At 32.7% G+C, this 144,179-nt stretch overlaps 5 protein-coding genes and 1 long non-coding RNA gene across 11 annotated transcripts in view; 2 read left to right on the top strand and 4 right to left on the bottom strand.

Annotated features, from left to right (window-relative positions):
* Nucleotides 1-1,433, bottom strand: part of LOC148622884 (zwei Ig domain protein zig-8-like) — a 3,995-nt gene extending 2,562 nt beyond the window's left edge. Inside the window, exons 1-3 of the mRNA XM_088574147.1 lie at nucleotides 1,349-1,433; nucleotides 462-583; nucleotides 1-153 (exon numbers count right to left, since the gene is read on the bottom strand). The exon at nucleotides 1-153 is cut by the window's left edge and continues 61 nt beyond it. Coding sequence (XP_088430273.1) covers nucleotides 1-153; nucleotides 462-583; nucleotides 1,349-1,433 — 360 coding nt within the window. The remainder of the gene's footprint in view (nucleotides 154-461; nucleotides 584-1,348) is intronic.
* Nucleotides 1,434-31,949: 30,516 nt separating this feature from the next.
* Nucleotides 31,950-38,325, bottom strand: LOC148622883 (ileal sodium/bile acid cotransporter-like). 3 transcript variants are annotated; one of them, XM_088573166.1, is made up of 5 exons: nucleotides 38,185-38,325; nucleotides 37,499-37,890; nucleotides 35,969-36,173; nucleotides 34,359-34,763; nucleotides 31,967-32,094 (listed from the first exon to the last, which is right to left on the bottom strand). In XM_088573166.1, exons 2-5 carry the CDS (start codon nucleotides 37,873-37,875, stop codon nucleotides 32,089-32,091), a joined length of 993 nt encoding a protein of 330 aa, XP_088429292.1. In that variant the 5' UTR covers nucleotides 37,876-37,890; nucleotides 38,185-38,325; the 3' UTR covers nucleotides 31,967-32,088. The 3 variants fall into 3 exon arrangements, with proteins under 3 accessions (XP_088429293.1, XP_088429292.1, XP_088429291.1); XM_088573167.1 differs by lacking the exon at nucleotides 34,359-34,763 and having other exon boundaries at nucleotides 31,950-32,094; XM_088573165.1 differs by lacking the exon at nucleotides 31,967-32,094 and having other exon boundaries at nucleotides 34,275-34,763.
* A 5,086-nt stretch (nucleotides 38,326-43,411) lies between these two features.
* On the top strand, nucleotides 43,412-64,943 carry LOC148622882 (chitin synthase chs-2-like). Its single transcript, XM_088574146.1, has 28 exons — nucleotides 43,412-43,534; nucleotides 44,240-44,305; nucleotides 44,519-44,855; nucleotides 45,276-45,423; nucleotides 45,656-45,758; nucleotides 46,078-46,195; nucleotides 46,774-46,845; nucleotides 47,012-47,150; nucleotides 47,430-47,649; nucleotides 47,791-47,949; nucleotides 49,010-49,128; nucleotides 49,939-50,007; nucleotides 50,289-50,351; nucleotides 50,572-50,721; nucleotides 54,298-54,409; nucleotides 54,815-55,195; nucleotides 55,721-55,779; nucleotides 56,129-56,306; nucleotides 56,464-56,613; nucleotides 57,836-59,133; nucleotides 59,408-59,644; nucleotides 59,896-59,975; nucleotides 60,338-60,440; nucleotides 60,767-60,920; nucleotides 61,067-61,270; nucleotides 62,059-62,194; nucleotides 62,385-62,585; nucleotides 62,872-64,943. The coding sequence occupies exons 1-28, from the start codon at nucleotides 43,412-43,414 to the stop codon at nucleotides 64,830-64,832; spliced, it is 7,140 nt and encodes a 2,379-aa protein (XP_088430272.1). The 3' UTR covers nucleotides 64,833-64,943.
* Nucleotides 64,944-68,060: 3,117 nt separating this feature from the next.
* LOC148622881 (ubiquitin-associated protein 1-like) lies at nucleotides 68,061-85,433 on the bottom strand. 2 transcript variants are annotated; one of them, XM_088573163.1, is made up of 9 exons: nucleotides 85,315-85,433; nucleotides 81,803-81,848; nucleotides 79,927-80,000; nucleotides 78,630-78,680; nucleotides 74,804-76,078; nucleotides 74,066-74,101; nucleotides 72,953-73,159; nucleotides 72,213-72,314; nucleotides 68,061-70,934 (listed from the first exon to the last, which is right to left on the bottom strand). In XM_088573163.1, exons 2-9 carry the CDS (start codon nucleotides 81,837-81,839, stop codon nucleotides 70,809-70,811), a joined length of 1,908 nt encoding a protein of 635 aa, XP_088429289.1. In that variant the 5' UTR covers nucleotides 81,840-81,848; nucleotides 85,315-85,433; the 3' UTR covers nucleotides 68,061-70,808. The 2 variants fall into 2 exon arrangements, with proteins under 2 accessions (XP_088429289.1, XP_088429290.1); XM_088573164.1 differs by lacking the exon at nucleotides 74,066-74,101.
* A 734-nt stretch (nucleotides 85,434-86,167) lies between these two features.
* Nucleotides 86,168-131,461, top strand: LOC148622880 (ubiquitin-like modifier-activating enzyme 6). 2 transcript variants are annotated; one of them, XM_088573160.1, is made up of 35 exons: nucleotides 86,168-86,288; nucleotides 92,638-92,693; nucleotides 93,062-93,156; nucleotides 95,202-95,230; nucleotides 96,905-96,999; nucleotides 99,000-99,111; nucleotides 100,338-100,418; nucleotides 101,127-101,249; nucleotides 101,955-102,084; nucleotides 103,389-103,501; nucleotides 104,311-104,373; nucleotides 105,011-105,087; nucleotides 105,274-105,487; nucleotides 106,341-106,408; nucleotides 107,862-107,940; nucleotides 108,256-108,327; nucleotides 108,595-108,672; nucleotides 109,739-109,787; nucleotides 110,034-110,063; nucleotides 113,178-113,283; nucleotides 113,830-113,935; nucleotides 114,716-114,805; nucleotides 115,072-115,152; nucleotides 117,473-117,601; nucleotides 117,977-118,028; nucleotides 119,106-119,169; nucleotides 119,497-119,566; nucleotides 119,758-119,829; nucleotides 120,041-120,164; nucleotides 121,343-121,422; nucleotides 122,550-122,663; nucleotides 126,974-127,104; nucleotides 127,423-127,510; nucleotides 128,517-128,611; nucleotides 130,297-131,461. In XM_088573160.1, the coding sequence occupies exons 2-35, from the start codon at nucleotides 92,653-92,655 to the stop codon at nucleotides 130,415-130,417; spliced, it is 3,072 nt and encodes a 1,023-aa protein (XP_088429286.1). In that variant the 5' UTR covers nucleotides 86,168-86,288; nucleotides 92,638-92,652; the 3' UTR covers nucleotides 130,418-131,461. The 2 variants fall into 2 exon arrangements, with proteins under 2 accessions (XP_088429286.1, XP_088429287.1); XM_088573161.1 differs by lacking the exon at nucleotides 86,168-86,288 and adding an exon at nucleotides 86,643-86,722.
* Nucleotides 131,462-131,760: 299 nt separating this feature from the next.
* On the bottom strand, nucleotides 131,761-137,548 carry LOC148622879 (uncharacterized). Of its 2 annotated transcripts, XR_015920718.1 has the most exons (4): nucleotides 137,411-137,546; nucleotides 136,275-136,386; nucleotides 132,483-132,577; nucleotides 131,852-131,976 (listed from the first exon to the last, which is right to left on the bottom strand). It is a non-coding gene; the product is annotated as an uncharacterized LOC148622879 (long non-coding RNA). The 2 variants fall into 2 exon arrangements; XR_015920717.1 differs by lacking the exon at nucleotides 136,275-136,386 and having other exon boundaries at nucleotides 131,761-131,976; nucleotides 137,411-137,548.
* Between the last annotated feature and the right edge of the window lie 6,631 nt (nucleotides 137,549-144,179).

Raw genomic sequence — 144,179 nt, 5'->3', positions numbered from 1 at the left:
GTAGACGCCGGCATCGTGAAGCTGAACATTTTTTATACTCAAACTCCATTCATTCTTCCATGGTTTATATACAGCTTGAAATCTAGTATCCTGGGCGAAAAGACTTGAACCAGTTGTAATAGGCGTAATGAATGGGAGTTTCCGCCATGTTACCTGCAATAATAATTCTGAGTTGTATGATCGTTTTGGTGTTTTGTAGTTATTTTTTTTTGAATTTTTGAATTGGTTTTTTTATCAGAATGATGGTATTGAATCTTTAAGTTCAATGACTGAAATAATAACATTTTAAATTGTTATTAAACTTCACCTATATATGTTTACACATATACTGATATTTTAAAATGAATGAATACACTTGATTTAGTTTTAGAACATCTGTACAAAAAAAGTTAATCAGCAAGACACAAGCTACATTTAATGAACAGTATTTTGAAGGTTGACTTATGATAACATATATATACTTTATTTGCTCCAAGGTTTATAACGGCACATGGTAATAACACAGTCTCTCCTCGATGTACCGTAAGACTTCTTTGCATCGGTAGAAATTGTACTCGTCTAACATCATACGGCCGACGTCCATCTAAAAATAGATAGATTTCAAATATATAGAGAAAAGCGATTTTTAGCTTCCCTTATTAATTACGAGTATTATTTTAAATGATAAGTATTGTTATTACTTATTTTAGTTATTTTATTATATATATATCACATGTTTAAGACAATAATGAAATGTTTCATTTCTCCTGGTTTATGTTCACAGTTTTGGCTAAAATAACAAGACAATCTCGTCACCTGGAGATTTGTTTAATACCAAACTGAATGCTATTACTGAACTCTGAATAACCCGGACACTAATCAAATATATAATTCGGCATGTTTTACTTCATTATTTTGTCTGTCAGTAAATTTCTATACAACGTTTGGTTGTCTACAATTGTGTATCAAGTTTCATCACTATGGAGTGTTATACTCTATCGTTAAATTTGACAAATCAAAAATTTGCTTTTTCTCATATAATTTAGTTCCTCTATAAATTTTTGTTTTCATTTTTTTTTTAAATTAACTAATATATTTTGATCGGAAAACACGGACATTCATCTTTGGGTTTGCTAAATTGTATTTATCTTCAATAACGTTTTTACCTAAAAAGTCATTGTCTATAACAGCAAGATGACGCCACTCGCCCTAGTATATCAAGATGCTTCCTAGCATGGAAATTCAGCATCAATATTTTACAATCACTTGCCTAGCAGGGGCACAGGCAATGAATTTCTAATGTCTGTGCGTGTTGAAGAAACAAAAAACCTATTAGCAACTAATCAATACACTTAACAGACAAACTTACGTAAGAAACTTATAACAATTACTAGACTGACAAAGATACAAACGATTGTGATGACAAATGAAGCCTTGTACAGGAACATATTCATAGTTTTAGCTTGATGTATTACATTAAAAAATTATAACACGACAAGAAATAACGCTCTTCAGATATACCTAACTTCTTTGTGCAACTTAGTTTTAAGCGTTATTATGAATGCTAATTTACTGATTTGGACTCTTTCATCTGTTGAGGGCAACCAACGTGAGCAAAACCAATAAATCGATTGTATATCATCTATTATTATGTTCCATCAAGGTTGTTTTCCCACTTAGAGAATTCATTTAGGGAATGCCTAATATGAATATTTCATGGTTTATCCAGAGAATGAACCATTAATTCTACTAATGCCCTACAGTCGTGTTATAAACTTTGTATTATTTATTCAATTAAGGTCTATTTAACTGTACCTAAGTTTTGCTCAAGTTTAGTTGCTTATGTTGCACGAAATGGTATGCATTTATACCTATGTGAAGCTAGTTTTTTGTTAACATTGTTTGATCGATATTAATGTATCATTTAGGCTCGCTCAAAATTTTTTTTTTTCATTTAGAAAAGGTTTTTGTCCAGGTTGTCTTGAACTCTACAAACAAGAATTTAGTGCGCTGATTTCTACCTACGTAACAAACAGGAAACCAACCACATAAAAAGTTTGTTACACCTTGTTGTGATTTTTGTAAATATTAATGAATCACACGAAATGAAACAATCCTTCCTTCAACCTGTGTGACATCTGAAGAAACAAAGACAAATTTGGAATTCAATGTTACTTCAATTAATTTTTGTTTGTTTGTTTGTCTGTAATCTGTGTTGTTGTTGTTGTTGTTGTTGATGTTTAGTCGTTAATAATTGGAAAATTTTATCGAAAAAATGTGGTCACGTACAGTGGTGACAGAAATATATCATTTTGTTCAAATTGGTTTGAATTTCGTCTACTTGATGTAATTGGAATCTAAAAAATAATTTTTGACTCATAAGTGTTGCTGTATATCCAGCTATATTTTCTGATCTTCAGCAATTAACTCGATTTATAACTATGTGACCTTGTAACCTTAATCTTATACTAGAAACGTCAAATTTTATTACCAGTTTAACAACATAAATACAATGCTAAGTGTTAGTCTCTTAAATTAATTCTCTCTATTCTACTCTTTAAGATAGACATTTCATAAAAATTATGTAAATCGAAGTAAGTTACGAAATAAGAGAGGGGAAAATATTTCATAATGATCATAAATCAAGTAGCCAATTACACTTTTAATATCTTTTCTAAAGAGAACAGGAGTTATTTCTATAAAATAATCAATTACTTTCTTTACTTTATCGTGTTTGATCGTGATTACAAAATATAAAATATGACAAACTTACGACCCAAAGCTTTACTACTGTCATATATAACACCAAACTATATTTGTGCCTGTTTCAGTCACATTTAAGCTATTTTATTTGGTTATTGTGATATAAACTATGGGTCCTATAATACTGGAAACAACACTAAGCAGATGCGTCTGTCAAAGAATTGTTCACTTACTGTTAAATTATAAATGAGCTATTCAGTAAATCAAATAGGTGACTGTTAATTATTCAGCTATAACCGTTATATTCAGAACTACAAGGAAGTTCTTTTCATCATTATTTGATACAAGATTTGTTGTTTTACACAATAAATGACTTGACGATATAATAATACAGTAAAGTAGTCGGCATCTTAAGCTAAAAATTAAAAATCAAACTATAGGACGTTACTGATAAATATTGGAATCAGATGTTGCTAAACGATGTTCTGGGACATTTTAAAAATACAGACACTTTCGCTTTTTTCATGAGTTGTGTACTTAGAGACCTGTCATTATCAAAGTGCCGATTTGACCTTTATGTTACTCAAGAAAAACAGTCACGCAAATCTGTCTGGGCTTATTGTCCATTTTTATGTCAATATAAATCCTACAAAATTGGTCACATTCATATGCATAAAATGCGTTCTTTCTAATTCAGTGGTAATAACAGATTTAATGTCCTTCTCAGACAATAAAAATAAACGATAATTCTAAGTACCAAGCTATATTAAATTCAGACAAGGTCGATGGCAGCGGTGTTTTATGATGCATTAAAACCAACTGAACCACCGATGTTTTTTCGGTCTTTATATGTTTGTTTTACATTACTATAACCCTTACTGTATAAAGATCTACTTTTTTGGGAAACCATAAATTCATCTCTCACAAGCATCAATGATACTGAGAATGATAAAACTTGCAAATTTTCAATTTCTTACACAAAAATGATATGACTTGTATCTCAAAGTACAACTCACGAATAGAAATCCTAGTCTGGTCATGTGTTCTGTAACAACTATTTCTGAACTATCTATAAAAGTGATTTTGGTTTTGATATGCTTGAATCACCTTCTGTCTGATTTTTATGAAGACTGCTACGGAAGTACTTTACTTTTACAACAGAAAATGCTTCTTTTTATTTCAAAATAACCAGCATGCATACTAGTGTACAAGTTTTCTTGATATATAGGAACAATCGCTTCTTTGATATCATATAGTGATATTGATTTCAATGACGTTAAAAAAAAACAACATACCCCATCTGTATATGACTTACAAAAGTGGAGTCATCAGAATTTTGAAAAAAATGTTGACTGATGTGACAATTTCGTTTAATGTAGTATAAATAATTGACCGTACTGGTAGCGGGTTGTTTATCGCGTTGTAAAAACTTGTTAAACCCCCCATATCCTTCGAAAAAAGTTAATCTCCGGCCTGGATCAAGTATGGACCATGGCGATGGCTTCCAATTTTCCGACGTTCACCTTGATATTGTCATTTCTTTTTTTATATTACCTAGTTATTATCAGTTCGGTAATTTTGTTATTACTGTTCTTTGCTTAGAGGTAGACAAGTCTATATTTTTAGACGAAAGAGGAAAGGAAAACTATGAAACGTTGAACAAATCAGTTTTCGTGGTGCAGATGAATACACCGTAACGATCAATTGATGAATCTAAATAAATACAGCAATTTGCCATTGATGTGCTTGATTTGATTCTGCGAATGCATTCATAATGGCTCCTGCTTGCATTTGTACTGTTGCAGCATCGTTTGATTTTTTCATATACCATCCATGAATACTGTATCTATCTGTGTGAAATATGATTCTTTGTTAATGTTCACTAAGTTTAAAGGAAGTTGTGATAAATAAAAACACTATTACAATTAAATTAAGGCTCAAAGATAAATATAGTAATGACTACCTTTCAAAGGTCCTTAATTTTGTTGAAAATAAATACAGTGGTCATTGCCCAAGGGAAATATTTGAATGTACGCTTGGAATTTAACGGAGCTTCAACGAACATTTAAGCGCTGCATTTCGACTCAAACAAAGACCGCTATTTAAATATACCTACCTACTTGGTTCGTATAAGAATTCAAGATTTTATGAAGTAATGGGTTATAAAAGGAGTTCTGTTATCAGTTTGTATATCGTACAACACCCCCAGTTTCAAGCGTGATGTACATGTTTTCTGTTACTGCATTTGGCTCTAGGGATATATTCCTAAATACATAAAGTTATTTAGCATGACATGCTCTACAGAAAGCAATCTAATAAAGCATTTAATTTAGGTTAAAATATTTTTAATTTGTTCATCTACAATAGAAGATGGAAACTCATCTTTAAACAACATTTGGTTATCGCCTTTCTTGTATATCAATGTAATTAGGGCCTCTGAGAGAAACATTCCTGTTAACATAATTTTAAATCATATGTAGGGGCTGTAATAGTATATTTATATATCTTCAAATTTATGTGTGATCTTTCCCTATTTTCGTTGGACTGTGTAATACTCTTTAATTTCTATAACTTACCTTACAACCCATATGTTTTATTGTACTAAAGGTATTACAAAAAACAAATCTGTTTGTACCGGATATTCCATTCAAAAAAGAATTATACTTTTTGAATGAAAACTATTGCATACAAATACTAAAATATTGCAATTAAATGAAACAATTCTGCATTCAAATAAAACAATATGCTAAACGTTTGGTTGCAATATGTTCTGTTTATTTTATTTTGATTTTGCTCTCATACGCTTTATGCTTCATGCCTTTTCTGTTCCATCTTTGTTTTCTCGACTATTCCTCTTTGTTGCTCGATTTAGCATGATACAGTATAGCTTTGACCGTGATAAGCCAGTATTTCATGTGTGTAACTTTAAAGATGTACACACATTGCCTACTCGTGATGTTAGTTTTAAAACATGAATACATTGTTGATACTGCTCATCACACTACATTCTCATGCAAGATTTCCAAATTTAAGCAAATATTAATGTGGAAAATGAGCGCACGGACAGCGATAAATCACGTAAATGTCCTGACATCTAAAGTTAGGGTATTCAAAGGATGATTTAAAGGAAACAATTTTCAATTTTTCATGCGTTGCTTGCGAACAAATAAGTAGTAAATATTATAATTTTTCACAATCACACGAATTATACAGATCTTCAGAAACCTTGTTAATTTTTTAAAATTTGAATGACGTGCAGGTTGATCTACTTTGCCTTTTAACTTGCTTACCAATGATGTGTGCAAAATAAGTAAGTATCCATAAACTTATTCCAATCAGGCTGAAGTTCATATCAACGAAATTCACCATATTAAATGTTTAGTTCTATAGTTTCAAACTACTTTTCAATCCAAACGATATTTCAATGAAGTAGTAGGAATCATTTAACAAAAGACAAATTCCAATTTTTATCATTTCCAGCAAAGTGAACACAACTTCACAAAACTACGATGCGTTCATTTTAGGAAAAGATAATTATATCCTTTCTTAAATATAATTCAAAGTTTCCAGTATGATATTATTGTAATGGAGAAAATCTTAAATGAATTAGTAGTATCGACATTTGATGCCTACGCTCCGTAAAGAAATTGACTGCTTATGTATATACCAACATACATAATTACTACTTTCACTGAAGCCTTGAGTGATCTGGTCAATAATTAAGAATGATATCGTTATCAAAGTGCTAATGTAGTTTGTTCATCTGAGTTCAAAGGACAAAAAAAAAAGAAAAAAAGTATTAAAAAAGACAAGACGGTGTTTTTGTCAGAAGATAGAGTTGTTTGTTCATGGCACTAAATTTTATATAAATCATTGATTGGATAAAATCAGATCACCAAAGTATTCACAGCTTATAATGTGGTTAAAACGGAAAGGAATTACTCCAAGCTAAATTATAATTTTCAACAGGGTTTTAAAAGTGAAAAGCAATAGTAAAAACTAAACTATATAAATATCTCAAAAATTGCTTTATGAATAATATCTACTAACGAATTAAACGCAAATTATTAACTTATTGCACTTTTTTACTCCCGTAGTGGTATTAATTAATTCAACGAAGATCCTAAAATTTCGAAAGATCTTCAGGAGATCCTCAATTCAAGATTATTGTCAATTTACAATAGTATTAAAACGTATGATTTTTCAAATTTTTATACTTCTATTATCCATATTCAGTTAAAATCTCGACTTAAAAACATTATACATCGTTGTTATTCCAAAAAAGACGGCGCATCTAGATACATGTATGTAGTTCTTTGTAGGGATACCTCATACTTTGTAAGAAATAATTCCAAATCATCTTCCACATATGCAGAAGATGTTTTCAAAATGCTAGAATTTTTTATCGACAACATATTTGTCTAGTGTGGTGGACGCGTTTTTCAAACAAATGGTCAGCATTCCATTGGGAGCAAATTGTTCTCCTCTACTAGCTGACTTAATCCTTCACTCTTTTGATGCTGACTTTATAGTTGATTTGATCCAATAGAAGGAACATCGTTTAGCAAAATCCCTTAATCTCAGTTTCCACTGTATAGGTGACGTATTATCGTTAAACAATCTTAGTTTCGGGGACTTGATACATCACATCTACTCCGCCCCGTGGTGTTAAAAGAATAGGCCTGCAGCAGCGCTAAGCTTGTCGAATAAGGCGACTAAATAGTGCTCAGAAACCTAGCCGGAGGCTAGGCGCTCTGCCTACAGAGCAACTGGGATGTGTGACCCAGGTGGTGGAATGGGGTACCCCTGGCGTGTTGCATGCTGGGTTGTCAGGCTATAATACGAAAAACCTGACCGCAAACCATAGTGGTGCACCGTGTTGGGAAAGATGTCACGTTCCTCGCACGTTAAAGAACCCTGCCATGGTATTCGATAGGAGTAGGAACCTTTGCGCTCCGCCACACTAAGGCTAAATTACCCAACCTTACCCACCCCCCTTTTTCCAGTGGCAATCAAAATTTGTCGACCCTATTATCCTTGTGACCCATCCTTTTTTCATTTCATGTCCATTTTATCATCCATTTCATGTTCATCGTCTGAATATAGCTGAAATATTGCTGCTCGGACGTTAAACCCCAACAAACAAACAAACAAAGGCAAAAAGCAGAGGACGCTTACCCTAACGGTGCACCTGGTCCATGCTCCAGAGTCCGAGTTGCTCATTTACTTTTGTTACTTTGTATGTATGATTTTAGTTACTTTATGTTCTTTGTTGTGTATGTCTGTTTTCCATGTCTGGTCTTTGTCCCTGGATTACATTCTTTTGATTACCGCTATAACCTTGGTTCCCTTGATTACTCTTTCATACGTTGTGCCAGAGCGTGCTGTAACTACACAGACGTTTGGTATCGCGCAAGATTTCTTACAATTTAGCTTCTGGAACAGGATTATATTTCCACAAGATTGAAGTCATCACTACAAAAGTTTTATGGTCGTTTCCATGAAAACTCATTTCTTCAACGTGTCATATTTTCTTCGTGTCGTTCCCCTTGTTTCTATCCCGCACTTGACTTTTTATGAGCAACTCAGCGGGTGTTTCTAGAAATGTAGAGTCCCAGATGCTCATTTAATTTTGTTAATATAATGTATTATTTTAGTTATTTTTGTGTGTGTGTCTTTAGTCTTAGTCCCTGGATTGCATTCTTTTGATTTCCGTCAGAATCTTGGTTCCATTGAATTCTCTTTCTAGACAAAAAGGAAGCACAGTCAACAATTATTTTCTTGGAACTTCTAGGCACAGTTTGATTAATTGATTGATTATTGTTTAACGTCCTATAGCAGCTATTTCTTGCATTTCGTGACGAAAACGATTAACTTATCGAACATACATATGGACACACAATGCCGGCGAACAAGTTGTGATAACGGTTGTAGGAAAAAGCTACCATAGGAGATAAGTTAAAGAAACAAGAATGAAAATAAATAATCATACTGATCGTTTAAATACAATTTATATCTTTTTTTTAGACTTTCGTTTTGAGTTCCTCACTTTAAAGTATTAACTTCTATTGAGAACTGTTGATTATATCAGTTTTGCATTGAAATATCAGTTGGTACATAGGAAGCAATATTCGACATTTGTAAGATCAGTAACTTGTTAAAAATAACAAATTACTGTGACAAATATTGAGTCAATACATTATAAAGCAACTTATTTGAATTTGACAATGAATATCAAGTGAGTATATATGAAAGGGGAATAAATATGGTAAAACGCAATAAAAAACATGCACCATCATTTAATCTTTATAAAAAAAAAAAAATAGTATATACATACAGAAATCATCGCCCCGTGCAGGTCCGGGTGCAGCAGCGCTAAGCTTGTCGTATAAGGCGACTAAATAGTGCTCAGAAACCTAGCCGGGGGCTAGGCGCTCTGCCCACAGAGCAACTGGGATGTGTGCCCCAGGTGGTGGAATGGGGTACCCCTGGCGTGTTACATGCTGGGGTTGTCAGGCTATAATACGGAAAACCTGACCGCAAACCATAGTGGTGCACCGTGTTGGGAAAGATGCCACGTTCCTCGCACGTTAAAGAACCCTGCTGTAGTATTCGATAGGAGTAGGAACCTTTGCGCTCCGCCACAGGAGGCTAAATTGCCCGACGTTACCCATCCCCCATTTTCCAGTGGCAATCAAAATTTGTCGACCCTATTATTTCATTTCATGTTCATTTTATCATCCATTTCATGTTCATTGTCTGAATATAGCTGAAATATTGCTGCTCGGACGTTAAACCCCAACAAACAAACAAAGAGAAATCATCAAAAAGTCTTCAATAAGTGTAAACACACCCTTAAGTAAGCTCATAAAGGCCCCGACAAAAATATAAAATCCACGGCAACAGAAGGATGATACTTCTTCAAAATAAACTAATGTCAAATAACGACACGAATACACATTGTTGACCAACATCTCCTGACAGTGGACAGGTGCATGTCTGCGGTGGGTTTAAACTAGTTTTATAAGATCTTAACCATCCCCTTTAATGTAAGGTAAAAAAAAGAACTGAAAAAAAAACCAAACTAACACACCAGTTTTCCTTATTGAAATATCTCAACATACAACATTCAGACAAAATGAGATACCCACTGAACTCAAGATATTCGTAAAAATTTTACTGGAATGAACTTCAAATTTTACAAATGACTAATTGAATAACATCAAATAAAATAATAAAACAAATACAAAATCACAGTTTGTTAAACAAGGATATTTGGTTTCAATTTAATGAACAGAGAATTGTATTAAGTTTGCAATTCCCTTTCAAACTAATTACACAATAACCGTGCACGCATTTTCGATCTTTTTTTGGAAAATAAGAAAAGTTATTCTGAAGTATATTTTATTAAGGTGGTAATGATAATGTAAATGTCTAGTTTTAACCATAAATGTACAATAAGTCTATGCAAATAAAAATTACTGGGACACATTTATTGTGATTTTTACACGTAGTGTTATGTAACATTTGTGTTGCAATGAATGATTAAACTTCTAACGTCTGCAGTGTTTATAATAAAATTACATCGGTTTTAGAGTTTTTTCCTATCTTTACTTTTGTTACTGTGTATGTATGATTTTAGTTACTTATTATTTTTTTGTTGTGTATGTCTGTTTTCCATGCCTGGTCTTTGTCCCTGGATAACATTCTTTTGAATACTGTTATAACCTTGGTTCCCTTTATTATTCTCTGCTTCATTATCAAACTTTTTATTGTATTGTTTTATTTCTATAACAAAAACATATATCTTTCCCTAATCAACATGATTTATTTCTCCTTTTAGTCTAACAGTAAGGAAAAATGAGGACTATTATAATAGGTGTGTAGTATTTTCTGTTTCTGTGTGTTTGTATACAGGAAGCAATCAATAACATAATAGAAGCTGTATGTTGAGCACGCTATAATACCAGGTTTAACCAATAATTTCCATTAGAAATGGCTAGTCAGGTCAGGACTATTGTAGTTGTTTTCAACTTTCCGGTATTTGCGTTGATATTGTCATTTCAGACTATTCTTTTTTAATATTGCCTATAGTTTTTCAGTTCAGTACCTTTTGTTATTACCCTTTATTTGTAATGTTACAAATCCTGTCAGTTTAAATTTGAATGCTTTCATTATTTTTTAAAATGATATTTTTATTTTAAATGAAATATGCCAATCCTTAAACTACTTTGCGTACTTGTCTACTTTCTCATTTCGTCTGTAGCAACTAATGATGCAATGTCATTTTACTTTCTCATTAACTTTACATATGGGCTTTTATACGCGACATTACTGTATTTTGTAAATTGTTGTTTACGGGTTATCATATTATATTTTCATTTGTATTAACTGGGATCATGTTGCCATTTGGTTTTATTGAGTATACATGGAAAATAATTGTGCATAAAGTCTACGTAAAAAAATAAATGAAGATATTATGTGTTTGAAACATTAAGCGTAATATGAGTTGTTGCAATGTCCATATATATATATTAATAGTTAGTTTGTATGCAGTATAAATGTTCGATAGAATTGTCTAGAGGACGGTAAAGGTAGCGTTTAGATGTAAGATCTATATGATACTGTAACTAGTTTAATTTTTGGATTGTTAATATCAATATCGAACTGAGGATATACGCAAATACACCGAACCAAGAGGACAATTTAAAGAGATCAGAATTCAAAGACATGGTTTACACGTGAAAACAGGAAATAGGGACGACCAACATACACAATGTAGACACCAGAATAAATAGAAACATAAAGTAACTGAAGATAATAAAAAAACGACACTCACAAAAATAATCATTTGCAATATTAACTAGTAAGAAGACTTGGAGTGACATCAGGTGCTCTGGAAAAGAAAGCATGTCCTACTCCGCGAGAGACACTTGTTACATTAAAAGCAAACGCTGAGCTCTGAGTTATCGGTGAAATCAAACTTAAGACATCTTGTCTCCTCTGTTAGATAGAGAACAACTGAATTAAGTTTGATGACTGCAATAAATCTGCACATACCCCTGTCTTAAAAACTTATGTTACAGTATTGTGAATTTATCAAAAAAGTCATTGTACAAATTACATACACTGTAGTAACAGAGTGTAACGTCGTTATTTTCTATACTTACTCATTGACAAACTTTCTACTTGACACTGACCTCGCACAATGAAAAATGGGTACTAAACCTTCAAACTTTAGAAAGGTATCAAGTGAAAGTCCTGTTTTGTTTTTTTTTTTCAAAATAACATCTAAATTATAATTTTCTATAATATTGTGTCTACACCTATTTGTATTATATATTGATTGATATGAAGCCTTTCCATGGAATGATGAAAAAAAAACAATCACAGTTATAATTAAGTTTAAAAATTTTGCTTTGCAAATTAATTTTAGATTACTTTTTTTGTTTTTTATGCTGTTATTTACCAGCTTCCTCTGCATTTGGTGTTTATATTTCTAAGTCGATAAGGTATGTCAGTGTTAGTAGCCACTTTTCAAACATTTTAATGCACCGTCATTGCCTGAGCGACAGGCTTTTAGACCAAGATTATATTATATACATATCATATACTGTCTATAAAAATTGCACTATGAAAACTCATTTATTCAGCGTGTCATAGTTTTCCTCTCCTCGTTTGTCTACCCCGGATTTGACTTTTTATGAGCACCTCGGCTGATGTTTCTAGAAAAGTAGAGGACGCTTACCCTACCGGTGCACCTGGTCCATGTTCCCAGTTTTTGTCCCTGAATTACATTCTTTTGATTACCGTTATAACCTTGGTTCCCTTGATCATTCATCCAGATCTTATTGAAAAAATATTCTAATTCTAACAAAACGATTTTAAATGATGGATTTTCATAATATCAACAAACTTAGTTTCTGTACTTTTACTTCTTTCTTATTAATTCCAATTTCAATTTGACGCGTTAACCACACAAAGGTCAAGAACTATTTTCAATGCATCTTCGCTCTTTTGCTGCACCGGCAGTTGGTGTCTTATTTGTTTAATTTGGTTTTAATTGTAATTTGTTCTTTTTTTTACCTTTTTAATGTGACTATTTTCACTTCTTTATTGTCCATATTTCTGTACAGATAAGATTACTAATTTACAAACTTTGACCGATGGAAAGTGAATGCTGCCCGTTTAAATTGTAAGATGCATGTTATATTTACTGAAATGTAAGCAAAATGTTTAGAACGCTATAAAACCTAGTCAAATTAACCATTTCGATCGAAATTGCCTGTACAAAGTCAAGACAATTGCGATGTTTTTTTTTAACTTTACGGTTTTTACCTTGATTTTATTATTCGTTGTCCTTTTTGATAATCCTTTTGAATTTTGCCAAGAAGGCAAATGGTTCGGTAATTTTGTTATTATTGGAGCATCGTAAATATCGATGGGGAAAGCAGGGTTTTTTCTTGGACAACTATTGAAGTTGCAGATATCTACTGATTTTTTTTCTCAAAAAACAAGATTATATCGTCTTTCTTTTCAGCAGCTTTTATTTGTTTTTATTAACAAATTTAAATCGCCATGATTAACCGTCTTATCTGTTCAATTGATAACCTTTACTGTAAAAACAGATTTTGATGTGATGTTGAATTAGCTTTATACAGTTTGAACATTCATCTATTTATAAAAGCTTTCATACCCTTTATGTTCTCAACTTTAAAGAACTTGCTTCAATATTACATTTTTTCTTGACAAAGCTATAGCGATGAACCAGAACGACCTCATCAAAACTTCTTTTCAGTCATTAATGTTGTATTGAAATTATTAATGAAACCAAACTTCATCAAGGTAGTGACAACTAAAGAGTACTTTTTAGAGATGCGTTATTGTTGCTGTTGTTTGTGGATGTTGCACTTTGACCTTGACACGACATTGCAGTTTCTAAAATGTTTCTTTAAAGAGTAATCAGAAGAACCTAGGTTATAGCGGTAATCAAAATAAATTGTCTTGGCATTGCAAAAAAACCCAAACAAAATACAGATAAGATAGTTATATGTTCTTTGAGTGAAATTGTGCTTCGCACCACTTGACTTCTACTAAACAAAATTTGGTAACAAGCGATTAACATTACACATCAGGGCTTCAGGAGAAATCTCATTACCAAATAAAGTAGGTAAATTATATGGTTAATAATTAGCTTAAAGATAACTTGAGATAAAGGTTACTACAGACACTGTGAAGTCAGCCTCATATCTTGACCTAAACTTAGAAATCGAGGGTAAAGGTTAACTATTGACCAAACTATACTACAAAGGCGTTGACTTTTCATTCATAATGGTCAACTTTCCTTTCATCTATGGCAATACCCCTTTAGCACCTGCGTATTGAGTTTTCATATTACAACTCATACGTTATGCCAGAGCTTACCGAAACTACGTAGACTTTTTTTACCGCGCTTTTGGAACAGGGTTATGTTGCTACAGCTTCAAGACTGAATTCATCACTTCATAAATATTATTGTCGTCATCATATACTCGTGGATCATTACGGTCTATCCATCTGCACCATGAAAACTGATTTGTTCAATGTGTCATAATTTTCCTTTCTTTGCTCGTCTATGCTGGACTTTTTGTGAACAACTCGGCGGGTGTTCTAGAAAAGCAGAGGACGCTTACTCCACTGGTGCACCTGGTTCATGCTCCCAGTTTTCAGTGAAGTCCGAGTTGCTCATTTAGTTTTTTTGTGTTATATGTTTTATTTAGGTTATTTGATGTTATTTGTTGTGTGTGTCTGTTTTCCATATTAGGTCTTTGTCTCTTGATTACATCGATAAGACCAATCGGTCCAAAACATAAACGGGCCATAATAAAAACACTCATTCAAAGATATGACAAACATCAAAATCGACCGACATACCAAAAATGTATTTATATGCGTAAAATGTCCTATTCGGAACCATTTTGGATCCACAAAAATCCATTTATGCGGTACCTATAAATTCATGACACTTATGCATATTACTTAACTATGACTGTGGAATGAATTAAATCGTTTTGTAACTGTTGAGTTCATCAACATTGTTTCTAAATGAAATTCTCACGTAAGATTCAAAATTGTCACTTTAAAAATTAAAAACCTTTTAATGAGACAAAATGGGTTTGTTTCAAATATAGTATGATAAATTTAATGATTCAACGAAATTTATATTTAATACGTTTGGACACAGGGGAATATCTTTCAATTTTATCCACAAAATCCACCTATTCTTTATCACAGGATCTTGTTTATCCATCTGCAAAAACGTTTTGCGGTTTCCTGATGCAAAACGTGGACTGAGATATTGGTCGACCAAGGGGACCATCTTCTTAATCTTTGGTTTCTTCTAGTCCTATTACATAAATATGCATATATTTGTAATTCCTATGGTAGGCATATAACAAATTTAAGAAGGTGAGTTTATTTCTCTGTTTATTTAATGGTGCCACATTACGCAAGGGAAATGATGTCAGAAAACAACGACTTCCTACTAATTTATTCTATTCTTTACTTTGAACAAAAGGTTTAAGTGTCAGAATCATCGATTATGTAATGAGTTTTGTTTTATATTGGTTAATCGTCTTGGGAATGATGGGACATATGTAAGTTATTAATTCAATTTAACAATACTAAGTAGATAGTTAATCCGATGTAAGTACACCCGAATTGCTCTTTGAACATAATATTTCTTCTCAATGGAAATATTCAAAAGAACATTTATACCAAATGAAATATACAGAGCAATGGTTATCATTCCTTAAGTTGTTATAAAACGTATCAATGGAAATGGGAATATTGCCTACCTTGACCTCGCATAAATATCAGCGTAAGGAGAAAGTACTTGTTTCTCGTAAAGTATTTCAAATATCCCATGCAACCACTTAACAATGTCTAAGGCATTCTTGTAATATCACAGATATTGTCTCGTGGTTACCTCGGAATTATAAACAATAATGATACTTCATCAATATAAAAGAACAACGAAAAGACCTAATATGTATAATATCTGACAGCTGACTGACAACACTGATAATTTAATCAAACCTACTTTCCTGGAATTGTGAGACTTAGAGCTTACTGACAATGTATGTACTATGAAATGTCTTCGTTTTACAATTCTGCAATGCTCATTTTTATATAACTGTGTGAAAAAATATTTCTTTAAAAGAAAGAAGTAGTAGCAAATTCTTTTAAAACATTTTCTAGCCTTTCTAGCCGAGGCGAAAGATCAAGTTAATGTTTTTTGTTTATCCCTTATCAATTACACACATACCATTTACTTCTAAAGATTGTGGATTCCACATTGTATGTAATGACCAATATTAAATAAAACAAAAAAGTAGATAACGCCCTCTCTGTGTGCAAATCACCGTGTTAATTTCCAAATGCTTTTCGAATTTTTGAAGGCAAGGAGATTATAACCCTTTTGAATAATACAAGAATAAATGTGTCATAACGTTGTAATTGGAAAGTCAATCGTTGATTTGTACCAGTCAAGTAAATTAACGTAGGAATGTAAACTATCCCTTGTGGCAGGTAATGGAATAATTTAAGACTGTTGCATTCTAACTAATCCATTTAAGTTAAGTCGATAGTTCTACACGAAGGAGAAAGTTCTGTTACAAATTGTTTAATGAACACGTTTTAAATTGGATTTTCCTTTGTCAACTGCTTTTTACACAAGAACAGCAATAGTTCTGGACATTTTGACACTCAAATTTAAGCTTCAAAGAGTAATCAAGGGAACCAAGGTTATAGTTGCAATCAAAAGAATGTAATCCAGGGACAAAGACCAGACATGGAAAACAGGCATACAGAACAAAGAACATAAAGTAACTAAAATCATACATAGAAAGAAACAGAAACAAATGAGCAACTCGGACTCCACTAAAAACTGAGAGCATGGACCAGGTAAACCGGTCGGGTAAGCGCCCTCTGCTTTTCTAGAAATACCCACCGAGTTGCTCATAAAAAATCATGTCCGGGGTAGACAAACGAGGAAAGGAAAACTATGACCCGTTGAATAAATCAGTTTTCATGGTGCAGATGGATACACCGTAACGATCCACGAGTTCATGATGACAACCATAAAACTTCTGTAGTGATGACTTTAATCTTGTAGCACCATAACCCTGTTCCAGAAGCCTAGAAGTTTGAGCTTGAGCGCGATACAAACAGTCTGCATAGTTTCGGCAAGCTCTGGCATAACGTATGAGTTGTGATATGAACACTCCATACGCAGGTGCTGAAGTGATGTTGCCACAGATGAAAGGAAAGTTGACAATTCTAAATGAAAACACATCACGTTTGGTCAATATTTTACCTTTACCATCGATTTCTAAGTGTAGGTCAAGATATGAGGCTGACTTCACAGTGTCTGTAGTATCCTTCGTTTCAAGTTCTTTGGGGTAGATGCGATGTATCAAATCCCCAAAATTAGGATTGTTTAAAGATAATAGCCAAACAATATTCATTTTTTCAACCAGATCAGCTATAAAGTCAGCCTCGTAAATGTGAAGGAATAGGTCAGAAAGTCAAGAAGCACAATTTGTTACCATTGGAATGCCGACCGTTTGTTGAAAAACACGTCCACCACACTGGACAAATATGTTGTCGATTAAAAATTCCAGCATTTTGGGATAGATGCGATGTATCAAATCCCCGAAATTAGGATTGTTTAAAGATAATATGTCATCTATATAGCGGAAACTGAGATGAAAGGATCTAGCCAAACGATATTCTGTTTTTTTCCGGATCAGATCAGCTATAAAATCAGCCTCGTAAGAGTGAAGGAATAGGTCAGTAAGTAAAGGAGCACAATTTGTTACTACTGGAATGCCGATCGTTTGTTGAAAACACGTCCACCACACTGGACAAATATGTTGTCAATTAAAAATTCCAGCATTTTGTAAACATCTTCCTCTGTATATTTGGAAGATGATTTGGAATTATCTCCTACAAAAATAACAAATAGCAATCATTTTAAATAAATTTTATTTTAGACTTAACACCTCTTCTGATTGGATAAAAAATTCGTCTACCAATGTGTTGTTATGTGCGCAACTTGTTAAATCTTGATTCTAAAGTTGAATTATATGTTATTACTATTTCACCTTTTCTGTCTACTGACAACAACAGTCACCGTGGTGAGCACTTGAAAATAACCTGATTGAGGTTATTTTTCGTGGACAGAAACATAACAATCATTCCTTAAAGGTCGTATAAGCCAAAAACATGTAAGAATTGACACCTTTCACATTTTAGAAACATCGTAAAACTGTAAACATCAAATAATATTAAGACGGACTAAATCCGTCCGTTTCATTGTAATGGACTCGCAACACTGGCCGGTAGATATATAAGGGTGGTCGTTAAACTTTAGCTATAAAAAACAGTTATTGAAATACGGAAAACCTTACTGCAAACCATAGTGGTGCACTGTGTTGGGAAAGATGCCACGTTCCTCGCACGTTAAAGAACCCTGCTGTTGTATTCGATAGGTGTAGGAACCTCCACCATAGGAGGCTAAATTGCACGACCTTACCCATCCTTCCCTTTTTCTTGTGGCAATTAAAGTTGCCTTAAATTGTAGGCATCATAACCTCTTGTTGATTTTACGTAATCTGCTGAACTCTATTTACAGTCTATGTAGTGCAACATGTGCTCCTGGAGTATCACTACATATGAAAGGTAATTGAAAGTAATCACGTGGGTAAAAAGAGCCACCTTTTGCCTATTTCTAGATAGTGTTAAGATACTGCGTTATCAGCATTATCATTTCTTTTTTGTGTTAAATAATTGTATTCTACTAAACACGTATCTATATGTCGTCTTGAAAAAATATAAATTGAAATAATTAATAATAGGGGTATTTATCGTACGTTCTTGTTGTTGTCGTTTATTTTTAAAATTTTTTTCCGTTCCTTATACGCCGTGGGCATGTCGTTGTTAACATTTATATTTTCATTCATGGTAAAGGTTGATAGAACATCGAATCCTTCATAAAAAGAATTTGTAAAGCAGTTTTTTTAATCAAAGATTCCATCTGCAACCAACAAGACGAAACCCATGCAGCTGACTTAACTTGTCCTCAATCCATTCGTGTATACACGTACTTCTAGGTAAATCAAAAATTCGTGAATATTATATTATAATTCACTTCTCTTGGCGTATAGTTATATAAAATATCATGATAAAAACTTACTCTGTATAATTTTAATGCTATGGTCAAAGTTCATGTTCTTGTGCAGGATGAAGTAAGGTAAAGGAAACGGACCGCTGTGCAAATTGCGGCTTGCGCATGTTTTATTACTATTATTATTATTATTATTATTAATATTATTATTATTATTATTATTATTTCAGTGCTTCAAAAAGTTAACTCATTTATTCGACATATTTAGATATGATCAATGCTTTGAATTTTTAATTGACAATATTTATATTCGAAATACTGAAGCCTTTTACTGACAGCTCGTTGGTATTCCAATGGACACTAACTGTACTCCACTCATGGGCGATGTTACGAGAGAATCACATTTAATTGTTAAATTGTTTAAAAATCATCGTAAATATGATCTGCTGCATGAATTTAGTAATACTTTATATATCTTGATGATTATGTGGCCGTACATAATCTTAACTTCGACAACTATATTCAAGATACTCAAGTTGACCAAATCTAACAATGATGGTACTCGTGTGCCTTGTTCTTGATTTAGACACTGCACTATAATTTTTCAGCTTTCATATTATAATTTATGGCAATTTGTGACAAAAGATAAGATAAAGCTTTTCGATATCGATATCACAAACTTCTAATTACTTAGTTTTTTTCGCCAATACAAAACGTTGAAATAATATATAAAAGCACTTGAAGGTTCTTGTTTGTTAAAGGTATTGCGAATGATCTCACAGTTTTTTTTCTAGAAAATAGTCTAGAAAGTACTTTTATAAAACCAAACGTCAGAATTTATCAACTGCCTTTAAAAGCTTATATTATCAGTGAAGTATAATATTTCAAATCATTGTCTATTTTTTAAAACTTGATTTCAAAGATAAAGATATTTTTATTTTGACATAAATTGCATCCCTATATGCGTCATTTGTAGGTAATACACCTAATCATGTCTTGTACATATAGCTCTTGGCATTGCTACTCAAAATCATGTCCACTAGAATTGTAGTGACTAATTATTTCTAATGAGGGAAACTTTAATGGTTTTGTAACTTTTAAAGATGTTCAGTAATGTGAGTATTTTTACGTGAATATTTCCTTATGTCTATGCAATGTATGTCGAGGTATTCCACAGAGGGAATTGAATGTACTATTGAGTGAAATTTAGTGCGTGATTGTTTGGTTTTTTTTGTTTTGTTTTTGGGGTTTTTTTTTTGTTATTTATTGAACAATAGTTCTGTTACAGTGGATTATTTTTACTTTTGTTGGGGCCTACATAATTCGTATATGGTGTTTTTTTAAACTTGGTGAAGACCTTTTGGTGATTTCCGAATGAATCTACTATTTTTCATATAGGTTATGCGCCAGTAAATTTGATGAGTTTCACCATATCCGTTCTTTTTCCCCCATTATAACAATATGATTTTTCAGAGCACCATGTCGATGACAATCTATTATATAGTTTATTTTCGTATTTATATAACAGACATATTTTCTCCAGGGGTTTACATTGTGTGTGTAAAGACGTTTAGCTTTATCTTCATTATCGTCTTGTTAGTCATGCATACAGCAAAGAAATGTTTAGTCATGTAGTAATTACAAGTGTTCAAAGATAGAGACTTTCTTAGAATGCAGTGTATCGTATTATTTTTAGTATATGAGAAAACATATTATTAAAATTCCGCTGAGTCAAAAATAAGTGTTGCTTGATCATTATTATTATTCAAATTGTAATGTTAAAATACGTCAGCGAAGCTAGCAATTATGGTAGAAATTTTAAAAAAAGATGAATTAATACCATTCTTTCTCTTAATTTCTTTTTCATTTGTCACAGTATATACCGCACAAGTATACATTAACACACCATAAATACTTTATGTTAAAATAATAATGTCAAAGACAGTTGCTACAGTACTGTTTAGGACATAAGACAGACGTACTTCACATTTTTATACAAAGAATGACGTGATCAACCCCTATCAAAATTGCGCAATGAACAATTCTTCGATCCTTACATAAAACAGTAAATGTTACATAATCTTAATTATACGTATTTTGGTGGAATATACGAATGCCATACGATTCTATTTATGGTCGGCTTATAACTATGTTTATAGTGTTACAAAATACAGAAAGTATAGGGTTGTGTCATGAATGTCATTATTTATTTTGAAATGCATCTTTTATGAGTATTGTTTCAAGATCAAAACGACATGTATTGATAAAAAACAGATCAATTAGCTAGACCTGTACTCTTGCCAAAGCTCTCCTTAAAGTGAAATAAAGAAAACCATTCATCAAACCATGTTACCTTAGATAAAAAAAAACACTTATTCTACAGATTACAATGACAATGGCTTGAAGCGAAATGCGATTTGGTAACATTTCACATTGTCTTTCCTTAAGGATTGAATGCTTCATTTTTGATGTTTCATCGACGTTCGAAAGCGTTGACCGTAACACAAATTCAAGAAATGCACGCTAGCTCTTCATGTCCAAAATGTACGACCAGTCAACGCTTTTATTTTGAAAATTAGAATATAGAACCTTCGATTCTTATTATTACAATTTATATGTAAAGGTAAAGGAAAATTATTGACAAAACTTTACGACAAACTTGATGACTTTTCATTCAGAATTGTCATTGTTCCTTTCATCTGTGGCAACATCCCTTCAGCACCTGCATATGGAGTTTTCATATCACAACGTCATCATGAACTCGTGGATCGTTATGATGTATCCATCAGCACCATGAAAACTGATTTATTCAACGGGTCATAGTTTGCCTTTCCTCGTTTGTCTACCCCGGACTTGACTTTTTATGAGCAACTCGGCGGCTGTTTCTAGAAAAGCAGAGGGCGCTTACCCTACCGATTCACCTGGTCCATGCTCCCAGTTTTTAGTGGAGTCCGAGTTGCTCATTTACTTTTGTTGCTTTGTATGTATGATTTTAGTTACTTTATGTTCTTTGTTGTGTGTGTCTGTTTTCCATGACTGGTCTTTGTCCCTGGATTGCGTTCTTTTGGTTGCCGCTGTAGCCTTGGTTCTCTTGGTTACTCTTATACGTTATGCCAGAGCTTGCCGAAACTGCACAGACTTTTTGTATTGCACTATGACTCTTACAGTTTGGTTTCTGGAACAGGGTTATGTTGCTACAAGATTGAAGTCATCACTACAGAAGTTTATGGTCGCCATCATGAACTCGTGGATCATTATGGTGGATCCATCAGCACCATGAAAACTGATTTGTTTATCGAGTCATAGATTTCTTTTCCACTTTCGTCTACCCCGGACTTGACTTTTTTATGAGCAACTCGGTGGGTGTTTCTAGAAAAGCAGAGGACGCTTACGCTACCGGTGCACCTATTCCATGCTCCCATTTTTTTCTAGTAGAGTCCGAGTTGCTCATTTGCTTTTGTTACTTTGTATGTATAATTTTAGTTATATTATGTTCTTTGTTGTGTATATCTGTTTTCCATCTGCAATATGATTCTGTCACAAGAGAATGGTCTCACGATTTACAAATGTATCACGCTTGTTCGAAGTAATGACGGAATAGACTGTTCAATCAATAAAATGCGCTCTTTAATCAAAATTTGAAGATTTACTGCATTGATATGCACAGGCGAATCCACGGGGTGGATAAAAGTGGTCAGGACACCAATATATGAATTTAAACTTTAATTTGAAAGTGTCATAAATTTTGCATGTTCTAACATTGAACACATAGTTAATTAAAAACATAGCATTGTCGCATTTACACAATTCATTATAATGCACCTCTTTCACATTTTTCGTGAGTCTTGATGGATTTTGAACCTCCATTTTGTAAACCTTTGGATCCGCCTCTGATATAACAAAATATGTATAAGAAATGCCAATATAACAAATGAAGTAAGTAGTAGTCTAGACAATGATCATGCCAGAGATCGATGAGAAAAAAATTATCTTTTTTATAATACTTTGTATAGAATATTTCATAGTATTTTTCAATATGATTTCCTTGAAGTCTTAAAAATGAAAATGCATCAAGCTACCAAGTATAAAAAATATGTGATGTCTAATTGAATGAATTCAATTTCTCTAAGTTCTCTCAGTTTATGTGCTCCCTAGGAGGACAGCTATATTACTAAAAGAGTATAGTAATCATATAACGGTTGCATAGTTTTGCTTAGCTTCTTTTTCTTTACTATTTTTTTTTTGGGGGGGGGGTGGGTGGGGGTGGGGTGTAGTATACAAAAATAATGCATAATATGTGTCTTAACTCCTCATTTTATTTATTTTATACGCAGATATCCTCATATATCATTTTTTAGTGATACAACCAAATTAGGATAGCATTTTTGGTATTAACATTGCTTTGCTCATAGAAATTAAAACACTATACTTAAAAGCAGTTTTTGGCATGACATGGATTGTGTCATTATTGTGTCTTATGATGTACCGTAATTTATATCCAGTTTCTTTATTTCCGTTGCAAAAAGGGATTCAGACCATTCTTCAACTGATTTTTAGTGTGTTGAATTGTGCAATATTTATAAAGAAGGGGGTATACTTTAACCCCACCACATTTATGCGCCTGTACCAAGTCAGAAATTTCTGGCCTCTATATGTCTAGTTCCGTTTTCACCCTAGTTTATTTTTATGTTACTTGAGCGTTTGTGAGCAACTTTTCCAGCTGCAGTCTGCCTTGTGTTGTGAGGGTTTCTCGTCGTTCATTGAAGACCAATAGGCGGCTATTGGCTGACAAATTCATGTCGGTGGGTTTGTTGCCTTTTTGAAATATTCACCATACCCATTTTCGATATTTTGCTTTCTAGAATGACATAGATTTACAATACATTCCTTCACTCTTATGAGGCTGACTTTATAGCTGATCTGATCAGAAAGAAAGAATATTGTTTGGCTAGATCCTTCAATCTCAGTTTCCACTATATAGATGACGTATTTTCTTTAAACAATCCTAATTTCGGGGATTTGATACATCGCATCTACCCAAAAGAACTTGAGATAAAGGATACTACAGACACTGTGAAGTCAACCTCATATCTTGACCTACACTTAAAAATCGATGGTAAAGGAAAACTATTGACCAAACTTTACGACAAACGTGATGAATTTTTATTCAGAATTGTCAACTTTCCTTTCATCTATGGCAACATCCCTTCAGCTCCTGCGTATGGAGTGTTCATATCACAACTCATACGTTATGCCAGAGCTTGCCGAAACTACGCAGACTTTTTCTATCGCGCTAGAACTCTAACAAAAAGGCTTCTGGAACAGGGTTATGTTGCTACAAGATTGAAGTCATCACTACAGAAGTTTTATGGCCGTTATCATGAACTCGTGGATCGTTATGGTGTATCCATCAGCACCATGAAAACTGATTTATTCAACGGGTCATAGTTTGCCTTCCCTCGTTTGTCTACCCCGGACTTGACTTTTTATGAGCAACTCGGCGGGTGTTTCTAGAAAAGCAGAGGATGCTTACCCTACCGGAGCACCTGGTCCATGCTCCCAGTTTTTAGTGGAGTCCGAGTTGCTCATTTGCTTCTGTTTCTTTGTATGTATGATTTTAGTTACTTTATGTTCTTTGTTGTGTATGTCTGTTTTCCATGTCTGGTCTTTGTCCCTGGATTACATTCTTTCGATTACCGCTATAACCTTGGTTCCCTTGATTACTCTTTCGATAGATAAATGTTGCATGGTGACCTTCTTTCATTAGAGTTTTCCGAATATACAAACAAAAATAGTTAAGAACTGAATACCCATAATTGGTAAAAAAAAAAGCAATGAAATAAATAATTATGAGTTAACAACATAATTTCGCTCGAATAATATTGATTTCCTTGATTAGTCTTATTATGAAATATTTTACACTACTTTTCTTGTCATATATTTCAGTAAAGCAATGGATGGATACCGTAGAATTCGAAGTCTTCCTGTCACAAAACATATCTGCAAAGCGTCTTTTATGACGGAAACACGTACAGTGCTTTGATGTTTCTTTCAAAGACGGAACTTGATATAAAAATGCATGTTATAAGAACTGTTGAGTAATTGTAAGAAAATTTAAACTGTACATGTTCTACTCAATGTTATTCTAGAAAGTATGAACTGCAACTCAAGTTAATTTCAAAATATAAATGTACCTAAAGAGCCAAGAAATGTTTAGAGCTGAATAAAAATGATTTTTAAAATGTTCCACGTTTGTATTCTACCTATCCATCAGCATGCCTTAAATGATAAGTTTTATAAAAAAAAATAGATTATAATTCCAGACTGACACGTTTATTAAAAAGAGCAAAGTTAATGTGTTGAACTCTTTTTTTTTTTCGTGCTCTCATGGCACAATAACTTCTAAGGTCTATATAAAAGATTACGCATATAGTTTTCCGTCTCTCTTATTATTACTAAAATTCAGTACAAATCGATATTAATCTAAATAATACAAGGTTCACAAAAGAAACGATGACAAAACTTACCAACAGTTTCCAATTTGATTACAACATATTGGACAACTCTAATGCATCAGGTAACGTATTTTTATCAATGTTGGAATTGTTGAGAAGTATAAGTTTTGCCTTTTGTACAGTAAACTGTATGCGTTTGGAAATTCAGAAAAAACGAACCTACACAACAGGAAAGAAAACAAAACAAAATCTTCTCAAAAATAGTTCAGATAAAAACGCCCGTATGTTTAATTTATAAATGTCTATATAGCATTGAAGTAAGTGAACTTTTACGTAAAAAATAAAAAAAAATATGTATAGGCTTTCCATACATGAATCAAAGTTTTTCTTCATTTTTGTTTATGGATTTAAACATAATGTTAGATATATAGTATATTTTAAACATAATGTTAACTATATATTATATTTATAATTTTCATATTGTAAAAGTTAAGGAGGAAAGACAATGTCAATAAACGCATTTTACTTTACATGTTTCAGAGTGAGTCCAATAAACAGATGTAAGAAAAACAATACTGATGATGGTGGCAATAATTGAGGATAAAACATAGCACCTACTGCTTTGTGCGTAGGTTGTCGGTTTGATTTACTGCAGTAATCTGATAATGTTATTCTTACCATGCAGTCTCGTCTGATTTATTCTCCGAATACTTGTACATGTACATAAATGAATGTGTTACTTATCTAAATACAGTGTACAATTTCCTTTCGTAACACATTTGAGATGCTACAACGTGCTTACATTTTTACACAAAACTTTTATCAATTAATTTGTGAGTACCAGACTACATCAATCAATACGACTTTATTCATGTTAGCACGAAGTTATATCATCATTATTAATCACCAACAGATAAGCAGATCTCAATCTAAATCTTCAATTGACATGGATCAAATTGGAAGGAAACTACAATGGATGTACATGTTTTGTAGACGTGCTTTCTTCCGATTTACAGACAGTCTATAATGATTGATTAATGTATGTTTAAGTAAATGTACAAAACGACAAGAAAAGATAATCAAAATGCATTAAAGAAATGGTTCTAAATACAATTTACATGTCAGTGAAATGTCACGAATAAATTCAACAAGTCAAAAACGTTAAGTAAATTAAGCATACAGAAATTAAGCTTTTCTATTCATCGAGGGCCACCTAATGTTGAGTGCCATAGAAACAGATCCTCCTTATCTCCATTTACAATGAGCTTCGCTTCAAAAGAAAGCTTCTAATACACGCGGACGCAAGACAGCTTTTTGGGGACAGAATTTTGTGTTTACCAGTAAGTTTCGGATTGAATATCTGTCGCAATCGGTCTACTGTTTAAAATACTAGTTGTCTCAAGGATTGTGTTATTATATTTCGAGATAGAAACTTGGTTTAATCGTGTTTTGTCCACAGAAAGTACAGCTTTTTTAAAAATCGGAAAAGAAGAAAGATGTTGACATTGTTTGACACCAGATATGATGAAGTTATGTTACAAGTATTGAGATATAAAACGTAATTGACATGCTATGACCTAATTCATACCTTAAAACAAATTGAAAAGTTAAAAAAAAATCCAATCTAGCTGTTGAAGTTATTTTTGATTTCTACAAATGTAAGATAAGAGATATACCACATTATTCTACAGAGGTCATCAATACTGTTATATAGCATGTATACAACAACGTTCAATCAGAGGTCAATAAAAATGTCAAGTAAATGTTCTCCTTTAAACGTATTCAGATTGTAGACATTAAACATACAACGTTCAATCATAGGTCAATAAAAATGTCAAGTAAATGTTCTCCTTTAAACGTATTCAGATGGTAGACATTAAACATACAACGTTCAATCATAGGTCAATAAAAATGTCAAGTTAATGTTCTCCTTTAAACATATTCAGATGGTAGACATTAAACATACAACGTTCAATCATAGGTCAATAAAAATGTCAAGTTAATGTTCTCCTTTAAACGTATTCAGATGGTAGACATTAAACATACAACGTTCAATCATAGGTCAATAAAAATGTCAAGTTAATGTTCTCCTTTAAACATATTCAGATGGTAGAAACTAAACATACAACGTTCAATCATAGGTCAATAAAAATGTCAAGTTAATGTTCTCCTTTAAACGTATTCAGATGGTAGACATTAAACATACAACGTTCAATCATAGGTCAATAAACTTGTCAAGTTAATGTTCTTTAAACGTATTCAGATGGTAGAAACTAAACATACAACGTTCAATCATAGGTCAATAAACTTGTCAAGTTAATGTTCTTTAAACGTATTCAGATGGTAGAAACTAAACATACAACGTTCAATCATAGGTCAATAAACTTGTCAAGTTAATGTTCTTTAAACATATTCAGATGGTAGAAACTAAACATACAACGTTCAATCATAGGTCAATAAACTTGTCAAGTTAATGTTCTTCGTTAAACGTATTCAAAGTAAACACATGTAGATTATGATATACATGCTACAAACCTGTTGTTTGATTATTCTAAAATCTGTAAATAATATAGAGCTCTTAATATGATTGTAGACTTTTGCCTGTTAGGGGCGGAGCTATATGTTCTTTTCTTTTTGTACTCAAATAACCAATTTGTTGATTATGCACCGCCATGCTGTTTCGGGTGATGACTTAAGACTTCTTTGAATAACCGATCTGCGCCTGCGTAAAAAGTTCAAATGAGTTTTTCATGTTTCTGACCCCTACTTACTTTTAAAGGACGTAACTAGGACTCCGTCCCTAATCTGGTCTTAGCTTTTCCGTTGAGGGACAGTCCTATTTGTACTCAATTTACTTTTAGTTTTATTGATGATGCACCGTTATGTTGTTATATCGCTGATGTATCGACCAACGGGAGTTAGCGATGCTTCTGAGATAAAAGTTCAAGCAATCACATCTTAACTGCATTCGCCACTTGCGAGACAGACAAATTTTGAGCAATTCATGTTTTGACAGAGAATGTACATATGGGCTCCGTCCTCGGTATCAATTGAACAAGGATACATTGTAGAATCATTCAATTTGAAAAATTGCTGTGAATATTTTATTTGTAATTGTAAGTAACAGCAGAGGTATCTTATATAATTCATTTTTCCTACATATTTAGCACGGTTCTGATATCAAAGAAACATGGCATTTAACAAAATGAACTTGAAGCGCGAATTCTGTATATTTTTTTCAGAATAACTTTCTGTGCTTTAGTTACTTGGAATTACACTATCCAAGTTTCCATTGTGTATTTTTGTAATGCTTGTCTTGTAAGATAATTCCAAATCACCTTCCAAATATACCGAGGAAGATGTTTTAAAAATGCTCGAATTTTTTATCGACAACACAATTGTCCAGTGTGGCGGACGCGTTTTTCAACAAACAGTCGGCATTTCAATGGTAACAAATTGTGCTCATCTACTTGCTGATCTATTCCTTCACTTTTATGAGGCTGAGTCTATAGCTGATCTGATCCGAAAGAAAGAATATCGTTTAGCTAGATCCTTTGTATCAGTTTCCGCTATATAGAAGACGTATTTTCTTTAAACAATCCTAATTTCGGGGATTTCATACATCGCATCTACCCCCAAAGAACTTGAGATAAAGAATACTACAGACACTGTAAGGTCAGCCTCATATCTTGACCTACACTTAGAAATCGATGGTAAAGGAAAACTATTGACCAAACTTTACGACAAACGTTATGACTTTTCATTCAGAATTGTCAACTTTCCTTTCATCTGTGGCAACATCCCTTCAACACCTGCGTATGGAGTGTTCATATCATAACTCATACGTTATGCCAGAGCTTGCCTACAATACACAGAATTTTTGTATCGCGCTACAATTCTAACAAATAGGCTGCGGAACAGGGTTATGTTGCTACACGATTGAAGTCATCACTACGGAAGTTTTATGGTCGTCATCATGAACTCGTGGATCGCTACGGTGTATCCAACTGCGCCATGAAAACTGATTTGTTCAACGTTGTCATAGTTATCCTTTCCTCTTTCGTCTTCCCCGGATATGACTATTAACAACTCGGCGGGTGTTTCTAGAAAAGCAGAGGACGCTTACCCTACCAGTGCACCTGGTCCATGTTCCCAGTTTTAGTGGAGTCCGAATTGCTCATTTGCTTTTTTTTTGCTTTTTATGTATTATTTTGGTTATTTGTGTTCTTTGTTGTGTTTGTCTGTTTTCCATGTCTGGTCTTTGTCCCTGGATTACATTCATTTGATTTCCGTTAGAATCTTGGTTTCCTTGATTACTCTTTCACGTTGTTTAAATACTTTTTCTGCATAATTCGATTCATAGGTTTGTTTTAAATGTTGTTTCTATTAGTGTTATTTTACAGAAGACTTATATAAGCAACAAACAGTACGTATAGGTAAAGTACTTATATTCGTTCCACAAAGTCTGTTACATTAATCTCACTAATGGGATCAAGTTTATTAGTTTGATATGTGTCATAGCCTGCGAGGTGTTACCTTAATTAATTAATAATTAATTTCTTTATGAACTTCATAGTTTTGGTGTTACAATTTACAGTTCGCTTTACAAAGTATTTGTATTACAGAACAAAGAAAGGAAAAAATAGTCATCATCAATAATGATTTGGAATACCGTTATAATCGATTGTGGTGTGTTCGGATTTGATCATGTAAACACCTGTCATGCTGTAAAAAGAGGTTATCTAAAACCATACAAAATAAATTTTAAAAAATACATAAAAGCATGGTAGTGTCAAAGAAATGCAGAAAAAAAAACCAGCAACTTAGGTTAGTGTTAGAAGAACAAACTATAGCAGTACACTAGCAAACATCTAGCCTGAGAAATTCTTTGTCATTATATATATGGTAAATGTATGTATAACAGAGTTATTTCAGTAATTTTCTTTGTTTATATATGAAAGATATGACAATTTCTAAAGTTGTAGTTGATACTCTAGAGAATTAGAAAAAGAGGGAGACTCAAAAGCTCGCGGTTATGTTTCATTAATTAAAAAAACCTTTATAGTCACTTGAGAAACGGCATAGTCTATTCTTTAGCCTTTGCATCACCCCCTTGTAAACAATGATTCAAAGCAGAACAGTTGATATCATAGAAATGTTTCCTAGAATCAAGTTTTCATTCAACATTTAAAATTTAAACAGAAAATGGCACAGTCTTCAACACTTATTGCAATATATTTCTCTAGGTAACGAGATTATGTTAAATTATGCTTCAGATTGTTGATAAAAATGAAGGAAAAATAAAATAATTTGAAATAGCACATGAACATGAAACATCTTTATGCAATACATAAAATATTCTTCAGGCATACCTCAAGTAACCAAAATCATATATACAAAGTAACAAAAGCAAATGAGCAACTCGGACTCCACTAAAAATTGGAAGCATTGACCAGGTCCACCCGTAGAGTAAGCCTCCTCTGCTTTTCCACAAACACCCGCCGAGTTGCTCATAAAAAGTCAAGTCCGGGGTATACGAAAGAGGAAAGGAAAACTATGACACGTTTGACAAATCAGTTTCCATGGCGCAGATGGATACACCGTAACGATCCACGAGTTCATGATGACGACCATAAAACTTCTGTAGTGATGACTTCAATCTTGTAGCAACATAACCCTGTTCCAAAAGTTTATTTGTTAGAATTCAAGCGCAATACAAAAAGTCTGCGAAGTTTCGGTAAGCTCTGGCATAACGTATGAGTTGTGATATGAACACTCCATACGCAGGAACTGAGGGATGTTGCCACATATTAAAGGAAAGTTGACAATTCTGAATGAAAAGTCATAACGTTTGTCGTAAAGTTTGGTCAATAAAAATATTAATCAATCAGTCAAATTGTTGCCAGTAGCCATGTTCATGGTAATGTTACTGAAACGCAAATGTAGACAGTGTAAATATAAGATGGCCATAAAGATTGTTGGTCTATGCCATTTTCTAACTTTTACTTAGTTATATGCTGTACTAGGAAGTTAGAAGATGATATAATTTTGTTATCAATCATTGAAAAATTTTGCACTCCTCTTAAGGGAACAATTTGTCTGGTACAAAAACATCATTGTTTATTACTTGGTGAAATTTATCGGGAAAATAACATTGCAATGGAACACTCTATAGCGTATACGTATTTAAATCACAAAATAATGAGAGATTTGATTTTTATGAAGTAATTGTAGGTTGTTGACTTCCCACCACACTTTAGTGTTGGTATTATGAAGATGGTTTCTCTATCTTCTAGATTAAGCAGACTATCTGTCAACGTGTGTTATCTCGTACTTAGGTGATAAAAGTGTTTATTAAATGTTTGCAGTATAAATTTCTTGTGTAATGATAAAACGAAGAGAACAGTCAGAAATTTAAATAAGTCAAAGTAATATTGAAACTGGTACATCAAGCAAGTATTTGCAACTGTAAAAGAGACAAAACCAAAAGAATTTGTTGAGATTTGAAGTTATTTTCATTGTTGGAATCAGCAGAAAACAACATTCATGATTTAGCAGCAGCAAGCAGCAATTTAGATGTTGGCGATCCCTCATGCCGAATTAAATTAATAAAGTTAACCACATTGTAAATTTTTAATCATCTATTGTAACATTCTGTCTGAAGTCACAATTTGCCACTGTTTGTTATCACGCTACATTTGTTCAAAGAACTAGATCTTGTCTGTAAAATAATGTATTGTTTTTCTGTTGTTAGTTTCCCTCGACAGCAGTTTTGTTGTACTTTTATATCTAAAAAGTAAGTTCATCTAGTGTGAATACATACTTAAAGGTATCATTATATAATAAAAGAAAAAAACGAGCAACTCGTGCAAATTCAAGAAGTTTCAGGGAAATAAAAAAATAGTACTCATTAAGTGTTCCTTCATAAACCCCTTTTCTCTGACTGGGGAAACGGTTTGTGTTATGTTGCTCCGTAGTATGATGCAAATTACTTTTGCAAGGTGGAAGTCGCACCGAGATAATACTAGTAACATGTCCAGATTTGAAGATCAGAATGGCAAAAAGAATGCCATTTCGCCATGTCATCATTACATCTTTCCTAAATAACTAGCGATAAAGGACACTACACTCTCTACTACGCATCTCTCATTTCTCCAATTTGGACTTACACTTGAAATAGACGAATGAGTAAACCTCATGACAAAACTCTATCAAATAATATCATTTCATTCTGCACCAATTAATTAATTGTAACAGGAATTAAGATTTTTCCTTTGTCCTTTTTCCAAAATAAATACGAGAGGAAGACCAAGTGTGCTCTGACTAAAACTCTTGTATATTGCATGAAAGGTCACGTGTTCCCATAGAACTCAATTGGAAAACAACTTATATCCAACTTCACCAGCATAAATATTGCACATGGACAACCCCGCCTCTAACAAAAATGACTCCGCGTGGAACGAGAGTACGAGCTACCCGTGCCTGTATATCTCTCGTTGGTCAATTATCAATTTATATTTGTTGGTCGTTTTTCTGTCTCTTTTTTTTTGCTCGCCCTATGAATCACGAAATATGGATTCCATTTTAACTGTGGTAACCTTTTTTTCCCTGGAGATTGTATATGTTGATCTCTTGATTTCAAAGACTTGTTTTTTCTGATTGCCATACAAAGACTAAGGGCTTTTTTTAAAAGTTTGTCCATTTACATATGACCTTGGCTTTAAGACTTGAAATAAATACAATAACAAAGGATAAGTCCCCGTGTGAAAATAGAATGTGCTTATGAGTTCCTCGAGAACACTAGTGGGATGGCACAAGTGTTTTGTCTCGTTGGGTGATCCGTTTGATTTCTTATCCGATTAGCCGCCGAAAATGGTTCAGGATTAAACCTTTCCGATTAGCATCTACGGGTTGTGAATGGTGTTGAAATCCAAAATGTTGCCGCGGTAACGGAAAATCAGTTTTAACGTCCTTATCCGTTGGTTTGATTTAAACTATTGACGAAACTTTACGACAAATGTGACGACTTTTCATTCAGAATTGTTAACCTTCCTTTCATCTGTGGCAACATTCCTTCGGCTCCTGCGTATGGAGTGTTCATATCACAACTCATACGTTATGCCAGAGCTTGCCGAAACTACGCAGACTTTTTGTATCGCGCTAGAACTCTAACAAATAGGCTTCTGGAACAGGGTTATATTGCTACAAGATTGAAGTCATCACTACAGAAGTTTCATGGTCGTCATCATGAACTCGTGGATCGTTATGGTGTATCCATCAGCACTATGAAAACTGATGTATTCAACGGGTCATATTTTTCCTTTCCTCGTTTGTCTACCCCGGACTTGACTTTTTATGAGCAACTCGGCGGGTGTTTCTAGAAAAGCATAGGACGCTTACCCTACCAGTGCATCTGGTCCATGATCTCAGTTTTTAGTGGAGTACGAGTTGCTTATTTACTTTTGTTACTTTGTATGTATGATTTTAGTTACTTTATGTTCTTTGTTGGGAATGTCTGTTTTCCATGTCTGGTCTTTGTCCCTGGATTACATTCTTTCGATTACCGCTATAACCTTGGTTCCCTTGATTACTCTTATTCATCAAGACAACCTAAGAACTTTTCTGTTAGCAATTCTGAAAACTTCGAGATGGAAGCTATTTCTAAAATGCATGAAAAATGTTATGCAATGGTTAATTCATCGGTCTGTTTTAGTCTTTTATGTTTGTTCTGTATCGTTTTGTTTATTGTTTTAGTATATAAACTTGAGAGTATAAGGTAAAGATAGATAACTCCATGTAACAATAACATAGATTACCGTAAGTTAATTTTCAATTCCTTTGAGTTTAAATTTAATCGCGTGACTCTGTTGGTTTGTACTCAGCTTAGCAATGATCCGGGCTAGTGCATACATACATCTTATATGTTTTAATTTGAATTTTTTTTTTTAACATTTAATAAGTTTTCAACCTGTTGTACAATGTTATTTAATCGTTTGATAGTACAAGGAAACAAGTGATCCGCACGAAAGACAAAAAAAATCTTAACTATCTACCATCGTTATGCTGGTAAACTGCTCCCTTTCTTTCTGTCGATTGATTTTAACATTTTGTATTAGTTTGTAAAGTATGAGAAACATCAAGCTGCATATGATACACGTAACGCCATATAACAATGGAAACAGTGAAATCTGAGCAAAAACTTCTTTTGTAAATGTCAAGATGAGAATTGTCATGCACAGTGGAAAATTCTGTATACCAGTTTCCAGGGCGATCGTTCTACACCTAACAGCGTCTTGCCGACATATTGCAGCTACAATATATCCGAACAGAAAACCAACAAACGGAAGCACGAACGCCCCAACATATATCTCCCATGATGCATAGTACATGTACGGAAATCTAAGGCTAATGAACGTTAATACAAGCACTACACTGATGGCACCAGCAATAGATCCACACTGCAATGATACAAATCTTGTAGTGAGAGTTAGGTATTTACTACTGAAATAATATATAGCTGCATCAACGTTTATTCTTGTAAATTGTCTTTGTGGCATCATAAATGGATGTATTATTATCAACTGGATTCAATATACTTATTATCAACTATCCTCCCAAGTAAGGGTTTTGAGTCCACCTTGACTCCTCAAACCTCTGACATCACTCATTCATATTTAGCAGGTATCGTCCAGCGCCATCTAGTGAGTTACCTAAATTAACCCAGATCCAACATCCAATCAAATCACTCGAAACAGAAACTCTTCGATATAACTTACAAAATGTCTATTTTTTTCGGCAAAGACTCTAAACATGATCTACAGTTATCATTTTTGCTTACATTGAATCATTTGTGACATCTTAGAACTATCAGTTACTACATCGGATCGTCCTCGTGTTATTGTTTACCTTTGCACTGACGTTATATGTGAAATCGATTTTCATTAGTGCTTCGTACCCGGAGAAGAAGCAACCAATCAGAATTGATTGGACGATACCCGCTAAATATGAATGAGTGATGTGGGGAGTTCGAGGGAGCGAAGGTGGCCTCAAAACCCTGACTTGGGAGGATGATTATCGACTGGATTCTGTATACATATGGCCAGAAAAGCCATCAATATCCGGTTTGTGCATGTAAAATAAAACCAGCTTCATGGTGGCAGCTTCATTTTCGTATCTTGGTAAAGGCAATTGAGAACCACATCGGTATATGAAACATTAGTTAGTTTCAATGATTAAATACAAATCGAATCTTAGCTTTTTCCAAGATAGGGATTGTTAAAAGTTTACAAAAACGACTTGATAATACATCAATACCGCACGATTCGACCTAAAAAAATTCGGTAAATGACAATCCACAGTTCTTTACTAAGGCCGGTCATTAAGGCCGATATATATTTCAGACTATGACAGTGTGTAAGGACAATTAAACAATATACCATGATAAATTTTACTATTTTGAAAGCTAATAGCAAAGGGCTGACAAACATATTTAAATGCGTTTCTTCGGGAGCGTTTAAAGTTTCACCTTCCTCATATTAAAGCTAAAGTTACGTTGTAAAAATGGAAAATCATATATGGTTAAAGATATAAAACTAGTTTTTCGGTATTATCATTAAAGTAAGAAACGACAGGACTGAAAAAAATCTACTATATACCACCTTACCTTTACAAAAATATTAGCTACCTTTGGTAACTTCCACCTCAAGAGAATACCAACAACAGCAGGACCAATGGTCATACCAAATGACTTTAAAATATTAGTGTATGGTATGACCAATGACTCGTCCGTCCAGCTACGGCTGTATATCCATAGGTTAAGTGGCATCATGCCAATTGCCAATAAAGTTGATACAGCAGTCATTGATATACTGCAAAACAAGGGAATGACTTGTGTAATTTGATTTTTATCTCAAGGGTTGCATTTCACAACTTACGATTTACTTGCTCGTTTGTTCTCGTAATTTTCATTTTCCGTTTTCTTTTTCGAATTCGTGTATAAAATGTACGTGTTTTTCACTCGTTATATTTGTCAACATCGGGTATTGTTTCTTAGTTGTAGTAGCTGTTAACTTATTGCAGGGGCGTTAATGGTTGTATTATCAACTGGGTTCAGCATACTTATGGCGAAAAAAAACATCTGCATCCGGTTTCCGCATATAAAATATCGAGCTTATTATCTTCATTTTCGTAAAGCCCCGTGCGGGTCCGGGTGTATATGCCCGCAAAAGAATATGCCCACAGCAGCGTTAAGCTTGTCGTAAAAGGCGACTACATAGTGCTCAGAACCATAGTCGGGGGCTAGGGCGCTCTGCCCACAGAGCAACTGGGTTGTGTGTCCCAGGTGGATGAATGAGGTACCTCTGCCGTGTTACATGCTGGGGTTGTCAGGCTATAATACGGAAAACCTGACCGTAAAACATAGTGGTGCACTGTGTTGGGAAAGAGGCCACGTTCCTCACACGTCGAAGAATTCTGCCGTGGTATTCGATATGAGTCGGAACCTTTGCGCTCCGCTATGGAGGCTAAATTGCCCGACCCTACCCTTCCCCCTTTTTCTAATGGCAATCAAAATATGTCCTCCATATTATCCTTGTGTCTCATCCCATTTTTATTTAATCATCATCATTATTTCATGTCCATTTTATCATCCATTTCATATTCATCGCCTGAATATAGCTGAAATATTGCTGCTCGGGCGTCAAACCCCAACAATCAATCAATCAATCATTTTCGTATACTTTTTAAATGCAATGGAAAACCACACCAGTCTCGGAAAACATTCGCTAGCTTCGATGATTAAATACAAATCGAATCTTAGCTTTTTCCAAAGTAGGGATGGTCTAATCATGGCACCCGAATATTGACGAAAATGACGTAATCAGCTTATCAACACAGAACAATTCCATCCAAAGACATTTCGGACCATGCCAACCCATAGTTCCTTAAGAATGCCAGACTTTTTGGCCCATACATAGTTCAGGCAATTAGAAGAATGCATTGGCATAATAAAAACCGTGTATCAAAACACATTTTACCATTTTGGAAGTTAATAATAATAACAGGGCTGACAAAAAGTGTTTGAATTTATGTTTCTTCGGGAGCGCATAAGGTTTCGCCTACCTCATATTATGGTTTTCTGCGTCTCAATTTTGTGAAATACCCTATATTAAATGTTCAAATAGAATGATATTACCTTAGGGGGACATCTCCGTCTGTCCAGTAAGTGAACATGTTTGTAGTAGAGCCACCCGGACAACATCCTATCACTAACATACCGGTGGCTGCCATCGGAAGAAGCTGAAGAGCATGCGCTAAACCAAATGTAACAGCCGGAAGTACCACGAACTGGGATAACATCCCTATTCCAATGCCAATTGGCCGACGTAGATGTTTAACCAAGCATTCAATCTCGATGGTGCATCCCATTCCAAGCATTATAACTATTAATGTTCCAGTAATGGTTATGTCTGATGCTATCTTTAGTGCTACTGTAGTTGCTGAGGGTACCATGGTGTGATTTGATACAGACCCATTGTAGATGAAATTGTTTTCGTTTGTAATCCCCGACATAATTTTCGACTTTTTCTAAAAACAAAAATCACATACACACACACACATATGAAAGATAAAAGTAAGAACATAATTTCAAAAAAATACTAGCTTAGTTTATTAGTTTGCATTTGTTTGTAATATTTTATAATTTTATGTTTCAAAGTGTTACATTCGATTATTTAGATGGGGAAAGATGTCAGGAAATATTTTGTTTCTTTTTTTATTAGCTTGTCAGAGGAATAGGTACACAAATTTAAGTAGTGACATTCACTTAGTCATACACAGTAATCAAATCATGATTTCAGTTATAGACAACTTTTCACTTACCTTATGTGTGTACTTCTCTACTGAACTAACTCTCTTTGTAACGAAAATAAATACATTTTTAGACAACAAAAGAAATCATTATCATAAGAAGAAACGTTTCACTTGAGATAACTTTTATCAACGTAGGACGATAAGTAATCATAATCTAATCACGATATAGTGACCGTGTCATATATATCCTGTTGAAACGTTTTGCTTTTCGACACAAATTCCATAAACATGTTTTATGTCCTTCTAATTAAAAAATTCTATCCGAACATTTTATCATCAACTGTTTTCTGGGATCAAATTGTCTATCTTATTTAACTACTATTAGGGTATACATGCTTCAAACCTAAGGACCTGATTGAGAAAGGACAAAATAAATTATCTTTAAACTGTACAAAGAATTACATGTTTGACACCAAATTTTAGGACATACATTTTTTTTAGAACTAAGGATAGATAAATTATCTTCATTTAAGTGTTGTTACATTTTCTACGTATAACCAAGGCATTCCTTTATTTAAATATGTCCGGAAAATACTGTTTAAGTTTTAGGTCATTGGATACAATAACATGAATTATGATCAATTTAGATATCCTTTAAATAGTACAATACAGTTAGGTCATTCCAGAAAATTTGGTATCATTTTGTTGAAATAAAGCTATTTTGAGGCAGTCCACACAGAAATTTCTAGTGTTTTGTCATAAAAAAGTGCATATTTTTGAAATTCTTGGTGTGTGAAGGTTCAAGTCATTTAAGTCAAGTAATTAAGTGATTATTGTTATAAAATCCAATAGCCATGGTTACATACTGAAAAATATATTACTGAGTTTTAGTACAAATCAGGGGTGCCTTCCAAAACTAACAACCAGTTACTATGTTTTATAAAATAGCAGGCTCTTAGACAATACCACAGGATGAAAGCATGCATGGGGTATGTGGAAAAAGAACGCACGAACCTTTGGAACTAAAATTGTGAGAGAATGAATCGAAAAGGGTCTTATTATTTTTACCCATTTCCACCTACTCCATGCATGCTTTCATCCTGTGGTATTGTCTAAGTACCTGATATTTTATAAAACAGTAATTTTGAAAATTAGCCATCTGGTACAAGAACACAATTAATTCCCCTTGGTTTTCGAATATAGTTCCAACATTGGTAGTAGGTACCTTCCACATTTTGTCATATTTTTACTGGATACTTATTTGCTGACGTTTTGCCTCTAATTGGTAGAAAATAGGTTTAAATTACATGTTTTTTTTTTCATTAATCAATTCTGACTAAAAGTTGTGATTTGGTTCAGTAGAAGAAGGTAAAGTTTAGGACTTTTAACTCAGTTCATTTGTCATGTTTACCCCATCTCCGGCTTATATGTATTAACTTCAGAAAATGAAGATAAAACTTTCTACAATTCATATATAAAATCCTCTTTGTATATATCTTTAGCCCAGAGAAGTTTTATTCAGTTTGCGCCGGTGGAATTTTTTTAATCTGCTCAAATGTGTATATTGAAATGCACTTGAAAATTAATTGTGGTCTCGTGTCATCTGATGCTGAGGAGAGAACCTTGGTTATACGACGGGGGACTGAAACGTTCCTGATACCATTCTTCCTTCCTTTAAATTACACCTGTTTACCATTACATATATTACATCTGTCTATGTATAAATGCTTAACTACATTTAAACAATATATCTACCAAATTCCAACTTTTCATACTCCACTAAAAACTGGGATAATGAACAAGGTGCATCGGTTCTCTGTTTGTTTTCCAAGAAACAACCGCCGAGTTGCTAATAAAATAACATGTATGGGGTACTTATGACTGTTTCCATATTAAAACCAACATAAATAGTGAATTCTTATCAGAATATTGTGCCACAACTTATTTGCACCAATGTTTATTTGCGCCACCCACATTTACAAAAACATGAACTCGTTTGCGCCAATTATTTTTGCATTAAATTTCGCCACTTACAATAAAGTATGGAAAAACTTCGAATATTTTGAAGAATTTAGTCCGACTCCCCTTCTTCTTTGTCCAGACTGGGAACAGGTAGTAAAAAAACGAATAAATAATTTTGATTTCTATATTTAAAAAGAGCTACAGATAAACACTCAAATCATTTTTCATATCAAAGTCAATACACAATAAAAGTGTAAATTCTATACACACAAACCGACACATACAGGAAATGCTTGGATTGTTCTGGTATTTATATGTATACATGTAAGAGAAGGAATGACCCGGCCAGCGAAAGTTATTTTTTTATTAAAAGCCTAGCTGGCCGAATGGTCTAGGGCGTTGGACTTTGTGCAGGTGGTGTTGCCACAGATGTCACAAGCAGTAAGAGTTCGAGTCCCGCGGAGGGATTGATCAAAAATTTGCTTTGCAAATTTGAGAGTTCTAACATCGTTGGGAATTTTTCAGACCCTTCTATACTTACATTATCTTCCCTGTATCAATTTGATCCGATGGAGCAGTGTGGCGAATACAGTCGTCACATTAGAACTGTCGAATTTGCGATGCAATTTTTTGGTCGTTCCCTCCTCGGGACTCGAATTCGTACCGCTGTGACATCTATGGCAACACCGCCTGCAGAAAGTCCGGCTCTAACATCGTTGGGAATTTTTCAGACCCTTATTTATTAATATAGACTTGTGACAAGTTCTCTTTCTCTGAACAGCGTCTTCTTCTGACAGTGCACAGCGTTATTTGTACTTCTGCATATCGTACATGCTTCATTATTCATAGTTCATTAATATTATGCAAACTATCTGTACAGGAAGACTGGCTCAAATGAGTTCCCCATTCTGGCGCAATTCAAACAATTAGAAAAAAGGTAGGGTGGTGCATATAATACAATTAACCGCTAAAAATATGTGATTGGCACAAAAGGACACTTCCAAATCAAGAGTTCAAATAGGGTCGCATCTCATTAGTACAAAAGCCCACTGAGCTCATTTCCGTAGGCTAGAAAAAATTGTTTTCGCGTAATAACGCGAAATTTTCTCGAAATAACGCATAATAATTATGATAACACGCATTATGGAGACCAAGATTTTATTTTTTTTTCAAATGTCTATCATTTAGTTGAAATACACGTAGCAGTGAGTTTCCTCGCTGTCATTGTGGTCATGAATAAACTTCTCATTGGAAGTGAAAGGACAAGCAATAACCTATTTAGCACCCGCCATTTTGTAGCTCATCTGGTCGAAGGCCATGTGAGCTATTGTCATCACTTGGAGTCCGTCGTCGTCGTCGTCGTCGTTAACAATTTTTCAAAACTCTTCTCCTCTGACACCACTTGACCAATTGGAACCAAACTTGGTATGAATATTTCTTGGGGTATTGTGCATAGAACTGACGTGGGGATTCTTGATTCGTCGAAAAACATGGCCGCCGTTACTAAAAATAGAACATAGAGGTCAGACAGTAGTTTTTGGCATATATCTCCAAAACCATTAGGTTTAGCCAAACGAAAAATGATAAAACTTCATGTAAAAATAATAACTATATACAACAGTAATAAATCATTACAATAAAGTCACTGTGCCACAGATCTCCATGTCCAGAATATGTCCATATGCCTTCAGTTTCTTTAAAGTTTAAAATAAACTAGGGACTAGAGTTGGAGTCAAGATAACGAACTTGGTGTGCATGAACAGCGGACCACTCTGTATGTTAGTTTTGCCCGAGGTTCTCAATAGTAGGACAATATCATGTAATCGGTATGAATAAATCTGACTGAGGCAAAGTTTATCTGATGAATATGATCTGTAAATTTTTATCGTGTATGAAATTACGTTTGTTTGGTCATGAATTTGTTATATTAGATGTATGCAAAATAAAAGGAAAAATATTGTAGTCCTGTAGAGTGGTGACCGTAGCTGTATTTTTGCGGGTAAGTTAGAGTTTTAGAAATCATTATGTAATTTAACATTTATCATATCTTGATGCGTGATTTTCTTTTAACAGAAATGTATCTTTAACAATTTACATAGCTATGTCAATAGTTTTTTTCTGTTTAAGGTAGATCATACCTTTTACTTTTAGAAACTGGATTTTTCCTATTTTGTTCTTAAAGATTACCTTCAACGAATATACTGTAAAATTTTAGGGAAAAATATAGGTCACTGAACTTAATTTCAAATAATTGACCCTAAATATAGGCGATTTTTTTCAACATTTCATATATATATTCTGTAGGGAATCTTGACAGTTTTGTTTACAATTAAAAAATGGTAAATAAAATTCCTTAAAATATTGTATATTGAACACTTATCGACATTATCTCATATTTCAAAGAGAAAATTGGGGGTCACCGAACTTTTTTTCTTGTAATATTGAAAGAACTATTTCTATAAAACATTTTCCCGCCAATTAACTCCCCCTTGAAAGAGGATTTATGAAAAGTAATGTTTGTAATTTTACCATATATAGGTTTATGCAAAAAGTCTTTTAAAATAATGTAAAAACACTTTTTTTTTGGTTTTGCGTCTTTTCAAACACTATTTGCCCATTAAAAATGCACGTTCCTGTTTGATTTTGTAAGATGACAGAAAAGAATGCTCCGTGTTATACGTTTGATCTACCTTAAGTAAGGTCGGTAAGATCTTCAATTACGAGAGGTAATTTTTTTCTACAAATCCTGCAAACGCTTAATATATGTATCAAAGCCCCAGAAAGCTAATTTTTAAATGTCCTTTTTTTTTAAGTATTTCAAACACGAAACCTCGAAGGTACCACTGAAATTTAAGGAGCGAACAAATATTAGAATGTGGGATGACGTTAACGATGGCAGACTTGCTCAATTATGAAACAGTTGATTTAGTTTCTTCTGTATGTACTTTATTTCACTGATGTTAAACTCCTTGCACATTAGAACGCGATATTTCTAAGAACCGTTATTCACCATCTCTTCTTTACACTGTACAATAACTGCCAATCGTTGTACTCGTTGCCTTGGAAGCCAAGTAAATGTGACCGTGAAATGCATCGAACATATCAATCCGTCTTCACCATGAGAACACCTTCATTCCTCATACTAAAGTTAAGTTCATTTGTAAAAAAAAACCTCACGACATGACTCTCGATGGGTTTGTAAAGAAAAAAGAGAGACACTAGCTCTGCAGCAAACATCATACGCAGGGTTAGTTTGAGTTGTTTATTGGGTTCTTCTCGTATCTGACACTCCATTATCGCCATTGCTTTAATTTTCAGAGGTAAAAATCACCTAATGGCGACTACTGAAACAAATTCTTTTGAAGAGGAGGGAGATGATATCTCAAGGCTTGGTTTTCTGGATGATAGGGATATTTTTGCATGTCTTACGAAGCGATACATCAACAACATGTTTTATGTACGACACCGTCTTACTGTTCATCAATGTCAGTTTATCGATCACAATATACTTAATAGCACACTTGTATCACTTGGAAATAAATCCGCCAATAGAATTTGGTCTTGGGTCAATTTCACAAAAAAAAAACAACAAAAAACAACAACAACAACAAAAAACAAAAAACAAATATCCATTTGCGAATTTTCTCTCAAGTATGAGTATTCCAGGGGATACATAACATCTTTTTTATTTGACTCATTTAAATTTAACAAAATTTCATTCAGTGTTTTACTTTGATAAAAGACGCAAAATATATAAAAATTTTAATCACACGTTTCATGGGAATAATTTCAATGAACATTAAATAGCTTAATAACAAAGCTTTTGATCACTAAGATGCTTCAGAATGTCAAAAAATAAAACGTTTTTTTTTTCTGAGTTTAAATCTGAGATTTTAAATCAATAAGCTAGCTTGAAATTTGATATTAGAAAAAATGCTCAAAAATTTAGTATGCGTATTACTGTGTATTTAGTCATCATAGAAACACAAGTACAGTTTAACATTATTATATAGATAGCAGGGATTAATCGATTGGTACCAGTGTACGTCATTTCGATATTACACAATGCGATTTCACTTTTTAATTTCTAACTGGAGTTTGGGTACAGTAGTCAGTGAAGTTCATTAAAAATACTTTCTTATTTTTTGTAATTGTTTTATAGACGTTGTTTGGAGATATGCTGGTATTTATTAATCCATGCAGACCATTACTTATTTACAACGACCAGGTAAGAGTATAATGGCTTGTTCGGTTTGTTTGTTTGTTTGATTTTTACTTGGTTGTTCATTTGGTTCGTTGTTTGTTTATTTTGTTACTTAAACAAAATTCACCTGATCTAACATTAGACCAGATAAAAGTAGGTTTACCTTTCATTTTTATCATCATGATTCCTAAATACAATGAATAATTAACTGAACTCATAGATTCTCTTATATTCCAGTTCCATGATCTTTACAAGAATAATCGCAGATTGAAAAAGCCTCACATATTTTGGATTGCATCTCAAGCCTATGTAGAAATGAAAGAAAGCAGGAATAACCAATGTATTCTAATTTGTGGAGAATCTGGATCAGGAAAAACAGAAAATACAAAACTCCTTGTACGGCACCTCGTCCATGTTTCATCTTCAAGAAGAATCTATCTTCATGAAAGAATAGTTCAGTTTAGTCAACTGCTAGAGGCATTTGGAAACGCTAAAACATCATTAAACAATAACTCAAGCCGATTTTGGAAATATTTCAGTATAATGTTTGATAATTATGGCAACATCAGCTCAGGTAATTATAATAGAGTGCCTTTCACACTTAACGTTACCTAAACTTGGTTTAACATCCTTATATTGAATTCGACATACAAAGACAATGGTTACTGATTACTTGTATGCCGTTCGGCATTTCTGGTCTAACGTCTGTTGGGTCGGGATGCTGGAAAAAAATAATATTCAGTATACATGTGTAGTCACTGTATAACCGTCAATTTCCCCGGCTATATATACATGATTAAAATCATTTATTTTGCAATTATTTACCCTAACGTGTGCATGTCGGGATGTGCACTGAGCGTTTCGCCATACAGCAACGAGAGAAATATCACTACAGAAGTCTTACTTTCAGAAAACAAACCCAAATTAATCTTAATGATGTGACATTTATCAATTTATTTTTTTTCCTATAAAGAATCGTTTTCCTCTTTTAAAGCAAGGATTCGTCATTACCTGCTGGAGAAAAGCCGTGTAACATCGTGGTTACCAGGAGAACAAAATTTTAATATTTTCTACCATTTATTGAATGGTATGTCTGGCTATCAGATGCAGTCGTTTGGATTGTATGGGTATGAAAATTACAGGTAAGTCTTCCATTTTAACAACATGGATTACGGATATATTGTTAACATAAGGAAACGAATTATGGTCCAAAAGGTTTAATAATTTTAAGAAATTGTAAGATGGGTAAAATTTAAAGAACTTTGTGTTGATTTTTAAAATAGATCTTGTTTGTGTACAAATGCTTTATATTATATCGCTTATACATATACACGCTACTTAGAAAATATTTTATACATTAAATCTACTTTCAAGAATTTTGAATATGGGTGATTCAATGGACGGATGTGACGAAAATCTGGAGAACAAGTTAGATGAACAGATCGGACTGATGAAAATCGTTGGTTTTAAGCAGCAGGTTATTATAATAGTTGTGTAAAAAGGATTGTTTAATACATGTTCAATATCAATTTAAAAGATTAAAAGATAAGACAACCCTTAAATAATAATCACTGTTCACTTTTACGTCTTGGATGTTTTACGAGTTAATATTCACTTATATTTAACGCATATTTACATTTATATGATCGACAAACAATTATAAAATACAGGCAGTATGTATTTCCCCCCAACCTTTTCGATAAGATTAAATTAAACAGATCGCTTTAAAGGTAAAAAATGTCCGTCATTTTAGGTGGGCATTACCAAAGAGCTAATTAAAGTCTGATTTTCTGTAGGAAATATGTTTCGTTTTGTCTGTGTTGGTTTGTATCGTGCATATAACAGAGGTTAAATTTATACAAGATACAGAAGAAAATGACGTTGAGATAGAAAACAACTTCTCCATCGATTCAGGTAGTTATGTACTTTTATGTTATGAAGGACCTTTCATCTTTTTTAAAAAAGGTATTTTGTTAATAGCTGAGATTTGTGGTTGATATCTATAAATCATAGTTTATATTTTATTGTTCTTCATAAATTATTTTTCGCTGTTCTGATATATCAAACAGGTAGATCTTGTCTATGTGCTTAGTCAATTTAAATAAGGGCATCGGGGTTGGTATAATACATTAACCCGATCATAAACGTATGTTTATGTAGTCAGACGAAACACACAGCAACGAGTTGACATATTAATTTGCACCAATTGCGTTTATTTTATTCAAAAAATTGTAATAAAGAACTGTTTTTGACAGAATGCACCATTATTGAAAACGCGTTATAAGTTGCCGCAATACAGGATCATTAATACGGAGAATGATATCAAATAGAACACCGTTCAAACCGTTCACAAATGTTCTGCATCAGTGAATACTGTGAAGTCAACTTATGAGGTCATTTTTAATGTCCATCTCTTGATCAAGGTTTTAATTACTAAATATCCTGATTGTTCAAAATGATAAAACTTTATCACAGTTCTCATTTTGTTTTAGTTTGTAACCTACTAGATTTGAACCATCAAAATCTCAAGGAAGCATTGACATATAACACAGTTTTTGAAAAAGGTAAGCGAAGTCGAGGATTAAAAAAATAATGCGTTTCAAAAGCATTTGCCTAGATAAAGGTCGAAAGAAACATTTACTATTTTACTATTTAAGATTTGACCAATGTTTTAGTGGGTATATGAATGCTAAGTGGCGTTCATCACATTGACTACTTTATCTGTTTCAGGTGAACCTGTACAACGCAAAAAAACTCTTTCCATTGCTAATGCCGAACGAGATACATTGGCAAAGTATTTGTACAGTAAATTATTTGACTGGATAGTTGATCAAATAAACCAACACCTGAGGAGTGATAACACAACAATGTAAGTATATTCTCTGCTTTGTTCAGAACTTATCTTAATATCTTAAAAAAAATAATAATAAAAAAATATAAAAAAAAAAAAAAACCACACACACACACACACTAACTTTTGTCAAAACTATATAAAACTTGTTTAAGAAATTTTACAATGTATTTGTGCGGTCATTGTTTATTGATAATAAGACTGTCAAATAAAAACTTTAAATAATATGAAATTAATATTGATCTTCTAATAAACTTTGATTCGATCTTTTCTAAAACATTATTTTACTCTCTTCAGAAATGGATGTGAAATCAGTCTGTTTGATTTCTCCGGATTCGAAAAAATGTCGAAAAATGGCTTTGAACAACTTTGTATAAATTCTGCCAACGAGAAAATTCAGCAGTTTGTGAACGAAACCCTGTTCGTCCAAGAAGAAACAGATTATAAATTGGAGGGGGTAACGATTACCCCTGTCGACTACCATGATCTTCAGGAGACAGTTGACTTCTTATTAATAGTATGGTCTATAAAGATTATAGAGTGAAATTATAAATTATTGTATATTATCTAAATAAGTAAAGTTATTATGTTCAAAGCGATTTTTTAAGTTTATCCTGTATTTTTGTTTGCACTTTATTTAAATATTATTGTATTTCAGCATCCAAATGGTATAATGAGTTTAGTTGACCAAGAGACGTCATCTACAATATCAACAGATTCATCATTAAAACAAAATCTTGACCGAACATGTGGTGATTCCCCGTTTTACTCGTCTGATGACAATGAAAAATTCTCCTTACAACATTTCGCTGGAAAGGTTTGTTAAAATATAGCAAGATGAATAGATTGTATGTCAACAAAATACAAATTATTTGTACATTTTTATGATATATCATTTAGTTTTTTCGTCCCACAAATAATAAACAAAATTCAATGAAGTTTTGATACATGTATAAAATATTCTTTGTGATATTATAGATCAATTGAAATTTTACTGATTTGTCAAACCTTAAAAATAAACTTTATTCATGTAGTACTGTGATGTTCACATAATGATTAACATTAATTATGCTATTAACCCGTATTAAGCACTTTGAACAAAACCTCAAAATTCTCAGCTGTGACGATGGCTGCAAAATTTTGATAGGAAAAATGTGATATTTTTCCCCACTCTTCACTATTAAAACCAAATATAAATTGGCACGTTGTGTAATATTGACAGTACACAGAAATAACATTAAATTTGTAGATACAACACATATTTTCCTAATTATAGCAATATTTTTTCCCTACATGACTATGGTGTTGGTATGTCACAAGAACATGTCATGTCTATGGTGATTTGACAATATTGTTATTGTCCACTCCAGTTTTTTGTCAGGTATAAAACTGTTTACCAATTGACCTTCTTCAATAAACATTTATGTTCGTTTAATTATATATTTTTGTTACATTACAAACATGGAATCCACCAGGTTAGTACTTCTTTACTACTAGCCATACTGAGTACTTTGTATACGAAATTGCTACGTTTTCGCATTATGCTGTTATTTAAAAACATAACAAATAATTGTGAAAAAGGGAGTAAGTTATCATTTATATATATTTTATTTTTGTGTTTTACAAAGGAACACATATATTTCCACATGTTAAAATTGCATTAAACTGTTAAAAAAAGTAAGTTTTTTTCTTCATTAAAGTGATCATACTAAGATTTAGAATAGAAGGAAGAATAAGTTCTTTTGTCTATTTTAATCGTTTAATTATCGTTGTTTTCTTAAATTCAATTAAATCTTTTTAGTTAAATTTATTTCAATTATAAGAATCAAGTATTTGTGCGTGTGTGTTTGTGACTTGAATTTGATTATATTCATTAGGTTGAGTACCATGTTGATGGACTACTGGAAAGAAACCGTGATAAGCTGAATCAAGATTTTCTCCAGTGTCTGTCTGTCAGCAAGAATAAACTTGTCAGAAATCTTAATGATTTTCAGAAGTTAGTTCATTTTCCTATTTTTCTTCAATCGACATTCAGTGTCTTTTAGTGGTAAACAAATATGAATTTCATCTTTTGACGCCAATTAAGAAGAATGGGTACATTTTATAATTAACATTGTGTAGCATATTTTTAAATGATATCCGTAGACCAGCATGTCGAACCAGATTTGACAATCGGCAGTTGTTCGCTTGAAAAGATTACTGCAGTTCTGGTGTGAGCGGGTTGGTCATTAATGATTATTGTAATATGTTTAATTTCTTATCTCTGTGTTTCCTCTTTTTCTGTTTGCGTTGACTTGCTTTGTATCTTACCATTGGCCATCGGGTTACATACAATAACCAAAAATAATACATACAAAGTAACAAAATATCAACTTTTGAAATGGCATCAACCAAAAATGTTCAACAATCAACACGATTCTGAGAACACTTAGAAATACTTCATGTTACACTGCAAACCCTTTGTTTGGTTTATATAATATTTCAATGATAGTTACTTGAGGTAGAACGATAAAGTGTTATCAGTAGAAACTAGCAGTCTGTAAAATTCTAAGAGAGGGACTTTTAGTGAAGTTTAAATCAAATGTATTCAGTGAATCAAAATCTATTTTATGTTTTTTGTTTCACTATTGTACCTTAAGCCTTTCCCTTATGAAGTATTCCATTTTGTGAAATATATAAATAATAACGTATCAGGATACTTTTAATATTGTAAATCTATCAGATCAAAAGCTCAATTACAAATGCCCAAAAGTCATGTATTTTAAACCATTTAAAAATAAAAGGAAATATTAACAATGTGTTCTAGCAATATTCGGAAAAGTGGTGGAAGTTTAGCAGACAGTGAATCAGGAAAACAAAACTTTGTTTCAGAGCAATTGAAGGTAAAAAAAATAATAATCACATTTAGACCAGTTATCAACTTTGCTTTATACATAATCAAACATATCTATGATTGTTACATGCAGTATTTTATTTGACGCTATATTCATCTATAACTTTTCTGTAACATTTTTGTCTATTTTTTTGATAAAAGGATAAATCTGAATATTAAGCCCTGCTTCCGAGGATTCAGTGAAAGTAAAGTTTATTGAAATAATATAATGTGTCATAACTTATTTTATCCGATTCGAATGATGATTGATATAATTTTATGACTTTTCAGCAGTCATTATCAGATGTGATGAATCAAATGACAGATACGAAGCCTTGGTTTGTAAGGTAAGACATGGTCCAGTGACCTATACACACTCTACCCTAAGGAAACAAAGTTATCTTTACTGTATAATAAAGCTTTATCTTTTTCATCCCCTCGCCCAGCTTGGCTAGTTATCTTGTCCTATGTGCATCTTTCTTTTTAATGCAATTGTGAGTTTGTTTTTGTTTTTTTACTTTTTTAATATCCTTGCCGGAAGTGATTCATTAAAGTCCTTATTTTAAGATGTGTGAAGGCGAACGAAAATCAGACACCGGATAAGTTACAGGAAGGTACTGTAGAAAATCAGATAAAATCGGGCGGATTGTTGGAAATAGCAAAACTAAGGAAAAATGGTTATGCATTACGTTTGACACCGTCTGAATTTTTACAAAGGTATGTATAATGAATCAATATAACAATTAAGTATATACGATGCAGTCTCGTGTTTGATCAATTATTCAGATTAGTTTAGATGTTTTTAAATATGTAAACTACAAATTGTGCTTTAAACTGCTTATACTTCATATAGCTTTTTTTAAAAACATTATAAACATCTTGAAAAGACCTCTGCGTTTAATAGAAATATTTAACTGTAATTCAATTTAATATTCAATTATTCACATACATTTCAGATTCTTTATAAAAATATTTCAGTTTTTGTTAAATAGAATCAACACGAATTTAAAATGAATTAGAAGTTATCCTGCCGATTTTTTTTAATTTATATTTTTTGTTTGTTTGTTTCCCGATATTTGAATGTTAATTAGTGGACTTGGTTTGGCTTTGGCTAATAACTAACAATATCGGCTACACTACCTGTATTACATACTATTTTATACGACAAGCTTTATAGAAACAATATTTCTAAAATATTATGACGATACCATAATTACAAACTTTAAAACTGTGGAAGTGTAGTCGACGCTATCGTAGGGTAAGGACGTGTCATAAAACCACCGTATGTTCTCGAAAGAAGCTCTCTAAGCTTAGGAAATGTTGCATTTTTTCATCCTGAATTTGGGACACCTAATCTGGTGTCTTGAGATCATCCTGTCTTACGGCCTTTGTGACTACAGTACCGTGCTTTCTAGATAAGATACCCTTTTATCTCTCCACCTCATCTGAAAGAATGTGTCATTCCTACTCCTTAATATTTAGATTTCGGTTTTTGTTCATTAACTTTCGTGAAAATGGACATGAAATAAAATGCAAGATCGGATAAATCGTGTATAAATTTTGAACATTTAACTTTAATCATTGATTGGTATCGTCAATGTTTTATAAAAAAAAATACTGTTACTATTTAAACTTTCGCACTGAAGATATGTTTAGGACGTCCTAACATAAAATGTGTCTAAGATAGCTTCGAGACACAACATTTAAAAGTGTCCTTAGATAATTCTATGTCCATCTTAAAATTGATCTTAGGATGTGTCAGGATGCTTTCGACAACACAACCCCTTATTAATAACCTTTAAACTAAACAGGAATCTTAAAAAATGTAACAACTTGAAATATAAAATATCGAAATGAACTGATTTCATATCAACTTGCCGAAATATTTTTCCCCGAAGTCAACATCATAAACAGTTTCTGATTTAAATAAATATTCATGATTTTTTTTATCTACAAGAGAACATTATCTTGATGGCTAATACTGACATATGTGGGTGTGTAAATTTCATAAACACGAACTAAAACTATGTTGTTGCCTTTACCTACATAATTATGGCTGTATATTATAGTTAAAGCAAGTATTACATCCCGAATCCTTTGTATAAATTTGAATACTGATTTGTTCTTTTAGATATTGTAACTTCAACAGTAATTGATTTAAATATAAAATTCAGAATTCCAATTTCTGCCAGGACAAAATCGAAAAAAATATTAATAGGGTTTGTAAGTCTCGTTCTAGTCTTGTTTCATTTTCCTTTCCGGAATTTCCGATGTAGAACGTAATGAAATCCGAAGATGGATCTGAATTTTTTGCTTTTCTTAACATTTTTATGATGTAATATTGTTTGAACTGGGTTCTACTTAAGGAAATAGAAGTACATTAAATATTTCATGTAATGAAAAAGGAAGCGCTATAAACGGCTATATACAAGCATCCCAAATTATGATGCTATGATTGCTTTGAGGCACTTCCTTGACAGAAGACTCAATCCTTATGTCAAAACTGACATTATCTTAAGGCTTGCCGAACTTGTCCTCAACATCAATTCATTTCATTTCGACGGCAAACGCTATAGACAGTCAGGTTGTGTGGCAATGGGAACCAAAATGGGACCCAGCTTTGTTTGTCTATTTGTTTGCTACCTGAAGGAAAAATATGTTCTCTGAGTACCAGATATTAACAAAAGATATATAGACGATGTCTATGGAATGTGCTTCGAAAAAGAACACGAATTAACGTCTTTCATCCATTTTGTCTCTTCTTACCATCCAGCCATCAAATATACCTTCAACATCACCCAGGAGAGCCTTTCTTTCCTTGACAACACTCCTGTTATCCTTAGTCATGCAAAAATGCCACTCCCAAGTCACAATTTCTAAGACTTCGTCGTATTTGCAGCGATGACCAAGATTGCAGGCTTCAATGTGTCACGATGAAATATATATATATTTTTTTTGTCAAGAGAGGCTATCAGAACAAAGTTTTGGGTTGAGCGATCTGGTCAGTTTCTCAATTTAATAGATCTGAGTCTACAGAAAAGAGAGTGAAAAACACCAGTGACCGTGTTATTTTGGGTTTATATATCATGCTCACAATGTTGCAATCCAGAACTTCCGTAGTTCTTAGATACGAAACATGTCAGTATTCAACGATCCGTTTCCAATTACTGCTTATAGAAAATAAAAGAGTCTGAAAGAGCATCTTGTCTTTCAAGAGTGCCACTAGACGCCCCCTATCCCTGACAGTTACTTTTTGCCCTGACGAAGGCCGTGATGCCGAAAATTTGGGCCCGTATTCTTCAATGTTTTACGTTTTATTTATATTTTTATTTGTATGTAGTTCCTTTTAACCTTTTAAATTTACTCATTATTCCTATTACAAGTGTTCCCTGTTTTTAGCATTTTCTTAAAGTATAGAATAAAAAATATACATGATCAGTAAGATTTAGTTATATGATCGTTATAATTGTTTTATTAGAAAAAGACCAAGTTATATTGTCCATTTCACTTGAACTGTTTAAAAACTTTCCTCGATAAATTTCGATAATTTATTATCATCAAGAGAACCAAGATTCTAGTGGAAATCAAAAGAATGTAATCAAGGGACAAAGACCAGTCATTGAAAACAGACACAACAAAGAACACAAAGTAACTAAAATAATACATACAAAGTAACAAAAGTAAATGAGCAACTCGGACTCCACTAAAACTGGGAGCATAGACTAGCTGCACCGGTAGGGTAAGCGTTAAAAAATGTTCAGTTAACTAAGACGGTTGACCGACAACTGTAACTCATAAATGTATTAGTATAAAATGTTCTTTCTGCAAATATTTTTCCATATTAATTTCTATGTAAGAACACTAAATTTAAGCAAATTAAAACAACACTAAGGTGCTACACAAATGTTATTATTTTCGGGTTATCATGACAAAGTGAACAAGTGACTTGGACACCAAAAGTAAATCGCGTGATATGATTCGCAATGTACAAATATGAGATGCAGACAAACCAATGTGTTTTTCTCCAGTTTCTTAAAAGAGTTGTAGTGTTTGTCACGTGAATTAAAACATTTTTGGTGATTGCAGCAATCCAGGCTTCCTCGAACCATTAGTTCGATCTGGCATAAACAACTGAAATGTGTAAGACCAACAGAATCGTAATATCACATGAAATCGGTAATAATATGATAAAAATCATGCCAAAAAGATGATATTATATCTTGTAGGTTAATTTCGGCCTTAAGATTCAGGTTATTTACTTGTTAACTATATATAGACGTATTCTATACATAGGTATCGAGACATATCATTTGAAAGGAAAGAGGACATACAATCAACATTTGACAACTGTGAAAAAGTATTACTTGACGCCAAAATTACTGGCTATACTTTCGGAAAACAAAAGGTATCAACATTTATAGTCTAGCAAATTTTTTTTCTCTTTTGTATGTGTTTTTGTTTTTGCTTCGTTTTATTTATTTATTTATTTATTTATTTTTGTTTTGTTTTTGTTTTTTATGGGGATTTTGCTGTTAAAAATTGCCTTAATTAATGTATGGAAATGTGGATTTTTCACAAACAGAACAGAAATCTCGAAGTCTTTTGTTACCATAGCTTGCTAGTGTAAAATATTTAAAAATTGTTTAAAAAGATAACTATTGATAATATAAAACATTCTTATTTAACTCGATAACCCATACTGAATGGCAGATCTAAGTCTCGACTTCTATGAGGATTCGGGTACAATGATACTAAAACATAGTCACAAATTTTTATGATTCATTTTAATAAATTAGCCTTAAATTGGAAGGTTTTTCTTCGACATTGGCATGGAGAAATTTTACAAGGCCTTGCATTTGATGCACGTGCTAAAATGACAACAGATTATGCGCTACCCAAGAATGGTTCTGCTGGAACACAGGACGTCCCAAGTAGTGTTGAAAACCATCCTACAGAAGTTTCTGTTGGTAAACAGTACATCTCTTTTGGTGCTGAAGGTCACACAACAACCTTCACCTCAAATGGGGATACTACGGATGAAACCAGTACTCTGAAGACAATTCCACGGAGAACAAACTCCTGTACTTCGGCCTCTTCACAGCAACGTGTTACAGAGTGGATGAGACAGAATGAAAATCTGTCTGACGACACATTTGACCCTGGACCACCTCCATTGTTACCTAAACCTCAGGTAATGTAACAGAATCCGTGCTAAATGTGCTTCAGTTACCTTTTTCTCAAATTGTTATTTTCTTTTGTATTGATTGAATGTCTTTTAATTCGATAAATCGACACAATGAAGAAACAAGGACAAATATAAATATAAATATTTAGATGTACAAAAACAAAATTCATTTTTATATATGTTTTAGTTATAACTGTAAAAAAATCAATGACGGTAAGAAAATACATTAAGTCATAACTTACAGTACATTTATGTGTATTCCAAATTTATTATTCTTATACAACTGAATTATACCAGTACTCATTAGAGAAATCACCTTGTTTGTTCGTGCGTCCGTTACACTGTCCTGTAGCATATTTCTCAGCTTCTATTGGAGGCAATGTTTACTACTTTGGCATGATGACGTATTCCGTGTCTCTCCTATTGAGGTTCCACGCGTTTAACGTAAGTGCTAAATTTGACAGAAGTAATTAAGTGGGGGTATTGTTACCACGACCTATGATGCAACATCTTGTTTCGTTTCAATTTTAGAGAGATAACCATGTCCGCATTAGTATTCCAGAGTACTCAGAACGTAAAGTATTGGACGAGTAAGTAATGTGTTGTCTATTAGGACAGGTTTTATTGATATATTATAATCATACAAATGCAAAACGGAAATTATGTAGGCTGTGACTGTAACAATGAAAAATAAATGGCATTATGGTATTATCGGTATAATGAAAACAAAATTAATCGAATGTGCTTTCAGAAAATGTATTTGGGATACCGTCACGCGGTTTAAGACTTTTCGCCTAATTTAGTTTAAAGAATGTTGATTTTATAACTATATGCCATTTGTTTACTGATAGAACTTCAATTTCGATCTTTTCACTAGAAAAGAATCTTTTGGCATTGGCTTACAAATAAATCAACTTACAGAAATGTTATTCATTTCAGGCGATTGTGGGATAGATTTCAGATGATTCCTAGAGAACGTATTTCCACCAGTGACACAATAAGACCGTTTGTGAAAGTATTCAAATTCATCTGTTACTTTATTCTTTTCTGTGTGGTCTTGACATCTGCTGTTGTTAGCAAAATGTGTATACTGCTGCTTACCTCAAGTATTATCAAAGTAAGTATAAAAGACATAAAACAAAGATATTTGTAAAAACTGCGCATATTTATCAATGTTTCACAATTTAATTCCTATTTTCTTTGCTATTTCTATCATGATGGTACATGTATCTGTTCCATTCTATCTATTAAACTATATTTATATTATGCTTCAGGATCCTATAACAAAGAACGACGCTGATTCTCCTGCCTATACTATGTTAGTGATTGCCACTTGTTTCCCGTATGTCTGCTGGGTTATCAGTTACTCGGCAAAATCTCTTTTTGGTAGTAGTGCTTGGCCTTCCTTTAAAATGATTGTCATAGTAAGTGATTGTATAATGAATTAATTATTATTAGCTCACCTGGCCAAACGCCAAGTGAACTTATGCCATCACTTGGCGTCCGTAATCGTCGTCGTCGTGGACAATTTAAAAAAAAATCTTCTCCTCTGAAACTACTAGACCAACAAAATGACTGTTGGGATTTTTGATCTGTGAAAAAAACATGGCCGACGTTACAAAAAATAAAATATAGGGGTCTGAAGGTAGTTTTTTTGCAAATAACTCAAAAACCGTTGCCTTTAGCAAATTTCTTGCAGGGGATAATATCGTTCAGCTTCATGGGACGGACCTATGCCAAATTTTCAAAGCGAATCGTCAGCTGATATAGGAGTTATGGCCCCTAAAACAGTTTTTATTTTGGCTTTTTTTGCATGTACAACTTTAAACATCTTCTTCTCAAAAACCATTGGACAGAATTCAATGAAATTTGACATATTGTTTTCTTAGGGTATTCAACACAAAACGAATGTTTGGATTTTTGATTCGTGAAAAAAACATGGCCGACGTTACTAAAAATAGAACATGGGGATCAGATGGCAGTTTTTTTGCAAATAACTCAAAAACTGTTGCCTTTAACTAAATTCTGGCAGGGGGTAATATTGTATGCCGAAATATTCAAAACTATTCATCGACTGAAGTAGGAATTATGGCCACTGATACAGTTTTTTGGTTTTTTTCATATGTACAACTTCGAAAATCTTCTCTAAAACCATTTAAGATCATTTAATGAAAATAATCATATTAGATCTTTAGTGTATTGTGCTCAAAATGACTGTCGTGATTTTTAATCCGTGAATAGATATGGCTGCCTATACTAAAAATGTAACATAAGGGTCGGAAGACATTTTTTTGAAAATAATTTTAAAATTGTTGCCTTTAGCAAAATTCTGGTTCAGGTCATTAAAAGTATTTCCTGCATTTGACAATTCAGTTGATTTTAAATTAGGCTGTCTCATTCCTCAAGTTTTTTTTTCAAATAAGCAAATGGTTAAATTCAGTGAGCGATTCTGGCTCTCTTGAGTCTCTAGTGTTTTGAATTAATATATACATTTTACTCACTGTTGCTCAGTGATGATTTGTTCTACATATACCATTAAATGTTATTCATTTGCTCACACGTGCACATGTCTAAAAATTAACCATCAATAAAAGGCTTTGTCGTTTCCCAAAATTTATTATTAAAAAGATGCCTATTATGTTTCAGACATTATTCATTGAGTTGTTGCACACATTCGGACTCTCTCTTCTCATTTTCCACATCTTACCACGAATGGATATGGCAAGAGGTGTTATAATATTGTGTGGTGTATCTACTGTACCAACGTTTTTTAAGTCGATCAATGTGTCTTGTGATTCAAGCATACCAAGAGTAAAACGATGCACTCTGGGCTTTATAAATTGTCTAGCATTTTTAGTTCAGCTGGCAAATTTGCCTGGGTCGACAATTTTTGGATCTCCGCTTACTGAAAATGAGAAAAATGCACTAAAATCAACTGTATTAAACAGTGACAATATTTTACAATCTATTAACCGGCAAAGTGGATCTTTTGAAAACCGCACAATGTGGGAAGTTCCTGTAGCACTGTTATTTATTAGTATTACATACTGGGAAAATTTTGTTAGTAGCAACTTTTGCATTTGTTCATTTCGTATACCTCTCCTTGAATGGAAGAAACAAATGCATTCGGTACGTCAACGATTATTTATATTTGCTGGCTTGTGGAAAATTGGTTGGACAATGGTGTTTGCAGTACTGTTACTTCCAGGGTTTAAATTCAACATGACATTCACGGAAACATCTGATGCGAATCCAAGTAATCTTTTTGACCCCAAAACCGAAACAACAACGTTAGGTATGAATAATGAAACTACTGAACTACCTCCAAGTACGACAACTCTCTTCGTGCCATCACTACCGGGATATGAGGGTACTGGGCGCAATCTTAGAGTGAGGCGATCAATAGCAGAAGATATCCGAACTCGTGGAATCGGTGCCGTTATGAACCTTTCAAGTACAACGCTACAACAACATCAGAAAGCAATATTCGGTACATTGTCACCTCTTAAAGGTTCATCCGTAGTTTTAAACGAAACAACAACCAAAGCAAATCCTGCTGAGTTGCAACCACAGTCAACTAAATTTTCATTAACCATTCCTGAGTACCTACAAACAAATTTTCAGCGATACGGTCCGTTGTATTTACATCTGATTGCCGGTACATTAATGTCTTATTTCGGAAGTCTGGCATGTAAGCTGTGTATGCAGACATTTGGTTTTACTATTCCGCTATTTCTTGCCACTCCCGTGACCTTGGGAATCATTATTGCACAGTCGTACACACAATTTATTCGATCACATTTCTACATCTGGATATGTCCTGAGATGGGCGGTAGTATAAGATTATTCCATTTACTTTGGCTTGGAGTTTTATGGTGTTCCCAGATAATAGTTACAGCACATATCTGGTCCCCAAAGAATGGTAGAATGGCAAAAATAGACAGGTAGGATATAGCTTATGTAGATTAAAGTACCAATACTGTTATTGTAATGATAACAGGACGCCGTTCTTGAAATACTTTACTTATTAGATGTTTAATGATGATTTGAATATAGTAGAGACCTCTGGTAGAAACAATTGACAATAGCTGTTTTAAAAATATTAAAACCAAACATTATCTATATATCTAATGAATAAAAATCTTGTTTTTTTTTCTTTTTTATATGATCTAATATGCCACACAACATTTTGCACCAATAGACCTCGTATTGATTTAGGTTGTTCGTTTTACCAATACGCTGTGGAGTACTACTAGACCACGGAATGATGCTAAGACGCCGTACAAACGATCGAGATTTTGCCCTGTTTAACACCGAGGAAGACGATTCATTCATCTTCGATGACGACGAAGAGGTACATAAAGCCGACGATGTTGTGCCCCAGATATATGCTTGTGCAACAATGTGGCATGAAACAAGAAGTGAGATGACACAATTACTAAAGTCACTCTTTAGGTAATATCGGTTACTTGTTTTGTAAATCCGAATGTGTTTAGAACATCTAGTAAATATATACAACAAAAACTCTTATTGTGATTTCGTTGAACTCAAAACAGTTTTTTTTTTTTTAAATCAAAACGCATTTAGTAGACAGGCTCATTATATATATACAAACAAGCAGTTATTTCTGAACAAAAACAAGTATTTTCTACAGTTTTCTTCGCATACATGTAAGTATTCATTTTACCATAAATTAATCTCTTCAGAATGGACATCGACCATAGTGCACGCTACCTAGCTCAGAAATTCTATGACATCAAAGACCCAGACTACTATGAGTTCGAAGGTATTTTAAACTTTTTTTTAAAATAAAAATTGATAATAATAATAATAACAAATCTAGGTGAGATATCTATATAACTGGGAACGCCGCCGCATGAATATCTTTACCTATTATATTAGAAAACACATGGAAAATGAATCTATATAAATAATGAGACTGCGTCTAAAATTGTTTAATAGTAGAGTTTCTGGTGTGCACATCCTATGTTTATGTAATTAAATCTTACATGATAAAACCGCCTGCATTATTGTCTCTTATAGTTCGAAGAATTCGAAAAATAATTTATTCAAACAAATGACAAAATAAATAAAGATGTGCATGTATGTATACCGAAAATCCTTATTAAAAATATCCTCTTGTTTAAGCACATATATTCTTTGACGACGCTATGGAACTGTCAGATGATGATGTACTTGTACCGAATAGTTTTGTAGCTGATATGATAGACTGTATTGAAGATGCTTTAAGGTATACATTTTGGTGTTGTCTCTTTACCATGCCTATATGATTCTTAAGACGTTATCGAAATAGGTATATCTAATGGCTCACAGTACTGTTATAATGGGTAAAATACACCGCTATGAAACTAGGAAAGTGATTACTAACAGTCATCTGACATAGAGAAGCTTTTTGAAAAAGGCTGGAGGTGCAACTATCATCTTACCAGAACAAAATAAATATTAAGTTACGACACTCAAAAGAAATTTTCTAACATGCATTTGACTGCTGTTTCAAATGTTGTTGTAATTAGAAACAAAATCTACCCTGAATGTTTTGTTTTATTAACATTTCAGTTCAGTTCACGAAAGACAAATGTATATTGCTCCACCAGTTAGGATGCCTACCCCATACGGTGGGCGTTTGATATGGCGACTACCCGGAGGAACAAAACTAGTTGTTCACATGAAAGACAAACATAAAATTCGACACAAAAAGAGGTGGTCCCAGGTAAATAGTTGCACATAATTACGTTTTCTATTATGAACATTACAATTTAGTGAATGTAACGTTATTTTTCTGACAAAACATGTTATACAAGTATTTGAATCATCTATTTCAAAGAAGATATTGATGCCTATGTTCATTTTTTTTAGGTTATGTACATGTACTACCTATTGGGGTACCGTATTTTAGCACAGCCCGATAATTTGATGCGTTGTGATGAACAAAACGGTACAAATGACTCAGATGCTTCTCGTGTCAAACTTACTGAAACTCAATTACGACACAGACGACAAGCCTCGCATTTCACTCGAAGTGTCATATTCAACTATACAAGCGAAGAAGTACACACACAGGTATGCATAGTCACTTTTCTTTCATCTGTGGCAACATCCCTTCAGAACCTGCGTATGGAGTTCATACGTCATGCCTGAGCTTGCCGTAACTGCGCAGACTTTTTGTACCGCGCTAGACTTCTTACAATTAGGCTTCTGGAACAGGTTTATGTTGCTACAAGATTGAATACTACAGAAGTTTTATGGTCGTCATCATGAACTCGTGGATTGTAACGGTGTATTCATCTGCACCATGAAAACTGATTTGTTCTACGTGTCATAGTTTTCCTTTCCTCTTTTGTCCATCCCGAACTTGACTTTTTATGAGCAGCTCGGCAAGGGTTTCTAGAAAAGCAGAAGATGCTTACCCTACCGGTGCACCTGGTCCATGCTCCCAGTTTTTAGTGGAGTCCGAGTAGCTCCTTTACGTTTGTTTCTTTGTATGTATTATTTTAGTTACTTTGTTGTGTATGTCTGTTTTCCATGTTTGGTCTTTGTCCCTAGATTACCTTCTTTTGATTTCCGCTAGAATCTTGGTTCCCTTTACTACTTTTATAAATATATATCGCTGCATTTTCAATATTAGAATATTATGATCTAAAAATAATTGCAAATACATGGGGTGCAGACTTAAATAGTATATCAAGAAAAAGTATCTGAAATGTAAGATTATTACATTCGTATTACATGTATTTCATCTTCAAAGGAAAAATATCTAGTATTCAACAATTGATAGTTTGTGTGACAACAATCATAATTCATCCTTTTAACTGATGGAATGTTGGTTATGTATCAAGAATTTTTTTCAGGCAGAGAATACCTTCATCCTAAGTCTTGACGGGGATGTAGACTTCAAGCCAGATGCAGTTCGACTATTGGTAGACAGATTGAAGAAGAATAAGAAGGTTGGAGCAGCATGTGGCAGAATTCATCCTGTTGGATCAGGTTTGAATACTTTTCGATTCAATTTACTACTGAAGGAAATATGTTCATTCTAAAAGGAAACTAGGAATGTTATCATGAAACCTGTAACATTTGAATTGCCATTTAAAGATACATTTTACACTCATTAATGTTTCTTTTTGAGAATATGTCGGACAAGTAAGATAAGTTAAATAGGTTCTTTGTATTTCAGGCCCAATTTTATGGTATCAGGAATTTGAATACGCCATTGGACATTGGTTACAGAAGGCAACAGAACATGTATTTGGCTGTGTACTGTGTGCTCCTGGATGCTTCAGTCTCTTCAGAGGGTCGGCTATAATGGACGATAATGTAGCTAGGAGTTACGCAATAAGAACCACTGAAGCAGGCCAGTATGTCCAGTATGATCAAGGTATGACAATCAAAATAACATTTGACTGATGTGCCAATTTATTGGATGATTCTTTGTCGTTTGTCAAAGTTGTGTTTTTTTTTCACTCAAGTCCCGTTAAAAAAGAGCAGCATTTAGAACCATGGAGATTGTTTGTACTTTTTGTTGAGATTTCTTAACGATAGAAAGCAAAGCATTGCAAATCATGCGTATGCATACATGTTATCAAAAAGAAAAATTAATTTAGTTGAAAAATTGAAATCTGCTGCCTACCACCTTTTATTGATCTTAATTTGCTTACTTCCAGGAGAAGACCGTTGGCTTAGCACTCTGCTACTTCAACAAGGATATCGGATAGATTATTGTGCAGCAGCAGATGCCTTGACACATGCTCCTGAGACGTTCTCGGAGTTCTTTAATCAGAGGCGTCGGTGGGGACCATCAACGCTTGCCAACATTTGTGATTTGCTTGGAGACTGGAAAAATACTGTGAGACTAAATGATAACATTAGTACTCCGTACATATTGTACCAGTTCTTGTTATTGGTATCCACAATTCTTGGCCCCGCAACAGTATTGCTCATGATGGCTGGTGCATTCACTGTTGTCTTCAAAACATCTATCGTCGAGTCGTATGCTATTTCATTGATTCCTGCAATTGTATTTATTATTGTGTGTATATTTACTAAACCACAGACGCAGATATCAATTGCTACCATTATGAGTGCTTGTTATGCTATTACTATGACTATTGTGCTAGTAGGAACGGTTGGAACAGGAATTGAAGGTGGTTTGACAAGTCCGAATGTAATTTTCCTACTTCTTCTTGTTTTTATATTCTTTCTATCGGCACTGTTTCATCCAGAAGAGTTTGCTTGCTTGATTCCTGGTGCATTGTATTTTATTTGTATTCCAACTGGATATTTGGTTCTAACAATTTATTATTTATGCAACTTGCATATTGTATCCTGGGGAACGCGAGAGGTTCCTCAGCGAAAGACTCGAGAGGAGATACAGGCAGAGAGACTAGCCGAAGAGGAAAAGAAACGCAAAAAAGATGACAAGAAAGGATTCTTAAGGTTGCTTGGTCTGGATACAGTAATTAACGAAACCGTTGAAATGTTCAAACAGCTTCGAAAAGCAGCGACACCGGAAAACAGTTATGCTAAACCAAAAACGGATGAACTTCTTGAAGAATTGATCTTGGAGCTTAGACAGGGAAGAGATAGTAAAATATATCCACCAAGACAACGGTCATTTTCTACGATGAAGGATAAAGATAATCCACTTCCGCCACCAAAAAGCCCACAAATTGCTTCCAATGCATCCCCTCGTTTACCACTTGGCAGAACAGAATCGTATCCTATATGGTTAAGAAATGAAGACCCAGAGAATCCTGGATGGTTGACTAGTGTTGCATGTGGAGAGGGACCGATCAAACGAATGTCAGAAAGAGAACGTATTTTTTGGAAACAGTTGATCAAAAAGTATTTGTTTCCGATAAATGAGGATAAAGTTCACCAGGAGAAAGTAGCTGCTGATTTAAAAAACCTACGAAATAATGTAGTATTCGGATTTTTCATGACAAGTGCTTTGTGGATAGCATTAACTATGCAATTACAGTTACTACAAGATGAGTTCAAGGACACAATTCTTTTTATCAAAATTCCTAATTTTGATCCCTCAAGAAAAGACCTAACATTTGAACCTTTAGGGATGCTTTTCCTTGCCTTATTTGCAACGATTTTGATCTTCCAATTCATTGGAATGCTGTCTCATCGTTGGGGAACAATATTGCATGTGTTGTCTATCACCGATATTTCTTGTACGCAACAGTTTACTGAAAAACACAAAATACAAGAAATAATTACTAAAGCCATGGAGTTGCAACGAGTAATAAACATAGAAAACGAACCTGAACCAGACTATGAAGATGGCTTTACAGATTATGATGGAGAAGAATTTGAAGATGAAGACGACATTTCATCAAGTTTCTTCACCGATTCTACTGGTTCCTCCCTCAGCATATCCCGTCCTCCTCCGTCATATCACTCTCAAGACATCACCAATGGGAAGAAATGTATAAAAAGACGTCATAGTACCGTTTTTAACAGACGCGGTTTCGTCACTGGACGCACGTTACGTCACGCGTTTGAACGAAGATACAGAAATGAGCAAAACAGAAGAAACAGTTGTAACTCGGAAAGTGAAGGAGCAGATGGTCAAGCGGCAAACCGTGCTGACGTCGTTTCGAATATTTCTGTGTGATGCATATCAACTGCAAACGAAGCTTACATATGTAATTCAAAATTACAATTTAAACTGTTTAATGCACATTTCTACAAATTGATAATGTTGACACAAATTAAACTCGATAGGCGTACGTGCTTATGACTTTTTTAGTATCACATATCACAACTCATACGTTATGCCAGAGCTTGCCGAAATTATGCAGACTTTTTGTATCGCGCTAGAACTCTAACAAATAGGCTTCTGAAACAGGTTTTTGTTGCTACAAGATTGAAGTCATCACTACAGAAGTTTCATGGTCGTCATCATGAACTCGTGGATCGTTATGGTGTATCCATCTGCACCATGAAAACTGATTTATTCAACGGGTCATAGTTTTCTTTTCCTCGTTTGTCTACCCCAGACTTGACTTTTTATGAGCAATTCGGCGGGTGTTTCTAGAAAAAGAGAGGACGTTTACCCTACCGGTGCACCTGGTCCATGCTCCCAGTTTTTAGTGGAGTCCGAGTAGCTCATTTGCTTTTGTTTCTTTGTATGTATTATTCTAGTTACTTTATGTTCTTTGTCTGTGTTCCATGTATGGTGTCTATCCCTGGATTACATTCTTTTGATTTCCGCTAGAATCTTGGTTCCCTTTACTACTCTTATAAATGTATATCGTTGCCTTTTAAATATTAGAATATTATGATGATTAACGCTATGACCTTGGTTCCCTTGATAACACTTAAAATAATAATAAAATAACAATAGTATCGAGCTTGTCCAGGTACTGCTGACAGCATCACAACATCTTGTTTGTCAAATTATTTTTTCTACTATGTCAAAAAATCAAGAAAAATTATAACATAAGTGAAAATAAATACTAACCTCATAAAATGTGAAGATGAACAAAAATCTTATTGCAGGCCTTCAATGGCTTTCTAATTTTGTTTGTATGTCGTATGTTGAGGTATTCCATTAAGGAAGATCGGATTTATGGTGTGTTTATTTGTTCTTTCATTTCAAATTACATAAAAGGCGTGACGAAGACTTTATTAATCTAGTTCAACCCCACCACAGACATGCGTGTATCCAGTCATGAGAAGTTGGTCATTAATGTGTCTTCCTGTCGTCATTTGACTTTTTAAGGTTATTCTGAGGAAGTGTCATCTTTCTGTTACCATTGTACCAAGACCTTTTCGTGATCTCTGGAAGTATTCACTATTTTTATAAAATGTATACGAGGTTCCTTTGTTGCGTTTCACCATATCTTTTCCTTTATCTTTTGACAAGATATAGGACTTCATATGGGGTACAATTTCTTTTCAAAAGTAGGGCATTACAGGGAAATCTCAGGAATTTATAGGGTTGTTATATGGCTTTTTCCGGAAGATATAAAATGAAATGTATATCTTCTTTGATTGCTTACCAAGTAACAACATACAAAGAATACACTCACCAAGACTTGAAAGATGTGTGCTTGAAATGATAGAAAGGACACGTTTTTGGAAAAACTGAAACTTCATTGATCTAAGCGGTAGCGAGCAAAAAAGAACATCAGTTTTCGACAATTCTTAGACCACGGCAATGATAGAATAGTGATAAAACACATGACTAGCATTTCGAACAACACAGAGGTTGCGTCTTTTAAACAATATTGTATGAATAAACTAGTCCTATTAGAATCGAAATAAATTACGGAAACTCCATTTTATCATTGTTTTACCACGAGCTAACCATTATGTCGTTATTTAACCCTTCGCTATCGCAAGGAGTGAAACAATTCGACATAAATGGCCAGCCCGTAGATAAACAATGATAAAATGGAGTTTCCGTGATTTATTTTTTAAATATATTGGAATTTATAGGACTAATATATGGAAAATGCCATTTTTAGGCTAAAATATAAGGATTGTGAACTATATAAGCAATTTATAAAATCAAATATAGGTATGCTTGAAGGCCTGTAATCAAACACTCAAGACCCCACAAGAAAAGAATTGGTTGATTTAGAGTAAAATCTTGCCATGTAGTTCTTGTCATGCCCCACACACACGCCGATGGCACAAATGAACAGGTAATGTTTGAAAAGGAAACAAATGTCAAGATAAAGGTATAAACACTATACTGTGAGAGTATAATCCATAGTTTTTATCTTAGTTACTTGGACAAAAACTAGAAATGCAATGTTCAAAATGAGCTATGACCTAAATCCAGAGTGATATCTTTCCACCTGCAACTTAGCAAGCTCAAGGTTATAATAACATGTTCGTAAAAACTCGAGTGAGTCAATTTGTCGCATCATCTCAATCGGTAAACTGGATTAAACTATCTCTCTATGCAGTCATTGGACAATAATTATTTTGATTCATGCACATCTACATGACGCCTATCCTTTCAGCACAATTTCGTCAAAATACATTGAGCAGTGAAGGTTTTGTACTAATGGAGTTTTAACATGTATAATCATCTCTCTATTCAAGCATTAGACAGTAATTATACTCGTATGTGCACAATTGTAAATGATGCCCGACCTTCCTTTAAAAATGTTTGCATACATTACAAATATAAGTATAACAAAAATGTTACCTATATTTGGTTTAATATTCATGAATCAATAGGATAACAGGTCTAACCAAATACTTCTAATGGACATTTCAATTGATTTTTTCTTGTTATTTTCAAATACCAAATTTCCCATTACATTTCTATAGCACATTTTTGTACAGTTTTATGTGAAAGAGTAATAAAGGGAACTAAGGTTATAGCGGTAATCAAAAGAATGTAATCCAGGGACAAAGACCCGACATGGAAAACAGACATACACAACAAAGAACATACAGTAACTAAAATAATACATACAAAGTAACAAAAGCAAATGAGCAACTCAGACTCCACTAAAAACTGGGAGCATGGACCAGGTGCACCGGTAGGGTAAGCATCCTCTGCTTTTCTAGAAACACCCACCAAGTTGCTCATAAAAAGTCAAGTCCGGGGTAGACAAACGAGGAAAGGAAAACTATGACCCATTGAATAAATCAGTTTTCATGGTGCATCTTTTGAATAAATTTAAAGATAAAGTTTTCCCATCATATCAAACACTATTTACTCAATGAAAGCACATATTTCTACATGAATAGGCAAGATGACCCAAAAAAGATGCTCGGTGCCCTAGGTATGATCTACCTTCACAATATATTGTTTCACTTTTTTTGTGTCACTGGGATGTTCATTGGTTCACTAACAGGCATGATAAAGACAGAAACAGAGGGTTTAATCATTTTACTCTGGATAAAAATATCAACAAGTACAGTAATATACTCTGATTCATAGAAACATGTTCTTCCAATTGACCATACTATGTGTGGATGGAAGATGGTGTTAGGTTAAATGAAAATATGGATTTCTAAAAGCAAATTATGTGCACTATAATTATTTTAACACTTACTATATTCCTGAATAACTAATGAAACACAGTGTTTGAAATCACTTCACAGCAGCATATCAAACAGCTATGTTAAATGCTGAAAAACTTTGAAATGATTGATTAAAATTGGAAACACATCTTTAAGCAATTCTTTAATAGAAAGCTTGTTAAAAATGCAGGCATTTTTTCAAATAGACTGTTCATTTTATAAACCAATTTATCATCAGCTTAAATGTTCTAAAGTAAGGAGCATTGACAAAATATGAGGAATATCATGAAGCAGATCAAGATTCCCTGTGAAAACAATTCTCTGGACACTATCTGATATCTTAAAAATAAATCAAATTTAGAGTATTTCATGATTAGAGGTAATACTAAATAAAAAAACGACTGACAAGAAAAAGTTTACATAATGATGTACATGAGTATAAAAATGAAAGTCGAAAGTGTACAACTCATAATACTAAACTTTTGGTGAAATGAAATCGGAATATGACTAATAGAACACTGTAAAGGAGAAACTAAAAGAAATAATTAAGAAAAATTTTTACTAAGTACCATTAAAGTCTTTAGAAAATTCTGAAAGTTACTTTCAAAATATCATCTTAAAAATGAATCAAATTTAGAGAATCCACTTAAGTTGTAGTTCAGCAAAAAAAACCAAAAAAGAACAGTTTCAACAAAAATGCCAAAATTAAGGTCTAAGTAATCACATTTAAGACCATATTAAGCACAGTGTAAGTTTTATTAGTCTCATTATTTGTATATGGACGAAATGACTATCAATAACAATTAAAATGTTAACCCAAGAACAGAGTTCATACCTAGAAATTATCTAATCTCAACTGTCAAGTGCACAATATAATAGCTTTAGGCCTGCATTTACAAAATAATTCATCTTTACACTGAATGTGCATTATCAATATTGAGGGAAATAACAAATGAGTCTCACATGAAAACAGTAGAAAATATAACAAAAGCACACAAACAATGGAATAAATAAAGATCACAGTCACAACTCTAATACACAGTAGTAATGTTGTAATGGATATGAACACATTTAGTCAATTTTTACATTAAATTATGTATAATTGATTTTTTATCTCAACTTTAAATAATAAAAAATCGTACTTGATTTTTATTTTCAAAATAGTAAAATTTTTAAAACACTAAAAAGAATTCCTTCTTTATGTAGAAAAATATTCCAGTAATATGCAATGGTATAGTCTACAAATGATCTTTTCTGATCAAAATATGATTATAACGCAACTTCTTACTTGGTTATATTTACTAGGTAATATTAAAAGGCAATCTAAAAAAGCAAGTTGGCATTAAAAAAGCATTTTAAATGATAAATAATAACATCATCAAATAAGCCTATCCAAGCTCTTCAATTTTAAGGTGGACATCATTATGCATTAAATAGTTGTTCAAAAGTACACAAAACTTATGAATACATTTTAGTATTCATTATGATATGTTTAAGCCACTAAAACCATTTATGGAGAGTAAATTAAGGATGACAATTCATTATAAATGCTTGCTCTACTGTCCACTCTTAGACAGCAAAACTAGGCTGGCTGACCATATATTCCTTTTCATTTTACACTCAAACATATAAAGAGGCTTTTTCTTCTACTTTCATGATTTTCAAAACTCTACTATTATGTTTCTAAAAAAAAGTGCAGAAACAATTCTTCTCATTAAAAGTATCATATATTCCCCACACAGAAATCAACTTTTTAGCAGTACTAGTTTATTTTGAAAATTTTAGAATTTTTTATACCCCTAAATGAGTATTATTTTCATAGATATCATCAATATTTGAAATACATGTACATGTAGTAAACAATTCAAAGAAAACACCATTGTTTATCGTACAGTACAAAAGAAAATTGTAAGACATGCCTTGTCATACTGTATCTTTCAAAATTGCATTATAAGATATGTTATCAGATATTCAGAACTAGGGAGGGGGAGCAAATACTAGGAACAAAAAGGTCGGGATCTAGTCAAAACAAAACACAACTATACCTAGAATATGATTAGGTTTGTTAGGTATGATACACAAACAATGTACCATAAACCAGAGACAATTAGTATCAATATGATACTTCAACTGGTTTAGTTTACTTCATCTCATATTTCTCTCTGTAAACATCTTAACACAAAATATGTGCTTCATAAGATACAAGTACTAACTTGGACAAATAGATTTTCCAATTTATTTAGTATAATAGAAACCAATAGCATCTTTTGTCAATGAACTACATCACCATTTTTCATGTTAATACTGTTCCTGATTTACTGTTGTATGGTCATGTTGATATAATTCACTTTGTGCCAGTAGAAAAATTCTTTAGATTCTTGTGACTAGAGAACTTTTTTGTTAAATCACTTTTCTCTGAAGCATAGGAAGTTAAAGAAGATCTTTTATTGGTTATGGAGCTTCTCTATGTTAGATCAATGGCTTGTAAACCTTGTTATATCTCCCCTTGTCAACATTTCAGCCTTTAAGTTTTCCTGGTGATAATAGGGAACTCATTTTTTTATATGAATATTTTCTTTTGCTAAAGCAAAGCCAAATCCTATGTCGTCAGAAAGTCTAAAGCTTTATCACCATCATTGTCAAATTTCATCAAAGCTTCCTTTATTTTATCACTACTGAATCCCAGTTCTTGAAATTGTTTGTATAGGTTTAAGTATACTTCAGCCTACAAATAAAGTAAATAATTCATTTTATTTAAAACTCAATTAGTACAATCTGAAAGGTTCCATAAGGAATTCCTAAAATACCAAATTCAGGAATAAGTGGGGCAGGTCATGGCCAAAAGCGTTCATGGTCAGACTTATATTTCTATTGTGACATCATTTTTAGGGAATGAAAATAAAATGTTGCATCAGGATAATAAGAAAATAAGAAATCTTATGTTTCCATGCATTTTCTTAATAAATATAAACAGATTTTTTATGGCAATAGATACCCAAAAGAGTCTGATATTGATTGGTTTAAGTTAGATTATACATTTACCCAACACTTTTAGTGGGATATTGCTATTTTTTCTCAAAGATGACAATGAACGAACATGCTGTAGAATTTTAAGATAAATAAAAGAACAGCGTTCCTATGTCTTCCACCGAAAAAAAGTGCAGAAAACTTTAAATACAATGAAATTTTCTAAGTCCAAGGGCCGTAACTTCTGTAAAAATCATTTAACCGTAATCAAAGTCAAACTTAATCTGTAACTCTTCAATATAAGGCTACATAACAAAAACAAACTTATTTGGTAAATGCAAACCAAAAAAAAGTGCAGAGAATTTGGACAGACGGATGGACACCCAGCATTTCCAAGTCCCCAGGGACACATCACAGGGGAAAAAAATATAGATCATTGAACTTAACTTACAGATAATTGAGCCTAAATATAGGCAATTTTTTACATTCTATACAGATTATGTAGGGAATTTTCAGTTTTGCTTACTATTAAAAAAACAGGTGGATAAAGAACACTCATATAACATTTCATATTTCAAAAAGAAAATCAGAAGTCACCAAACTTTCTTGTAATATTGAAATAAAAAATTCCCATTAGATTTCTATAGTACATTTTCCCATTATAACATTGATGTTTGTAATTTTACTAAATATAGGTTTATGCCAAAATTATGTTTTGAATAATTTGAGACAATTTTTTTTTTTGCTTCTTTTCAAACACTATTAGCTTATTGAAAATGCATATTTCTGTATGAATTGCAAGATGACAGAAAAGGATACTCCATGTAATAGGTTAAAAGCCATGTGACTTATTTTTGGATACTGATTGGTTTAACAGGTTTAAAACAGTCATTTTTGGAGTAGTATTGTGTGTAATTTTGCATATGAAGCTGGCCATTTTTCTGGCAACAGAATTTAGGAAGCCAGAGCAGCCCCTGAAGTTTAGAGCCGTGTGACATTTTTAGTGAGAGTAATAGATTAAACAGATTTAACTTACCTTCTGTTTATCATTTTTAAACAAGACTAATGCCAATTCACTTTGATAGGCATCAAACCCAGCATCTGACAACTTATCTACATTGCACAAATGTTCAACTATCTAAAAATACAAAAAAAAACACTGAAATATTTAAATAAAGCAGAATTTTATCTGAACACTTTTCATTTATTATTATTCTATGGGACAGTACTAAGACCAGATATACATATGTTTGTTACTTGATAACAATTAGTCCATGAATGACATTATATTCTCACTTAATGGTATATCTAAGAACAGTATAATCTTACCACTCTATGTTGTATTATAATAATGCTAGGGAGATTCTATGGTGACAATGTATAGTATAAAGGAGAAGTTTGGTACAATTATCAGTTCATACTGTATATCATATAAATTTATAATTCTGTGTATTCTAAAATAATTGCATACAATGAAGTTATGATTTGTCAGTTTTGCAAACACAAAGTGCCTTGAACAGTACTTTCTAGCTTGATATAGTGTTCCCTTTCTTTGTGTCTTCAGTATGGCTACTTTTTTTTACATGCAGTAACTAAACAAATGGTTTATATGAAAGATGTATGTGCCTTTATAAAAAGTATTAAAATTTTTGATACAATTCTTGCCTAAAACCTTTTTTGTCTTCTTATAGCTGTGTTTTTTTTTAAATAAATAAATTACCTATATGTAGTGCTCATACTTTATCAAAAATATAAAAATATAAAGAAAAATCATACCTCCTTCCCATCACAGCCAAGATTTTCTACAGCTCGTGCTGCACGTGGACGAGAGAAGCCCATACTGACTAGATTATTGACTACTTCCTGTTGGTCAGGGGGCAACCTAAGATATGGATCCACTTCAGATGGACTAGCAAAGTCACTGTTACTACTTGATTTAGATATACCAGATGGAGAAGGCAAGGGAGAGTACTTGTTCCATGACTGTCAATATATATGTAGTTTACTATAGTATACTATTACAATTGAAAAGAAATCACATAATTTCACAAGTTATGCATAACTGCCCATATTAATTAAAATGTATTCAATACATTTAATTTTAACAATTTTGTCCATTTCAAGTAGTAGAAATGTTAATCTATAGCACATTGTATTTTGATCACTGTGAACATGAGGGCTACACAACTTGCAGTAATATACATGCAACATGTACTTCAATGATTGCTACCTGATTGTACAATGTGACATGCCTCTACTCAGTGATATCAGTGCCACAGTAATACCAGATTCACCCAAGGATTGTCAGTTTATATATTCTTACTCTCAATTGAAATGACATAGCATAAGCAAAATAAATTTCAAAATAAGTTAAAAACAGTGAATAACCAGTTCAATTAATCACATTTTTCTGGGAAAATATGCAAAAGATCAGTGTTATATGTTTTTCATTTACAGTAAAATGAAATAAAAAGGGCAAAAATATTTTTGTAGACAGAAAACTGGATTTAAACTTTTCCTTTCACTTAAGGCTCAAATTATTTTTGTTCAGCTAACTTTAAAAATAATCATTACAGGGGTAACTATACATAGAAGTGCAACATTAAGATGTATTACATGTAACTAGTTGTTAGTTTCTACACACCAACACCAATATACTAACATATATACATGTACTTGCTGGTTTACATAAAGTGATCAGATACATGTAAGTAAGCTGAGATTAAAGAAGAAGGGTGACATTGCTATGGAAACAGACAGAGAGACTATAAGTTAAAGTCACCAAAACTATTATTTAGACTAACCCAAGGTTACAACATACCATATTAGGGTAACCCTAGGTTTAGTACTTTTAAGGAAATCAGGTAATTTCTACAATGAATTACTTACAGGCAAGTCAATGTACAATGTACAATTTGTAAGGTTCTATAAAACAAGGGGAACTTATAGTGCACGTTTCACACAATCCAAATAAATATATATTTGCAATATTTATTTAAACTTCATTACTGTTTACTGTCACATTTTGTGTGATTGTACACACTCATATACAAGTAACATGATATACTAATATACATCCACTTCCAAAAACACATTGATTTCAAAGTTAGTGTTACAGGGTCTTGGTTTACTTAAGTATGATATGGGTATAACTAGTACCGGTACAAAAGAATAATACAATTTTTTTTCTGATCTTAAATGATCCATTATTAACATCAAAACCAAACAACTGATATCCTTAAGCCAATAACATTTCTAAATTATTGCAAGCATCCAGGGTTATGTTGCTACAAGATTGAAGTCATCACTACAGAAGTTTTATGGTCGTCATCATGATCTCGTGGATCGTAATGGTGTATCCATCTGCACCATGAAAACTAATTTATTCAACAGGTCATAGTTTGTCTACCCTGGACTTTTTATGAGCAACTCGGCGGGTGTTTCTAGAAAAACAAAGGACGCTTACCCTACCGGTGCACCTGGTCCATGCTCCCAGTTCTTAGTGGAGTCTGAGTTGCTCTTTTGCTTTTGTTACTTTGTATGTATGATTTTATTTTATGTTCTTTGTTGTGTATGTCTGTTTTCCATGTCTGGTTAAAAGTAATTACTTTTAATAGGTAAACTCACCTGTTGTGAAGAAGGTCGTTGTGGAGGTGACCTTGACAATGCAAATGGTGCCTTGTCAAACACATCAGCAGAGTTACCATTCATTGTTATATCAGGGTTACTTTTGGCATTCCGTTTAGAACTACTACTTAATGGTACACCTGGAGCAACATTTACATAATTAGAACACTTATCTGCAGTCTTATTTAATGATTCATGAGATAATGAAGACTCATTTCTACTGAATACAACTTGTCCATTTTTTATATTACAATTTTCATAGTTAGGCAAGTTTGAGTCAACAGGTTTGAAGTTAACTTGGGTTGCATTTTCATATGTTGGTAACTGATCCTTGGTAAAGTTACTCATTCCAAAAGGATCTGGTTGCATTGACTTAAAATTGTTATAAGTTGCACTAATGGAACTTGCTTCTTGTTGTGGCAGACTAGATACATTAGAATTAATCGGAGGAAGTGGGTCATTGCTGGTTAAAAATCGACGTGGTGGGACAGGGGGAAGTTTGTTTATGTCGATTTGAGGTGAACTTCTTGCCATATCATGTTCATGTTTAAGAGTCACGTAATCCCCTGTATCATTTGTAAGTTCAGGGCTACCACTAAATGCATTGTTCACTACAGCACCATTAAAACTACAAAAATTGTTTGTAGGTCCTCCATCAGTTTGTGTTACATTTTCATAGTCATTCGGAACTTCTCCTTGGTCTGAATTATTTGTGTTTGATCCTAAATTACTATTTGCTTGATGTTGACTACTGTCTGTTAACTGAACACTTTGTGATTCTGTGGTTTGATTTGAACACTGAAACACATTTTTTAGTTCTTCTAAGTCATTAAGAGTTTGTCTCTCAAATCTATCAAACGGGTCATCCTCAGTCTCAAACAGAGTGACGTCTACAGATTTACTGGCATTAGAAGATGCAGTACTGTCACTATTAGCTGAGGATATTGGAATTGGTGTGAGAATGCCATTACTAATTATGGGCCCCCTGGGTTGTGGTGGGCGAGGGGGTGGTTTTGGACGCTCTCTCTGAACATTCTGACTTGTAGATTTTGATGGTAAGTTTTGAGCATTTTCATTTTGCGAGTTATTTTTTAACCATTGGTCTTCTGGTTCTGAGTCTGAATCATCAGCAGGAATTTTTATTGGACCACTGTTAACTTTTCCTGCACGTAACTCATCTTCTAATTTCTGTGCCTGTAGTTGTCTCTCTCTTTCCATTGCTCTTTCTCTCTCCTCTGCCCATTTCATAACACCTTCTTCTATTTCAAAGTTATACTGAAATTAACAATAATTAGTTTTCATTTATTAGTAAAGTGGACTGAAAGTTAAAGACAATGTGTTTTAAGGTTTAATCCAACCCCTTAATATAAACTGGAGAAAGGGGTTGACATATACTGATGACGACACTTTAATTAGTAGGTTTGAAGAACTTACTATTATAAACTGTAGAATACTGTGAAAGAACTACTGTTTGTAGGGTACATATTTTTAAAGCTGTACAATACAGAAAAAAAATGTATAGCCAGAAACATTCTCATTCACCAATAAATATTCTGATTATATCTATTACATGTAGAACAGCATTTTAGGACATCTTCTAAATTTGTATAAAAATATAGATTTTCAAGTAAATATTTTACAAATATAGGCTAAAAACCACTAATTCCACTTCCCATAGGCTTCTTTGCTAATTTCACAATATTCAATGGCTTCTCTGGACTTTACCTTAACTTTAACCTGCAGATGACTATATATCAGCATGATTCTACATATGTCAGCTCACAATCCTCAGAATGGCATGTGGGGTTAGCAGATTTGCAGTGCAGTACTGGTCACCGGAAGTGAAGGGTCTATAAATAGCATGGGAAATCCCAGTGTTTTCACAAGATAGGGGTATATTTAAAAATCATTATGGAGATTAGGCTTCACATCACAAGAAGCAAAATGCACCTATAAAATGTACAGAAATGTTTTTCCTTTCAGAAACTGTTTAAATTTTTAAAATAAGATGAGAACTTTTTTCACAGCACTATGAGGAACAGGGGTAATTTCTGCGTAGGACTATTTTTGCGTACGTTCCAAATGCTCATTGGTTGAATTGGTGGTCTGTAACCTAAAGAGTCACTTTTTGTCTTAGAAAAAATAAATAACTATACAGGTATCTTCCTACACACATACTGAATGCATTTGCAAAGTTTCAGTGAAATGTGACAAGCACTTTTTTAAATATTTGATTTTTAAATATAGGGTAACCAAGTTGTGCCAGCAAAAAAGTGAAAATATTCTACCATACTGAAATGCATTAAATATTTGCAAAGAACTTTTTCTGACTTTTCAAATAAAAAATATCAATCACAACTTGTTTTTTAACAATATTAATGAAGAAATAGTTTTAAAAGTAATCATTTTCTGAGAAATTGGTCTATTTTTAAAAATTTATTTCTGACATGCCTCCCCCTTTTTCTTGATCACATGTCAAAAATCCTAAATCTTTAAATTTTCACAAAAGGTGATATATTTGGCTTTAAATTTGTAAATACAGTGTTTTCACATTAAAACATGACCAGTAAAGGGCACCTAAAGCAAAAAAAGTGCTCAATAATGGATTTTCCATGTTGCAATAGGGGAATGCTTATATGGCCTTAACCGCAGTAATGAAAGTCAGTTTTTCCTCATTTCTAACCTAATTTTTGCTCAAATCTACACAAAACTTGATTTCAAGTGCTTATTACTACCATATTAAGGTAAATATAGCCCTCAAAGTTTAATATTTGATATTTTTACTAAATTTTCTACACTTTTTACAAGATAGGACATAAAAATCAGCCAAAAAGACCAATTTTCCATAATTTGGACCTATAACTTAAAAAAATGCATATTTTGAAGGATTTTTGTAGTGTATTCCTCTCATGGCAAAGTTAACAAGATCTTCAAGTAGTTTAAAGCTATTTCAAGAAACTTTTCATTTTGCCATGGCTTCAACTTAAGGCTAAAAACCACTAATTCCACTTCCCATAGGCTTCTATGCTAATTTCACAATATTCAATGGCTTCTCTGGACTTTACCTTAACTTTAACCTGCAGATGACTATATATCAGCATGATTCTACATATGTCAGCTCACAATCCTCAGAATGGCATGTGGGGTTAGCAGACTTGCAGTGCAGTACTGGTCACCGGAAGTGAAGGGTCTATAAATAGCATGGGAAATCCCAGTGTTTTCACAAGATAGGGGTATATTTAAAAATCATTATGGAGATTAGGCTTCACATCACAAGAAGCAAAATGCACCTATAAAATGTACAGAAATGTTTTTCCTTTCAGAAACTGTTTAAATTTTTAAAATAAGATGAGAACTTTTTTCACAGCACTATGAGGAACAGGGGTAATTTCTGCGTAGGACTATTTTTGCGTACGTTCCAAATGCTCATTGGTTGAATTGGTGGTCTGTAACCTAAATGTACTAATAACTACAATGTATCCGAAAAGAATGTTTGGCAAACATACATGTACATGAAAACTTTACATTTTTTAACCAAAAAAAATCTTCAATGAAGATAATTTGCAGAATTATTTTCAAAATGAAATTTGAAGGAGATTTTAGTCTTTTGCAAATAGCAAGAAACATGATACTGTGCCAGTTCTATATTCTTTATAAGAAAAGTTTTGAGAACTCATCAGCCTAAAATTTAATGAATGATCTACATAGAATGGTTTGGCTAGATTCAACATCACTGATTTATTCTTTACCAAAAAAAAACATCTCATACCAATGAATAAGACATCCCACTTGATATAAATGAAACTGTTGTAATTATAGATCATACCTCATCATGTTGATGTATTGGTTTCTTTGTCAAATCTGTATCGATTCTTACCTGAAAATAATTATTCATGTCAATAAAAACTAATATTTACAATTAAAGAACCTTAGTTTGTGCCCTCACATACCCCATGTGTCCACATATTGGATTCTCAGTATAGAATAAAAAAAAAAGAAAGTTAAAAGGGCATTAATTCATACAAAATCTAAGCAAAAAATAAACTTAATCTGTAATTCATCATTGTACATTGTAGACTCACATACTAAAAATCAGCACAATATTTGTAAGCTAACAGAAAAAAGTCTGGAAAACTGTTATTTCTGTAAAATTTGCTAAGTCGAAGATCCGTAATATCGCAATTGTTAGATTCTACATGCAGTGACTGCAATTGATAGGTCTAATTCTAATTATTAGATTAGTAATTTCGGTAAACACGAGTGAAGTGGAACAAAACATAAACCTGATTCATCATGGTAGACTTGCATACCAAAAATCAGCTCAATGTCTGCATTTAGAAAGAAGTCCAGAAACTAACTATGGAAGAACAGACGAGTCAAAAACATTATACCCTCCACAACTTCCTTGCATGGGGTATAAAAAAAAATGAAACATAGAAAAAGGTGATGTCACACTGAAAATCTCCACAAAGTACTTACAGATATTAAACTATTGACTTATAACAGTGTTATGAAATGAATTACCAATTCAGAATAGTGAATAATTGTCATACTTATTTTGGTAGTATATTCTGCAATTTTAGTGTCAGCTGGCATTCTTTTGTGCCAAAATTCATTTGCATCAGGCTTTTGTATGAGCTACTTACTTTTTACAAACGTGATCTTTTTTGTACCATAAATTAAGTATTCACTTTAGCCAATTACTAAAAATTAATGAATTATCCCATTTTTTTTTTTTGGACAAAGAAAGAAACTTTTTTTCTGATGTAACCTTTCATCTTATCTCCACGCTTCTTCTTCACAAAAGCTCAACTATACTTGCGTTTCTCTATCGTTATTACTGGTTTACCTTGTTTCAATGTTAACTTCCATTAATCTGTATTCTATTTTTATTTTAGTGAACAATTCTTTTCTTTTATATATCTATTTTGTAGCAGTTTACTTTATCAGCCAATTTTCTTTCTCATTCAGCAATGATCAATTTAGTAAGAGGGTTTAATTCCTCCCCAGATACATATACATGTATAAAGCTGATTAATTGTAATTTATTTCCAATGACAATCATTTCACAGATATGACATACATGTAACAGTGACTCCTTCTGTAAAGTTTAAATTACTTACACGATTTGGCACTTGAAACTGTTGACTTATTTTAAATGGAACACCATCAAGACATGATGAACTGGAGCCATAAGCTAAAATCAAACAGAAAAGCAGGATATTTCTATATTCCGTGTAAATTTATATGATTCATCGTATTTTCAAAATAAGATATAAATATATGGTGAATTTTTTTGTATGCAAATTTTTTGATATCTTTTATATCAAAATTTAAGTGAAACAATGTATTTAACAAAAAGTGGAGTACCCATGCTATATAATTAAACCCACAAATATAAACCCACATCTGAGAATATATACCACTATACAAATGCCATCTTCGCTTCTATAAGTTCATGCAACTACATGTACCAATGTTTACATATGAATGCAACATAGTAACACATTAATGTATTTGTAAATTAATGTTAATCCAATTTTGACCATTTCATAAGAGAGATACAAATTAAAAGAAATTATCATAAATGAATTTGTAATAGTTCTTGGTAGAGATTCCTCATACTTTGTAAAAAAGAATTCCAAATCATCTTCCAAATATACCGAAGATATTTTCAAAATGCTGGAATTTTTTATCGACAACATATTTGTCCAATGTGGTGGACAAGCTTTCCAACAAACGGTCAACATTACGATGGGAACAAAGTGTACACCTCCACTTGCTGACCTATTCCTTCACTGTTATGAGGCTGACTTTATAGTTGATCTGATCAAAAAGAAAGAACAGCATTTAGCTGGATCCTTTAATCTCAGTTTCTGCTTTGTAGATTATTAAACAATCCTAGTTTTGTGATTTGATACATCGCATCTACCCCAAAGAACTTGAAATAAAGGATATTACAGACACTGTGACATCAGCCTCATATCTTGACCTACACTTAGAGATCGATGTTAAAGGAAAACTATAGACGAATCATTCTGTATTGTCAACTTTCCACTTTCCTTTCATCTGTAGCAACATCCCTTCAGCACATGCATATGGAGTTTTCATATCACAACTCATATGTTATGCCAAAGTTTGCTGTAACTAAGCAGACTTTATGTATCACCCTAGACTTCTAACAAATAGGCTTCTGGAACAGGGTTATGTTGCTACAATATTGAAGTCATCACTACAAAGGTTTTATGGTTGTCATCATCATTACGGTGTATCCATCTGCACCATGAAATATTATTTGTTCCAACGTGTCATAATTTTCCTTTCCTCTTTCGTCTACCCCAGACTTGACTTTTCATGAGCAACTGGGCAAGCGTTTCTAGAAGAGCAGAGGAAACTTACCCTACCGGTGCACCTGGTCCGTGCTCCCAGTTTTTAGTGGAGTCCGAGTTGCTCATTTTATTTGTTACTTTGTATGTATTCTTCTAGTTATTTTGTGTTCTTTGTTATGTTTGTCTGTTTTCCATGTCTGGTGTCTATTCCTGGATTACATTCTTTTGATTTCTGCTAGAATCTTGGTTCCCTTGATTACTCTGATCAATAATAAAATAATAGAAAATTTCAAAAAGCTACACAAAACACCTTTAGGACACGCTCACCCTTCTGGATCACTAGATATCACTTCAAGTATTTCGTGGGAGGTTGTATTGCTTTATTGTTGTCTTGTTTTCTTTAACTTCAGTTTTTATATATACTGTAGTTGTATTTTATTATATTATCTTCATTGTGTGTATTGTGTATGTAGATTGTTTCTGTCTCCTGTTTTGGAAGTGAACTTGGATTTTGATGTAAAAACTTTGAATTTTTCTTTAATTTGATGCTTCAATAAATTTTTTGCCTATATACATGTATATCAAATTTATATTGTCTTTAAGGAAGCAATGAAAAAAATGTGTTGGGCCAATACAAGTGGCCACTAACTTGAACATGCATCTAAGTTACCATAACTAGATTCTCTTTCCAAGGATCTGTAAGCCATTCTTAAACTCTGAAATAATAAAAGATTTAAATGTTCATGTATAGGTATGTACAAATAAAGAATCACAGAAAAAAATCATTGAGATAGTTTAACCCAATTTCAATTTCAACATAATAAAGTCAATTAAACTGAAGCTTCTGTTAATGTATATTCAGAAATTAGTAGGATATTTACTGTTATTAAAGTTGCAGAAAAAGTACCTGGCTTTACTTCATAAAAACTTGTGCAATGAAATTTTTAACATTAGTGAAATAGGATGTTTCTCTGCAAGTTTTAAATAGACTTTCCGCCCAAAAATCACAAACTTGCAATATTTAATACATGCAAAAATTTCTGTATTTACAGTAATTAACTCATAAAACTGAAGCCTCAAATCAAATTTTATAGCTTTCCCATGAACTTCCAATTCATAAATTCATACCATAAAGTGTTGTTGAAAAATAATAAAAATGTGATGTGTGATTGAGTCCAAAAGCTTAGTGTACAACCCATCAGACTGAAGCTCAGCATATCAAACTTCAAACTATTTTCAAGAAGTTGGGCCACAAATTTACAGAAGCCACAAAAAACCCTAAAAAGCAACAAGTTTGTACCAACAAACACAAATTCATTGTATGACCGAAACACTTATACATGGTACAACCCATCATGATGATGAAACACTTATACACGGTACACCCGTCATGATGACTGAAACACTTACATACGGTACAACCCATCATGATGACCGAAACACTTACACACGGTACAACCCATCATGATGACCGAAACACTTATACATGGTACATGTACAACCAATCATGCAACAAAATGTTCTAATAGTAGATGAGTGACAAAGCTGAAACTTCAAATCAAAATTTTCCTACAACCATATTAGTTGTTGGTTTTTTTTTATTTTTGTTTTATTTTGTTTCTTTTGCCTTTAATTATGCTGCTAATTTTACTTAAGTTGCAACAAGCTTGCTTAGCATTTCTATTTGAATGCTTACTAGTGCTATGCACGTATACCTGCACGTAAGTGTCTGTCTATGTTTCATTTATGCAATGTTATATATGTACGCACGCAATGTATATTACATGCATTTAACTTGCCAACTTTAAATAAAGCTCATTTGAAAGAGTAATCAAGGGAACCAAGATTATAGCGGTAATCAAAAGAATGTAATCCAGGGACAAAGACCCGACATGGAAAACAGACATACACAACAAAGAACATAAAGTAACTGGGAGCATGGACCAGGTGGACCGGTAGGGCAAGCGTTCTCTGCTTTTCTAGAAACACCCACTGAGTTGCTCATAAAAGGTCAAGTCCGGGGTAGGCAAACGAGGGAAGGAAAACTATGACCCGTTGAATAAATCAGTTTTCATGGTGCTGATGTATACACCATAATGATCCATGAGTTCATGATAATGACCATAAAACTTCTGTAGTGATGACTTCAATCTTGTAGCAACATAACCCTGTTCCAGAAGCCTATTTGTTAGAGTTCTAGCGCGATACAAAAAGTCTGTGTAGTTTCGGCAAGCTCTGGCATAACGTACGAGTTGTGATATGAACACTCCATACGCAGGAGCCGAAGGGATGTTGCCACAGATGAAAGGAAAGTTGACAATTCTGAATGAAAAGTCATAACGCATGTCATAAAGTTTGGTCAATAGTTTTCCTTTACCATCGATTTTAAAGTGTATGTCAAGATATGAGGCTGACTTCACAGTGTCTGTAGTATCCTTTATCTCAAGTTCTTTTCGGTAGATGTGATGTATCAAATCCCCGAAATTAGGATTGTTTAAAGATAATATGTCATCTATATAGCGGAAACTGAGATTGAAGATCTAGCCAAACGATATTCTTTCTTTCTGATCAGATCAGCTATAAAGTCAGCCTCATAAGAGTGAAGGAATAGGTCAGCAAGTAAAGGAGCACAATTTGTTCCCATTGGAACCGTTTGTTGAAAAACACGTCCACCACACTGGACAAATATGTTGTCAATTAAAAGTTCCAGCATTTTGTAAACATCTTCCTCTGTATATTTGGAAGATGATTTGGAATTATTTCTTACAAAGTATGAGGAATCTTTACCAAGAACTATATATTTGTATCTAGGTGTATCATCTTGAATTTTACATTCCCAATTTCTTAAAAGGAATAGTCAATGTACATTTTTTGTAGCTCCCCTCACCCTGGATGAGGAATGACAAAGTCCATGTTTTGCATTAGGAAACCACAAAAAGTCATTTAGATGGACATACAGACAAATAAAAGAATACTACTGAGCTGATAAATTGCAAGAAACATTTACTTGTTATAAAAGATGTATTGAATGATATAAATGGAACTACATTTGGACTATATTTTTGTGTAGTGTTCAGAAAAAGTAGTGAAGTTCCAGTGATAGACCAGTGACATAAAGTATTTGATCCTGAAGGATCAAAAACCCATCTGTTCGCCACTTTGGTGAAACCGGAAGTTGGGAAAATTAATACAAAAACTTTGATCAGTTATGACTCGAATACGAATTCCGTTTTATTTCTCATATTGGTTCTCTAAATTGCAGAAAAATATAAGGAACGTAGCAATCGAAACTACTTGGCCATTTCCACTACATTCTTTTTTCAGTGTAACTAGAAAGGCTGAGGAGTTCTGATTGAGGCACATAGACTTTTTATTCCAAATCGATTCTTTTATTATTCACCGTCTTCCGTGCAAGACCAGACAGGGTAGTCAAGGACATTAAAAACCCCCTTAGTAGTTTATTATTCACACATGCTTCCATGGTGACTTTGAATGAAATTGTGGGTGAACAAGGCAGAGATGTTGATACTATTGAGGAAAGTGAGGACAAAAATAATAATGAAGAACAAGCTGTAGCAATTGAAAACAAAATAAAAAGGTTGGAGACTCTTTTATTGAAAATGCTTGAAAAATAAAAGTATAGCTGATTGTTGATGTCAGATAAATTTTTTGTCAAAATTTAAAGCATGGTTTTCTTTTAAGCCCTTCAACATACCACAAAATTTGAAAGCTAAAATTTATATCTTGAATTCCCATTTCCAATACATACACGTAACAGACTCTGTTGACACTGCTGTCACCTTTGTAATATCTAACAGGTATTTAGTGGCTATTGATTTTCTGATGTGGCTAATTGATATTGAATTAGCCACAGTGGCTAACAGAAACTTCCATGCAGTGCCAACACAGGGTATTTAAAAAAATGAAGCTAAAACAACAGCCATCAAATGTTACCAAATGGATTGTGAAAGCATACTATTAGCATAGTCTGTACAAGTTAACAGACACACTGTCAAAAACTAAACATTGATTTTGTTTACAGATATGAAAGTAAACAATAAGGAGAAACGGATGCAGACGCAGTGAATGAGTGAAGGATCCGAAAATATCTACATTGTGTGGAAAATTGAGACCGTATTAGAAAAAAATAAGTGGTTTTCCTTTGAGAAGGAAAACAATTACCCTCTGCTGAACATTTCCGTCAAATGAAAATACTCTGTCGTTCTCTCGATGATGTCATGGTCATCTGAAAAATGACAATTAAGGGAGATAATTTCTATTTATTGAATCAATGATCAATTTCCGGTTTTACATTTTGGAGTGTATCAAAAGGTCTCAGTATCGTATTAATTTTCCAATAGACTTCTATAGTGAAGTGCATATTTTTAGGATTTTAAAAAAAAAATATGTAAATTCATTCAATAAACTTTCACTTCTGTAGCATTTCTAAGGACATGTGAAACAAATAATTTCCCGCAAAGAAAATAGGGTGAGTCCACGAAGATCGGACAGAAAAGTAGTCTTAACTATAAATAGCCATTTTCCCTACTTTCACTTTCGTTTTGCACTCACCAGACCAACCTTTTCAGTGGAACATTTTTATGATATTATGTTAGATTTTTTTTTAAAAAAAACTTCTTCATCTTACAGTGTGATGTTTGCTCTATTTTATAAGTCATTGTCCATATCTTTTGACAAAACATTAGTTTGTAGAGAGTCAAAAAGAAAATGCACTATATTTTTATAGCATCCATGTTTTGATGTACACCCGCTCAGGGATATGCAATACAATACTGGTACCAAAAGACTATTTTTCATTCTCTACCTTGATTAAGTCCGTAAATCGAATTTTTACAATTTGAAAGCATTTGAGCACATTTTTTTTACATATTAAATTGCTCGATGGTATTTTTCATTCTCTACACTGATCAAGTCCTGTAGATCGAATTTTTACACTTGAAACATATATGAGCGCGTTTTTTTACATATTAAACATTAATGAAATATCAAAATGAGGAATAAGACTTGTTATTTTAGTATGTCCTTTTCTTTCACAATATCCGGTTTGGTTGTGATTATGTCCCTTGATTTGCTTGGAATAAAGGAATTTCAGTTTCTCAAGCTGGCACAACTATAATTAAAGATTTATATCTTGTGTAAGTTTCCTTAGTGTACATCTTCTAATATTTTTTTTCCAATCCTAAAGTGAGTGCTACATATTTAAATAAAGTAGAAAAAAATAAAGACGCATTTACCAAACAGCAAAATTCTGATCAAAGGCAAAGCTCTCAGTTGCAGGAGCTTGAAATCTTATCAATAAATACAACACGTATGAAGCTCTTACAAACAGTTTCACCATAGGAAATAGCTAATACATCAGATAGTAAAACAGTATAAAAGATCTTCAAACTTTATTTCCGACTAAGAATGTGTTTCGGATCGGCATGTGAAAAACGATCATGCATGATTAAAAAAAATGGTAGTACAGTGTGTGCTGAATTACTTCCCCTAACTTGCATCAGTTTGAAAAGACCTAAATGCAGCAGAGATAGTTTGTGCATATACCAGAGAAAATTTTAGAATTAAACAGGTAAATGGTTTACTTTATTGTGTATATGAAAATAAGTCATTGTTGTTTCATGTGCTCACATTTATTGGGATTTTGACATATTTGATTGAATCATCCCACTGCTGATACTTCGGTATTTTTTTGTCAACACTTGTTTTTATTCTCCCCAAGTGTTTTTACTTCATTTTACTTATTCCCTTTCTATTAGTAAATTTGTGGTCCCTGAAAATGCATAGTCTTACTAAAAAAAATAATTAAAAAGCCAGCTGTCTGTCTTACAGGAAAAGGAAGAAAAGACAGCCAAAAAATATTTTTTCTACCCATAATGGAAACACAGAGTTAGAAATAATGGTTGTTTATAGCGAGCACAGCGAAGCAGTTTGAGCTCTACAGTTATTACATGCACTATCTAATTTTCCTTAAGGTTCCCCAATATACTAATGAAAAAAAGTCATGTCCCAGAAGTCACAAAAAACAACTGTCCTTACAGGGAAAATTCATCATTTCCTTAAATCAAACAAATAAAAATATATAGATTAAGATTACACTTCAATAAAAATAATTTCATCTTTTCTGATATTGATCGAGTCTTCTCTATTTTTTTTTTTACTTTTTACTTATTAAAAGAAGTAAATATGATATGTTTTTAAAACATTAGGGAAGAACTTGGATGTACGTTGGTGTATCTCCGCTGTTTCGCTGTTGCCATTGTCAAGAACCTAACCCACCTCAGAAAAAATACAACTCTGACTGTATTATCCAAATCGAAGCATAGTTTTTCTAGTTGATAGGACAGGCAATTATTTCCTTTTCTTTTTTTTTTAATTTACAGCTGCCAGTTGCGTCTGAACTTTGTTTTTACGCCACATGATATTTGTACAATATTCCTACCATCCGTTGAGAACTATGATGTTTACGGTATCTGTACAAATTAATCTGACCTGCTGAAACAGAAAATGATGTTGCTGGAGATACACTTAAGGGTTAAAATTTGTAAAGTATGGAGAAGTGCTATAAAGTCATTGACCATTTTGAAAGAGAGAGGAAAAGGGGGCTGGGGGCTGGGATCTTTTATGGAAAAAAAATATATGTTAAATTTTTGGAAAAAAACATTATTTTTACTCATTCATTGAAAAAAAACCCATTTCCCTCATTATTTAATAAGGCAGATTTTCAAATGAAAATATTGCTGTTGAAATGTAAATAAAAATATGGCATTTGCAAAACAAAATCTATTTGCTATTCTCATGAGTCTGGCACAGACAGTAAAAGTATGGTAAAGCTCACGGTGCTCGCTGATATAGGCAATGCCTACTCCATATTATTGTAGAATCGATTGTAAACACTCATGTGATTGTGATCTCGTCCAAGACTATGACATGTTTAATCTTTGCAGATTTGTTTTTTATTATGTACATTGTTTGTAGATGTCTTTATATTGACTAGACATACATTTACATGTACATTAAATTGTACATACAGAATCGAGCACATTGACTGCAAATTTATTGTGATTTCAATAAAATTATGCAACTTAAAATTCTGAATGTTGAAATGTAACATGAAACATTTCTGCAATTGAACTTATTCAGTAATGCCTATTGAAAGCCTCATTGATTATTTACAATGTACATGTGTCAGAACTCCTCTAGGGTGATTTGATTCACATTTCTGCCATATTTGACACACATGTGTTAGAAGTCTGTAGTAACTTGATAAATAAATAAAACACAATCATATAATAATATACACTAATATTCATCAACCTTAGCAGAAACAAACTGTAAAAGACAGTCTTAGTGAGTGACAGGACACACAAGTTAATTAAATTTGCATGTAGTAAAACAACTTGCACTCTTATGTTTTCCATATACAGTACTAGTCTCAATGTACTAGACTACTTTAATACCCAAAAGCAATACAACGTCATGTAATATGTAATTGTTAAATTGTAAAATTTCTTATACTTTTATCGAAAAAAAGAAGAAGTGATACTGTGATGTGGAGAAATGAGACTGACGAATGGGGGGAAGTGAGTTTTTGTGAATAAGAAATGATGTTGTAGGTATTTTGTGATGATTGGCCTTTATACATGTCAAGGACTTATTTATAGCAAGGATTGAAATCTCGTGCACTTTTACATTATACGATGATAGATTTGTTGCGTGGGGTGATATATAGTGAGATTACCCATGATGCATTTTGTTGATGCTGAGCATGTCCTTTTAATGGTGGACGAATTCCATTGCTTCAACATTTCATTATGATAAATGTTGGTATTCTGACCCATATGGTTTGAAAAACAAATTGAAATATCCCACCTTAAGTTGCCTACAGACTTTTTCAATGTTTTGTTTTGATCAAAAGCTCAATATTTGACACCTTAATCTCTTATCAAATTTTCAAACTGGTCCCACCTTGGAAGGCGAACTTCCCTCCTCATTAAAAATTCAAACTCCTTCCAAACCTGATCAATCATTATAAAATTTGTTTAAAATTGATCAGGAATAGTTTGATAGCGTATGCAAAGAGTTTTATAGTTGTAGCTTTCCCTGCATTTCTGATATCAATGTATATGCCTTGTTTTTGACTCCTGACTGCGTAGTTCTGCCTTTGAGGGCGGTTACCCTCCTCATTTAAAATTTAAACTCACTGTTCAAAACCTGATCTATTATTATAAAATTTATTTCAAATTGATTAAAAATGATCTGAAGGTGTGTATAAGAAATTTTGTAGCTGTAGCCTCCCATTCTTGCGTGATATCGTTTTTTGTATAAAAAAAAAATGGCAGCCGGAGTCACACCCTCGAGAAAAGCATTCCCTCCTAAATAAAAATTCTAACTCCTTCAAAACTCAAACGATCATCATAAAATTTATTTTAAATGGATAAAAAATGGTCTGAGGGTGTATACATAAGGATATTTATAACTGTAGCTTCCCCTGCTTTTGTGCTATCAATGTTTTATTTGACCTAATTTTGCCTGCAATAGCAGTGTAGGCAGCAAGTAGCTGTGGCTAGTATACAGAAATCTCGCCATGCGAGATATTGCGATAAATTGCGAGATGCGAATCCTTCTATATTTAACTCCTTGTACATATGTACACATAGCTTGTTTATTTTTAGGTAAGATTGCATTTCCCTTTACTATTCCTATTTGAGTGTGAGTGTGTGTGTGTTTTTCTATAAGTGTGAATATGAGGGCACATGGTGTATTGTGAGCACGTAAGTAATCGAAAGTTCTTTAACTTGTAGAGAAACCTGATTCATGTCACAAATGTGTAACTATTGTCTTTTTTTTTTTGGCTAAAAAAATGAACCTCTTTGAAAAGCATTGTTTTGAGGTCTAAATTCCTGACCAAAATTTCAGAAAATCTCCTAGTCTGAGTTTCAAGGTTTATCACATGTACATGTTCAAAAGTATAAATGTACATGTGTACTCAAATACCAACTTTCTTAGTAATGCACCACTACATGTATGTTGTTACAATGTATGTGGATTATGTCTTGACTAATGGGAATATGCAAGACTTCCCACAACTCACTCTGCACCTGGACAAACCTGTACAGGTACATGTTACAACTTGAGTAAAAGTAAATTGATCACTTTGAAAGCACATGGTGCTTTAACTTCCAAAAGAATTGATTTTGGTGGTGGGGTGTACTAATTTAGAAATAGGGGTCAAAAAGGGACCACTTCAATTCTGGTCAAATCCTTTTCTATGTTAATCCCAATTAATATTCAGAGCTGTATCAAGCTTGAATAGTGTTCTAGGATTTTTCAAAAATTGAGGTTTCCTTGGAAAAAATCCATATAAAATCAACTTTCCCACAGTCAGTGACTGCTTCCCTAACAAAACAAATCCTTACAGCATAGTTTTCAACTTGCCACGGGAAAGTGTAACTAAGTACCTAACTTTCCCTGACCCGAATTTCACTTGCCCCGTGTAACGGGAAATAGGAATCCTAGAACACTAATGGTGTGTCCATACTTGTCCCAACTGTTCTGGGTTTGACATTTGCAGTCATATCAACCTGCTCCTTACAAAGCATTTTATTCAATATAATGTACATGTACATTTATGCCCCTGATTTGATCATTTTAGTTTGAATTGTCAGGTTGAAGTTTATGCTTCACTATGACTGGATCATCATTTGTTTTGTCATGGGAATAAGTTTTCCCAAGTTTTTACAGATTTTTGGCTGTAATGAAACCAGTCGTTTCCAGTTTAATAATTTATTATATTTTGTTTTAGTTTTTGCACTTACAATATTCCATATGATCTGCAACCAATATGGAGTGCAGTGGTGGTTTTTGTTTACTATGTTTACTATGTGTAATACCTGTCAACTTGTTGTGTTGAACAAAAGATCTCCTGTTTCTGTAATAAACACTGAATCATAACTGCTGGTCACTGGACTGGTGAGCCAGGAATACACTGAGTAACAGCCTGTCCACAGGAAGTAGACCAGTGATTCCAAAATGGCTGCACCCATAGAGTTAGGAGTAAATAATAACAATAAAGAGTAAAAAGACAATATAAAACTGTGGGGAAGTCTACAACAATTGAATATACATAGAAATAATCCAGCATAAAATGTACCACAATCAATTCATCCTGACAGAAAGTGATTTTCAATGAGTCTTAACTCTGATTTGTAATGTCAACTTGTTCTTATTTAACAAGTCCTGTTTTGCTAGCTTTATGTACAGTTGTACATTAACAATGATAATTTCTGTGCAAAGTCCTGATTCCATTACTGTTAATACCACGGCTTATGATTTTGTCTTGGTGTTTTCGTAATGATGTTATGTGCAACAGTGGAAAATGTTTACATTGTATTTATTAAACATCTTGAGCTACAATGTGTGTAAGGTTATACAGGTCTAAGCTTATACAGGTGAGCTCATTTTTTCTACATGTATGTTATTGCCAAATGACAAATACTCTATGCATACAGTAAAACTTTCTACCCCTATTTATAACATGGAGAGTTAGGTACTGTACATTTGGTATTGTTTCCCTGATGAGTTATGATCAATAAACTCTAACATTAACTAGTAATCATGGTATATCATCAAAATTGATGATGAATATTTAATGATATAGTGCTACTCCACTAACTATCATCAATTTGTAGGAATAGATAGTTAAATTTGTAGTTCATGTACATGTGCATTGTCATACATGTACTGGTAAGTTATCTTGTTATGTCTTCAGCTAAGCATTTTATTCCTTGTACATACTCAAAAGGTCTGTTGATGATGAGTTTTAGATATTTGAATTAAGTGTGTAGTTTACTCATTAATCAACATTGTTGGGAATAACACTAGCTCATGGTAAGGCTACTGTGTGGTTAGGTGCACATACACCTAAACTATATAGGTACTTACATTTTGTACTTAGGACATATGTGGTTATGCATACATTTATTACAAGGAAATAATAATTAAATTTTGTGGGAGTTATACCCCTTTGAACTTTGGAACAGGAGGGGGGAGGGGAGGAGACATGTGATTGTGTTTAAGTTTACATGGATGGTTCACCACCTGCCAGTGTTTAAAGAGTCTGTTATTATGGTTATGATTTAAGTTTTCCATGTGTCCAGTTTTAGCTTTAATGTGTTTTATGCTATCACTGTTTCATTGACCGTGTCTTTGACTTTAGACAGTGTTTCCCTTGGTTTGAATTCTGATACACCTTTGAAGAATGATAGCTTCAGTGTTCTTTGATAATGAGTTGTGATATCAAATGATGTTAACTTTAGCCAGCTTCATCATTATTCTATATGATTTAATTACTGTGTATTGAACATGCAAAGTAAGAAGGTTTTCACCTTAAAAACAGGTGAATCTGTTATTGATTTATCAAAGATTATACAGCATCAAAAGTGGGAGTTTAATTATAGAAAAATGTGTGACTAATCATTATTACAGGGGAAATAAAGACATATGATGGCCTCTGACATGGAAATAGATGACTCTTTATATAGGTAAGACTTACTGTTACATGTAATTGATACGATGTGCTGAAAAAAATTAAAACTTTCACATACATTAATATAATTATTATACCATTAAAATTTATGTGTTTGTTCAAAATATCTAGGAACACATAATTATGGCATTAAGACAACAACAAATCATACTGAGAAATGAATGAATTTCATCTAGAAAACCCCGTGATAGTAATAGTGTTAAAGAGGAATTTAATTATATATATCTAATTTAACATTCTTCTAATTTCTTATTTTATTTAACTTATTAAGTGGAACAATAACTGATTTATGTTACTAAATGTATTCAGTTGTATATGTTACCTACACGTACAAGAATTGTTGGTTTTTGTGTTGTTCTACAGTCGTCAGAGATATGTACTTGGTGATCATGCCATGAAAAAGATGGCTTCCTCTTCAGTATTAGTGTATGGTATGGGTGGAGTTGGAATAGAAATTGGTAGGTTTATTATTAAGTTATCAGTCGGACAGCTTTACATGTACATTGTATCATATAAAATTGTTTATTTGAATAAAACAATATGAACACTCAGGGTCAGGGCTGTAATGAGCTCATAAGCAAAATGGTGAGAATTTTTTTTTTAGAAAAGTCTGAGAGAATGATAAAAGATTAAAGGTAATATGCTGAATTTTGCTTTTGTTTAGTTGGTGTTGGTGTGCTCACACAAATTGCCTGAAATTGAACAAGCCTGGTGAATTCATATAATAGTGGCAAGAATAGGTAGGGTGTATATGTCTATGAGACAACAACCCCACGTTGATGCAACTTCACTTAATTGATTTTTTTTCAACATTCGAGGTACACAATGTTCTAGCTAGGATTTGAAAATAGAGGGGCGCAGGGAAGAGGGCACTTTAACGCGTAGCCTGTCTTTTTTTTTGTTTTTTTTTTTTCAACAAAAAAGGGACATAGATTTTGTATGTTTGTGTTAGGTCAGTAATTTGTATTCTTATTGCTTGCCTGCCAAATTTTGAAAATGAGGGTCGCATCATAATTTGCAAACTAAGTAAATTTCACTGCATGATTAAGAGTAGATGATATATGTAGAGGTGACTGATCTGATAATGTATTACTGAAGCCTCAAGTTCCCCATGAGAGAGTTAAGAATTCAGTTTCAAGATGATCAGGTTGTTGTGTGGACTAATTTTGTCTGGTATGGCAGTAAGGGTGCAAGTTAGTAAGTGGTGATAAGGGCAAGTGATTCTTTACATTAATGACATACTATGAGGTGAAATGTTGCATGAAATGTTACAAATATTCAATATTGTTCCAATTAAATATCAAAATCTTAAGTAAATGGAAGGAATATCATTTCCTATAACTATTTTGAAATTATGGAAAATGTCCTTAACTCTGAAGATATAGAAAATTTTTAAAAATATTGAAATTATAAGGGAGGTAACTGAGATTTTGAATAAACAAATTGTGCAACATGCAATTGTTTATACTGGTAGTTCTACAGAATTTAAACTTGTTAACTTGAAAATATTTGTAAAATTAATTGTGCAGCAGAAATTTATTATTAACCAATGATTGGCTGTCCATCAAATTATTATAGACCCAATCAGGATTCATTTTCTACTTGTCAATCATTATCCGATAACCCTGGTCAGCTGTTTGATCACCGATAATTACCCGAGGTTTACCTGAGTGTTAATTTCGACAGGATGTAGTTACTGAAGGTGACACTTCTTAATTGGCTTGGGGTGATTTATTATCAAGAGTGGAAATCTTAAAGGGCCATTCAGATAATTGTAAATGGGCACTCAATAGGGGCAGAGGGGTGCGGCACCCCTCCATTTTGCCCTAGCTAGGACACTGGTACATATGTGTAAGTCGTTGTATTACATTTTGGAGAATCGGCATGACATTTCCATGAATAAATATTTTGTACTATGTTTCCTGGAATTTTAAAGTCGATAATTTTATTAACATAACTAAGGTTAATTAACTAACATGTATATTTAAAAAGAAATGTTTTTTTCTGTTTGCCAGATTGTGACTGTTGCCCCCACCAATACGAAGCTAGAAATAGGTCTTCAAGTAGAATATTTATTTTATCTTATTAAAATAAAAGTTAAAAAGTCAGCACTGAAATCTCCTTGTATATGAATGATTATTTCATAAATTTACTTAAAAGTAAACAGGTTGTTTGTTAAAATGAAATAAAATTCATAAACTGTTCCTAAAAATGAGTTCTTTACCCAACCCATAATTAAGGATTGTTTTTAATATTTGACCAAGTTATGTGAAATAACCAACTTAGGGACAGTTTGTGCTTCTTGAACCGTGAAGCAGGTTATGAGCAAGCATAAACTGCCCAAAAGCTGGTTTTGTGAGCATAGATCATGTTAGTAAGTCTTACTGATAAACCATGATGTACAATGGCAAGTCCTGTAGAATACTGTTAGCATTATCTTTAGATTATAATTTTATTGAAAGAAACAAATAGATCTGATTAAAAAAATTACATTTATTTTCAGCAAAGAACATTGTACTGGCTGGGGTTAAGGTAAGATTCTACACATTGGCCGACTTAAAAGTAGATGAGTTTTGGCATGCGTTTCTTCCATTTTGATTGAACAAAAACATATATCTTTATTATATTGAATAGCCATAGACTTATTTTGTTCTGGCTACTTATGATAATCTCTAAAAATATTTAAATAAAAAGAAATTTACATGTTATGATGTAATTTAATTGTAAAACTAGTAATTCATCTCAAAGATCAGAACAAAATATTTAAAATTTTTAAGACAGTTTACATTAATTGAAGTACTTTTAAACTTTGTTAAGGTCCAACAGGTTCATTTAAAAGTTGGCTGTAACATTGGACTGTAGATACCAAAAATGTTTGAATGAGTAATTCATCAAAAAGGTACATGTTTATTATGAATCTTTTTGATGATTTACTATTCAATTTTGATGCTAAAATTAAATTACCAGTTTAACTTGTGACTGCATATGATGCACACTAGAAAGTAATCAGCTTTTCAGGATGTTCAGCAAACCCTATTCCATACATGACTATTGCATTATATTGGAGAAATTATTAGTCCCGAATGGCCTAAGCCAAGGGGACTTAAATTTGCACTTTGTCCATCCCGCCATCTGTTTGTCAGTCCGAAAAAATTGAAGGTTTCTGCACTTTTTTTCTAAATGCTTGCAGATGCTGAGCTGATTTTTGGTATGCGAGTCAACCTTGATGAGTTACAGATCAGATATAAGTTTCAATTCACGCCATGCTGATTTTTGTATGAGTTACGGCCCTTGAATTTTGAAAAATTTACCAAAATTTAAGTTTTCCACACATTTTTCTAAATGCTCGCAGATATTGATCTGATTTTTGGTATATGAGTCTACCCTTATGAGTTGCAGATCCAAAATATGCTTTGTTCCACTCTGCTGTTTTTTGTCTGAGTAGGCCTTGAACTTTGAAAAATTTACCGAAATTTAAGTTTTCTGCACTTTTTTTTTCTAAATTCTTGCAGATATTGAGCTGATTTTTGGTTTGTAAGTCTTCCATTATGAGTTACAGATCAAATTTTATGGGTTTTTTTTCTCCGCTTCACTGATTTTTGTCTGAGTTATGGTCCTTGAATTTTGAAAAATTTATCAAAATTTAAGTTTCCCACACTTTTTTTTCTAAATGCTTGCCTTCTGTTGAACTAATTTTGGTATGTGAGTCTATCCTGACGAGTTACAGGTCAAATTGAAGTTTGTTCTCCTTCACTGATTTTTGTCTGAGTTATGGTACACATGTAATTGAATTCACTAAAATTTAATTTTTCTGTACTTTTTTTCAAAACAATTGCAAATATTGAGCTTATTTTTGCTATGATGAGTTACAGATCAAGTTTACATTTCGTTCTGCTTTTCTGATTTTTTCCAAAGTTTCAAAATCAAGGCCATTTCCTCAGCTTGTCTTTTATACTTGATGATCCAAGGAAGTATTTAGGTCAGTGATATATTCAGCCAGTAGGGGACTATGTATTGTTTTGCAATATGCTCAGAATGCTTGTATAAAGGCAACATTTAAGATACATGTAATACAGCCTTAGTTTATAAGAAATAATTTGCAGATGAATAACTATGTATCTGTTGATAACTTGATAGTGACTGTATAATATATTTGAAACTTAATTTCATTTGGCAGACATAATTCTTTGTATGGATATTTTCCAGTCCCTAACAGTTCAGGATGGCAGCAGTTGTACTATCCAGGACCTGGGCACACAGTTTTTCCTGAGAGAGGAGGATGTTAAACAACAGAAAAATAGGTAGCAGATGAAACATTAATGCAGTTATGTCTGACCCATTTTATTTCATTTTTAGGCCACAGTTTTTTAATTGTTGCTTTACGGATTTTTAAGAAGATGGAATTGGGTGGGTCAGTCAGAAAAAAAATTTTTTTAAATAAATTGGAGCCAGAAATACATACATGTATCTACTATTTATATCTGAAATAAAAACATTTTTTTCCCAAAGATTTCATTAACTTACCTGACACAGTTTACCCAAAGATTCCATTAACTTACCTGACACAGTTTCCCCAAAGATTCCATTAACTTACCTGATACAGTTTCCCCAAAGATTCCATTAACTTACCTGACACAGTTTCCCCAAAGATTCCATTAACTTACCTGACACAGTTTCCCCAAAGATTCCATTAACTTACCTGATACAGTTTCCCCAAAGATTTCATTAACTTACCTGACACAGTTTACCCAAAGATTCCATTAACTTACCTGACACAGTTTCCCCAAAGATTCCATTAACTTACCTGATACAGTTTACCCAAAGATTCCATTAACTTACCTGATACAGTTTCCCCAAAGATTCCATTAACTTACCTGACACAGAAGTGGATTCTGGTCTAATGTACCTACACATCATTTATAAACACAAATTCTCATTTCAATTTTTAAGTGTTAAATAAATTCAATGTGCAATACTTAAACAATGTTAATTTCCTCTATGGATTTTATTGTCCAGGTATGACTGACAAATCTCAAACTAGCTACATGTATAGTCTGAGTTTCAAGAATCTTTGAATAAAAGAAGCTTTCTGCTATAAATCCATTTCTTCAACACATGCAAACTGTAGGAAATATTTCAGAATTTTATCTCAATATAATTTTAATTTTATAAATTTCTATTTATTTTTGTTTTCTTGATTATTGGATGAGCTATTTGAATATTCAGGTACATAACTAAGAGTAATCAAGGGAACAAAGATTCTAGTGGAAATCAAAAGAATGTAATCCATGGACAAAGACCAGATATGGAAAACAGACACACACAACAAAGAATATATAAAATACCAAATTAATACATACCAAGTAACAAAAGTAAATAGGCCCGTGCAGGTCCGGGTGTCAAAAGAATAGGTCTGCAGCAGCGCTAAGCTTGTCGTAAAAGGCGACTAAATAGTGCTCAGGAACCTAGCCAGGGGCTAGGCACTCTGCCCACAGAGCAACTGGGATGTGTGTCCCAGGTGGTGGAATGGGGTACCCCTGGTGTGTTACATGCTGGGGTTGTCAGGCTATAATACGGAAAACCTGACCGCAAACCATAGTGGTGCACCGTGTTGGGAAAAATGTCACGTTCCTCACACGTTAAAGAACCCTGCTGTGGTATTCGATAGGAGTAGGAACCTTTGAGCTCCGCCACAGGAGGCTAAATTGCCAGACCTTGCCCATCCCCCTTTTTCTAGTGGCCATCAAAGTTTGTCGACCCTATTGTCCTTGTGTCCCATCCTTTTTTTTCATTTCATGTTCATTTTATCATCCATTTCATGTTCATTGTCTGAATATAGCTGAAATATTGCTGCTCAGACGTTAAACCCCAACAAACAAACAAAAGTAAGTAAGCAACTTGGACTCTGCTAAAAACTGGTAGCACGGACCAGGTGCACCATTAGGGTATGTGACATGAAGTCATCTGAATATCTCTAGGTGTCAATTATCAGTGTAAATACATTGCCGTTTAGTCCTGTATTCACATCTGTAGATATTTTCATTACTTTATTATGTAGCCAGACCACATGGCTTTGTATTTATATTTTCATCAAAAATAGCTGCTTCAGCACTCAAACAAACAAAATAAATTTAAAAAGCAAAATTACGTAAAGTCTAATGGAAATTTCTTAGGTCTGTTGAGATATTCCTCAGAGTTTGTATGCACTCTAAAAGAACAAATTATTTTAAAGGATTTATAAATCAAGTGTATAAGTACATCATGTACCTTAATGTAAAAATAATATATATCATTACAATAGAGCCGAGTCTAGTGTACACAGACTGAGTGAGCTGAATCCCTATGTTAGTATGAATATATTAACACACAGTATAGAAGACACAACAGATCTGAATTATCTTTCTCAGTATCATGTGAGTCTTAGAATTCCTTTAGAAGATTCAGAGATATGCCAGTTATTATTACAGTCTTTTTTGTATTCAGATCTACACTTTTGAGAAAACCATACATTCATCTCCTTCTAAAACCAACCAAATCAAATCAAGAATAATAAATCTTGCAAAGTGCTAATTTCTTACACAATCTATATAATTTGAATCTCAAAAGTGCAATAGTATGACAAACTTAAGACTGGTTATGTTGTCTGTAACTGTTTCTTAATTAGAAATAAAAGTGATTCAGTGGATTTTTGCGTGCATAAATCACCTCCTGTCTGCTACTTTGATACATGTGCTATTTGTATATGAGTAATTGTCAAGGATTGATGGTTGTATACTTATATGTTAACTGTGGAGGTCCCTTTAGTTGAATGTAAATATGTAGATGAGCTTTTAGGGGTCAGGGGTATTATTGGCTAATGGCACATGTCTCTACTTGTATAGTTGAAATAAATTGTGGTAAGCTTGTTGTTTTTAGGGGAGGGCAGTTTTGAATTTGAATTCATGCATTGTGTATTTAATAGCATTTTTAGCTCACCAGGCCAAAGGCCATGTGAGCTATTGCCATCACTTGGCGTCTGTCGTCGTCCCTCGTCATCTGTCATTAACATTTTCCAAAACTCTTTTCCTCTGAAATTACTTGACCAATTTAAATCAAACTTAGTATGAATGTTCCTTAGGGTATCCTGCATAGAATTGATGGGGGATTTTTTATATGTATCAAAAAACATGGCCACCATTTCTAAAAAAAGAACATAGGGGTCAGACAGTAGTTTTTCGAATATATCTTCAAAACCATTAGGTTAAGCCAAATTCTTTCAATAGCTGAAATGATCCTTATTATTAGGACTGCAAAAATTTTCAGGGATAAAAGTTGTCAGACGACTCCTTGTAAGAGTTATTGCCCTTGAAAGGGGCAAAGTCGTTTTTTTGGGGTTTTTTTAACAGCTTTCAGCCAATATCATGGAAACTATGGTAGATAGAAAGAAACTTACAGTCGCTGAAATGATCCTTATAATAAGTCCTACCAAAGTCTTCTTGAGTCAAAATAGTTGGACAATTTCTTGTTTAATTTATTGCCCTTGAAAGGCAAAATTCAATAAGGTGAGTGACAAGAGGCTCCTGGGACCCAAGCCTCTTGTTTTTTGTTGGTATTTTCCCCAAAAAAATGATTGATTTAATGTATTCTGTATTACTTTCAGTGTATAATAGTAACAGAGTTATCATTGGAATTACAATTGAAAATCAACAAATTTTGTCGAGAACAAAGTCCACAAATAACTGTAAGTACCTACTAAAAAAAGTATATGTACATTTGATATGTTGTGAAAATATAACTAGGAATCATTTAATTTTTGATGATTGAGTTTATTTATTATTTTTGCATCAATTTCTACTTCATACAATGATTCATCACATCAACACTGTCAACTTGTATGCAGCTCAGATGTTAAATTTCTGCTTGAATAAACAAGTGATTCAAAGATATCAAAAAAGGTGCAAAAACAAGCATTAACTAAATGGTAGTGAGTGGAGTTCAGTAGGACTGTGGATTATAGGAAATAATTTTAGTTATAACTATTTGTAGTACTGGTACTAAAGGTTATCCTCTCTTTAATGGTTGAATTTTTTATCCTTGATAGTTTCATCTGGTATAGACATGTACATCTAGATCTCTATCAGTTGTTCATAGGCTTTTTTTTTCTATTGAAGTTATTTTACAATTCGAGAGCATTGCGATACTGGTAAACATTTGTCAATATATTGTTCCATTAGTGTTATGTAACTTTTACTGTAAACCTTCTGTTACAGTGGTTGTCAGTTGTATTTACTGTATATTTATAAGTGATATACTGTCATTTTTTGTTGTGACACCACAAACATTGTATTGTTTTAAAGGTGCCAGGATGTTGGCTGCTTTGAATTAGAAAAATGTTTTTTTCTGGCTTATTTATGAATGAATTTCTTAATCATTTTATACCTATTTATAGTTTATCAGCTGTGATGTTTATGGAGTATTTGGTTCAGCATTCTGTGACTTTGGAGATAATTTTGAAGTAACAGATATAAATGGAGAAGAACCTAGAGATATATTTATAGAAGACATATCTAAGGTATAATCAGATTCTATTGTTAATTCTAATCAGTTTGATATTACTGGAGAAAGATGTATTGTATTCTTATAATCTAGGAATTTTGAATTCATGCATTGAAATTATGTTATGACTTCTAATTTTGTGAATGAAAGTTTGAATTCATGGTTTTCCTGATACAAGAAATTGTATTATTGTGTTTGTTGTGGATTCTTGTTCAATCAAAAAACTATCTATCCTGTGTTGATCATTTGTTTTAAACTGGAATCTCTGTGTATGTCATATATTTAGAATGAAATATAACTTTTTTGTACATGCATTATAAGTGTTTGTTTGAACCCTATATCATCTACCCTATATCACATACCCTATATCATATACCCTATATGACACCCCTAGACCTATATCGCATACCTTATATCACACCTCTTCACAGACCATACTTGAAGTCTGGTTAAAATATATGATATAATGAACATTATATGTCAAAAATCTGTATCACATGCTGTATCAACCCTCGACCTATATCACCCTGTGGGACAGTGGTCCTTGGGATGATATAGGAGTCTCAGGTTGATACAGCATGCAATACAGATTTTGACATGTAATATCCAGTATTTATCAAATATGTTTGTTTATTTCATTGTAATTAAAACGTCAGTAATCACATGTAAGTATTCATAATAAAATGTAATATTATTTTGAGCATTGTTGCTGTATTTCTAGACAAATCCAGCTGTAGTCAGGATATTACAAGTACGAGAGAAAACCCATGGTTTAGAGGATGGGGATGTTGTTACATTTAAAGAGGTTAATGGCATGACAGAAATAAACGATAAAACATTTAAAATCTCTGGTAGGAACGTCAATACTACATTTGTATTTAGATATTAAGCTGATGTGACAGAAGATCCAAGTGAACTTGTGTCATATCTTGATTTGTACATCTAAAGTGATGTCTTTAATTGCATTTGTTGCTATTGAAATTATGCAGGATAGCAATTTGTCCTGAAAATGTCTGCATTTATTGGGCCAATATTTGATAAACTTGGTAGGAATGTTGCAGACCTGATTTTCTTAAACTCCAGTCAATGTAGAAAAAATTTGCCCATAATCTAAACAAATTGCAATAGAAGTTATATAAGTTCTAAGCATTAGCATTAAAATAAAGACAGAGAAAAGTCTAACTTAATCTAATGTGTGGAAACCTTAAAATAAGCTGGAAAGGGAAGATAACTCTGTCAAAAGTCAAAATGGGATGTAGCTTATAAGGAAAAAAACTTTCATCAGAGAATTGTACTTTACATGAAATTGATAATCAGGTTCTCACTAACTACTTCTAATGTTTCCATTACTTTACTTGTTAAAACAGTAATTCTCAGAGTTTCACTGTGAATTCCTAGGACAAATGACATCTTAAAGTTGCATACCATTGTGAAGCTTGGAAAATAAGGCTTTCAAAATCATTATGCTGATGGTACGATGATTGTAGAAATTCTTCACAAAATTAACTTGAATAAATAATACTGAAAATCCACATTTTTACCTTTTCTGCTAACTGACAGCATGGAGGCAAATTACTCACACATGTAAACAATGTTCATACACTTTTGTAGTAAGTTACATATATGATTTTAAAGTACACATTCTCAGCTTTATTTTGACTACTTTTAATCAGAATACACACAAATAATGCACTTACAATGCAAAGGTCTAGCTTCAGTGTTTTTAGTACTAAATAAGGGGATGGCCATTTGATCCATAAGTGGTAAATGAGATCCTGACCCAAAAAAAAAATCCTTTACAGAGTTATCCCCCTTTCCCTTTCTCATAGAAAATTTTCTGTTGCAATTTGTTTAAGTTTAAATTCATTTTGACTTGACTACTCTGCTTTAATGTAGAAATTTAAAATCCAGATTTTACTGTAATTTCTTAGTTTTTACTGTATATTGACTTGTAATTTCCCAATTTAAAGTTGTTTCTGGAAAAATACTCATATTCTTTACATATCTGATAAATTATAATACTCATGCACTAGTATTTATGGCCAGTGTGTAAGAAAATTGTGAATTGTGAGTACCACAGTATAAGATCTTCAAGAATCGTTATTTTCCAAAATGATTTACCTTATGCATAAGTATGAGTGTAATATTTTTTCAGTCAAATCTCCTGAATCATTTGCTATAGACTGTGATACTAGTGGTGAAGAATACTCACCATATACTCATGGTGGTAGAGCAATACAGATTAAATCTTCTCTTTTTCTTCAATTTGTAAGTTATTATGTCATTAAAAGATTATTATGTAGAGTTTAGTGTACAATACACATAAATATTGCTTAAGTACTTATTGTACTAAAAACATGTATTTGACATGCCAGTATGATAAGAAGTAAAATGTAGGCCATTTCTATTCAAACATTTAATCAGAAAACAAACTTAAATTGAGAAAAAGAATTAAACATCATCTCTCTACGTGAAAGATTGGGGAGTCTCAGAAACCTGTGAGTAAGATATAATAGTTATCTAACTTAGCAGAGCTTTATTAGAGACAGACAAAAAATGTTATCCAGTGATAACTGAGATTTCCAACAATAGCATACAAGTTAAGACTTTATGCTAAGTTTTCTGAATAGGTTAATTTGATATAAACCACTTGTGCTAGGTCAAATATATTTGGTATGTAGTTGCATAAGCATCATTCTATATTCCTTTCATACATATGCCTGTGCAGTTATGGTCTATTGGCTTGAAATTTCAAATTTCTAGTTAAGATTTTAAGTTAAGTTTTCTGATTAAGTCATTTAAAAATGAATCACTATTGCTAGGTTGTGTGTATAGCTGTATTAGCATCATTACATTGTAATTCCCTATCTGTTTCATGCAGTCACTATCAAGTATGTAATAACGGCAATCACATATGATAGGCCAGACATACCTGTGTGATAACAGTATATTTCTGAGAACAATCTTAGGTGCATGTAACAAAAACACAAGTGTTAATTTAACCAAATGATTGTCCATTTATTCTTCTACTGATAGAGTTAAATACATGTGTTTTCATTATATGCCTTTTTTTTCAGGAAAGTTTAGAAAAACAACTATTAGATCCTAAACTACTTATCTGTGATCTTAGTAAATTTGAGGTGAGTTAGAAAAAGTACAAATAAAGAAAAAACTGGAAATGTAGAGATTTTTTCTTTTTGAATTGTACATATTTTATAATTGTATTAGCTATCATAGTATATATTTAAACCAAAAAAGGGTATGGAGGTTATTTTACTACATGTATTTACAAGGGACTATTTTGGGGTAAGTTGTTTCTATTTTGCAATTTTGTTTTATATTTAACTTCTGTGAAAGTACTTTAATTCCTGGATACCAATATTTGTGGATTAGAGAAGAAACACAAGTTTGTGGATTCTTGAATTTGTGGTTTTTAGGTTTACGGTATACATCTATGGAAATCTTTTTGCTGGGAACCAAATTTCTTGTTTTGGCTTATCCATGAAAACCACGAACAATAGTACTTTCACAGTAAACTGAAGTTAAAAACAGCAAAGGTACAGTATTTTGAATCTCAAAACTACACATAATTTTAAAGTGTTGTAATGAAATAGGACAAAAAGTGCAAAATGTAAAATTACATTTTCTTTTTGGGGAAAGTCCCATCATCCATGCAGACTTGTACATATTGTTTGCTTAATGTGAACATGTAATTGTGTTAAATGTAGACAGAGAAGCAATATCTGGAAAGTTTCAGATTCTTTCTTCATGTTTCAGGCACCTCCAGTTTTACATCTAGGGTTTATGGCTATTCATAGATTTAGAAAAGAAAATGGAAGATTACCTAATGTTTGGTACGTACCAGTATTTTTCTTGCCACAAACCTATTGAAGGTTGTGTTAACTCATCAAAATATTGCTCATATTTTTATCGTGTCTTGGCTAGATCTCTGTGAATGTACATTGTGTAATTTTCAATATAACCCTTTTTATAAGTCCAACTAAAGCTAACTGAAGTGGACCTTTTAATTATCTTTACAGGTGTAAAACAGATGCGGATATAGTTATTTCTTTAGCTAGACAGATAAATGAACAAATGGTGTCAAAAGTTGCCTCCCTTGATGAAGACTTAATATGTACATTATCATACACATGTAGAGGATGTTTCGCTCCTTTATGTGCAGCTATTGGTGGTTTTATAGCTCAGGAAGGACTGAAAGCTCTAACTGGAAAGTTTACACCTTTAAATCAAATGGTACTTTAACTATCATTTGTTGTAACAAGTATCTGTATTCATTGTGTCTTCCTTTGATTAAACTGACAAATTTTGGAATTATGTGTAAAACTCCAGCCTGATGTTCCATGTATAAGATTTCGTGCTTTGTAGTCACATCAACTTCCTGGTACTCTAACATTTTTTAGAGTAAGACAATTTACATCACATAAAACAACAATGCTGGAATAATTTGTAATTAAGAAAACAGATTCAGCCTGTTAGATTGTACTTTCTATAAGTTTTTTTGATTGGTTTGGCATCATTTCCTGTTTACAGTAATGAGTAACAGTTTTTGTCAAAAATCTTGCCACCTGTCATAGTATGAGATAAAGTTCGAAATAAAAAATTAGAGGTGACACTTTTAAAATGATAATTTATTGTTGTATGTTCAAGTTTAGTGCCATATCCACTTCATGTTTAATGTCCTTTAAGTTTTATGGATTTAAAGAAGACTGTGTCTAATTTCTTATATGCCATTGGGCAATACATTTTTGGTTGACATTTTTTAAAGCCTCTAGGTAGAATATTAAAATAGTAATAAAACTTCAGTAAATCTCAGGCTGTTGATATCTTATACAAAGCTTCATATGGATATATTGTATCATCTGATGTGTTTTTGTGCTCAGCTGATATCTACTTCCTGTTTGTGGAAAAAACTTGAATTTTCTTTATACAGTGGTTATATACAAAAATTTTTGTCACATTTTTCTCTATTTCCTATTTATTTCCTGTTTGCCAATATACACATTGATATTATGAATTGTATTGACACTTGTCATCTGTTGCTATGTATATACATGTAGTATCACACTGTACACTACCATTCTTCCAGGTATATCTAGATGCTGCAGATGTCATTCCTAAAGAAGATAAATCTAACCCAGCATTGTTTCTACCAAGGTAACCAGTAATTTTATTCTCTATCTGTGTCTTTCCTCACACACATACACACACATGATGACTTACATGTGTAGGTTATACATACAAGTAAATGTATATAAGTCAAATAAAAATTGACTTAATCATGGTTATCTAAATGACTCAAGCCAGATACAATACTTTTCTCTCCTTCGAGTGTACTAATATGACTAGTATGAAGATATTTTTATGATGGCTTCTTAGCCAAAAAAATATTTCAATTCACACAACTTATAATTAAAAGGTCTTTTTACCAAATTGAGTTTTCATAATACAGTCGACTCCACTTAATCGCATATCGCTTAATTGCATATTTCGGTTATTAGCATAATTTTCTCCTGCACAAAACCATTTCCTATTATTCTATTAGGGAAAAAATCGCTTATTTGCATAGGCCTTGGAGGTACATTTCGGTTTATTGCATAGAGAATTTTGCCTCGCCCAGGTAAAGACAGGTTTTCCCAAATTCTATTTTAAGCCTTCGGGTCATAAATATGTCAATCATATTTATTGTTGTAAAAACTAGATTATCATCAATCAGGAGGTGGTAATAATGGATTAAAAAATCATGGACATAAAAGACAATATAAATGATTTCTAATTACATTAAAATAAACAAGCACCTAGGTGAACAATGACTTCTGACGACATGCCGAACATCACCTTATGATGCGGCTTGAGGTTCAGCTTGGGATATTTTTTGTCCCTATTTAAATTCTTCCGACTACAAATGATTATCAATGTAAATTTAATTTTCTTTAATGAGCTGAACAGTTTTGAGTGAGCTTGGGTTACTAGGCATAAATATCATACGAAAATTAAAAGTCATTCATTCAGTACAATGTCTAATGAAATTCAACTACCCTAAGGTGCCCCATACTATCCACTCTTCATAGGAATATATCGAGGTCAATGACGCGTATAATACACAACTATCAGTGTACAATGAACAGAGGAATAAAAACACACAGACCATTTCAAAAGCCCAAAAACTGCAAACATTGATGATTATTTCACTGAATCCTGCCTGAAATATGAAATATGGGATTTGCTTTCGTAGAAAGTTCAGGAAATTACTTGACTATTTATAGATGAGAAACACGTGGTTTTACTTATAAATACACACAGCGTAAAGAAGGTCAATAAACAAGACAAACACAATATATATTATTATTTATTGATAAAAGAACAATACAATGAGAAGGTCTATAACAATTAAATACCAGATCAGAAATGTTGAACAGTGATATCCCTGGTTGATCCACAGTATCGTCGTCTTACCTGAACTCGCACTTCCGGTAAAATCGTAATTTCGGTTATAAGAATAGCCCGGTTATTTGCATAATTTTTACTGGCAAATAGGCTATGCAATTAAGCGGAATCTACTGTATTACTATGTACATGTTTAAATATTTGAACTTTGACTTTTGAACAGGAATGACAGATATGATTCATTGAGGATTTGTATAGGAGAGAATGGCTGTAGAAGATTGTCTTTAGTTAAATTATTTATGGTCAGTATAAAGTTTGAATTTAAATGCACTGTTTTATAATGATCAGCTGTATCTTACAGTTTCAGTTTTGTTCATTGAAACAGATATACATGTACATGTAACAAATTCCTTAACAACACTACTTCCTATAGGAAACTTTTAGAACAATCTATGGAATTTATACATATTCACCTTAAGAATTTTATTTTTCAGAAACATTTTCATATCCTGACAGGAGAATGTCAGAATTCCCTTCTAAAATCTCCATATTATAGGACCTGGAAATGTTAATTCAGTGTACCTGGGAGCACCTGTTTCATATTATCTGTATTGTAGGTTGGTTGTGGTGCTATAGGCTGTGAAATGTTGAAGAACTATGCTTTATTAGGTGTTGGTAGTAATGGAAAGGTAATTATACATGCATAACTTACAATTGGTTAATTCAATAGGTTTTTCACTCATGGACTTCCACACACTTGTTAAATCATGGCATTTTTTCACTCTCATAATCATATTTTTGTTATTCTCTCTTACCAATAAATTATACTATAAATAATGCCACTAAATAAGCTTTATTTTAATTGGTGAGAAGAAAAATTAATAATTATAGGTTTCATATTTTTGGTTGATTTGTGTATCATGATATGTATCATCATTAAATTGTATTTATTTTAGATAACTATTACAGACAACGATTTAATAGAGAAATCCAATTTAAACAGACAGTTTTTATTCAGACCACATCATATACGGGTAAGTCAGAACTGAATGGGTAAGTCAGAACTGAATGGTAAGTTTTGCCCTGTTTTACATTAACCAAAGAATGGTCAATGATACATCAAAAAGGGACTAGTCTGACACCATTAAGATGCGGCTGGACAATGCTGATTTTAGTCAGTGTTTGTTTAATTACAGATGTAATAGAATTGTTATGTGCATTGAAATATTTTTGTTCAGACAATTTAGAATGTCCATAATACATCTTACTTAAAATAAGGATATAACCCTATGGTCATTCCATTAGGAAATTCACACCATCAACTACATAAGTACTAATTCTTGTTGGAGCTTATCTTATAAGGATTCAATCTACTAATAGTATATACTAATTGGTATTAATGTTTTTTGGTTCTTGATAAAAACAAGATTAATAGATAAGGATTTAGTTATTATTGGTACTTCTTGTGTGTATGATAGGGATGATGTTTTTTCCGCTTTATAGCGGAATTCTGCAATTTCAAATCCTGATTTTACAGTTTCAGTTCTTTTTTAACTGTATATTACTTCCAATTTTGCCAATTTTCACTTTGTACACCTCATAAATTCAACCCAGGTATGGAAGGTCCTAGTGAGAACTATAATGATATGCCGTGGTCAATTTCACAAAAATTAGTAAGTGTAAAATTTGTTATGATGTCACAATACTTTGATCTATTATGTCCTCAGAACTTATGACTAATTTTACACTTATGATTTTTTTGTGAAAAAGACTGCTGATGTTTATCAAGTTTACAATGTGTGCCAATAATAAAATCTAAATTAGGGCCCCACCACGAAAAGTGGGGGTCACCCTATAGTGACCACTCTGTCGGTCCCTCTGTTACAAACGTGTGTCTGTTCTATAACTTTTTTGTCTTTTGATGCGGGCTTTTGATATTTGGCATGTGAGTAGATCACATAAAGATGTTGTATAGTGTACCATGGATAGTGGCCACAGTGGGGCCCATAGAGATGGATTCCTTCTCAATGATTTCTAGTTAACTCTGGAATCATTTCCATATTTACAGTTATCTTAATCTTAATTTTAATTTTTTTTCAGCAACCTAAAAGTACTACTGCTGCAAAATCAGTATTAGAAATAAATCCAGGTAAGTCATGGTAATTTCTTCATTTATTACAATGTATTTGGGAAAATGTCTTCTTTCTTGATAACCTAACTTTGATTTCATATAATTTACCTTATAGCCCTGGTATGTATGTGTATGATATAGTTTCTGTACCACAGCGGTTCAGTTCCCCATTATACAGTTTATTATACAAAATAAAGAATAATTTATAAAAGATTTATGTATTATTTATGTACAATTATTGAATAAATTCTTGTTTTTCTTCAGATCTTAAAATTGAACCTCAGCAGTATAAAGGTAACTGTTACATGTTAAAGAATGAGTTATTACATTATAGGGGTAAAACAATTAACAGGTGTTAATGTACTTACTAGTCATACTACAATTGGTTTTATTATTCCATCACAAAGTTTGGGGGATTTATAGGTTTCACCCTGTCTGTCCATCTGCCCAAACTATTTTCTAAGCAGCTTGCAGCATAGTAATGAAACTTTGTTGGATGTAATATCACCACATGGATATATGCACACTGTCAGGAATTTATGTATGGAGAAAAATTGTAGAAATGATAGATGTTGAACTTAGGCATTTTTCAGCAAAACTTGGTCCCTTGTGTTGTCCACAACTTCTCCCTAACAACTTGCAGGATTGTTATAAAACATCATGGGGAGTAAAATTGTCATATGAAGATGTGCATATTGTTAGGAATTCATGTATAATGTAAATTTGCAGTCATATTCTGTTATTGTGTTTTCCACATAAAAAAATAAGTACTGATATTGTAGAAATGATGGCTGTGGGAAATTGATAGGCATTTTTCAGCAAAACTTGGTCAGATGCGCTGTTCACAACTCCATAATGACTCGCCAAATTGTTATGAAACTCAATGTAGTATTTGATTATCATATAAAGATATGCATATTATCTGGAATTAGGTTTATTCAGTTATTGTGTTGTCAACAAAAAATAGTACTGATTGCTGTTTTGAGTTTAGTGTTTTAGAAGTGGCAACAAATTGAATGTCAAAAGTGTGTAGTCTTTCCACCATAAGAATTGTGACCAATATGAATCATATGTCCACATCGGTTCTTATATGTACAGGGTTCGACAGTATGTTGGGATGTTAGTCCTGTTAGGGGCAATGTATAGTTCATATAGATTTATTAGCATTAATTTTGAGTGACTTTTATGATCTATTATACCCCCTACAAACAAAGTTTGATGGGTATATAGGAATCACCCTGTTTCTGTGTGTCCACATTTCTTGTTAGCTCCTTCTGAACTGCTCAAGGAACTTTGATGAAATTTTATAGGAAGGTATCATTTGTAGATGTGTATGAAGGAATGTAGTGACCATCAGGGGACCTCCTAGGGAGATAATCCAACGTAAGATTTTTACATGTCAGAATCTTGTAGCGCGACTCCTGTGCTATTCATTGGATTTTGATTAAACTTGATAAGAAGGTTTTGAACCATATGTAGATGTGCATGAAGGAGTAATTGCCTGGGACTCCAAAGGGAGCTTATCCAACTTTCACATGCTAAAACCTTGTAATCTCTACTCTTCCTAAACAGCTTGAGGAATTTTGATGATACCTTATAGGAAGGTTTTACACTATATGTAGATGTGCGTGAAGGAATATAGTTAATGACGGGGGACTCCAACAGAGTTTATCGAACTAAGGGTTTTACATGTTAAAACCTCGTAAGCACAACTCCCATTTGTAGATGAAGGAATATTGATACTGAGATGGGATAAGGTTGAATGCACTGGTTCTACATTCATCGTTATACACCTAACTGCATTTGATGCTGGGGTTATCTCTCTTTTTATTGTTATACACCTAACTGCATTTGAAGCTGTGAGTATTCTCTTCGTATTGTTATACACATAACTGCAATTGAAGCGGGGGGTATTCTCTTTGTATTGTTATACACCTAAATGCATTTGAAGCTTGGGGTATCTCACTTTCTATTGTTATACACCTAACTGCATTTGAAGCTTGGGGTATTCTGTTTGTATTGTTATACACCTAACTGTATTTGAAGCTGAGGGTATTCTCTTGGTACAGTGAAACTTCTCCAAACTGGACCCTCAGAAAACCGGTCTTCCCTTCAAACTGGCCGTTTTCAAATGTCCCGGCCAATATACCTTAAAACATGTGAGTTTTGTCTTCAATAGACCGGCCACCCCCTAAAACAGTACATCGGCTGGTTTTTTTCAGTTTTAGTGACAGATTTCAAATAAACAACCTCCCAATTCCAGCCGCCCCATTTTTGTTCACCTGTAATAAATGTGTCAACAAAACTGTAAATGATTACATAATTAATAATTCATTCACTGACCGGTTTGCATTTCATCAGCGAACAGATAATAATTGAAGGTGACAGTTGTTTAAACAACAAATTTAATCCAGACATTACATTTTGTCACTGGTTGGCTGTTATTGGTGTGTACACACGTCAGGCAACCAGGGTCATTTGATAGTACGATCTTTACGATCTTTTAACTGTCAATTAATGTGACCTGTACCCAAGCCAAAACAACATAGGGGTAAAATTATTAGACTTTGTTGATGTTAATTACCATCAATAGCCCTTTGATCTTTAATACTCATTCTTTCAAAACCGTTAACATTATTTAGTCGGCAGTACCGTTTGTAAAATCAAATCATTTACAAATGATGCAAGCTTTGAAATGAAATAAAAGGCCAAAAGTTTTGAATTGGCATTAAACATGTTTCGACCAACAAACTGACAAGGTGTAGGGTAATAGAATACATTAATGGAAACAGCTCTTAGAATGCATTGCTATTTTTCACAAAACCGGCCACCCTATAAACCGGCCGTTTTTTCTTGTACCAGAAGTAGCCAGTTTGGAGAAGTTTCACTGTATTGTTATACATCTAACTGCATTTGAAGCTGGGGGTATTCTCTTTGTATTGTTATACACCTAACTGCATTTGAAGCTGGGGGTATCTCTCTTTGTATTATTATACACATAACTGCATTTGAAGCGGAGGGTATCTCCCTTTGTATTGTTATACACCTAACTGCATTTGAAGCTGGGGGATCCTTTTTGTATTATTATACACCTAACTGCATTTGAAAGGGGGTTATCTCTCTTTGTATTGTTATAACCTAACTGCATTTGAAGCGGGGATATCTCTCTTTGTATTGTAATACACCTAACTGCATTTGAAGCTGGGGGATCCTCTTTGTATTATTATACACCTAACTGCATTTGAAGCGGGGGGTTTCTCTCTTTCTATTGTTATACACCTAACTGCACTTGAAGCGGGGGGTATTCTCTTTGTAAGCTTGCTCACAGTATTTTTAATTTTAGTTTAATTCTGTCTAAACAACCATTATTGATAGTGAAGTAAAGCATTTTATTATGTCGAATTTCAGTTTGTCCACAAACTGAAGAGTCTAACTATCCTGATGCTTTCTTTGAATACCAGGATCTGATAGTAAATGCATTAGATAATGTAGAGGCTAGGAGATATGTTGACAGGTTGGTTCTGGTTTTATTTATTGTAACTCACTTGTGATCAATTTGTTGCAAAGGGAATATATTTTATATGCATGTAGTAATACTACCATCAGTCTTAAACACACAAGAATCACAACTTTTGTACTGATATTGACCCAATAGGGCACATACTTAGTTTGTGTTAATATCAAGAATACTTTTCATTTTCAAGGTCATTTGTCAAAAATCAAGGTCTCAAGTTCAAATTGTTACATGACAGGCTCTGCATTGCTCTTTCTATTTGTTTATGATGCCTTCTTTTGTTTATTTTTTTTATTTTTACTTTATAAACTCTGTAAAAAAGTAAGGAGTTATACCAAACAACATTCTAGGGAGATATTATAGATTTACTGGAGGAAAAAGTTTTTCACACATCATCACTTCATGACGAGCCTCCTGCAATACCAACATGTTCTTTTTAAGTTCTTAATACAATGCCATTACTCTAAATTCTTTTAGAATGAACTGAAATAGATTTTCATAGTAAATGCATTTTATTAAAATTGATAAATATCATCAACATTGTAGCCGATGTGTAACCAATCAGCGACCGCTGTTAGAGTCTGGTACCATGGGAACCAAAGGTCATGTACAAGTCATTGTTCCCCATCTAACAGAATCATATGGAAGTCAAGTTAGTAACCATAGGAACCAAAGAGTAATCAAGGGAACCAAGGTTACAGCGGTAATCAAAAGAATGTAATCCAGGGACAAAGACCAGACATGGAAAATAGACATACACAACAAAGAACATAAAGTAACTAAAATCACCAGGTGCACCAGTAGGGTAAGCGTCCTCTGCTTTTCTAGGAACACCTGCCGAGTTGCTCATAAAAAGTCAAGTACAGGGTAGACAAACGAGGAAAGGAAAACTATGACCCGTTGAATAAATCAGTTTTCATGGTGAATAAATCATTGTTCCCAATCTAACAGAATCATATGGAAGTCAGATTAGTTACCATTCAAACCAATGTCATATGTCCTCATCCTTTAAATGTAATCAATACCTGATATCAATAATGCCTCTCTAATTTATGTTTTTACTATTGTAAAATTAATTACAGAGGAACCATCTTCATTTTTCCATGAAGACTACAATATCAGAATGAGAATATTCTGCTCTTATATTCAATTGACAAAAAATCATTAACATTCAATCCCAGTTTTTGTTCACTTATATGATAAGGACAACATATCCTTCGAACCCAGCTAGTATAAACTCTGGGTACATGTTTTAATAATATATGAATCCAGTTGATCAACATATGTACAGCACGCTGCCTTAGAATGTTAGTAACCATTACCATTACTTGTAGTGAAAAAAACATTTGACATTGATAAATTTGTTATTTTGATATTTAATAAAGCAACCATGTGTGTTATGAGAATTTGTATGATTTTGTATTTATTTCAGAGAGATCCAGTAGATGAGGATGTCCCATACTGTACACTGAAGTCTTTCCCTGCTACTATAGAACACTGTATACAATGGGCTAGAGATAAAGTATAGCTACTCAGTTCTCATTTAACCATGTAACATTGCAGGATATTTTATTTATTAAGTGATAGGCAGGTCTTGGTTAAGTTCTTATTTTTTTTAATTTCTTAACGAACATTGACCTTTCATCACCAATCAAATGTTGTTTAACTATCATCTTGATATTATGAAAGCCTTGTTATGATGATTATCTTCATCAATATGACATGTATGAAATAAATAGTACATATAATTTTCTAATTTCTTTTTTTTTTTTTTTTTCACATTTTCAGTTTGAAAGTTCCTTTGTACAGAAACCCAATATGTTTAATAAATTTTGGTCAAGTAATAAAGATGCAGATGAAGTTATAAAGGTAAGATGTAAAGTGTTATGCGTGGGTTTTATGATTACCAGTGTTCACAATCCCAATGCAGACAAAAGGGAGAAAAAATAACGAATGGGGAAACAACTTTTTTAATACTATTTCATGAGCACTCTGTAAGTTATACAAATAGCCAAGGAGTTGAAGCAACTAGAAAATTGTAATAAAAAAACTTCGTGTTTAAAATTTATGATTAGAATATATATATTGTACATAACTTGCATCAGATCAATGTTAAAGAGAAGACCGCCTTTGCATTTATGAAAAATCATACAAATGTTAACAAAAATAAATAACCTTTAATGCAAAATGCGCCTTTGTAAAATGCACAAGGTTGTACAAAATTCGAAATCTTGGAAATATATGTGGATAGCCATCTTGTAGTACTGCATATAATATATTAACAAAGGATATTCCGTAAATTTATCTACAATCCTGTTTTTCTAAACACGAAAACATGCTGTCTAGTCTACGATTTCACAAAAGATAAAAGAAAAATATTCAAAAAGGTTTTTGACCGGCAACACAAACATTCTTTGGAAGTAGCCATCAGACATACTTGTCTTTTAGCTGCAAATCCAGTAGTTCGTCAATTTTGTCTGACACTTGTTTACATGTTGTGCCTCGATCTCTTCTTCTGTAAATTTTTTGATGAAATTATAGGGGATCAGTCCCAAATTTCGCTTTCTTTGTTCATTGTAATCAATTACCTATTTACTTTCACTGAACAAACTGACTTCATGACCTTCATAGTTCAAGTGATCATGGAAGTGCCCCAGGAAATTCAAATTCCTTAATTATAAATTGCGTTTAATTAGTTTGCCTATGTTGTGGTTCGTTAAGTTTTACTGTTGTCAAAACATGTTTACCCCTGTAATTTTTAATCACGAAAGCCACAGCTACCCTTCATAGGAAAATTAGAAATTAGGGTAGCAGCCTGGTCTGAAGCTTTAGTATTATAAATTGTATTGTGTCAGAGACCTTTTGCTTGTGCCACATAGACTGACGTTTCAACATACCTTTGAATTTTAGACATATACACAAATTAATAATATTTTGCCAGGAAAATTACATAAATACGTAAATTGTTGTAGTTCGATTCAATCTCGCTATTTAAAAAGTTCTTAATTCAAACAAAGTAATATTCCTAACGCACCAAGCCAAAGGCCACCATAATGTGTGTAAGGAATAACTAAGTTATTCAACACAACTAATAAGGGTCTACAGGTAATCCAGGTACAAGAAGTAATGATCTAGCCCATGAAGCTTTCGTGATCAGGGTCTTCTGAAAAATGAAAGAAAAACACCACATAGTATCTTGTTCTATACATAAATAGAACCACAAAAAGAAAAACACCACATAGTATCTTATTCTATACATAAATAGAACCACAAAATAAATATACATAACATAATAAATGGAATCTCTAATGATTAACAACTTTCATGAAAAAGTTTCTAAAAACTGAAAGTCCTTTGACACTCAAAGGAACACTATTCTTAGCAAAAAAAGAAATTCTTGAAATAAAACCTTTCTGCTGCATAAATCGCTTAAAAGATTTAGTAAGTAAAAATTCAAATTTCTTACCCAAATCTAATAAACAATTAGTCCGAATTTCCTCTGACCCTGCAACCCTCCTCTTTTTTTATCAGGATATTGATATGTCGGGTTGGGGTCAGAACAATGTGCCATACAAAAAGTTGGAAATTTAGTGGTACCGCGGAGTATCGCCCTTCAACTGCTTGTAACGACTTTCAAGTTGAAATTGTGCATGTCACACCTACCTAGTTCGACTCCGGAATCATTTTCCTGTATGCTGATACCAAATTTTCTACAAAAATTACATTTATTTTTGAAGCTTCAATAATTTTCCACGAGGGATCCTGTTTTGTTGACATTTTTAACCATAATAGAGAGTAGGCAGAGCTTGTTACTTTTAGAAAAGGAAGGGTAGCGGGCACGTAATTTTTCAGAGGAATTTTGAAATATTCTGTTAGATACCGGTTTTAAAAATCGTTTCTGCTCTGTTCCGTTCCAAAGGTAACAAGCTTCAGACTAATAAACAATCAGGTGTGACCAATCAGAAACATATTCACTAGGTATTTAATAACAAAGAGAGGTCATAAAGGTTATAGAATTTAAAAAAAATAATTATCAAAAATTTCCCTTTAATAGCACTATTGTACATATTTCATTCAATAGAATACAGTAAATAGAATTCATCTTCATGTGTGGTGGATGACACTCCATATTATGACAAAGTTTCCATGGAATGAATTTCTATTGATTCCTTTAATTTGCTTGTTACAGAAATTATCTGATGGTACCAATATAGATGGTGGTATACAGGTCAGCAAAATATTAAACAACAGACCACATACTTGGGCAGATTGTATACGACTGGGACGACTTAAGTTTGAAAAGTATTTTAATCACAGGGTAAGTTTAGTTGCTGTACAGTGTTTTTTATTCATCATCTTAAACCCTACAAATGTTGTCATTAACAAAAATAATGTTAACAGAAAATTACAAAATGTATTTTTAATGTGTAACTAGAACTTCATACCTTACTAGAAGACACTATATATACAAACAGAATAATTTTCTGGTTATAATGTCAACTGGTACAGTGGTTTGACTATATCTTGACCATTGGTTGAAATTAAATTTCCTGTGTCATACAAATATTTTTGCAATATTCATGCTCTTAAAAATGAATTAGCAATATTTTGTTGTTAAGTTAATAATTAACAATGAATTATTGATTTAGAACTAATTAATCATAAAATGGATATGTTTATTGTAATTTTCCAGGCTAAGCAGTTAATACATCATTTTCCACTAGATACTAAACAATCTGATGGATGTAAGTAATGATGATAAAATATTAAACTTGCAAAAACAAACCATAAACTGAATGTTTGAAATGTTTTAAAATACTAATGCTACAAATAAACACCAATATTTACACTGTCAGAAAGATACCATTAGAAAGTTTTTATTCTTCTGAAAGACATATTAGAATATCCACTTCATAACAAGTTGTTCATGTATGGTATGCTACACATAAATAATTAAAACAGAAGACTGTAGAATATTTTGTTTGAATCTTAACTTTACTGATGAACCCATAACTAGTAAATCAATACAAAATTTCTAATTAATTTCACAAATAATAGTTAGATAATAAACTTGATGAGTCATCAATGAAAGAGTAATCCAGTGAACCAAAATTCTAGTGGAAGTGAAAAGAATGTAATCCAGGGACTGGTTTTTCTGGAAATACCCACTGTGTTGCTCATAAAAAGTCCAGGGATGGATGGATACACTGTAATCCACAGGTTCATGATGACGATGATGATAAAACTTTTGTAGTGATGACTTCAATCTTGTAGCAACATAACCCTGTTCCAAAAGCCTAATTGTAAGAAGTTTAGTGCAGTACAAAAAGTCTGCATTCCTTTTCCATCAATCTTTAAGTGTAGGTCAAGATATGAGGCTGACTTCACAGTATCTGTAGTATCAGTTATCTCAGATTTTTTGGGATAGATGCGATGTATAAAATCCATGAAGCTAGGATTGTTTAACGATAATATGTCATCAATATAGAGGAAACTGAGATCAAAGGATCTGGCTAAAGGATATTCTGTCCTGTGGATCAGATCAACTATAATGTCAGCTTCATAAGAGTGAAGGAATAGTTCAGCGAGTAGAGGAGCACAATTTGTTCCCATTGGAATGCCAACCATTTGCTGAAAAACTCATCCACTACACCGGATCAATGAACATAGCATTATATTTAAATAATTAGGAACCTTATTATGATGCCTTATAGTTTTGTTCATCTATCTGTCATATTTTATAACACATTATTTTGGGAAAAGTCATTTCTGTGTTTGTCAGTTATCTAGTCTGTTTAGGTAAGTTTGTAGCTCCATTGTAGCTTTGTTCTGGCAGTCCCCTAAACGACCACCAGTTCCACAGGTGTTTGATACCACAAATCAAAAGTAAGTAAAGCTTAGAATATTTTATGGTAACTAATTCATGTATAATAAAGTACATTTAGTATTGCCAAAAATAGGACTGTTCTATAATCACTATGAACCAAACTCTTAGACACATAACAACATCTTAACTAACAGTGTAGTAACAGTGGAATACTGTAACTAACAGTATAGTAATAGTGGACTACTGTATTGCATTTTGTATAGAATTTTAGAAATTCTTTTGAATCCTAGTATGATATTTGTTTTTAATTATTAAATGTCCAGAAAGAAACAAAAATTGTAGTTTTGAACTAGTCAATGTTAAGTAAATTAACTTTCTGTTTACAGTCATATGTGTTTTGTGATCAGTACAGCTAGGTTATATGCAGATGCTGCTAACATTCCTCAGTCATCACAGGTATATCATATCACTACATTGTTTTTTTACTAAGTTAATTGCATCATCTCCAGTATTTCTTTCTTACTGTTATGGTTTTAGTGCAAAAATAATCTTTTTAAAGTTATGGTCATGGATGTTCTTTTTCCCTTGATTTTTGTATTGCTTTCTTTGCTATTATTTTCTCTCAACATTTCTTTTTAATATTTAAGGACATGTCTACAGAAACAGTAATTCAGCATTTGAAGTGTATTGCAGTTCCTCCATTTAGACCTTCATCCAAGGTAAGAGAAAGTAAATGGTGCTAACTTTTTCTCCACAAAAAATGCATTAACTGTAAACAGATTTTGTCTTTGTTTAAAAAAATTGACATGGAATTCAACAATATAGAAAATATACTTTGTCCAGTGCACTTTTTGATACAGTTCAAGTAATAGGTAGAAAAAAAACCAATATGACCATTTTTGTAGAAAGTTTTGTACATTGTTATTTTAGAGGATAGTAACAGATGAATCCGCATCTAAGCCAGTTGATGAAGGTCCAACAGATAGTGATGAGTACCAGGATGCTGCCAACAGAATACAACAGGTTATTAGTCAGACCAGTGGACAAAATGAAGGTTAGAGGTCAAACTTGTCTTTATTTAAAGTCTATGATAAAAACAGTATTTCACCAGTTTAATGTACTAGAAAAATTACATAAAATAATTAAAACAAAACTGTGTAAAGACAGAGTTGGCTCAGAACATCCTCAACAAAAATAAAACCATACATGTATACTATACATTAGCATTGAATTAAAACAGAAAAATTACTCTTGTATATTTGACTTTGATTCTCAACTTTATGACAAGATCATATTGTATATTATTATATAGATAGCAGTGTTTTATCGAATGTTCCCAGTGTAATAAATTTTTCGATAATTCAGACTGTGAAATAAATTCGGTAATTTCACTCTCGCACTTTCTCCCGCCAAAACATCACAACTTTGATATCATCCGCCAATCACATAATTCAAAATTCATGTTGAAAATATTGATAAATTATGAAGAAAATCTATATAATAAATAGGATAATCAATTGGTTATCGTGAATAACCAAAATATGATTACTCGTGCCAAGAATGCTTGAGGATTTAAGTAAAGCGCGTAACAAGTTCCGCACACTCGTTAAATCTAGACGTTCTTCGGTACTCGTGATAATATTTTGTTGGTTATTCACTCTTTCCAATTAATTATACTATTAATAGAGTTAAAGTGTCAGTCCCTATAAGAATCAGGGAGTGGGTGAAAAACCTATCATTTTGATAGTGTAATTTGACTATTTGCTACTTGACTACTACCATCAGAATCAAGAAAAACAGACAAGATTTTCCATATCATGCTGGACCATTGAGTTACAATTTCATCGAAATGCACTGGAAATGAACATTTCAAGGGCAGGTAACTGTCAAAAACCTCTTTTCTAAGATTCTGTTGAAAAATTTTTGCCCAAAGCCTGTGATACAGAGATGAAATAATGGTCTTTTCAAGTACAGAAAGTATCCTTGAGTGATATTACATGGTAAGATTAGTGGGTTTTTGACATGCAGGTTTCTGATTTTTCCATTTTGCCTGATTCTTACAAACGCTTACATGTAATGATTATGTAATTTCTAATTGAAATTGTAACTTGAAGGTGCTTTTAAACTCAAAAAGGTTATTATTAAACTCTGACATACTGACTTTGTACCTGAAAAAGTATTAAGTATTAGGTTATGCATCACTTATAACTTGTGTTTTCACATTTGTTTCAGTTTTATCATCAATGGTTGTAGCAGACTTTGAGAAGGATGATGATGGTAATGGTCATATCGACTTTATCACTGCCGCTGCTGTAAGATATCTAAGAAATACTTCATTGTTTTACCATTGACTTCCTTGAATTAATGACTCCCAGGGAGACTCCAATTTATCATTGCTTTACCATAGGCTGGCCTTGATCAATTACTTCCAGGGAGACTCAGATTTATCATTGTTTTACCATAGGCTGGCCTTGATTATTGACTTCCAGGAAGACTCCAGTTTATCATTGTTTTACCATAGACTGCCCTTGTTTCATGCCTTGCAGGAAGACTCCAATCAGTGATTTTGTTCCTCTTTTTCAAAAGTACCCCCTCATATTTGATTTGGGAAGAAAATAAACCCATAGGAAACCAAAAAAGCTAATACAAACAGTGTTTTTTGTGAATATTGCATAAGTTTGAGATAGTTTTTCTTGGAGAAAAAAGCCTGTGTTCAGAGGTAAATTCAAGGTGGCAAAATCACTGCTAGTTTATCATTAATATATCATAGCCAATGGTATAGGCTGGCCATAATGCCTCATGAGTTCACCTTGGTGAAAACAAATAAATAACAACATCATTTATTTGTCTGTGGTAAAACAATGATATACAGCAGACTCTGTTGATTATATAAATTATAATAGAATTATTACAGTATTTGTTGCATATTTTAATATCTTAAGTGATCAGATTTTTAAAATTAATCAGTATTGTTCATTGATGTAATTATGGTATTACATGTATGTGGCATTTATGCATTTCATAGTCCAAGTCATAGTTTGGTACATGGGTCAATATGGAAAATGATATGTTGAAATGTATAAATCTAAACCTAATGATAAAAATGGTCAAAACATTAAATAGACAAATAGGTGAAAGTAACTTAAAATCATCATCAGCTACTGTAAATGGTAGTGGAAAACTAACTTTTAATTGTTTTTGAAGTGATGATTAGTACCCTCAAAAGTGTTCACTGCCAATAACTGCTAGACTACTAGAAATTATTGTGACAAAAACTATATTACTTAATACTGCAACTTCATCGTATCAACTAGAAACGCCTAATTTGTTTACTGTTTTTATCATTGTACTTGTTTTTATATTTTATCTTATTCTTTATATCTAAATTGTCAAATTTAATGTCAGCCAAAGACATTTATGCATTGCATGTTAATTTCAGAATTTGAGAGCTAGTATGTACAGTATAGAATGTGCTGATAGACTAAAGGTTAAAAGAATAGCTGGTAGGATAGTTCCTGCAATAGCAACAACAACAGCAGCAGTGGCTGGTCTGGTAAGTATATCCAAAGTGATAGGTGTGCTGGATATAATCATTTCATTCATAATGTGAAAAGTACCAATCATATGGAACACCTAAACTGTCTGATGAGATACACATTTGTTTACGTGTTGTCAATTTTATATTACTTGCTGTGGTTTTATAATTACATGTGGTCATTTTGTATTTATGTTATGTAGGAACATCTTTACATTATGTCATTTTGTCTTTACGTTCTGTAATATTGTCTTTACGTTCTGTCGTTTTATGATTACGTTATGTCAACATATATTTACATTATGTGGATTTATCTTTACGTGCAGTGGTTTTCTTTTAACATGAGGCCATTTCATTTTTACGTTATGTCGATCTCTAAACACTTTATGTGCATCTTCTTTTCCTTTTGGCAGTGATTTCTTCTTTACGTGATGTGGAACAAAAATTTCATGATGATGTGTGACCCCGAAACTTTCCGATCCCGTGTAAACTTCAAATCAGTCCGTAAAAGGCAAAATAGATGTCACAACGCCGATTAGAAAAATGCTGAACGAAATACACTTGAGTAGTCTATCCAGTCACCCTAGAGTGTTTATTCTATAGTAAAAAATAGCTTATTTGTTATTTACGTTCAAGATTATCGCAGTTGATACACCTGGGACTCTATTGATGACTTGTGGTGATTTTCATAGTCAGAATATATTTTTTTAATTCCAAAAACATGGGAATTTCGACTCCTGCGAAAATTTGCATAAATTCGACTCTACAAGTTATTGCATGACTAAATTTAATTTTTTACATTAATAAACACCAAAAAACTAATTTTCAAGAAAGAATTTTCAAAAAAATGTTAAAAATATTACCTCTACCCCTAGAATACTGGTCTCACTATCAAACATAATTTTCATTCACAGCATACCGACACTGTGAAACTCTTATTTTAGGCATTCATAATTAAGATAATGATTTACTCAACATATCTGATCAATTCAGGTGTTTGAATTTCTTTATGAATTTTCCCTTTCTATAAAAAAAAAACATTATTGTTGCCTACGCTCTTGAAATTAGCAAATATGTTGGATGCATAGATAATGAAAGCAATCACCCGCAGCATGCCCAGTGTACGCTGTTTATATATTAAAAATTAACATTTTGGTTCATGTTGAGGTTTTTTTTCATGGGTAGGGGTGATAATTTTTGCACCAACTTTACTTGGAAAAGTTCAAATATTAATTACCTGGCCGATTTGAAAGCTTAGACACTAAACAAATCTACTGTATCACACAAGAGCTTGTTTAAACTACGGTATTCTGAAAAAGATAATAACGGGTGATATAGAAGACATTCTGAAATTCTGTAAATTCTACTTTTTACGATTTTATAGTAATTGTAACCCTATAAAAAATCACATGCCTGAATTGTTCAGATATTTTGGGCAAATAATTATCTTTTAAATTATGAATGCCTAAAATATGAGTTTCACAGTGTCGTTATGCTGTGAATGAGAATTATGCTTGATACTGAGACCTGTTTTTTCGGGGAAGGGGTTAAATTTTAAATTATTTTTTAAAAAATGTTTCTTGAAAATCAGTTATTGTCGGTTTATTAATTCAGGAAATTTAATTTCTATCGAATGATTCAAAATTTGAGACTTTTTAGTCGAGTAATATCTTGAAGAGACTTTTTACAGGAATATTGAAATTCCCATTTTTGCATTTTTTATTTTCATCATTATTCTTTTGTTTTGGTTTTATAAATTCTGACTACGAAAATCACCACAAGTCCCCAACAGAATCCAAGAAGTATCAGTTGTGAATATCCCGAACATAAATAACAAATACTAGTAAGCCATGTTTACTGAAGAATAAATACTGAATTTAAGCAATATCTATGAGACAGAGTTCCATTGTATTCATTTTGATATAAAACACAAGTGTTACCGCAACTTTCTTGGTATCATTGTAAAGCTGAGACATTTGGCAGCATATTGATACATACATATGTGAATTTACTTCATTTTTGCAGAAAAAAAGGTTAGAAGTATAAAAAACGTAAACAAGATGCTCCAAGGACCCTAAATAGCTCACCTAGTTATTTTTTTTTAATTGTTTTCTTCAAGGACAACAACTCTAACTTTAAGGAGCTGTCTAACAATTTTGACTCAATTAACACTTTAGTAGGACTTATCAGAAGGATCCTGTTATCAATTGAAAGTTTCATTCTATCTATTATAGTTTTCAAAATATTGACTAAAAACTGCTTAAAACATTTTTTTTTGTCTTTCAAGGGCAAAACATTTAACAAGGAGTCATCCAACAAGTTTGATCCCCACTAATATTTGTAGGTCGTGGCATAAGGATCATTTCAACAATTTAAAATTTTATTCAATCTATCATAGTTTTCAAGATATTGGCTAAAATCTGCAAAAAAAATAATCATTTTTCACCTTTCAAGTGCAATAACTCTAACAAGGAAACGTCTGACAACTTTTTCTCCTGGAGAATTTAGTAAGCCTTATAATAAGGATTATTTCAGCAACAAAAAGAATTTGGCAAAACCTAACGGTTTTGGAGATATATGCAAAAAACTATTATCTGACCCCTATGTACTATTATTAGTAATGACGGCCATGTTTTTTGATGAAACAAAAATCCCCATTTCAGTTCAGAGGATACCACAAGAAACATTCATATCAAGTTTGGTTCTAATTGGTTAAGTAGGTTTAGAGGAGAAGAGTTTTGTATAATTGTTAATGATGACGGACGGCAACAGACGCCAAGTGATGGCAATAGTTCACATGGTCTTGGGAAAGGTGAGCTAAAAAATGATTTTTGCCTCAACGAGGTATAAAAAGTAGCCAAAAATACAAAAAAGTATTGTTTAGAATTGATCAGATATGTTGAGTAAATCATTATCTTAATTATGAATGCCTAAAATATGAGTTTAACAGTGTCGGTATGCTGTGAATGAAAATTATGTTTGATACTGAGACCAGTTTTTTAGGGGTAGAGGTAATATTTTTAGCATTTTTTTAACATTCTTTCTTGAAAATTTGTTTTGGTGGTTTATTAATGTAGAAAATTAAATTTAGTCATGCAATAACTTGTAGAGTCAAATTTATGCAAATTTTTGGCGGGAGTTGAAATTCCCATGTTTTTGGAATTAAAAAAATATATTCTGACTACGAAAATCACCACAAGTCATCAACAGAGTCCTAGGTGTATCAATTGCGATAATATTGAACGTAAATAACAAATAAGCTATTTTTTACTATAGAATAAACACTCTAGGGTGACTGGATAGACTACTCAAGTGTATTTCGTTCAGCATTTTTCTAATCGGCGTTGTGACATCTATTTTGCCTTTTACGGACTGATTTGAAGTTTACACCGGATCGGAAAGTTCCGGGGTCACACGTCATCATGAAATTTTTGTCCACATCACGTAAAGAAGAAACCACATCACATAAAGAAGAAATCACTGCACGTAAAGAAAAGAAGATGCACATAAAGTATTTAGAGATCGACATAATGTAAAGATGAAACGGCCTCATGTTATAAGAAAACCACTGCACGTAAAGATAAATCCAAGTAACATAAATATATGTTGACATAACGTAATCATAAAACGACAGAACGTAAAGACAAAATTACAGAACGTAAAGACAATATTACAGAACGTAAAGACAAAATGACATGATGTAAAGATGTTCCTACATAACGTGAATACAAAATGACCACATGTAATTATAAAACCACAGCAAGTAATATAAAATTGACAACACGTAAACAAATGTGTATCTCATCAGACAGTTTAAGTGTTCCATACAATCATATATATTGTACATGTAAATGTAGGTTGTAAGAGTAACACTCCTAAGGAGCATATAAAAAAATGGAAATCACAATCTATATCTATGTTCACCTGTAGACCACCATTACTTGAAGGACGGTTTGATTAAAATGTCCACATGAAGGATACTTGAATTTCAATTAATACTTCAAACGATTTATTTTTTCAGAAATGTCTGCATTAGTCTCCCCTTCTTTGGTGGAAAGAGATATTGCGTTTACCCTGTCAGTCTATTCATCACACTTTTGTATGCACAACCCCATGGAAAACACTGCACAAAATTTTACAAAATTTGTAGATAGGTAGATCATGGTATGTGCATATTACCAGGAATAATTATCCACTAAATTTTGTGGGAGTAATACCCCTTTGAACTTCCCATCAAGGATGAGATATAATTTTGTAGACAAAAACAAACTTAAAATGTGTATTGAAGACATGTTCAGTTAAATGTTTTGTCACATATTATTCTTTAGGTTTCAATTGAATTACTGAAAGTATTGTATGAACAACAACCAATAGAGGTCTTCAAAAACTGTTTCCTGAACTTAGCTTTACCTGTGTTGCTACTATCAGAACCGGGACCAGTAGAAAAAACTGTTATCAAGTAAGTTGTTATGTAATACAGCCACAAAAATAAATTAAGCAGTTGTATAATGTTATCAACATGAGTTTTAAAGAGCTCTTCACTATGCTGAATCTAACAGTGTCAAAATATTTGATCGCAGGCTATGTATTTAAAATGATCCTAAGTGTTATATATTAAAATATGTTAGATTTCAACAAAATTCGAATTCTTAACATTCTTCATAATGCAGAATTTAAACAGGTATTTAGATTAGGGATTTTTGTGTTTTATTCAAATTTGTTTAGGTAAGGGGTTTGAAATTTGCTAAGGTTTAACCAGTATATATTTGTTTTCCAGAGAAGGATTAACTATTACTATGTGGGACAAATGGGAAGTTAAAGGCAACAAAACTTTCCTCTTACGACAGTTTTTACAACACTTTAAGGTGAGTGTAGTATCATTGAATACACAACATGAAGACGTTTGCTGCTCATGTTCAGTCATTTTTGTCATTTTCGTACTCCTCTTGTTTTATCCATTTCATAGCATTAATATTTTTTTGCCCCTTGACCCCCACTCTTCCTTTCACAGTTTTATTAAACATACCTGAAAATGTTATTTGAGAAGTTTTTATGAAGTTCTTGTTATATCTTCCAAATTTTTCAAGATGAAACCTACTAAGACAAAAAATACAGAAAATCTAGAGAAATCCTCTTCCTGCCAAAATTTCAAATGCTTATATTTCAAAAAATGATCGTACTGACCCATTAGTTTTTTCAACTCGTATTGTTCTTGCATGAAAGATCTTAAATACTTCACAACCCTTTGAAATCCTTGTTATTTTTAGACAGAGCAGCGTACATCCTTTATTTGTATTCTATGTCTTAAGATTATTGAAGAACATTTCACACCATGAACACCTATCTTTTGACAAAACTATTATAGTGTACTGCTGTCTGTCTATATGTTCACATGCCATAGGATAACTCAAAATGCATTGAGAGATTTTATTTTAGTTTTATGCCCTTTACTTTTAGGCATCAGGGTAATTAAGTTTTACTTCTGTCCATATGTAGTATACATCCAGTAACTTTGTCCAAAAATATCAGTACCCCTTCATCCAAATGATCTTAAATCTGGATTGTTTAATGTGTAAGTTCCATGACTTTATCACACATCAACTTCCAGTTGTTGCTTTTTGGGTGTCTGTCCTATAATTTTTCAAAGCAAAAATCTCAGCAACCCTTTACAGGAATGACTTTGAATTCAGTATGCAGCCCCAGGGGCATCATTCTCCAAAGTGAGAGGTGTATTTCTTGTAGAAAATCAAACTGAACAATCTGTATTTATCTGAATACTTTCTTAACTACTACTTTGTTGTTACTTTATTGCATGTAACTTTGTAGAATCATAATGAATATGTATTTACATATTTGTGACTCTATTACCAGGATGTGTATGGGTTTGAAGCCACTATGGTTGGACATGGTGTAAAAATGGTCTATGTTCCCTTTATGCCTGGACATTCCAAGAGACTCACTCAGACGTAAGTCTTACTTCACTTGACAGGGCAGAGCTCCATTTTTAGCTCACCTGGCCAAATGCCATGTGAGCTATTGCCATCACTTGGTGTCCATCGTCGTCAACAATTGTACAAAACTCTTCTCCTCTGAAACAACTGGACTGATTAGAACCAAACTTGGTATAAATGTTCCCTGGAGTATCCTGCATAGAACTAATGTGGGGATTTTTTATTTGTCAAAAAATATGGCCACCATTACTAAAAATAGAACATACGGTCAGACAGTAGTTTTTCACATATATCTCCAAAACCTTTAGATTTAGCTAATTTTGGCATGGGTAAAAGTATTCAGCATGATGAGATCTATCTCTGATCAAGTTTTGGTTTTATTCTGTTAAGCCATGTTGGAGTTATTGCCCTTTTTCAATGATTTTTGCTATTTTTAATATTATTTCTTTCAAAAATCTTCTCCTCTGACACTACTTGACCAATTGAAACCAAATTTGGTATGAATGTTTCTTGGGGTATCCTGCGTAGAATTGATGTGGGGATTTTTGATTCATCAAAAAACATGGCCACCATTACTAAGAATAGAACATTAGGGTCAGACAGTAGATTTTTTAATATATCTCCAAAACTGTCAGGTTTAGCCAAACTCTTTCAATTGCCGAAATGATCCTTATTATAAGGCCTTCAAAAGTCTTCAGGGATCAAAGTTGTCAGGCGACTCCTTGTAAGAGTTATTGCCCTTGAAAGATGAAATTTTTTTTTTTTTTAGTTTTCAGCCAATATCTTGAAACCTATAATAGATAGAAAGAAACTTTCATTTGCTGAAATGATCTTTATGATAAGTCCTACAAAAGTCTTCTTGAGTCAAAATTGTTAGGCATCTTGTTTAATTTATTACCTTTAACCAGGTGAGCAATTCAGGCTCCTCGGAGCCTGTTGTTTTAGCTCACCTTGCCAAAAGACTTCATGAGCTATTGTCATCAATTTACGTATGTTGTTCGTGGTCACCCATTAACTTTTTCAAACATCTTCTCCTCTGAAACTACTAGACAGATTGTAACCAAACTTCGCCTGAATGTTCCTAGGGTATTATTATCCATCCTTGTGTGGGGATTTTCAATCTGGCAATAAAGTTGGCAGCCAGTACTAAAAATAGACCATAGTGGTCAAATTGCTGAATTTGCAAATAACTCAAAAACATTTGGGTTTAGCTAAGATCTGGCAGAGGTTAAATTGTTTAGCATGATTGGATTGATCTATGCTGAAATTTTTAGAAAGATCTATTGTAACCTTAATTATAGAGATTTACCAAATAAAATTGAAAAATGTTGCATGACTTTATTTTCTCTTATTAGACTTGAGGTAATTATAGGTGTGTGTAGTAACTAAAAACATAGAAATTTTACCACAATTTCAAGAATCCACGAACTTGTGTATCTTCCCTAATCCACGAAAATTAGTATCCACAAATTAAAGTACTTTCACAGTACTATAAAACTATACTCAATTAATGACTGGACAATTTAAATTTGAAATTAGAATAGTACTACATAAGTTTATTGACACCTACCAATGTCTAATTATTTAGAATGACTGTGTAGAGAAACACATAAAAAAAAACAAGAAAGACAACTCTGGCTCAAAAGCATAACAATTAAAAAAAATATTGATTGAATATCAATGGTTTGTTTATTTGATAGAATGGAGAAGTTACTAAAGCCCCATCCTGGACAGAAGTATGCTGATCTGGTTGTATGTTTACAGGGAGACAATGAAGAGGATATAGAATGTCCTCCTATTAGATATTACTATGGTCTGTGATAATGTGTTTTTCTAATCCTTCTGTCAAATCACTAATGTTGAAATCAAATATGCATATGTTTTAATTCACATGAAGAATATGCTTTGGTTTTATTTAGCAATAACAACTTCTACAGTGGATAAGGAAAATAACATAAATTATTGATTATTCTACAGAACAGTTCATTTTTTCTTTGTAAAAATGCATTTTCATCTGTGTCACCATTGGCAAAAACAGGTCTAGTTGCCACTTGGCTTTGTACCTCTGTATGTCAAACTTAAGGGGTACCAACTTTATATAATCTGTAACTCAAAAAGTATACAACCAATATTATTCAAGCTTTGCATATTTTTATATACATATTGAAGATGTTCACCTCCTGTGATGGAGTAATTTGTAAAACTGTTTCATACATTTTTGACATACTGTACTTCTTTTTTTTTTTCATCACATTATGTTGTCAAGGTAGTTTGTAACTCAATATGTATTGAACAGAAATAATTCATATTTTGCACAATATTTAAATACATGTTGAAGATGTGCATCTCTTATAATTGCAAATTTTACAAGTATTTAATATGAATTTTTACCTGTTGAACTTTTACAGCAGTATTTGCTATCATATGTACAAAAACTAGGTAATTTGTTACCCACACTATAGTTTTTTTATTTTAACTTGCTTGAAGATACTAAGGTCCTGGAAAAATTATACAGGTGACACAGGTCCTGACATGTTATCAGCCTTTAAAGACATCTTAGATTTTTATTTATTAGTTAGACAAAAAGTAAGACTCATTTTAAAAAGGATTTGTTAATGATATTTTATTTATGATGTGTTTGAGCAATTACTACAAAAAGTTATTTTTTTGTATAAATACAGTTGTGGTATTTTTTATCAATCAATCCCACTGTTTTTTTGTTTTTGTTTTAAAATAATAAAAACTGTACAATAATATACTTCTAACTGTTATATGACTGGAAGTGCTAAGATGTTTTGGAAACAAAACTTTGTGAAACTTATTTATTGTATGATGAACTATTAAACTCTTTTTTACACATGACAATACTGTTGTAACATTTCTTATGCCCAAAGATTATATGTAAGTTTGTTGCCTTTTCTAAGCAAATCAGGAATATATCATAAGGTCTGTTGATTCTTCATTGGTACATGTACTTTTGTCTTTCCAAATGATTGAGGTCCACCCAACCAGATCTTTGCAAACTTGGAACTCAATTCTTTGGACTAAAAACACGTCATGATTCATAATGCATTTACCTGTCGAAAGTATCACTCCATGTTTGGATCAAATTCTACAGTAGAAGTTGTATTTCAGAAAGTAACTTAATGTTTGAAGGTTTATAAAGCTCCTTCATTAACTTCTCTGATAATCAAGATATGCTTTTGTATGCCCATCTTTCTACCCAGGAAGTTATATTTGATAATGTTAACATGCATAAGCATTAAGCTCCAGTTTCTCATCTTACCTCACGCTCTGTTCCCTAAAAGGTTGTAAGTTTGTTGATCATTTGTTGAAAAATCTGGGTTATATGTCCATGTGCTGGTACCCTTTTGATCTTTCTAGAAATGGGAATAACAAGTAGATAATGAACAAGTGTCTATCTAGTAATATCAATTATATTTGTAGGAAGTTCTGGTAAACAAAAATGATTATTGTAAAGACATAGTTATATCATTGATTTGATATATAATGCTGTTGTCTGTAGACAGTTAATTTTCACGTTACAATTTTAGTATTAATAATTGAGGTATCCAGGTAAAAATATACATGGTACCACAAAGTTACAAATTATATAAGAATTTGGTGTTATGTCCTTAACTGTTTTGGAATTACAGTAAGTTAAGGTCAAAATGGGGCATTATGTAAAATTTTATTCCAATTTAATGGCTTTTAATGGATGTGAAGACTCAAATGTCGAGGTTCTTTGAAATAATGAATCTTACGATATTGTTTTCCAAACGATGATTATCCTTTAGTTTAAGTTAACGTTCTAAGGTCGATATAAAATGTAGGCAATACAGAAAACCAAAACACATTTAATGTGGAGTTGAACATACCTACTTACCTACCTAGTCCTTGTCCGACAGCACATGAGGCAAGGACTAGTATTTTCCTTTCATCTATGTTCTGTGCTTTCATTTCCATTTCCCTGGTATTTGGCTGAAATACAATCTTACTTTTAAAAATGGCTTATGAAGTAAATAACTTAAAGATATATTCAAATTACATATACATGTAGAAGACACTAACGATATTGGTTATATCAACTTACCCTTCTCTGATGTTATTTAACCATGGGTAGTCGATACGACAACATGCACGATCCGTTAACGGTTTTATTATTTTTTATAGAATAATTAGCAATGAAGTGACTGATTAATCTGTTAAAAAAACGTCTACAAAGTTATTTATTGCTGTTTAAATATATTTCCCCTTACTCTGATAAAATTTTGTTTTAACTCTGAAATACTATTTAAACGTTCTGATAATGGACCGACGTCATATTTGAGAACGGCAATGTAATTTAATTGGTATTCCAATGTGATCAAACTGATTTCTTTATAGTCGGTCTCGTTTGATATTCTTCCGCTATACAGTGCTAGTAGTCCTTTCAAAACAAACAATTACAGTTCTTTTTCGCCACTGTATGCATAGTGTTAATCGTATCTGAATCCACGAGTCGTCTTTTTTTTTTCAACTTTTCCTACATTTCGTGACAAATGCAGTTAATTATAAGTTTTCCATTTATATCTTGTAACACGCGGTCCGCTTTCGCGTAGAATTTAAACTTAGTCGCTTCTTATTGAAAGTTCTCATTTTATTATGCTACTACGTTTTTTTTCCAAATACTTGATGTTAGTTTTTGCTTCTGTATTATATAATTATTTTTACTATGACTGTCATATGAACAATGAAAATGATTTTAGTTTTGCTACCATTGATTGTTCTGTGTAAATAGTTTTTTACTTAAAGCAAATTAATAACTGTTCCTTTTTCAAGCAAATTTCCATTGTCGATAAAATTGTGGTGCTTTTTAATTCATCGGCACTTTGTTTCAGAGGTAACAACAACGAGATTCTCCCAGTATTGCAACAAGTTTGATTTTAGTCATAACCAGTGAGCCAACAAAGTCCTATTTTTTTTAAAATATAACCCAAAAATCACATTTTGATGTTGATAGCCATTTTACATTCCACAACACGATGTAAACCAATTGTCTTGAACTTGTAATTATCATTCATCACTGTATTTTATTTCTTGTCACTACTTTTTACTTTTCAAATTATCGCTTTCTTAATTCTAAATCAATTGCAATAAATTCAGCAATTTCCATTTGGAAACATAAATCAGCATTGTTTCAGCATTTCCGCTATCAATCAACAGAAATGAGTTTAGGGAACAATAACAACCTTCCTAACTAGTCAAATATTGACAGATAGTTGAACAATCAGGCGTTATGGGGTCTTCCGTATGTTTATTTACAACGGGATCTTCCTATGCCTTTTCAAGTATATTTTGATTGCCTTTATTTGGAACGGAAGCACGGTCACGTGATTACATCTGACTTCCATTAAGATGTCTGTTAATCTCAATATTATTACTGCAATTAAATGTCATTTGCAAACGATGATCAGACTTTAATTGATTCCATTCTGTGTGCAACGAAAAAATGATTGATTAAATTTAAATACGAAATAACCAGATTGATCAAATGTAATTTGGATGCCTAATTAAAATGAGAAAGTTATCTAGTGACTTTTTTTTTCAATCTTGGCAATTACAGTTACTAGTAGTTGGTCTCTACATTTACACAAACTCCAAATGTATTTATGACAGGACATGACGAACAACTCTGCTAGACTCCCGGTTGTATGATTATTATGGTAATGGTAATTTAACTAGAAATTCGTTAAAACAAGGTTGCATTGTGGTCCTGTACTACATAAATATCTTAACCATTAAAGTAAAAACAAAACAAAAGACAAAGACAACAACAACAAAACACGCAGAAAAAAACGATAAATATACATTGCAAACTACAACACTAGTAACTGGTACTTGGCAGAATCCAAATTATTGTCAATATGCTGGATTTTTTTTATCGACAATATATTTTCGATGTGTTTTTTTTTTTACAGACTGTTAAGTATTAGAATTGGAACAAATTGTGCTCCGCTAGTCGATGACTTTTTCATTCTTTTCAGGTTGACTTTATAGCTGATCTTAAAGAAAAGAACGAACATCCTTTAGCCAGATCCTTTGATCTTATTTTCGCTGTATAGATGATGTTTTGTCTTAAAACAATTCTAGATTCGAGAATTTTATACATTGCATCTACCCCTAAAGAACTTGTGATAAAGAACACTACAGACGCTATGAAGTCAACTTCATATCTTGATCGACAGGTAGAGAAAACTCGTGACCAAATTATACGACAAACACGATGACTTCTTGTTCTTATCGTCAACTTTCCTTTCATCTGTGGCAACATTTTTTCTACAACAGCTGATTTGCTGACAAATGCTTTATGTAAACTATAAGTAGGTTACTTAAGTATGTTATATTATAGGTATGTCGAGTGGTGGTGCTATGAATAGTGAACAACTGTAAGCATAAAAAATAATACTGGTAAAAAAAGAACAAAACAGGTCCACTTGTGTCGGTACTTCATTGGTCTTCTGTCGACATTTTTCATCCAATGTTTTTTATGCGCTAAATGGCAGTCATTGCTACTGAAATCCTTAAAAGAAAACAAACTTCCAAATGAAGTTATTAGCAAAAAATTATGGATGCAGTGAGCAAATATAAATAAAATAAAATTACTTCCATAGAACTGAAGTTTATTTACGTGTACCAATTATATATCGTCATCCAGTATTATTGGGATATTCTGGGCATCGTCCTTTGGACCAATTGGATAAAAAAATCGTAGTTGAATTGCGCCAAAATTTTGTTCCGTGTAGTCCCTTTTCGCCAGAAAAAGACTACCTTTTCCGCCAAATACAAATGAAGAAATTAAATATCAAAAAGGTAAAAATCTAAAATAAAACGACCATAAAATAGAGAAAATGAGTTAGAAATGCATGCTATATTAAAAAACCTTTTTTAACTCCACCAAGGAAAAGCTGTCGGTCTCAAGCCCAGAAAACAGGAACAGGGTCTTGATTTACATTTTTAAACTAAAATGAAAGTCTTATATTTCTTATATTTTATAATTATACTTGCCAAAGAGATGAACAACCAGTAATAAAGAGATTAAAAAATATTGTGAGTAACGTACAATAACCACACGTAATGTAGCACTAAAATAATATCAAGTATAAATTTACCTGTATTCTGGTGCAACAGGGTCATTAGTTTATAGGCGCAAATTAACTCGAAAAGTAAACTGGCGCAAAAGGAAAACGCCCGATAATCTGGAAGACGACACCGACTTTGTAGGAATGCATTTCCTGGGTCCTAATGTTATATACGATCATAATTTCACCCATGGAGTACAAAATCATAAAACAATTATAAATGCCTTGTTAAAATTCACGTGCCACGCACAGTAAAAATCGCGTCTTCTTGCTTGAAATCTAATTATTAAATGTTCTATTTTCAAGAAACGTCTGCCTTAGAAATTATAAAGATGATCACTTACTATAGATTGACAGCTTAATCGTGTACGTTAAAACTATTTCATAAAATGCTCTGAAACAAATATTTTCCCGACGACTCTTATTAGAATAATTTCGTTTTATCGCTAATTTCTTGTGATGCAATATCCGTATTTTCGTTTTCATAACGGTATTTACCTTGCATATTTCGTTACATTAGTGGTTCTGTGTTCGACATTTTTCATCATAATACTTACTTTTAGGTTTGTTGTCCTAATACTACCTACATCCCGACCAATTTAATGTCGATGTAGATTGTAAATTAATTGTTATTGTACTGTCAGTGGTAGTTCTTGCCGTTTTCAAGGTCTGAAGACAAGACAGATTTTTCATCGTGACACTAGACCAACAAGTAACATTGGCATTGACTGCAGAAAATGAATTCATACCAAACTATTTCTTCATGATACATATGTTTAACAAGTTTTTCTTTTCACCATAGGTAACACAATCTGAATGACATAAGTGGGTTTCCTGTGATCACTTTATCTGCTTATGACATTTTTGTTGTTTTCACACATTTTCTATGTACTTGTTTATTCAATAGTCAACGAACTTTTGTTCCTGAATAGAAATAGATGTACTTATGCAAATTTACCACAATGGAGCCCTCCCTCAACTCAGTGATAGTTTCCGGTGATTTTGAGTACGTTAATTAAATATGTAAATTATTTCAGTACTTTTAACGGGTACAATTGATCATACAAATGCACTCAAAGTGCAGATCTACATATAACTACTAAAGTTCATCATGACATCTATTACAAACCAAAACAAGGTTCTATAACCTACAACCCAAGACAATTACGAGTTCTTTATTTCGGTTTCAAGACTTAATTCTTTTAATTTACATCTGTAGAATTTAATTACTTTTTGTGGGAGTGTAGTCATCCCAAATCCTCCATGAACGTTAAATGTTGTAACAGGTTGTACAGTTAAACAAACAGTTGATTTAACTTAAAGTTAACAATATAAAATTCATGGGATTAGCAGAAAACTAAATGTTGTTTAGTCAGCCAGCGTTACTAGTGTGAACTTACATCAAGTTAATACTAGTGGTTATTCATCCACATGCTTCAGGTGTTACACATAAAACTCCTAATCGCTTTAATGTTATTTTTTCCAGGTGATCGTCAGTTGGACATCGTACAATGTATGTTTCAGCTAAATATAATGGACCAGTGTCTTGGATAATAAAATAGTTTTACTTTTTCTGATAATTTTTTTAATTCTGATGTTAATAATTTTTTTCATTTGCATATCCACAAGATTTGGTTACATACAACCCTTTCTAAAATAGCGCTACATTTGTTTGGATTCTGCGTTAATTTACCTTCATCTACTTTCGTGTAGTGCTTCATATGCCGTCCATAGTATATACGTCACAGTAGACACCCATTCAAAGTGAACTTTAAGTAAGCATGTCATATCGACGCAATTACCATATTTTGATAGTTCAATAATGAAAAAAATTCATTAGGAGTGAAGCTCTCTGCATCTTCCAGGAACCAATTGTTTTCTCTAAAATAAACCAAACAGTTAAATATACTTCTGATTTGCATTAAAGACATAAACTCCTCAGTTGGTCGTCACTTTTCAATCAATGTCAGTGATTCGTAGAAGATGGAATATTCTTTTGCATGGGACGGATATCAATATACCTGACACAATAGCTTCATACTTCCTACTGTGTTAATTGCTAATAAAATGTTTCCGAACATCGCAAATATTGACAGAAATTGAGAAATAATATCCTGGAATACCTTTTTACTATTTATTCCCAACAAATTGATCCGATGTCTTTTCATGCATATTTTGATTAGAGACATACCAGACGGATACGGCGTCCCGGGGTGACAGCCAATTTCCATTAAAACGAAACAGACATTGTATTACGAAAATAAATTAAAATTGCAACTGCAGAAAATAACAATAATTAGCTTAGTGGTAGTTTATGGCCAACAGTAAATATCTCATCAAAACTTTCTTATGGAACGAAATCAAATTACATTTTGTATTGTTCAAACCTATACATAAATACCCTGATTCTATAGGTATATTGGTTTTCATTAATAATACCTAAGGTAATGAAGATTTCACAGATCAATTCATTAACTGTTATAGATTTAGAAATTAGCACAGCAGATACATCATATAGTCTATTCTTCCAGGAAATGTAACATTCAGCTCGATAAATAAAACAAGCATGAAAGTATAGTCGTGATAAAAGTGCCAATTTATCAATATGTCTCTATTTCTAGGAACATACTTTCTAAATCAACTTTTCATTCATATCATTAAACTATCACTGTTAAATTCGCCCCCTTCAAAAAAAAGATTTATATAACAAACGCCTGGACGTTTACCTGTCTGTCTTTATTGTTTCTAACTAACAAAGCATTGAATAAAAACCAATAAATCTCACACGTTACAGTTTTCTCAGCAACTATAACGGCACAGCCACTTGATATTTTGTTAGAAGCTTTGTATGGGTATGCGATATTGCGGAATCATATTTCGAATTGAAGCGACATCAACCTCCTTTTTGACTTTTTTACTTTGTATATATTTTGATCATATTGTTACTAGGACAAGGTGATGCTTTAGTGAACTTTTTCTCAGTTTTTCAAGTGATTAACTGTTAAAGGCTACTTGGTTTAGTTAGAAAAGTAAACCAATGTCCGAAATTATTTTTTACCTCCACTGGAATAAGCCTGTTATAAACATATTGAATATAAAATCAGTAATTACAAGACCTCGAAATAATCACTTTAGTAAATAGATGTAATCATTTGTAAGGAGATTTTGTTGAAAATACATATACGCTTCATCATCTACTCATGCATTTGCATTCATCATAGTTGAATCATATTAATCAGTTCTCGGAAAATATCATCAAATCAATTCCAATTTTAAACCAGAAAATGTAAGAAATGCTCAATTACAAAAATCTAAAATAGAAGGGTCACAATGGGACGAAGTAAAGATTCTGTGAAAGTTTCATTAAATTCCATTCAGTGGTGTAGGAGGACTAACGGATAACAGTTGGGTCCATTCGTTTACCGATATTCATAAATGACCAAGTCCACGTTTTGTAATGTGAAAGAGTAATCAAGGGAACCAAGGTTATAGCGGTAATCAAAAGAACGTAATCCAGGGACAAAGACCAGACATGGAAAACAGACACACACAACAAAGAACACAAAGCAACTAAAATCATACATACAAAGTAACAAAAGTAAATGAGCAACTCGGACTCCACTAAACACTGGGAGCATGGACCAGGTGCACCGGTAGGGTAAGCGTCCTCTGCTTTTCTAGAAACACCCAATTTGATTTGGATCAAAACCTGAAATAGGAAGTGCACAATGAGAATGTGTAATAATGATTCTCTGAAAGTTTTTTAAAAAAATCATTCAGTGGTGTAGGAGGTGTAACGGATAAGAGATGGGTACACCCCCTCTGCGTAACAGAATGAAAATAATACGGACGGACAGCCTTATCACTATATCAACCCAATTGCAAAGGAGACAGAGGGGGGATGGGGACGGATTTATAGATGTACTCTTGTAAAAAACGGTTTTCAATCACTTTCAAAGTAACTATTTCCATTATGCTTGGTGCAATCATCAACACTATTATTATTTGACCAATATAGTGGACATGGTGTTAATCATACCCCTGTTTCTTCGCTGTGATATCGACTCAATATCATATCTTGTTTTAAAGGAAACAAAACAGTCGTTTGATACATTCCCATTTCATTAAATAGATAAGACATCCGTTGATTTTACGTCTTCTTGATATATAAGTATACATATTTTTGATTTTTTGAATGAACATTACATGGCGGCTGATTTTCAGTCGTAAAAGTCATGAATATTTTGTTTCAGAAAGCAGCAAGTTACCAGAAGAAAACACACCTAAAAAAGGGCGAATTCATCAGTCAGACCTCTAGATTAGTGGTCAAAATTGAGTATTTATTTAATAAGTTATAATTAAATCATCATCTACCAAAAGGTTGGCCTGAGACAAACCACACAAGTGAATGTTACCAAGTGTCCTATTTCTGTAATGAATGCCATTTATTAATGTGGCTTATTACATTTCTATTGGAAAATTTTGAGAGATTTGTTACTGCAACATTAGCTTTTCGGTTGCTTTTTACAACATATTTCCATCATCTTTTTTATGAAATAAATAACTTAGGCTGTTGAAAGCCAGTCTGACGCAGTTCAAAAGAAATTAATGTCTTTCAAAATCAAATTACTATAACTATCAAATATAGTATTAAATCCCTTTGACAAACCACATTCTTAATCAAATAGACATTTGAAAAATGATTTTAGACCTAATGTTGATGCAGCATAAATTGATACAGATTCTTGCGTGGTAGCTTCGTTTGCTTAATCCTTATTTAATGTCTTCACAGAGAGGAGAATGAAAACAAATGTATTTTAGACCAAATGAAGAGTAAATATATCTGAATCCACATGTTACTTTGGCAAATTACTTCACTGCACAAAATAGAAGTATCATTGACACATTTCCTCTTTCCGAGTCATTTAATTCCGATCTAATGGTATTTGAATACGCTTTTACTCCCGGATTGCTTTGAAAATATACGACGATGCCGCATTCAGTGTATTGGAAAATTCTATACACAGTTCTCTTTAAGCGAATAAATTTTCACTTTTCTACTTAAAGAGGAAAAGCCGTTAGAATTTGTAAAGGTCCTATATAGTGTTAAATTTTACACTAGAAACTCCTTTTTCATGAAAGGAAATAGTTTGTTAAATGATTTAAATGTTTGATTTGTTGCCATTAGACATAATTCAAAGTAAAGTGATTGTTAAAATACTCAAACGATTTAAAGCGTTTGATGTTTTCAAGATGGAAAAAGCGCCCATCAGTCATTGCTAATTGTTTTCAAACGTTTTAGTAACATCTTGCATAAATGATTTTCCAAATCTTATTTTGCCTTAAATGACAGCTATTGAATATGAAATGATGAAAACTAAAGTTTTAAAACAATACCATTCCTTGACGTAGGAAAATGGTCTATGTCATGAAACGTGAATTGGTCCAAATTCTTTAAGACGTTAAAATATCTGGTGTTTATCCAAACAAAATTAATGGCATTGTTCCCTTAGATAATAATGAAGCGGGAAACTCAAAAATATTTTAAAAATACAAAAGTAAAACAAATCTTTAACTAAGGTACACATGCAGGATGACACGCAAGCTAAGGTTTTACCGGATTAAAATTATAATGTTACACTCTAAAGAGGAGTGTGATTGATGGTGAACCTACAATGTTACTCGCCTTAAACGAATAAAGAAGGAGGTGGCCATGCAGGGTTACTCACATATAATATAGAAAGAATGATGTGGCCATAACGTAACCATGTAGGGTTACTTACATAAAACAAAGAAAGAATGATGTGGTCTTTAAAGGTTACAAATCATGTACTAACTTAAAACAAAGAAAGAAGGATGTGGCCATACAGGGTTACCTAAATAAACGAAGAAAAGAAGGGTATGGCCATGTAGAATGACTCACCTAAAAAGAAGAAAGATGGATGTGGCCATGCAGTGTTACACACATCAGACGAAGAAAGTAGGATGTCGCTATACAGTGTTACTCACATAAAACGAAGAAAGGATGTGACCATTCAGGGTTGCTAATGTACTTACGTAAAACGAAGAAAGAAGGACGTGACAATGCAGTGTTACAAATGTACACACCTAAATCGAAGAACGAAGGATGTGCCCATAAGGGTTACTCACATAAAACGTATAAAGGATGTGGCCATGCAGGGTCATCTACAAGAAGGGTATAATTGAGGTGAATATCCAGGGTTAATAACCAAGGTAGAAGTTGTGAGCGTTCATAACGATACACTTATAAAGTATGAATGAATTACATAAACATGTTCGCTATCCGATGGTCAGCAGAATAAGCCAATAAAAATGAAATTGAAGGAGGAAATCATAAAAAGGCAAATCAATTTGCAATTTGAGGAGAAAAATATACATTTTTGTACATCCCATGAACTTCACAATGAAATAATGCTATCGGAGGTCCGGACTATTTTTTGTTTGTTTCAACCATATTAGTCATTTCAAACATCTCAGAACACAGGAAAAGGAATAACAAACAGTTGTTAGTATACCAGTTTACTAAACATCTTTATTTTACTTTATAAATACATTTTTGTACCTATTTGTAAATAATATAAAATTTAATTTACAAGTAGATAGATGCTATACTTTAAAATTCAGTTATATAGTTATATGTTGCTTTTTCGCATGTTTTGTTTTCGTTGAGTATAAATAAACATCTGAAAATAATACGTTTAACCGTAATCTGCTATCAAAAACAGCTTAATATAGACTATGAGGCACATGTGTGTTTAAACGAGACTTCTTATGACTGATTACATTTGTTTACTGATGTGATTACTTTACATGCCATGTAATTCATGCATTAACAATGCAAATACTTGGTTTTTTATAAAGTTGACAGTTTTATACTCGTATTGGGCAACACTTAAGAAAGTCAACACGACCAGAAATTTCACTGCAAATACTTTAATATATAAGTGTTTGCAATGAAAAAAAATCTACACAACTCGAGCTTTTAAGGTGTTACACAAAGTTCGATGCAGTTATATCATTTTGTACACTTTCTAAGATTGATAGGCCTTTTGCAGAATTTCTTCGTGTCAGTTTCCTATAAAAATGAAGTAGAAAAATACTGCAATAAAGTGTTAGTCATGCTGACAATTTTTATTCAAACTTTGAATCAAAGAACTAACATTAGGATGTAAAGTTTATATATTTACAGTCACAAGCAACAGTCAGCATTTCAGTTTTCAACTTTATCAATATAGAAAAAAGTAGGCCGTATTTCTCTGTGCAAAACACAAACATGATACAGACTTTATCCTGAAACAATCGTCAATATAACAACTTCGTGATACGTTTACATGCATAATTATATGAATTGTCAGACAATGTTAGAATGTTTATCTTAAATATTAAAATCAAAATAAAAATAACATTTTTTTTCTTTTCAAATAGTAGGTTTTTTTATTTTTTTTAAAAATCAATTGAATATTTTTTTTAAATATTATTAAAACCCCTGTTTCCCCATTTCTTGATATTAAAAGTCAAAAAGTCTGTTTTGAATATCTCGTGTAAACATTTACGATCTAATCATGTGTACACGACAACATTAGTTTACCCAGAGAAGTCGATGTAACAACGAATTTTGGCAATTCAATTACTCATAGAAACGCAAGTAATCGGACATCCTTTTTTTCTCAAAGGCAGAATTAACGTAATAATAGAACAAGACTTACAAAAACCAACTTTTTACAAATGTGGTGACCTTGTATTTCTGATGAGCATTTCCTTTACTACCATATCATCGCAAACCAATGCAAATATAATCTCAGCCTTGATATACCTTATATATATCTTAGAATATTTAAATTGTGTTATGTCTTATAACATTTTCAAAGACTTTAACAACCTCATTATTTTGGTTATTTTATGTTTTTGTTGTGTGTCTCTCCTTCCCATCCATGTCTAGTCTTTGTCCCTGGATTACATTCTTTTGATTTCCGCTAGAATCTTGGTTCTCTTGATAACTCTTTCATCATCATTGAACACGAATTCCTGATATGGATGTTTAAGTAGCGTGATCCCCTCTATATATTTCTAATACGATGCAATTTCAGTCATCAACATTAATATTTATGTTTTTTTCTTTCATTTCAAATTTTGTTTTCTAACAGATTTGTTTTCTTGGACATTCTTTGTATTTATAAATATTGTGATGTTAAATGTGTTATCTAACAACAGTAGTCTGACATGAATAACTATTTACCAACATAAAAAATTCAAAACCCCGAGGTTTTGTTCATCGGTGCTGGGTTTGGCTTCCAAGATCGATTTTTTAAATATTTAAAATACTTCTTATATACAATTTTATTTTGGAATTTAGATCTTTCTAATTATTGTTGCTGATGAGAAAATATTCCTTCGTGAACAGCATACCGGAAATTGTAACATTCATATCATTAGTATTTGTA

This window comes from Perna viridis, chromosome 3, assembly GCF_037379345.1.
Source record: "Perna viridis isolate PV_CMFRI_1.1 ecotype Kerala chromosome 3, ASM3737934v1, whole genome shotgun sequence".
Classification (NCBI taxonomy): Eukaryota; Metazoa; Mollusca; class Bivalvia; order Mytilida; family Mytilidae; genus Perna; species Perna viridis.
The sequence above is the reverse complement of the archived record's forward strand: the minus strand, read 5'-3'. Positions and strand labels throughout refer to the sequence as shown.

Coding starts and splice junctions, on each gene's coding strand:
- LOC148622883 (XM_088573165.1), bottom strand. CDS start 37,875: ATGTCGGGGATTACAAACGAAAACAATTTCATCTACAATGGGTCTGTA. Junction 36,174..37,498: donor GACGGAGATGTCCCCCTAAG/GTAATATCATTC, acceptor CTTGTTTTGCAG/TATATCAATGACTGCTGTAT. Junction 34,764..35,968: donor TAGCTAATATTTTTGTAAAG/GTAAGGTGGTAT, acceptor GTATCATTGCAG/TGTGGATCTATTGCTGGTGC.
- LOC148622882 (XM_088574146.1), top strand. CDS start 43,412: ATGGCGACTACTGAAACAAATTCTTTTGAAGAGGAGGGAGATGATATC. Junction 45,424..45,655: donor TATGGGTATGAAAATTACAG/GTAAGTCTTCCA, acceptor TCTACTTTCAAG/AATTTTGAATATGGGTGATT. Junction 62,195..62,384: donor AATTCATCCTGTTGGATCAG/GTTTGAATACTT, acceptor TTTGTATTTCAG/GCCCAATTTTATGGTATCAG.
- LOC148622881 (XM_088573163.1), bottom strand. CDS start 81,839: ATGGCTTACAGATCCTTGGAAAGAGAATCTAGTTATG. Junction 80,001..81,802: donor GGAAAGAGAATCTAGTTATG/GTAACTTAGATG, acceptor GTTTGATTTTAG/CTTATGGCTCCAGTTCATCA. Junction 78,681..79,926: donor AGTTTCAAGTGCCAAATCGT/GTAAGTAATTTA, acceptor AATTATTTTCAG/GTAAGAATCGATACAGATTT.
- LOC148622880 (XM_088573160.1), top strand. CDS start 92,653: ATGATGGCCTCTGACATGGAAATAGATGACTCTTTATATAG. Junction 108,328..108,594: donor GTGTTGGTAGTAATGGAAAG/GTAATTATACAT, acceptor TATTTATTTTAG/ATAACTATTACAGACAACGA. Junction 119,830..120,040: donor CATTTAGACCTTCATCCAAG/GTAAGAGAAAGT, acceptor TTGTTATTTTAG/AGGATAGTAACAGATGAATC.